The sequence below is a fragment of the Microcebus murinus genome, chromosome 2 (genome assembly GCF_040939455.1).
Source record: "Microcebus murinus isolate Inina chromosome 2, M.murinus_Inina_mat1.0, whole genome shotgun sequence".
Classification (NCBI taxonomy): Eukaryota; Metazoa; Chordata; class Mammalia; order Primates; family Cheirogaleidae; genus Microcebus; species Microcebus murinus.
The window spans coordinates 100,712,675-100,840,081 of NC_134105.1; the positions used below are offsets into that span (position 1 = coordinate 100,712,675).

A 127,407-nucleotide genomic window follows, 5' to 3' on the forward strand; every position below is an offset into this window, starting at 1 on the left:
ACATGTCAGCTCCATTCTTCTGCCTCAAGAAGTTATTTTCCTTCTCTTCTCTTTATGCTGCCATTAACATCTGAACATAACTTGATTATTTTAGAAGAAGAAACAGACAATAAAAGTAGTCACTGATGATACAGGAGGGGCTGCCACACTGAGGTTCTGCCTGAGATCTGGGAAGATGCCGGGAAGGAGATGGCTTCGCCAGAGAGAACTCACAAGTCAGTGAATCACTCTGAGAGATGCCCTTTGGTCTAAAACCCACCTTCCATCTTTCTGTCCTGACTCAGAAACTGTTCTGAAGTTGAGACAGCTCAAGGGAAATTTCATAAATATTAAACACCGGCTCCTGTTGTTCCCCTTCTTACACACTCTTCTTCCCATCTCTGAGCACACCCACGCACACCTACAGCTCCACTCTATTGAGATTGCAGATGCTGTCTACTTGGCTAAGAATACTGACTGGATTCTCCTTCTGGGTAAGGTCCCATTCCTGATTTCTACGAATCCAAGAGACACTTTTCCCCTGAAATGATGTCTACAGTTATGTCTCCAAAGCACTTCACATTTTGCTTCTCTTTTTAACTATTCTTAGCTCGAGACCGTTTAAGTCTCGAGGAGTATGGGGTGGAGGTGGAGGATGAGTTGTGGGTATTTACACAGAACTCTCTCCTGAAGCCAGATCAGAGCCAGAAGGGGAGCTAGTTTATAAGAAGGAACTTAGTGAGGGAGGGGCAGCAGCCTAGAAGCAAATGGCCAGTGTGCCACGAAGTCCAACACTGCATCCGTGTGACCCTTCTGAGCCTGCCCGATGCTGTTCACAGAGAAGAACCTAGGAGCTGGAGGGGTCTTAGGGCTCATGGAGTCCACCTTCTACCTGACGGGGTCACCGCCACACTTCTTAGGATCTTTGTCTCAAGTCAGAGAACAGGTGAGAAGACAGCCAATGGACTTTGGCGTCTGACAAACTGGGTTCAGCTCCTACAGCTGTCCCTTCCTGGCTTTGTGACTCTGGGTAAGTTAATTAACCTTTAAACCTCCTTTCCGTCTGCAAAATTATATCCTGCCTCACAGGGTTGTTGGGAGGTTAAGTGAGGAGATGCACAATCAGGGCCTAGAACCCAGTCACACAGAGCAGTGGTTAATAAATGGTGGTGTTACAAACAGCTTCCAGTATCCCCACTGGCCTCGGTGGGGAAACAGAGGTCTGGAAGGTGAGACTGCAAGTCCTCAGCCTTCAGAGGGACAGGGCTGGATACAGGGAGGGGCCTGCTTACCTCCTCTCTTCTCCATATGCTCAGCTCTGCAGAACATTCCAGAATTAAGCCCCAAAGATGGGCTGAAGAATAGGATCATGAAGCAAGGCCTGGACTCTGCTCAAAAGCAAGGGCCAGGCCTTCCCTGATACCGTTTTCGTTCCCAAATCTCATTCTTTTTACCTCCCTCCCTCTCCGCAACGTGGGTAGGGAACAATCCCCTACCCTCAACCTTTCAAGACTCTTATGTAATGCTTTTAAACTTTTTTCTTTATTTAGACAGAAAAGACCAACTCTTTAAAAGTAAAATGCAATAAATAAATAAGTTAAGCATAGAGAACTGTCTGAAACTGACTCCCCAGTCTCCCCTTACCATGCCCACCCCCACCCCATTTTCTTTTCCCTAAAACCTCTTCCTAAAGAAAATGATCAGGTAATAAACCCCTTTAGCCCTCCCCGCACCCCTCCTCCCAAATACCCAATTACCCCCCAAAGCAAAGGGAGAACTCAAGAGAGAGAGAAAAAATCCAAGGGCAACATTGTCTAAACTCCCAGAAAGAGAGATGGCAGCGTCCGGGCCGGGCCGGGCGGGCTGGATAACGCACGGGTGGTAGTGGTATTTACACGGAGGGGACCAGCAGAGACTGTAAACATTTTTAGGGGTTCAGGGGGAGGTCTTTTCCTCATGAAAGGAGGAGGGTCTCTGTGGCTGACTGGCGGAGAGGCAGCCCTCAGGGCTCCCCCACACCCTCCTTAGAGGGGGCCCTTGGAGGAGGCAGTGAATTTTAGGGCTGGGAGCCCGGGATTCAGGGATGTCCTACCTCTAGCTGAGGGTGGAAGGGAATGTGAGAGCCAGCTTCCGGTAACCCCTGCTGCGGGGAAGAGGCTGGGGCGGAGGTGGGCTGGGAGCGTGTGGCGGGCTCCCGCTGCCCTCCCTGGGCCTGCGCAGCTAGAACAGGCCGCCGCTGGTGGGGAGGCGAGTACGAACACTGGGCACAGAAGGCCCATCACAGGAGCCCTGGCAGAAGGCAGATACCCCGGAACCTTCAAGCCTGTTCCTTGCTCCCTCACAAAGGCCAAAAGGGCACCTGGGAGGAAACAGGCCCTCGGAGCCAGGGAAGCATAGCCACGGCCTTTCAGAGAGGCAGGGTGGTAGGAGTGGGCCGGTGTCTTGTGCCCCCAGGGCCACGAAGCAGCTTTTGCCCCAGAGCCCAATCAAGGCCAGGGCAGATGTGCAGAGAGGGCTGGGGCCAGTCGTGGGAAGAGGGTGCGAGGTGCCCCTTCCTCTAGGATCTCCAGACCTGCGGAGGAAGGAAACATGAGTGAAGCATGGGGAAGAGGACAGCGATGCAGGTCACAGGCTCTGGAGGAGGGGAGGTAGCTGGGGTGGGTGGCAGTGTCTAGGATGGGAAGGCAGGTCACCGGGAAGGCCTGAGTCCCAACGGACCCGTCAGCACCCCGCACCCGCCCACCATGAGAGTAAGGGGCAGGGGTAGAGGACACAAGAGGGAGGAGGCAGAGGATACAAGAAACCAAAGGATATTAGGAAGGAAATAGTTAAACAGCCGTGAGAAAAATAAAGACTGGAAGAGACAGAGACAGAGACCTAGATGCAGAGAGGCAAAGAACTGAGACAACAAACAGCAGGCAGAGATAACTAAGAGAAAGGAGAAGGGGTGCATGTAGGAGACAGACACCTGGAGAAAGAGAAAGGGAGCATCCGCAGAGAAGGCTGGGTGGAACCCAGGACTGGGCTTGGGGGTGGAGTCTCCTGGGGTGAGACCACCCTCAGCCCCTAGGTCGTGCCCTTATTCCTTTTTGGAAGGGAACAAAGAAAGCAAAAGAGAAATGCACAGAACACAGACCACAGTCACCAACCACTGTTGACCAAGCACATCCCGCGAGCTGCCCCCGGCCCTGACCTTGGGCTGGGGGGGCGCTTCCCTCCGCGGCCCCCTCCCCAAATAACAAACAATCGGCTCCAAAGACAACACGCTCGTTCCATGCAACTTACAGGGGCCCGGAGCAGGGGTCCGGGGATGGGGGCTTCAGCCGACAATGGACACGGGCCCTGGGCTGGGGGGGCCCCCAGGGTGGGGGGAGTTAAGCAGCCAGGATTGGGGGGAAAGGGGAGAAACAGAAAATGTGGGTATTTTTCTTGGGTTGTGTTTTTTCAAGGGTTTGGTCCAAAGGAGATTAATGCAAAAGTAACCAAGGCTCACAGTTCTATGGCTATGAGGTTGGGGTGGTGGCAGGCAATAGGGTGGGGGGACCTGATGAGTAGATTCACAGGCAGTGCAACCTCTCAACCTCTTCCACCTAAACCAAAGCGGCTCCCAAGAGGCCTGGAGATTGGGCTCCCCCCAGTCTGTCCTGTGCACTCTACTGCCCCGTGGGTCTACTGCCACATAAGAAAGGTCACCTGAAGTCCAGGGCAGCAAGGACCTGATTTCCCCGCTTCTCAGAACAGGGATTCCAGGAGCCAGCAATTCTACATACCCTCCAATACCCTCAACCAGTACCCTTAGTCCTAAAATTCTACTCCCCTAATTCCACTCCAACCCAAAGGAAAACCAGAAAGAGAGAGACACACAGACATATGGACGCTGACCAGACAAACAGATCAGATGTTGTGGAAGATCTGGGGACTGGACAGAGATGTACACAGACTTGGCTCTTTCTGGGGTCACTGTGTGTGTGTGTGTGTGTGTGTGTGTGTGTGTGTGTGTGTGTGTGTACGGAAGAGAGAGAGGGCGACTCAGATGATTGAAAATCTGCCCCAGATTCCTGCTCCAAGTGCCCAGAGTTGGGGGGGGCAGCCCTGATGGGGGGTGGAAGACGAGGGGGCAGACCAATCAAGGGCCCTGGCTGCTGTGTTCAGGGACTGGAGAGAGAGGACACGAGACAGGAGCAAGACCCACCTGGGGGCCCTCAGTAGGGCCGGTTGGCATCCTTAGGCCGCTTTAGCTGGACTTTGAGGCGCTTCATGCCGATCTGGAAACCATTCATGGCCTGGATGGCAGCTTGGGCACTGGCCGGATTGTCGAAACTCACAAACCCTGAGGTGAGAGGGGCATAAGGCCTGGCCCGGCCCCGCCTCGCCCTCCCATGCTGAGGGCCAGGCCCTGTCCTTTGGTTTCCCAGCACCACCCTGCTTCCTGCAGGTGGCCCAAATGCCCAGATTGCTGCCTTGCACAGAGTAGCCAGCCAGGAAGGATTTGTTGATGGGCAGAGTGAATGAATGAATCCAGTCCAGCCACTCACACAAACTAGGACATTCTTTCCAGCGTTTTCTGCAGGGTGGCCACTGACTCGTTAGCTCTGAACCTGCCTTTTGAAAACTGCCACTTCCAGACCCTCTAGTGGCTTCCGACGCAGGGCAGGTAGGAAAGTTTCCTTTCTCCCTGAAGTAGCCTATTAAAGCTGTGAAAGCAGCAAAAACCTTCTCCCTAAGCTGCCTTCCATTTGAAAACCATGCATCCCCAGAGGGTGAGACTTTTTCAGACCTCATGGAGCATGAATGTGGCCAGTTCTTACAGAGGGAAGATGCAGCTATGGTTTTCTGGAGGAAGAGAAGGCCTGGGCAGGACTGGTATGGGATGTTGGGTGTGTCCGAAATGGTTCTTTCATACTCTTGGACCATCAGGATTTCAAATATTGCATCTATTGTGACCATAAATGCCTTCAAATGTATTAGATCTTTTCCTAATTTGGAGTTTGGCAAAAAAATGTACCATAGTTTGTCTTTGGGTTCATCATTCTCTTACCAAAACATTTGCTCTGATTGGTGGCCCGGTCAACAAAGACTTTGGCTGAGATGACGTGGCCAAAGGGGACAAACATCTGAAGGATCTCTGAGTCAGTGAACTCCTGGGGTAGGTGGTAGATGAAGATGTTGCAGCCGTCAGGGCCTGGGTGGCAGCAGAGACAGAAGGAAGAGCTCAGTGATTGGAAGACACAAACTCCGCCCCAGGGAAAGGAGATGCTGGGGGCCTCTCCAATGCCTGTCCCCAACAATGTGGGCTCCGGCCACCTCCACCCCACTTGCTTTCAGCCCCCCACACAGGCAAGAGCTGGGCTTTGTGCAGGGCAGTAAAGAGTCCCTGATCCCACACGAAGGGCATTCCTATCCCTGAAGGCTCTTAGCTGTGAGGACCTGCCCCAGACCAGCACCTTCTCTTTGCTGCTGCTGCTGCTGCTGTTGCTGCTGCTGCTGCTGCTGAGGGGGCGGCGGAGGCTGCTGGGCAACCAGGGCTGGAGGCTGCGGGAACGCAGGCGCAACCAGGCTGTAGGCTGCGGGGTAGGCTGCTGGGGCGGGGAGAACAGAGGGAGCCAATGGGGCTTCCCTCACTCCTGGGCCCTCCCAGCAACCCTGTGTCCCTTCCCCTAGCCCATGCCAGGAAAGATGTGCTGCCCCTAAAGGTCCATCCTCACAGGTGCAGCTTCTCAGGAAAGTCTGGAGGGGGGTGGTTGGCAGGGAGCCAAGAAGTCCAGATCCAGTTTCTGGGCCTCTTTCCCTCTTGCCATCCCTCCCACCTGAGCAGGGGCCCTGGCCAGGGTGCCTCACCTGTATAGTGCTGCATCCCCGCGTAGGCCTGCTGCAGGGGGTCCACAGGGGCTGCGGGGCTCTGGGCTGGGGAGAGCAGCGGACCGTGAGAGTGGGCCAGGACTCAGCGGGAGCCCCATGGGCCCCTCTCCGAGCAGAGGCTGGGCAGGGGGGAAGGACAGCCTCTCTGGGCACAGGGGTGAAGTGAGAAGGTGGAAATGCACAAAGCAGTGGGAAGAGGGAGGGCAAGGGGGTCAGCGTTGGGAAGACTGGAGTCTGTGGCTGGCTGGCAACCCTGGGCAAGTTGCCTCGCCCCTCTAAGCTTCAGCCTCCCTGGCCAGGAGAATGGGAAGGAGCATCCCTGCTGGAGTGACAGGGCAGGAGAAAGCGCCTGAAGGCTGGGGAGGGAAGGTGTGTCCTGGCTGCCCCAGTGGGCTGGTGGCTTGGATGGTTGCTGGGGCAGGGCTGGGCAGGCAGAGAGCCCCACCTGGGTAGGGATGCACCCCGTTGGGATACAGAGCATCAGGGGCAGGCTGCCCAGTGGGCTGGGTGGGCACCGGGCTGTAGCCGTTGACGCCCAGGGCAGCAGGGATGGCAGAGACAGGCGTGGCAGCGATGGCAGGAGGGGTGCTGGTTCCTGGGGAGGAGAAAGCGACAGAGACAGACAGAGCAGAGAAGCAGACACACACAGACGCAGAGAACCAGTCAGCAAGTCTGACGGCAGAGGGGAGGAAGCAGGCCACTCTCTGACCCCTGAACTCCTCCCAGACCCCATGGCTTCCCTGAGCAATGTGCTGTGCCCCCTCCCCACCCCCCATAGTGCCCTTGCCCTGTCTCCCAGGCCTTACCTGAGGATGGGGTGATGGGGGTGGCGATGAGGCCATTGGCATTGATGGCGGCCATGTGCTGCATCTGCACGGCAGCCATGGTGGCCATGGGGCTGAGGTAGGCACTGTGAGCCGCTACCAGGGCTGCCTGCTGCTGCATCAGCTGGGGCAGGGGGAGAGAGGAGCATGGGACCCCCTGCAGCCTGGCCTGGCTCCCTCCCAACCCTGGGCTTGGCATTGGGAGGGTGGGGGCAGGACACAGAAGGCCAGGAGGGACATGGGGAGGGGCCGGGCCCGGTGCTGGGGACAGTGCTCACGGCCTGGGTGTAGGCGCTGTAGGCTCCGAACTGGAGGGCGATGGGGCTGAACATGCCCAGCTGGGTGGCCACTTGCTGCATCCGGCGGAGACCTCGCTCCTTCTCCGTGTCAGCAAACTTCACCACCAGGCTGGACGAGGCACCCTGGGCACAGGCCCACATGCAGGTCAGAGGGAGAGTTGGGGTCCCTGCTCCCCAGAGCTCTCAGGACCTGGCCTCAGTGACACCCTGTCATACGGCTCCAACTCTTTGGGAGGCCGGCCATCAGTTTGCCTATGTCAAATGCGGACACTTTAATCCCGCCCTCTCCTTGTGCGAGAATGTACAAGAGGCCAGAGAAAAGCGAGGAGTAGGAAGGCATGTGTTGGAAAGTGAGAGGCCTGCCGGAATGGGAAGGACACCGCTGTTCACTGAGGATTCTGGGGTGGAAATGGTCCCCACGGTGGATCGGCCACAGCAAATGCTTTATCTCAGGCTGGTTTGCCTTGCAGTTGCCCCACCTCCCTTATCCTGCTCCCACCCTCACCCCAGGCCTCATGATGTGCTCAGGGGACACAGCCTCAGATTTTAATACCAGCCTGAGCTGAATGAAGACCAAATTGGAACATTTGCGAGGATTATCGTAGAATCCTGGAATCGCAAAGCTGGAAGGGGCCTAGGCCCACCTAGCACGGTCCTCTATCCAGTGGCGTTTGCTGGAGAACGAGGAGTTATGGGACGTGCACATCCTTCTGAGCCCGCTACTTCCAACTGAGAGGCTCGCTGTGCTGGGGAACCCCCAGGTGCAGTCACTGACCCTGTGCTAATGTGCAGGGGCAGCAGAATAAGCCTGGGGGGCCTGATGGCCCAGCAAATGAGGGGGTGTAGGAAGGCAGGGAAGGAGATGGGGTGAAGGGAGGGCTGAGGAGTGGAGGAGGCAGGAGTGGAGGGTCAGAAAATTCATCCTGAAGATGAGGGACAGGGATGGGGCGAGGGGTGGGGAATGTGATTTGAGAAGTGAGGATGTCTCTAGGCAGGTTAGTTCTACCAGAACATTCCTTTCCAGTAAATTCCAAGTCCTATTCTGAGCGGACTGCCCCCTGTGCCAGGGCCAGGCAGTGGGCTGGGCGGTGGGCCGGGGCGGAGGAGAGGCCTGGGGCTGGGGGCAGGGCTCACCGGCAGGGTCCTGCTGCTGTGAAGGGTGTTGATGGCTGCCTGGGCCTCCGCGTGTGTCTGGAACTTCACGAAGGCACAGCCTGGAGCAGTGGAGATGGAGGAGGAAAGGGGTGGGCGCCCACCCCTGAGGGCCTCACAGTGGAACCCATGGCTTAGGGAGCCAGTGGGGGCGTCCCGTGGGGAGAGGGCCTGCGGGTGGCTACCTTTGCTGGTGCCGTCTGGTCCCCGGAGCACAGTGCACTCATCTATGGTCCCGAAAGGCTCGAACATCTTCCGGACGTCCTCATCTGTCTGCTGCTTCCCTAGCATCCCCACAAAGAGCTTCCGGTCTTCTGGCAGTAGGCACAGGAGGAGGGCATGTTCAGGGCCTCCCGGCTGCTCTCCCAGCCCTCAGCTTCTGCTCCTCCCAGGAGTTCCTGACACTACTTCCCCCACCCTGGGGACCTGTGTCTCCGGGTGTGAAAGGGGCAATGGTTGGAGAACGGGGTGCAGTTACAGAGAGCGCTCATCCTAGCTCTGAAGGACTTGCACTCCACTCTGGGCCTTAGTTTTGCCATCTCTACAGTGGTCCAGATCTCACTGTCTCTGGCCACACTGACTCCTGCCCCCACCTTGCCTGGGAACTCTTCAGAATTGTGAGACTTTCCTCTGTAAGAAAGGCTGCCCCTCAGCTACTCCAAGCCCTGGGCCTGAGGGTGGGAGGACAGGGACTAAGTCTAGAGGTACAGAACCTACCTCCTCGGCTCTCGCTGTCGGCTGGCTTGACCTGGATCGGCCTGTTCATCTAAAGCAGAGAAGAGAAGGCAGCTGCTGGGGCCTCCTCTGAACACCCCCGAGTTCCCCAGGCCAGGGCCCCGCAGAGAGGCCCGGGGAGCCAGCCCAGGCACAGGCCTCGATGTTCCTGTTGGGAAGGCAGGGATGGGCCCACTGTGCTTTAGGATTAGGGCCTGAGGGGGCCAGTGGCAGCGGGGAGAGAGGACATAGAGGAAGATCCTCACGAGGCTAAACTCCAGGCTCCCGTCGGGCCCCAGAACACTTGGCCAGGGGTAGGTGTTGCTCTCTTAGGGGAGCAGGGGCCTGCCCACAGGACCCAGGGCCAGAAAGAGTCCAACCAAGGGGCTGTTTAACAAGAGCTGCCTCAATTCTACAAAGTAGGAGCCACAGAGGCCACCCCATGAAGAAGCCCCAAGGAGGACTCTAGATTAAGGGAGACCCCACAGATGCCCAGTCTTCCTTCTGACCCCTAGAGGTGTATTTGCCTCTCTTTCTGCCCCCCTACACCCCTTGACCTCAGGGGGAAGGCACTCGGGCAGCACAAAGGGAGCAGATGCCCAGTCTCCGTGGCAACGGGAGAATGCGCACCATGGCAACCGCCCACTCAGCCTGATTTATCCGTCCCCGTCGCCCTGGCGACCATGGTGACGTCATCACTTCTGCTGCTCCACACACCCGGAGAAGAAGTGTGGGGGGGTGTGGGAACAGGGTATGCTGGGGGTGGAGGATTTGGTGGGGGCTGGGCAGTGGGGGAGGGGCCCAAGAAAGCTTCCTGATTCTGGAGGGAAGCTTGCAGAGGAGGCCCTGCAGGGGCCATACTGGCCCTTCTGCCTCCCTCCTCCAGAGCAAATCCTTGGTGTCTGGAGGGATCTAAGGGAGGAGATGCTGTCCCATGCTCCTTCTAAATTTGCCCTGTGCACGGAAGTCCTCCAGAGCTCTAACCTCTCCCTGACCCCTGCAATATTGCTCTTTGTTCAGTCTTTAGTGAGAATGGAGAAGTTCCTAGTTTTACTCTCCGTGTTCTTGTCTGGTGAGAGGACTTGGAAATTACTCCTGCAGGTTGATTTCCTTAACCAGGGTGGGGAGCATTATAGGAACTGGGAAAGGAGGAGAACTTAGTCTTTAGTGTCTGAAAATATTAGACCATTGAGGACTTTGACCTCTAAGACCACACCTGGTTGCCCCACTCATCTGGTGGAGAGGTAGTCCTGCTACCAAAAATGTTAAAACAAACCATTTACATTCTGAGGCACCCTCAGGAAAGGCACTGCTCTGGGAGTCAGGAGACCTGGGTTCAAGGATGGGCCCTGCGCTGCCACTCACTAGCTGGGTGACCTTGGACAAGTCACTTGTCTCCTCTGAGAGACAACTTCCTCATCTATAAGACAAAGGGGTGGTCCAGGCCATCTCTAATCAGGTTCCCTTCAGCTCCAGCACGCTAGCACTTGGAGATCTTGTGTGGCATCACTCAACACGGAGGAGTGTGCAAGTAACAGCTGTCCCCTGCCCCTTCTCACACTGGACGCCTCCCACGTTTCAGATCATGCCTGGACCAGCTCTGCCAGTCCCAGCGTAGATCAAATCTAAACCCCACCTCAACTGATACTCCTTTCCCAGGGCCCCATCCCCCAGGTCTCTGGATCTGAGAGCAGCTGGTGGGGAGGGAGGGTAACAGTCACACAAATCCTCCAGCCAATCTGCCCCCAGCTTTATCGCCCACCAATCTGGGATTATCCCATCCGAGGCTCAATCTCCTTAGGAGTGCATGTGCGTGTGTGTGCGAGGCAGAGAGTGGGGGTCAGAGGCTCCAGGCTGTTCCAGGGCTCATGGCCTTCCCGCTCCTTCTCTCCTGTATTCTACCCAGAGCAGTCAGGAAATTCCCTCGCAGGTACCCATCCCCACCCCACGAGAGGTAGAATTGCAACCAGGGTCACAGCGTCATGGGGATTCTTATGCTTGGTGCTAACCCCTTCCCAACAGGCCCCTGGGGATTTGCTGCTCCAGTTGGAGATGGGAGACCCAGAGAGAGAGAGAGGACGCAGTCCCCTCCCTGCACAGGCTCCCAGGCACAAAAATAGCATATCAATAAATACCCACAGCTGATGTGGATTTGTGCAAAGACACACACACGTGTGCAGACCACAAGGACCACGTTGACAGGATGCTCCCCCTACCCTCACAGACAGGCTCCTTCAGAGTCCCAGGGTCTGTTCCCGGCCTCCTCCTTGGCCTGGCACTTCCTGTGGGAAGCTCAGGCTTTGTTAGCTCCGCTGGGCACACCTGCCCACCTCCCCTGAGTCCAGCTGTGCCCTGTTTACCTGGCAACCGGGTGCCGGCGCCTCTCTTCCCTAGCTACCACCCAGCAGGTGATAAGCCCTCCCTAGGGCCTCCCAAAGAAGAAGGGGCTATTTATACCCCAACCCAGTGTGGCTGAGCAACCTCCACCAGCCTGATCGCTTGCAAGGCCCTCATCCTTCTCGCCAATAGCAAAGACCCCACTTCCAAGAAGAGCTCATGGTTCATACAAAATCTAATTCTCTTTAGGGCACAGGCTATGGGCCCTGCCACTCCTGGCTCCACACTTGTTCCCGATGCCCCAGACCATACACAGGTCTCCTCCACGGGGCCAGAATCCACATTCCTAGCTGCAAGCTGACAGGGAAGGCCCATGTCTCAGAGGGGTTTTGGTCCAGAGTGAAGGGGGAGGGTAGGCCAGACAGAGGGCGGCCCTCACACCACTGCCTCCAGGAGGTCACACTCTGTTCACAGGACAAATCCAGAGACCATGGCAGAGCCACTCCTGGGAGCTATAAAGGGGGAAAAAGAGGAAATGCGCCTCAACAGCCGCAGGCCCAGCCCCATTCTTTCCCTCTGCAGCCCAAACATCACCCTAATATGGTGATACCTTCCAGATTCTGGGGTGATAAAGACGGGCAGCAAGGTGAGAAGGCTGAATGCCCCCACTAAAAACACCTGCAGGAGGATGACACAGAGATTAGATGGCAGGAAGAACTTCCCAGCGCAATTGTGCAGGAACTGACACACGGTACACACGCTATGCACACACTGTACACGCACTATACGCACACGGTACACACCTGTACACACACTGTACACACACACATACCCAGACTGAAGGGAGAAGGCAGGTGGCAGAAGAAGACCTGGGAGATACAAAGGATCAGGCGGGGCTTAGTCTCAGACATCTGCTCCCCTCAACTACCCAGGGTCTGCTCCCTCAAATCCCTAGTATGGGGGTGCCCTTGGAGGATGGAACCCTTCATTTCCTCCTGGAAGTGCTGTCAGTTCTCTAGATTCTATTCCCTGGGGCAAGGGCCAAAGTGGAGAACTCAGCATCACCTGGGAGCTGTAGAGGAGGCTAGACAATCATTAACCCGGCGCCCTTCCTCAGCCCCATCCCAGCCTGATTCCTCAGGAAAGGCAGGCGGCGCCTCCCACCCCCAGGACCAGCTCTGTGGAGCTGCCGGGCAGCTGGAGGGCGCAGACCCAGAGGAGACACCTCGCCTGGCTCCCCCAGGCCGCCTCTCACATCCAAGTCTCTACTCCAGTCCCCTTTTCTATCTTTTCCCCTGACCCTTCTGCTTTCTGCAGGGGCTCTGGGCCAGGACGACAACAGAAAACGATCAACAGCAATAGAGATGAAAACTTGATTTGTGAGTCGCCTCCATAGAGAAAAGGAGGGAAAAGAAAGTTGGGACTCGATGGGGACCAGGCTTCCCGGCATGCCTGTGCCCACACCCCTACACATCTGGCCGGTTGGGAGCTCACATGTGTGTGTGCAAGAACACACGCTCGCCTTGGATCCCCAAGCCACTCACATACATGTGAACGGGCCCTTAACTCAGGCCGAAGGAAACCCAGGAGCAAGAAAGATGGGTGGGCAATGGCTATTCTTGCCACCCACTGGGATAAGATAGTTGGGGGAGGGTGTCAGTGGATTTGTTAGAGGTAGATTTGCTTTCCTAGTGGACTCAAAGGTTGAGGCCAAAGAGGGCTGGGCCATACATCTATGAAGGGTTTGAGTTGGGGGTGGTTGAAGTAGTAATTTTCCTAGATTCTCCCTCTCCCCATCTGTTTTGTCTATTTCCCTCCCAGGAAGAGGAGATGGGTAATCAGCATCATTCCCCGCTTCCTGCAGGGGAGAAGGAGCAGAGGCCAGGACAGATGTGTCTTGAGCACCCAGACCCTGCTGAGCAAATGTTTGCTGAAGGTGGGGATGGAGTTAGATCTCAGGAAGTACTTCCTGGGATTCACAGTCTGGGTGAAAACAGAAGCAGATGCTAATAAAGGCGAGTGGGGGTCCTCCCCTCAGCTTCCTGCCCTCAGTTGCCAGCCCAGGCTTGGGACAGTCCACAAGAGAAGAAGAAACAAAGAGAGAAGAGATATGACCTTGCAGGAGGGAGGCCACATCAGAGGCCACCCTCATGCCCTGAGCACACGTGCAGGTCAAGCCAGGTCCCTTGTAATACCTGTCCCTGCGCTTGCTTGCTGCCCTCGGGCTTACGTCCAGCCCAGCCCTGCTCTTCCCTGGTGTCCCTGTGGCTCTGCTTCCAGGGCTCTTCTGGGAGACATGGGGAGCCTGTCTGAGCTCAGAACCAGCACCAAGATGCCAGTCCAGCTGGCTAGGCTGCCTGTTCTCAGGCCAGCAGTGCTCCTCCCCCACCCTGCAGCCACCCAGCCTGCATTTCCAGACTTCCTCTCCAGAGCCATGGGAGTGCCTGGGTGCCTCCTGCTCACCCTGACCCATGCTTGGTGTCCACAGTCTTTCCCCCACACCTCCCAAGCAGCTCAGTCCTCCCTCAGTATTGCCTATGGGCAGGCTAGGAAGTGGGGAAGGGTTCCTTGCAAACACCATGTTTACTCTGCTAATCTCTGTCTCCCTTCTGTCCAGGTAAGGGGAAGTGCATGCATCTCCAGCAAGAAAGACAGATGCTAGAAAGAGAGAAGGATGTGCTGGTGCTGAGAGGAGGTAGAAAATATCCTCAGAGTCTCGGGAGAGTGGTGAGCCTCCTGCCACTTCCATGGCCCTTCTCAGCCCCCAGAAAGGCTCCTTCTCAGCAAAGGACAGGACTCACCCCTGGAAGCGTCTTCTGTTCGTGCAGGGCACTCTGGGCCTTCAGGGCTGAATCGCGGGCACAGTATGTCAGGAAGGCACATCCTGAGGAGGGGCAGGGGCAGAGAGACAGGGCAGGGGTGAGTCCCCTTCTCCCCTCCCTAAAGGGCTCCCACAAGACAGAGGACTGGGAAGCAGTTCCCTTCTTGCCATCCTCTGCCTGCTGGGGTAGGGAGGTGTCTGACAGCGGGTAGACACCCTGCCCCAGAAGTGGAGCACAGACCCGGAGGCCTAATGCTGGTTGGTGGTGGCAGAGGGAGCTGGGGCTTTGTGTGGGGAGAGGAGAAGGGGCATGTGATCTCCAGACAAGCAAGGCAGCGGCTCCCTCGCTTCCCTGGCTGCTCTCCTTTCCCCTTTCTCCTCGCCTCCACCTCCCTCCATCTTGGTCACCACCACCTCTTTTCTCTCCCATTTTCCCTGTTTCCTCATCTCTCCCCAACTCCACGGGAGGTGGAGGGTGGAGAGTGGAACAGATAAGGAAAGGGAAGAGCAGGTAGCAGGAAAAGCCTTTTCCCTGGGCCAGGTGGAGGGGGCGGCACTGTGGCCCCTCAGGCCCCTGCGCAGGGAGCTGTCCAAGTCCTGAGCCCTGGTCCCCAGCTTGGCCCCGCTGCCTTGGGATAGGCCTGAGGAGAATCCTCCCTTCTCCCCCAGCTCTCTGAACTTTCTAAGTCCCCCACACTTCCCAGATCTGCACCAATCTCTATCCCTCACGCCTGCTTCTGAGGTCCCTCTCTTCAGTCCTGGAGCTGCCCTGCCCAGTCTATCTCCACTCTTTCAGGCTTGAGCACCTGCTTCCGTGTCCCGACCCCCACCCCAATATTATCTGAGGCTGCTCAGACTCTCAGTCTTGCTCAACACACACACACACACACACACACACACACACACACACACACACACACGCATACGCGCGCACACACACACACACACACCTGCCCAGCTCCTTATCTCCCAAACCAGCTGTCTTGTTCCTCTGTTTTTTCTTGAGTTCATCCCATTACATCAACATCCCCCCATGTCTGGGATCCACATCTTTGCAGCCGTATTGACAACTCTTCACCCAAAAGAGGCCCTCCTCAGTCCTTTCCCCTGGAGTTCCCTGGTCACTCTACCTGAGTTCCCTCCCAGCTCCTCCATCCACACTCCCTAGCCCTGAACTCTTCTCCATCCATAGCAGCCCTTCCCAGTGCCCCCATCCCTCCAGTCTGGCTCCCCCTCCTCCCAGCCGACCCCCTGAAGCCTCTCCAGCCTGCCTGCCCCCTCACCCTTGTGCAGCCCGGTGTACTTGTCCTTGATGACAGTCAGCTCAAAGATCCGACCAAACTGTTCGAAGATGGGCTTCAGGTCCTTTTCCTCCAGATGCCTCGGGATCTGCCCCACAAACAGCTTGATGGCATCCGGCTCCTTCATTGGGGCGGCCCAGGAGGAGGGGCCGAGGGGAGCAGGGAGAGGCCCAAAGGCTAGGGGGAGCTGCCCAACAAGGAGGCAAGTGGTGGGGGCCGGGGGCCCAGCCGGGGCTGGCTTTCCCTTTGGCCCCCAACCACACTGCTGAGCAAAGGGGTGGCTGTTCACACAAAGGAGGCCCAGGAAGTTGAGGGCTAGGGGTCAGGGGTCTAGGCAGACACTGTCATGCCACCAGGGGGCATAGCAAAAACAAATGATCTCCCTCCCCGAGATTTGGCAAATATCCCAGGATGGGGTCAGTGTGGCCAAGACCTGGAGGATTAGGTGGTAGCAGGGCACAGAGGCTCAGAGGGCTGGGCACTGGGTGCTGAGATGAGAGCTGGAGGCAGGGAAAGGGTCCGTGGAGAGTGATGGGGAGGAGACTGAGGGGTTAAGGGGCCTGATATGGTTGCCAGCAGCGTCAGTGAGGGGCCCACTCCTGATGCGGGGGCAGGTGGCTCTCTTGTTGGCTTCCCTGGGGAGGACACCTTCCCTGTGGCTGATCCTTCTCCTGGGTCCGAAGATCCCTGATGCCAGATGCTTGATCTCTGATGGCGGCAGGGCTCCGGGGGTCCCTTTTGCCCTGCCGCCCCCCTTCAGGTCCTCCCCTCAGCCCCCCTCCCACCCCACCCCGGTCCCCGGGCCTGGGCTGCTGCCGGCTGCTCCCGCCGAGGGGCTGCCTGCTTTCCCGGTCACCTGGGTCCCGGAGCTCTGCTCTCCGGCCGCGCTCTCCTCAACAAAAACCTCCCCCCTCCACACCCCCCTCCCCACTCCCACCTCCTTTCCCCTGACATCAGTGATGTCAGTCTCAGGGGTGGAATACAAATTCTCTACCCTGGAGAGGGACGCATGATCCGGGCAAGAGCCACGCCCTCTTTCTATCTTCATCTTCCCTAACTCCCTTTCCGCCCCCAGAAGAGCAGCTCGTCCTGTTGCTAACAACCCTTCCCCCATCTTACTCCCCAATCAGGAGTTGGGCAAGGCACTAAAATGGAGAATTTATAGAGGAGCCCTAAGGTGGGGTCCATTGTTCCGGGGGCTGGAGCTGTCCCCGGTGCTGGAAGAGAAGACTCAGGAGATGGGGGTGGGGGGAAGAGGGGAACCCGACATCTGGGGAGCCCGAAAGTGGGGAGTCAAGGAAAGAAATCTGGGGAAAGAAAATGGGATAGCACAGTTGGACAGGTTGAAGGGGGAGGAGGGAAGTGAAGATGGGGAGTGAAGCAGATCGCAGAGTCTGGGGTTGTGGGGGGGGGCGGGGGAGGGGGGGGCAGAACAAACCCCGGAGGAAAATGGAAAAGGAGGTGGGGAAAGGGAAGGCAGAGTGAGATGAGTGCAAAAAGAGAACTGTATATTTTCCAGAAAAGGAACCAAGAAAAACTACAGCTTTCTGGCATTTGCAGACGCGCCCTTCTGTCCCTCTGGGGGGTCTGTGTGTATAAGAGCGTGGGCAGGGAGGTGGCAGAGGCGGCAGCAGCGGGAGCTCTCACTCACAAGCTCCTTGAAGACCAGGACACCGTTTAATTCAGTTTTTTACAGTTCACAGTGTCTAGCACTGTGTTTTGCTCACGAGTGGCAGGTGCTTAGGACACTTCATGCACAGAATCTCTGACAAGAGTAGATTACTGATTCCTTCAGTAAGAAGAGCCACAGCTGTCATGCTGTGATGGGGACCTAGAAACCCAATCACTCCTTCCTTGGCTTTCCCCTTCATTCGGGTTCCTTGAATGGGACTCTCTAATTGAGTCCGGTAGCAAAGAGGAGTGCGGAAAGCACATCTGGGGCCATTACTCCCCTAAACAACTACACTTCTCTGGACCCCTCCACGCACTGGGCCCACTCAGAGCACCCCTCAAGGCAGGCAGTGTCTGCAGACATCGCACCTCCTCGGAGGTGGCAGCCCTTGCTTTCCACAGGGGCTCATGTCCTCCCTGCCATTCCCTTCTTCAACCCAGGGTGGGGCTGCCGTCTTCACAGTGGCACTGGGGTCTCTGAAACATGTCCCAACAGAAACCCGGAGGTCTCAATTCCTAAACTATCACAGCAGGCAGGCTCCTTTTCTGGAAGCGAAATAATAGTAACAGTCAATGCTCTCCTCGAGTGGCTCTTAAAGTGTCCTAGGCATTGTTCCAATTGCCTTATATTTACTAACTCCATAAACCCTCACCATCCCCCTACAATGTAGATTCTATCATTATCTCCAAATAGAGATGAGAAAACCAAGAAAAGGAACCTCTTCTGTCTTCACTTAAGCCCTGGGAAAGAGTCCTTTTTTCTACTGCTTGATTCTCTGTTGATCACCTTCCTTCCTTAGTCTGGGTTTCTGTGGCCTGGAGCCACACCATGGCAGGCACATGAGTTTGAATGAAGTGTGTGTGTGTAGACTTGATTATACTTCATCAGGTGGATGCCCAGGTCCTCCCAGTAGGGCACCCCTCTCAGTAGGGGGTGGCGGTAGGGGGAGGTACTCAGTGGGTGCTTAGAAGATATGATGACAGTGCCAGAGAATTAAGAAGGGCAAATACACTCTGAAAGTAACTTTCCACTCACAAACCCCACCCCCACTGCTCCTTTTCTTGGCTTCTAATCTGATCTTGGTATTTGTGGAGATGCTAAACAGATCACGCCCTCTGAGGATGGAGAAGGGGAAGACCCCACGGCCTGGTTGATCTCATTACTCTGTGTCTTCTCAGCAGATCTGCCGCCCTGCTGCTCATTCCAGCTTGGGGCTAATCATATTAATTGAAATATTAAACATTCACAAAAATGAATTACAATGAACTCCCCTCACTCCTCCTCCCATCAGTAACTGGGGAGACAGCTGCAGGCAGCAAAATGCCTCCAATCTGTTGCTTAGTTTGTAGTCCCCAGATTGAAGGTGTCAGTCTGAGAGAGAGGCAGGGTCTAGGGGAGAAGAGGTGGGACCTCTCATTAGACCCTCCATGCTGAGTGACTGTAGGCACAGCTCAGATATTCTTTCAGGCCATGGGGGATGGGAGCCCTGTGAGGTAAGGACTAGGGGAAAAAAACCCTATGACTCAGATGTCCATTCTGGGGAGTTTCTCTCAAGGAGGGAATGACGCTTCTAAGCCCTAATTCCTCCAAGATATTTTCTCTGCCCACCATCCTCAAACTCACCCTCTTTCTCATTCCTCTGCAGTCAAAGCTACATTGCCCTACATAAAAAGATTATTTAATTTATAAATGGAGAGCTCTGATCCTGGTTTTAGATTCTTAGGAAATGAGAAATGCTGGATAATTGAGATACTTTTCAGAAAGGGCACAATGTGGTGGCTTGTGTGAGCAGAGTGGTTGGACATCAAATTCCTACTGCCTTGCTGATTGAATACAGAGTAAAGACATCTGCAGCAGAATTTATGAGAATTGATTATATAACCTTCCTGCCCTTAGGTGGCTTCCACCTCAAGTGGGGAGGTAAGACAGGCCAACACAATATGCAATAGTGAGTACTGAGATGCTGTTAAGAACATCGAAACAGCCTCTCTCATGCATGGGTATGTGGGCCATAGGATGTGATCAGTCAAGAAGGGCTTGATTATTTCCAAAGCATAAGATCATAGACTAGCACGAGAAGGACATCAATTATTTTATGCCGGGAGGTGGGGGGATGAAGAGCATTATACATGCATGCGTGTGTGTGTGTGTGTGTGTGTATGTGTGTGTGTGTGTGTGTGGGTTTGCTGGTCCAGACTCCAGCACTATCTTATAGAACAAAAGCCACATATATAAATTTAAAATTTCTAGTAGACATAATAAAAAAATAAAAAGAAACAAGTGAAATTACTTTTTTTTTTTTTGAGACGGAGTCTCACTTTTGTTGCCCAGGCTAGAGTGCTGTGGTGTCAGCTTAGCTCACAGCAACCTCAAACTCCTAGGCTCAAGCGATCCTCCTGCCTCAGCCTCCCAAGTAGCTGGAACTACAGGCATGCACCACCATGCCGGGCTAAACAGATCACGCCCTCTGAGGATGGAGAAGGGGAAGACCCCACGGCCTGGTTGATGTCATTACTCTGTGTCTTCTCAGCAGATCTGCTGCCCTGCTGCTCATTAATTGGCCAACTAAACAGATATATATATCTGTTTAGTTGGCCAATTAATTTGTTTCTATTTATAGTAGAGACCGGGTCTCGCTCTTGCTCAGGCTGGTTTTGAACTCCTGACCTTGAGCAATCACCCACCTCGGCCTCCCAGAGTGCTAGGATTACAGGCGTGAACCACCGCGCCCGGCTGAAATTACTTTTAATAATACATTTTATTTAGCCTGATATATCCACGATATTATTTGAACATGTAATCCATATAAAGATTTTTCTTTTTTTGAGACAGAGTCTTACTCTGTTGCCCAGGCAAGTGCTGTGGCATCAGCCTAGCTCACAGCAACCTCAAATTCCCAGGCTCAAGCGATCCTTCTGCCTCAGCCTCCTGAGTAGCTGGGACTATAGATGTGCACCACCATGCCCAGCTAATTTTTTTGTATTTTTAGTAGAGACGGGGTCTTGCTCTTGCTCAGGCTGGTCTCGAACTCCTGAGCTCAAACAATCCACCCACTTCGGCCTCCCAGAGTGCTAGGATTACAGGTATCAGCCACCATGCCTAGCCTCATATAAAGATTATTAATGAAATATTTTATGCTACTTTTTTCATATGAAGTCTTCAAAATCCAGTGTATATTTCCCATTTCCAGCACATAAACACTTAAAGCCACATTTCAAGTGTTCAAGAGTCACAGGTGGCTCATGGTGACCATATCTGCTGGTGCAGCTATAGAGGTTCCACTACTAGCTTCTCTGGGGGCTGTGGGGGTGGGAAGAAACAGGTCTTGGCCAACAGGAAATATCACCTCTGGTTAACCTCTGCTCCTGCCAGAAAAAAACCACTTCTGACAGATGGCAGCTTATCTCCCTCTTACTCTATTAACTCTGTCCTAAAAACCAAACAACCCAGATGATCACTAAGTGGGATGGGAAGAGGCTTTCAGCCCACTACCTAATTAACCACTTGTGGTTTTCCCTGGCTTGGGAACTGCCAACATTTTCACTTCTTTTCCTCAGTCTTTGTTGGGAAGGATAGAGGCAGTCCACTGAGAGACCTCTCCAAGGCCATAGCCTAATGCTGAGCTTGTTTCTCCTGCTATTTCCTTGCTCCTTGGGGCAGTTGTTCACAAACCTGAAAAGACAGGCTCTGTTTTGGGTTCTCCTCTTCTGCTTCTCAGAAGGCCTCTGCTGGGCACGGTCCCTATAGGGGTAGAATCTTGACATCTGTGTATGGACAGACAGGCTTCTGCCCTTACCCAGCAGCTATTTTCAGCTCTCTGGCTTTATGTTTAATTTTCCCTTCTTAATTAAATACCAGAAGAACAAATCTTGAAGACCAATTCCCTTTCTCCTTTCCTATTTAATTGAGAGTGGGAGAAAATAATTTAGAATTTATAAGGAGCCCAGGGTGAAGACAAAATTAATCTACACAAGAAAGTCAGTCCAAGAGGGGAAATTCTGGCAGGATGTCCCCTAGGTCCTTTCCAGCATCTTTAGTCTGAGATGGTTCCTTCCTTTGCAAAACTCAGTTTACTCTGAGTGTTCTGGGGTGCTTTCAGTTTTTTTTTAAGAATCCAAGACTTCAGTGTCAAGTGTCTACAGGACAAGTGGAAAGATTGGCTTCTGGGCCAGTAGAAAGGGAGGAAGCCTGGATTCTCCTTCCCCAGCACTAGGCTTCCTCTAACTTTGCCCAAGTGAGAGAGTCAGGAACTAGACTCTGGGAGACCCTGCCTTAGGAACCTCTTTTCCTGTTTTGTTCTAGACCTAAGAAAAAAACTATTTGGGGTTGAGTGGAGTGAAGAGCTAAGACTCATTCCATATACAATTACGCCCAGAAATTAGTCCCCAAATTCGGAAAACGAGATCCTTATTCAGAGATCCTCCGGAGTCCACCCCTTGCTGAAGAGGGCCGGACTTGGGGCGGGGCGGAGCGGGACCCCGGACTTGGGGCGGGGCGGAGCCGGGGGCGGGGCCTCCCTAGCCCGTGGACCGTCGCCTTGACGACCTCAGCAAGATGGCGACGTGGAAGGGCAGGCTGCAGCCAAACCCCGGGGCGCTGAATCCCGAGCAACGGGAGCAGCTTCGAAACTTCAAGGTGGGTGCGCCCGCCTCTATCAAAGTGCAGCCCACTCTCTCGGGACAGGGGCCCCAGACAGGAAGGAGGTACGCAGAGAGATGGGGAGCGGAAGCCTGTTCCTAGTTAAAGGGGAGACCCCCAGTGAACCTCCGGGCTTCTGGGCCTAAACAGGGCCCGACGGGCATTAGAAAGTGCAGGCAGGACTGAAGCCAGGATCCGGCCAGAGAAATGGGCCGAAATTTCTGCCAGAGACATCAAGATACAGACGCGAATTTACCGACGGTCGGAATCCGACTTCAGTTAAGACCCCTAGGCCTGAGCAGGAGAAGGCGAAGAGATGTTGAATCTATAAGAAGATAGAGGGCTTAAATTTTCAAGCATTCTGGGAAAAGACCTTGGTTAAATGCTCACGTTGTCCCCCCCAGCCCTTCACACCTCCACAGTTGAAGCCTGAATCGATCTCCTCATGGAACGTGACCCTTTGCTTTCGTTCCCCAGGTTCAGACTCGGATTGCTAACGAAAAGTATCTAAGGACCCACAAAGAAGTAGAGTTGCTCATAGGTGGTTTTTTCAGGTAGGTGGTTTAACAGACTTGCCTTGGGCAACTAGTGGAAAATTTTGCCAAACCTTGTTGGGGAATACAAGTATCTCCTTTTTTATTTAAACACCCCCTATTGCTTTTCACTTACTGAAAGTTAGAAAACATCCTGAGATTGATTTTTTCCTAACTCTGGGATTTGCGGCCAAGGTTTTCTTCAGTTATCTCTAAATTCTTAAAAATATTAATATTCATTCACTTTAACTCTGGGGATAAATAAAAACCATACAACACTTAGAAGAAGGAGTTTGGCATTGAGAAACCCAACAGGCAGGCTTTGGGTGTAGAACACTATTCGTAGTCAGAGGAGCTTAACAATATCACAAGTAGAACTTAAAAAAAAAAAATTCAGATGTCTGGCCCTTCCCTACAGGAGAACAGTGTGTAGAAAAACCCAATGGTGGGAAGCCACTCTTTTCTTTGGGGAAAAAACATTTTCCAGGAACATGTTATTTCCTTCTCCCATACCACTACCTTTCAGCCTTGCATTTGCATGAATGGAAAAATCTAATGGGATGAAAGGCAAAGAACTGAGGCAAAAATAAAAAAAAAAAATACATCACGGAGCAGCAATGGATGAAAACAAAAGAGCTATCCTAAATACTGTTTGGTTATAGACAAGTAGGCAAGGTTTAAATAACACTAATGGCTTCCATTTCTAGGCATTCTGTCATTTCCCTACATTGTTGGTTATCACTCAGTATTGTCATTGCATTGTCAATCTATTTCTGTTACTGGCCCAAAGCTCCAAGCTGGTGGAGCCATTTTTGTGTCCCCAGTGTGTCTGTGTAGTGTGTGCCATCTTAGCACACTTTTGCTGATCCTCCCGGCAACTTTAAAAAAGATAGCTTGTTGGCCGGGCGCAGTGGTTCACGCCTGTAATCCTGGCACTCTGGGAGGCTGAGGTGGACGGATTGCTCAAGGTCAGGAGTTCAAAACCAGCCTGAGCAAGAGCGAGACCCCGTCTCTACTATAAATAGAAAGAAATTAATTGGCCAACTAATACTTATAGAAAACAATTAGCCGGGCATGGTGGCACATGCCTGTAGTCCCAGCTACTTGGGAGGGAGGCTGAGGCAGTAGGATTTCTTGAGCCCAGGAGATTGAGGTTGCTGTGAGCTAGGCTGATGCCATGGCACTCACGCTAGCCTGGGCAACAAAGCAAGACTCTGTCTCAATTAAAAAAAAAAAAAAAGCGTGTTATTTTAATTTTACTGATGAGACAAGCTCAGAGTGGTGAAGTACCTTCCTCAAGTTGCTGATCCAGGGTTCAAACACCTGATTTTTCTACTGTATCATGCTGTAAACGCACAATCCCTAGCCCCCCAGTCTGTGGACTGTGCTTACAGCGAAAAGTGGGGCTCTCCTTTATCTTCTCAAAAGTAGACCTCTGGGGCCGGGCGCAGTGGTTCACGCCTGTAATCCTGGCACTCTGGGAGGCTGAGGTGGACGGATTGCTCAAGGTCAGGAGTTTGAAACCAGCCTGAGCAAGAGCGAGAGCCTGTCTCTACTATAAATAGAAAGAAATTAATTGGACAACTAATACATATAGAAAAAATTAGCCGGGCACAGTGGCACATGCCTGTAGTCCCAGCTACTCTGGAGGCTGAGGCAGTAGGATTGTTTGAGCTTAGGAGTTTGAGGTTGCTATGAGCTAGCTGACACCATGTCACTCACTCTAGCCTGGGCAACAAAGTGAGACTGTGTCTCAAAAAAAAAAAAAAAAAAAGCAGACCTGTGGGGGTTTCTTTTTTCAAGACTCCTTTTTTCTTGGATCTCACTATTTGTATTTTAGCCATTTCTCCTAGTGGCAGCAGACTCTCACAGGGGCAGACAGGGGAAAGAGACAAGAAAAACAGAAACTTATCCAGTTACTCTGCGAAGGCTGGGTTTATTTGGGCCACTGGTAAGGCTTGGGCAAAAGATAGTTTAGGGGTCCTCTATCAATACCAAACCTAAGGATCAAGCTATCACTTTCTGCACCTTTTTTTCTAAAGGGAAATAAAGATGACATTGTTCCTATCCTGGGGAGCTTGCAATCCAAGTTAGGAATAGTTCCTGCAAAGAGATTTCCAAGATAGATGTTAAATGCCTGAATTAAATTAACATTTGCATTGTTCACAAACAACAGGATTAGAACATTTGAGAGTGGCGAATGAAGAAGGTATTGTTTTAGTCGGTTACAGGCTGGGTGTCTAGGTCTGGCTGCCATGGGGACAGTCTCAGACACTTTCTCTTCCATTTCTTACCACGCACCTGCCAAGACTAGGTAGGCTACCAGGCTTTTCCTTTTGCTGTGCCTCAAGCTACTTGAAGTCCTCCTGGCTCCTGCTAGGCCTTTCCCTTTCCTGGGTGGAGGATGCAAGGGACTTAGTGTTTGAAGTTTGAGGGTTCACTTTTGTTTGGTGTTATTGTTATTTCCTTTGAGTGATACCAGAATGAACCAGAATCAGCTCTTCATCCATGCTGGATACTTCACACAGTCCTTCCTGCAAGAGAAGAGGAAGGGAGAAGAGATGACAAAGTCCTAAGCAGCATGCCTGTCTTTGTCTGTTCTGCAGTGCTCTGCTCTTGACTCACTTCAATCCATGAGCAGCTCTGAAGCATTCTTGTTGGGAAGTGAACGTCTCACTAGAGTTTTTTTGATCCTAATGATTTATGGCCATTTAGTTCCAGCTTTCCAGTCTATACTCAGACATACCATGTACAGAACTCTAATGTCTTGAATTTTGGACCTGAAAAATGGAAAAAGAAGGGATCTAACTTATTTTCGGTACCTGGAAACCTCAGGTTTAGGGCTGAAGATATGATAGCCATGGTGAAATTGTAGAAAGCTGTTATTAGATGTTTTTTATAGACACTCAGGCAGATGAATATTCCCAAAATACAGCACCAATCATATTATTCCTTGGCTGGAAGAACCTTCAGTGGCACCGCAACATTGCCCTTTTTTATGTTTAAACATTTTATTAAGATATATCATGCCAAACAGTGACATATTGTAAGTAAGAGGAACTTTTACAAACTGAAGCACATGTGGTGCTAGTGTCCAGATGAGGACACAGACCTCTGTCCACACCTCACGTGCCTTGTGGCTCCTTCTAGTTACTCCCCCAACAGTAGCCAGTATCCTGACTTCTACAGCACAAATTTGTTTTGCCTTTTTGTATTTTGTATGAATGGAATTCTACAAATATGTGCTTTTTTGCACCTGGCTTCTTTTGCTCTATAGCATCTTGTAGATATCCTCCATTCTCACTACTATGTAGTATTCCATTGTGTGAGTACACCATGTTTATTTATCCATTTCCATTGTCTTCAGTTGAGTGTAAATGTCTCTCCTGGCAGTTGAGGCCCTCTGTAACAGAACCTTCTATGTCTCCCACTACTCCCTGCAAGAACCCCTTACTCAGCCGGACTGAACTTCTCTGATCATTCCACCAACCCCAGAGAACCCAGGCACAGACACCTTCGAGTGATTTTTGGACTCTAGGGATACCAAGGTGTATACGACCCAGTTTCTATACTCAAGGAAGTCTCAGTCTATAGAACATGAACTGTTTCCTTTCTATTTCTGGGCCTTTGTTCTTGCTATTTCCCTGGATCTGGAATGTTCTTAGCCCTTAACCCTTGTCCTGCCTACCAAATCCCATGTACACTTCAAGGGTTCTCTCCAATGCCAAATGCTCTGTGAAGATGTTGGGGATCCCCCTCAGTAACTTCTCTCTCCCCTCTGATTTCCCGGAGCACTATTTAATCCCCCTCTTTTAGCACTTAACCAGAAGTTACTTGGCCTTCTGGACATTTGGAAACTCTGTTTCTTAACTATAAGTTCTTTGAGGTAGATCTATATTTTATCATTTTAAAAATCAATCCCTTATATGTAGTGCAATTACTTACACATAATTTACACTCAATAATTATCAAAGTGAAGGAGAAGGGGGGCAACATTCTTGATGCTTGGGAGGGAGAGGCTTCCTGGGCAGGGGAGGATGGGCTGGTAAGGCAGGCCTGGCGGGGCAGGGCAGCCCACGGCCAAGAGAACACACTGTAGAGTACTGACTTCGGAGTCACAAGACCTGGGCCCTCTTTCCTTTATTACTAGCTTTATGAACTTGGGCAAATGATTAACCTTCTGAAGGCTTTGTTTCTTTATATGTAGAATGTGGACATAATAATTGCTGTTTCACAGGGTTGTTGTAAAGTGAGATAATATTTGTGAATATACTTTATGAACCATAAAGCTATATGTGATGTAAGACATTTTCAACTCTCCAGTGGCATTGGCATTGCAGGTGTTATGGTGTCTGTGCGCTGTACTGCAGAGCCAACAACCATTGAAGTTTCAGCTTTGGTGGTTGCATTCCCCCACTTCTGGGGATCTAAACTTGCTAGAACATCGTGGGGTTGCATATCTGTCCCACCACATGTGAGCCCCTGAGGACAGGCAGCATGCTCTTCATCTTTGCCTCCCGCCCCTGGCTGGTGTCTGCTTCTGTGGAAATGGCTGTTGAATGAATGACAAGTCCCACCTGGCTGCAGCACAAATCTTTTGTGAAATGAGCAACATCTTAGGTTTGCTGCCATTTAGGATGCTTTGCTCCTTGCCTTCTGAGTGGAAGGAAAATCATGAATGAAAGGGTCTTTATCAGGAATCCTTTGGTTTATTGACTCCCAAGATGGGTGTCTCTCAGGTTAATCTGCTACATGAAAGCACAGGACCTGAGGCAGTAGCCACAGCCAGCCTTAAAGCCTGCTTCACCTCCTACCTGTCCCTTAATGTTTTCCAGAGAAATGTTATTGAAAAGACCAGACAACATCCCAGAATTTGCTGCAGGTGAGTAAGGGAGGATAGGTTTGGGGTATCTGATAAAGCCAATGGAAGGAGTGATATTGTGAATTTAGACAAGCACAGGATTCTCCCTGCAGAGTCTGGGTTACTTCTTCACCTGATGTCCCCCAGGGGAGCTTTTTTCAGGAGACTTCTTTCCTTCATTGTCATTTCCTCAAAATGAGGACAGATAAGAAATGAGGCAGAACTTCCTCATGGTGAGGATTGTTAAGAATTTTGAGATTCCCAAAGGGTCATAATGGCTTCCTTTTCCCTGGGAGTCCTGAAGCAGGGCTCACAACCCTGGCTATGCATTAGAATCACCTGGGGAGCTTTTAAAAAATACTGATGTTCAGGCCCCACCTCCAGAGATTTTTATTTAATTAGCCTGGTGTGGGGCCTAGCATCCATAGTTTTAAAGGCTCCCCAGGTGATTCTAATGGACCAGCTGCCCAAGATGGCCTAAGGTCAATGGTATTTAGAGGGAAGAGGCTGGGTTGGGTGATTTCTTGGGTCCTGTTAGCCCTGGAAGTTGGTGGCTGGTTACGTCCTCAAGCAGTTTCTAACTGAATGTAAGTATGCCTTTGCTGCCACAGCAGATGCTGCCTCTGATTCACATTATGCCTGGTGTATAAAAACCCTCATCTGTCGTCATCTTGCGAGAGCCTGGCGCTCCTCTGAGAGGGTATTCTCAGAGAAGGCGTGATATCTCGGAGACAGGAGCTGGCAAGCAGAGTTGAGACAAGAATAATACTTGGCATTTATTTGGGCCCCAGGATGGGCCGGGAGCAGAAAACCCAGAGAGTGCCTGAGCCCTCTGATGGCTCCTGTGCGTCAGCAAAGCAGAGGAACAGACCACACAGTGTGGAGGAAGAGGGAGCATCCTGGGTGAGCCCTTCCTGGGGGTGTTTGAGCTGGCAGACACAGCACTGCCCCGTGGGGGCAGTGACCTCTGGGATTTGCTGTGACATCTCATATTACTGTATTACATAGTAAAGCGGGGCCATCAGTAACAGTCCTGCTAGGCCCAAGCCATCCTAACTTTTTAGCCAGAGTAAACTGTATCCCTCCCAGAGTAAGTCTTTTCACCACTGTTGTAGATGATTTCTTCTTTTTGATTTTTATCCCAGACTACTTCACGGATCCAAGACTTCTCAACAAGATTCACATGCAGCTAATTAAAGACAAGCACATGGCTTAATTAGCAAAATCATGATGCTCAGCTGTTGGGAGAGACCAGACAGAATCCAGCCTCAGGGTGGGTGTTAACCTCACTTACAGACAGAGGCTTCTTTACTCCTGTGAAAATAAGCACTGGTTTATTGGTCCAGGGTGTGAAAGAAGTCAGGTGGAGAAACTAAGAGAAGTTTAATGCAAATGTTTAGTTTTCTTGACAGCGTTTTGACTGTGAAGAGAGGCCCAGGGTTGGTCCAGCCTGTCAGTAGCAGGAATTAAGATTAGTGAAATGGATTAAGAGAATGGAAATGGGAGTACAGTAGTTAAGGGATGAAGAACAACAGGGAAATGGGGAAGGGCCATTAGTGTCAAGAGATGCTTATGCAGGTGGTGAAAGGGAGGGGGTTCCCATTGCTTCTGGAAGGCTTAGGGAAGGCAGTTTCCGTTCTTGAATCTTGGATTGGATGCTTTCCTACTCACCTTTAAACCAGGCTGTGATATTAAGGCCATCACGTGTTTTTTAGGCAGAATGATTCCTGAAATTATTTTGAAAGCAGAGATTTTTTTTTTATGTGAGGTGGGAGAAGGCCAGAGTGCTAATTTAGTGGAACCATTTCTGTTTTGCAGGGTCATCTGGAAGCATGAGAGCCTTGTTGCCATCAATGTGGGTTTGCAAGCTGCCTTGGGCTCTGTCTGCTGTCGCAAAGGCTTTTAAAGATACTTGTTAAAAACAGACCTTCCTGCTCTCTCTGCTTTATTTCACTCAGAAGGAAGAAGACATCCTTCATGGGAAGGCTGCTCTGCCCCACTTTGACATATTATGCAGCAGGCCTATTTCTCTTTCAGTGGCAGCCGGGGTCCTCTGGCTGGGTCAGTGGGCTGCTCCCCTTCTAGCCACTCACTCCCAGAGCCAAGACTGGTGGAAAAAATGGGTGGTGACCCTGAGAGGACCATAGCTGATCGTGGTGGCACAGAAACAAGTGAGTCCACGCTTCAGCTGTGGTTTGCTTTTCTTTCTTCCCTCCTGGGTTACTGTACAGAGTATAAGGTGATGATTAACTTTTATTTCCATAGAAGCAATAGTAAGAGGAATTGGGATGGAAGGACATCAAGAGAATATGAGATTAGGCATAGAAAACCCATTCAAGGTCATGAATATTGTGAAATATGAACCTAACAGGTGACTGGAGAGGTTGTGAGCCTTATTCTTGAGGAGTTTTAGAAACAGGCTGCCCATCTATTTGATTTTCAGGTAAGAGGCAGGGGAGTGGACCAGCTAGCTTCTTGAAGCCCTTTCCAGGCCTGGGAGGCTTAGGGGTCTCTTGTGTTTATGTCCTACCTCTCTGGTCACCACAATCCATGGCTCCACTGTAGAAAGAACCTCTCACCTGCGTGTCACTTGTCAATATCACCATGGCAACATAAGCCCAGACCAAAGCAGGGGTTGTATTATTTTTATTTCGCTTGCCTCTGCCTGCCTTGTTCCCAGCTGGCATCACCTGTAGTAGTAGAAAGGGCAGCAAAACAGGGCATTTAAAGAACTATTAAAACTACACATAATAAGCTATGGAATAGGAACCTGAGGAGTTATTTTGGGTGCTTTCAGAATCACACTTCAGCAGCTATGGCACTGACAATGAGATATCCTTCTTTAGAAAATCCAAATGAAGCCTTCAGCAAAAAACGCATGTTTCCTAAGGACCTCTGATGTGAATTGTTGTACCAGACGCTGTTAGAATCTTCCCTGGGAGAAGAGACTGCAACAATGTGTGTGGGTGGGTGGGTGGGTAGCAAAGTGTTTTTCAAGATGCTTGAGTGAATGATTTAATACTGGGAGAATACAATGGCTCAGTCTTGGGCAAGGGGGAGGCATTCCTAATAGAAATAAGAAATGCATTTCTTTTAAAATACATAATATATACATTTAAAATACACTTCAAAGCCTTCCTGAGTAAAGAATGAATTTAACACATATTCACGATACATCTCCTTTCTGTGAGATGCTGTGCCAGGTCTTGGGGGTGAAGACAGGCCTGTCATACAGTTGTTTATGGTCTGAAGAGATGTGCTTATCCCTTCACCTGACCTCCCAAATATCTCACTTATCAGACTGAAAGCTCCATGAGGGCAGGGAGTTCTAGGAAAACCTTTGCTTTCTTAACAACAACAAAAGTTGGGAGATGGGTAGAGTGAGCTGGTGTAGCCCTCTCCTTTCTGATTTAGACCTGAATGCAGTGTCTAGAGATGAGCAGCCATGAAGTAACCAGTGTGGGCGTGAAAGCCAGTCCTCTAAAGCAGCAGAGAAGGAAGACTGGAAGGCCCTGGGACCCTGCTGACATCTTTGAGCACTTTAACAGCATAGCAGTCACTTACCTTCCAACTTTTTGGCACATGAGAATGTCGCATCTCTCGTTTTGAAATCGGTTTAAATCCTGATCTACTACTTACTAGATGTATTCCTTGAGCATTAGGTTTCTCACCTATGAAATAGACTTGCAATACACACTTCTCAGGGGTTGGATTAGTGATAAAGAATGGACGGTGTCTGGCATGTGGGAGGTGTTCGCTAGGGGCTGTGGCTCCAAGGAGGTGTGTGGAGTGCAAAGGTGGGAGTGGTGAGAAGATGCCAGATAAGGTAGAATCTATGTGCTCCACAAGGATGCAGTGTATTAGACAATGAGTGTTAGATTTTTATCATGTAGGCAATGGAGAGCCAGCGAAGAATTTCAAGCTAAGAGGACTTCATAGAGAGATCTGCACTGAGAAAGTATGACAGTGTGGAAGACAAATTAGGGGAAACTAAGACTAGAAATGGAAAGACCTGTAGGGAGATAATCATCATCGTTCCAGACACCATCGTCGCTCACCTGCACCACTTCAGTCACTTCTTACCCAGTCTCTTTGCTGACTGTCCTGTCCACTGTATCAGTCGCAAGTAACAGAAAGCTCTATAGTGGCTTAAATAGGGATTTATTTTTATTACCTAATAAGTCTGGCCATAGGCAAGATTCAGAAGTTCAATAATATCAGCAAGTTCCCAGACCAGGCCTTTCTGTTTTTACTTTGCCAGCCTTAGCCTGTCCCCTCAGTTGCAAGAGGGCTTCTGTGCTTTTGGGTGTCATTTCATTTCAGGCAAGGAGGGCCACACCAGTTGACTCGTTCCTTTTTACCAGGAAAGACACTTTCTTACAAGTCCTCCCCACCTGTGTGTCTCACAGGCCAGACCAGGGGTCATGTGGCCTATCCAAGCTCAGTGGAGACCAGGAAAGAGCAAAAGGGGATTGGGAATAGCTATGGGGTCAGCCCCAAAGCAGTGTCTGCACTACTTTCACTCACCGATTCATTGTCCCTGTAATAGCTAGAATGATGAATTTTTTTTTTTTTTGAGACAGAGTCTTGCTTTGTTGCTCAGGCTAGAGTGAGTGCCGTGGCGTCAGCCTAGTTCACAAAAACCTCAAACTCCTGGGCTCAAGCGATCCTGCTGCCTCAGCCTCCTGAGTAGCTGGGACTACAGGCATGTACCACCATGCCCGGCTTTTTCTATATATATTAGTTATCCAATTAATTTCTTTGTATTTATAGTAGAGACGGGGTCTTGCTCTTGCTCAGGCTGGTTTCGAACTCCTGACCTCAAGCAATCCGCCCGCCTCAGCCTCCCAGAGTGCTAGGATTACAGGCGTGAGCCACAGCACCCGGCCATGATGATCTTTTAAGAAACAAATCAGAGTATGTCACTCTCCTGCCTAAAGTCCTTCAGTGGTCTCCCATGAACTTAAAATCCAAATGACTCTCCTGGGGCTACAAAGCTTTGCAAGACTCCACCTCTCAGACTATCTTTTCTTTCCCCTCACTATAAACCACGCTCATCTGTTCCTCGAACATGCCAAGGTAGTCCCCACTGTAGAGCCTTTGAATTCTGCCTAATTTCTCTCCCCAGATCTTTGCATGGCTAGTGGGCCAAGCTGGGATGCTCTGCTGAAAGAAAGGGAAAACCCCACCACGAGTGGCTTAAACAAATAGGGCTTGCTTTTTTCCCATAGCAAGTCTGGAGGTGGCGGTTATTGGCGTTGGTTGTTGGCCTGCATCTCGGTTGTTTCCTTCCTTTCCCTCGTGGTCAGAGGAGGAGCTGGAGGACCAGGAAGGGACTGTGGCAGTGATACTTGTCTTTATTTTCAGAAAAGGGAAAGTTTCCCCAAAATACCCCCATCCCCCTACCAGCTGACTTCAGCATCTCAGTGCCTAGAACTATGTACATGTCCCTTCTTTAAAGAAGGCTGGGAAATGGAGTATTTAGGCAGCCAACAGTGCCCTAGATAGCTTCTTGTCACAGTTTCAGAGGACTTTGCTAGCGATCCAACTAAAGTAGCCTCCCCAAAACATATTTCAGTATTTAATTTAAAAATCCTCCCCAGTCATTTTCTTCACATCATCCTGTTTTGTTTTCTTCACAGCACCTATCACTGTCTGAAATCTTGCTGATTTTGTTGTTGCTGTCTGTGGCCCCAAGAATATGAGCTCAAGTGAGAACAAACTTGTTCATTCCTCCCATGGCACATGTAGCTGTACAATATGCATTTGCTGAATGATTGCATTGATGGATGGATTGGCAGTTGGAAGACTGAATTGCAGGATGATGCTTTGATCTATGCAGTGGCATGAAAACAGGAGAGCAATTGGCAGGACTTGTGATTTGAATGGGCTGTAATTATAAGAGAAGGTGTAGATTCTAGAATGACTTCTAGAATCTTGCAAGTTTCTTGCATGGGCAAGGAGTGGGATGATGGAATCATTTACTAATATGGAAGAGAAGTGGGTAGGGACAGGGGAATCGGGATGAATTTAGACCAAAAGATTTCCAATGAATTTAGGTCATGGGTAATATTAATATGCCCAGCTTCAGTAGGGTAGGCAGAAGTCCAATTTCAATGAGCCTGGTAGGACTTGTGAGATGAGGAAATGAAAATGGATGCATAATGCCATGGAGACAGCTTTCTAAGAGCATGGTTATGAGAGAAAGACTGAGGAAGGGCAGTTGTTGGAAGGGGAAGCAGGGTCAAAGGTGGTCTCTTGTAATGGGAGATGCTTGAGTATTCAGTGATCTGACATTTTCATCTCTTCTGATCTGTTTTGCTTTGAGGCTAAAAAGTTAGGAGCTTCTTGGAATTGCTGCTCAGATTGGATTTGATATCCAGAGAGTAAGACATGAGGTAATAAAGGGGCTACAGGAAGGCCTAGCTTTGCTACCTAGTGACCTTGATCATCCTGATCCTCAAAATTGGAGCAGTAGCTCTCACATAGATAGGCTTGCAGTAAGGATGTCCTCAGTCTTGCTGTGTCCACAGGGTGGGAAGGAAAGGCAGTGTCTAGAAAGCAGGCCATTCTCAGCCTAGCTGGCCCGGCCTCTGCTGCCCTCTCCTGGGCATGGCTGCAGAGTTGACACACCACTTAGAGAATGCTTAAGTGGAGTCAGCAGGAGGAATAGACGAGGAAATAGGTCTAGGAATGGGCAAATAGTCACAAATTTACAGATTCCTGTAATAGAAAGTTTCTTCAGAAGTTACAAAGTCCAGGGCCCTAGCTCTGGGCAGTTCTGCTTCAACGAGCACCTTAGATGTCTCTTTCTTACAAGTATGTGAAGAAAGAAACCTTGCAAGTTTGGTTATTCATTCATTCATTCATTCACTTATTCACTCATCTACTCAACAAATATTAGAGTATATTATGTACTTAAGATGCAAAGTTTTGAGAATAAAACACTCTTTCCTTAAAGAACTTATGGTCTGGTGAGTGAAGACAAGTAATGTAGATAATTACAATATAGTTTCAAAAGTAAAATGAAACATGCACAGTGTATTTTTTTTTTTTTTTTTTTTGGAGACAGAGTCTCACTCTGTTGCCCAGGCTAGAGTGCCGTGGCGTCAGCATAGCTCACAGCAACCTTAAACTCCTGGGCTCAAGCAGTCCTTCTGCCTCAGTCTCTCGAGTAGCTGAGAATACAGTCATGCGCCACCATGCCTGGCTAAATTTTTCTATATATTTTTAGTTGGTCAATTAATTTCTTTCTATTTTTAGTGAAGATGGGGTCTCGCCTTTGCTCAGGCTGGTCTCAAACTCCTGAGCTCAAACGATCTGTCCGTCTTGGCCTCCCAAAGTGCTAGGATTACAGGCATGAGCCACCACGCCCAGCATACACAGTGTTTTCTTGATCACATGTATTCAAGAGATCATAGTTGTGTTAGGACTAACCTATAATAAAATTGGAGCACAATGTCTATGTAGCTTTGGAATATACCACTGTATGATTTTTCCCCCTCAGCTGATGACCCTTCAGCAGTAAACTAACACTGTGAAACGCCACACAACAAACCAACCAGGAAGGAATAGAAGCTATCTAGAGCTGTGAGAAGTCTCAAAAAATATATCTAATTTCTCGTATTTAAAGGTACTGTAGTGGATACTATGGTGTGCCACCCAGGTATCTACCCCTCTTCAGGACTGAAGCACTCATCTTTTGTGTCCCCCACGACACTGCTGGGAATTTGGGTGGCTGACAGTTCCCAGCTGAGCCCCTCCAAGAATTGCCCTTGACTGAACATTTTATTTTTTTAAAGACAGAATCTTACTCTGTTGCCCAGCCAGAAGTGCAGTGGCATCATCACAGCTCTCTGTAACATCGAACTCTTGGACTCAGGTGATCCTCCTGCCTCAGCCTCCAAAGTAGCTGGGACTACAGGTGTGTGCCACCATGCCCGGCTAATTTTTTATTCTTGTAAAGACAGGGTCTCACTATGTTTCTCAGGCTGGTCTCGAACACCTGGGCTCAAGTGATCCTCCTGCCTCAGCCTCCCAAAGTGCTGGGATTATAGGTGTGAGCCTATACACTCAGCCTCGACTAAAAATTCATGCAAGATCATGCCTCCCGTCCTGGGACAGCCTGCCTCCACTGGTCAGTGTGGGAGTATAAAGGTCTGATTTTCTTATCTCAATATGGGACAACTCTACAGGGCCACAGCAGTTCCAGCACTCCCTCTGTCCAGTCCTGTGGTCTGTCTGCCTTTCTCACAGTGTTGCTGATCCAGAGAGCACAATCTAATCGACGGATTTTACTCAAATCTCCATCTCAGAGTATGTTTTCCAAGGAATCCAACCTGGCAATTGGTGCCAAGAGTGCTGAGGAAGGAGATTCTAAAATGAGATTTTAAGTGGAATTACCTGCTGGCCAGCAGGCAATGAGGACCCCGTCACTGGCAGCAGGCAGAGCCTGGCTAGCCCCTGGCATGCTGGAGCAGGACAAATGTTTCACTAGTGCTCAACTGGTATGGGATCATGGTGGAAGGGAATGCCTTAGTGTGGGAAATATATCAGGTTTTATAAGGACAATGGAACTAGATGGCCCTTCCTAAAGGCAATCACAGTGCATTGGAGACAATGAAAAGCTGAGGGTGACTGATCACCAAATAGAGGCTAAGTGTGAAAGCCCAAGGCCCTCCTAGCAATTTTATAGACATTTTTAGCTCCTACATCTAGAGGTCTCAAAAAGCTGAGAATAAGGTCCAGGATGTAATTATAAGAGTAGCAGGGTTCCAGAAAAATTTGAATTCTTAACTCTGGCAGGTCTATTGGGAAGGATTGAGACCCTGGGACATAGGATGGGGGCATCTGAGTTGATGCTTGAAAAAGTCATTAATCCCCAAATTCTCTTGCATCTTTTGAGACTGCAAAGGTATCTACTATCTGTTAAAGGCTATCACTACTGCCTTGCTTACAGATGATGCAGAAGCCTCTGTCTTGCAAGACAACACATGCTCCTTTCAAGACCTACCCCACTTCCACTCCTAATCTCCAGACCAATGACTAGGATGAAGTCCCATCAGAACCCAGCTAAAAGCCCCCTAAGAGAAGAAAAGGGCTATGCCCTGGAGGTACTAGAGGACCTAGCCAGCATGTACAGGACTTGGGAGAGGATGTATGGCACTGGATACTGAGGGCATTGGGTCAAGGAGGGTGGGACATAAAGTTGGATAAGGGAGAGTATACGGATATGGGAGTACTTTCCCATGACATAGGATTTAATATACTGACAAGGACCCCAAAGATATTGCTAATGTTCTGATAGAATGGCTCTGGGAAAGTTGGAGAAAGCCATGTCCCACATTCAGTGAAGTGTTGTGGCATACAGTGGAAGAAGGCATCAAAAGTCTCAAAAAGTGAGCATGCTAGAGTTAATATGTAAAGTCAGAAAACTCACCAAATGCTTGTTTCATCAGACAATCCAAAGGATACTCCATTTACTTAAGTCATAAAGAATATGCTGGTAAGATGGGCTCCTGCTCATTAAGCAGCTCAGGGATGGCCATCCTCTGTAGGCGAGAGCTGACATAGGGTGCACTGTCACAGAGCTGCTATCACTGATAGCAGTGGGGATGATAGGGTGCTGGAATCAAAGTGGCAGAATTACTGTACTGAGCAGAAAGGTTGGAGAGGTAGCCAGAGTCTGGCCAGCAGAGAACTCTGGGGATCATTGATAGAACATGGCTTCCTGGGGACAAGGTAGATGGTACTCAACAAGGATATTATTCAATGTGTACAATAAAAAGAAATTAAGGATGGATTATTAGGAGGCTGAGGGAAGCCACCCTGATAAAAAGTCACAATTCCCTGCTGTTTCTGCACCCAAGCCAGCTTTTAAAAAATTTACCTTTGGACTGGGAGTGGTGGCTCACGCCTGTAATCGTAGCACTCTGGGAGGCCGAGGTGGGAGGATCACTTGAACTCAGGAGTTTGAGACCAGCCTGAGCAAGAGTGAGACCCTGCCTGTACAAGAAATACAAAAATTAGCCAGGCATAGTGGCGCGACTCTGTAGTCCCAGCTACTAGGGAGGCTGAGGCAGGAGGATCGCTTGAGCCCAGGAGTTTGAGGTTTCGATGAGCTATGATGCTGCCACTGTACTATAGCTGGGGCAAGAGAGTGAGACTGTCTCAAAAAAAAAAAAATCATCTTTATTGAAGTATAATTTACCTGCATTAAAATTCACCAATTTTAAATATACACGTTGATGAGTTTTGCAGATATGGACAATTGTTTAACCATCACCACAAGATATGTAATGCTTCCATCATACCCCCAAATTCCCTTGTGCCCAAGTGGTGTGCCGGAGCCCATTTATACCACCTAGTGCCATCCAGTTAACCAGTCTCTCTTCTCTACTAATGTTCAGTGATGTCACGCTGGTAACTTGAAGTCAGCAATTATTTACAGCATGGAAACTGGCAAGTGCTACAAATCAGGGCTCCCTCTCCACAAAGAGCCTGTTACTAAACATTTCCCAATTGCACCACTGCTCATGCCCCTTTGCAGTCAATCCCTGTCCACAGTTCCGGTCCCTAGCCACCACTGATAATGTTGTTTTTTTAAGAATTTCATGTAAATGGAATCATATAGCATGTAGTTCTTTTGTGTCCAACTTCTTTCATATATCATATTTTCAGGTTTGTCAGTATTGTATTGTTAGTTCCTTTCTCTTGCTGTGTAGTATTCCATTGTTTATGATACAGTTAGTAAACATTTGCATTGTTTCCATTTGGGGACTATTATGAAAAAACTCCTATGAACATTAATATGTTATTAGTAATTTTTCATTTCTCTTTTGGTAAATATCTGGGAATGGGATTGCTAAAGTAAATGGTAAGTGTATGTTTAACATTGTAAGGAACTGCCAATCTCTTTTCCAAAGTGGCCACCCCATTCTTTGTTCCTACCAGTGATGTATATGACCAGTTTCTCTGCATCCTTACCAGCATTTGGTGTTGTCACTATTTTTTTATTTTAGCCATTCTGATAGGTGTGTAGTAGTACTTCATTGTGGTTTTAATTTGTGTTTTCTGATGGCTAATTATGTTGAACATCTTTCCATGTGTTTGTTCACCTTGTATATATCCGTTTTGATGAAAGACTTTTGTCCATTTTCTAATTGGATTGTTTGTAGGTTTTTTACTATTGACTTTGAAGGTTCTTTATACACTCAAGGTACTGGTCCTTTGTTAGATATGTGATTTGCAAATATTTCCTCTCAGGACCTTGTCTTTTCACCCTCTTCACCTGGGATTTCTAAGAATAAAAGTTTTTAATTTTAATGAGGTCCAAATTCTCAATTTTTCTTTGTATGGATTGTGCTTTTAGTGTCAAATCTAAGATTGCATTGTCTAATCCTAGAATTTGAAGATTTTCTTCTATTTTTAAAATAACTTTTATACTTTTACATTTTACATTTAAGTGTTTAGCCATTTTGAATTACTTTTTGTATAAGGTATTAGACTTGAGTTTCATTTTTTTGCCTATGGCTGTCCAGTTGTTCCGGCATCATTTGTTGAAAAGGCTATCTTTCCTCCATTGAATTGCTTTTGTACCTTTGTCAAAAAAAAGTTGGGCATATTAGTTTGGGTCTTTTTCTGGGATCTTTATTCTGCTCCATTGGTCTATGTGGCTATCCCTCCACCTATACTATAATACAAAACATTGATTATTGTAGCTAGATCAGTTTTGAAATTGGGTAAACTGATTCCTCACACTTTATTCTTCTTTTTGAAAATTGTTTTAGCTATTTTAGTTCCTTTGCCTTTTCATATGAATTTTATAACAATCTTGTATATATCTACAAAAAATCTTGCTGGAATCTTAATAGTAATTACATTAAACCTGAATATCAATTTGGGGGAGAACTGACATCTTTACTGTGTTGAGTCTTTTGATACATGAACACAGTATGTCTCTCCACCACTTTAGATCTTTGATTTCTTTCATCATTTCTTTCATTGTGTAGTTTTCATCATATAAATACTGTATTTGTTTTACACCTAAGCATTTTTCTTTTTTTTTTATACAGAGTCTCGCTTTGTTGCCCAGGCTAGATTGAGTGCTGTGGCATCAGTGTAGGTCACAGCAACTTCAGTCTCCTGGGCTCAAGCAATCCTCCGGTCTCAGCCTCCTGTGTAGCTGGGACTACAGGCATGTGCACCATGCCTGGCTAATTTTTTGTATATATATATTTTAGTTGGCCAATTAATTTCTTTCTATTTTTAGTAGAGATGGGTCTCGCTCTTGCTCAGACTGGTTTTGAACTCCTGACCTCAAGTGATCCGCCCACCTCAGCCTCCCAGAGTGCTAGGATTACAGGTGTGAGCCACCGCCGCCCGGCCAATACCTAAGCGTTTTTTGAGCAATTGTAAACAGTATTATATTTTTAATTTTGATGTCCACATTATATGTGTATGTATTTTATATTTTTAGGGGTTCTTTTTTGTAGATTCTTTGAGATTTTCTGCAAAGATAATCATGTTATTTGCAAATAGGAACTATAAATATTTCTTATTTTTTGATTTGTATGTCTTTTACTTCCCTTTCTTATTGTATTGGCTAGAACTGCCAGCACCATATTGAGTATGAGAAAGGTGAGAGCAGAAATACTTGCCTTGTTGCTGATCTTAGAGGAAAAGCATTCAGACTTTCACCATTAAGTATAATGTTTAACTGTAGGCTTTTTGTAGGTGTTCTTTGTCAAGTTTCCTCATATTCTTATTTTCCTTGAGAGCTTTTTTTAAAAAAACATGAATGGGTATTGAAGTTTATCAAATAGTTCTACATTAATTGATATGTTCTTGTGATTCCTCTTCTTTAAGAGTATTAATGTGATAGATTACATTGATTTTTGAATATTGAACCAGCCTTGTATCCTTGGAATAAACCCCACCTGGGCATGGTGTGTAATGCTTTTTTACATTGCTGAAATCTGTTTGCTGATACGTGCTAAGGATTTTTGCATCTATATTGGTGGGAGATGTTGGTCTGTTACTTATCCTTTTTGTACTGTTTTGTCTGTTCTTTCCTCCCAGGGTAGTATTATACTAGTTTCATAAAATGAATGTAGAAATATTCCTTCCTGGGCGACTTCCGGGCCCCCCGCTCTTGGGGCCCCAGAACCTCATCCACGAGTGTATAATAAAGCCACGTGGTTTGGCCCCCCCCCCCAAAAAAAAAAGAAATATTCCTTCCTCTTTTATTTATTTATTTTTATTTTTTTTTATTTTTGTGAGACAGTGTCTTGCTTTGTTGCCCAGGCTAGAGTGCCGTGGCATCAGCCTTGCTCACAGCAACCTCAAACTCCTGGGCTCAAGCAATCCTGCTGCCTCAGCTCCTGAGTAGCTGGGACTGCAGGCATGCGCCACCATGCCTGGCTAATTTTATATATATATATATATATATATATATATATATATATATATATATATATATATATATATATATATATATATATATATATATATATTAGTTGGCCAATTAATTTCTTTCTATTTATAGTAGAGATGGGGTCTCACTCTTGCTCAGGCTGGTTTCCAACTTCTGACCTTGAGGAATCCGCTCGCCTTGGCCTCCCAGAGAGCTAGGATTACAGGTGTGAGCCACCGCACCTGGCCCTCTTTCCTCTTTTATTTTGTGGAAGAGATTGTATAGAATTGGTGTTAATTTTTCTTTAACCATGTTGTAGAATTCTCCAGCAAAACTATCTGGGCCTGGAGATTTCGTTTTTTGGGAGATGGGGGAGTTCTAAATTATGAATTCAATATCCTTAGTAGTTCTAGAGCTGTTCAAGTGATCTATTTTATATTGGGTTAGTTGTGGTGTTTATGTTTTTCAAGGATTTGTTCCATTTTGTCTAACTTGTTGATTTATGTGTATAGAGTCATGATATTCCTCTTTTGATGTTTGCAAGGTGTCTAGTGATATGCCATGTTTCATTCCTGATTATTGGTAATTTGTGTCTTTTTTTTCCATTAGTTTTCCTAATGGCTTGTCAATTGTACTGATTTTTTTTCAAAGAAACAGTTCTTTGTTTCATTGACTTTATCGTTTTTCTTTTGTAAATTTCACTGATTTCTGTATCTTTATTATTTCCTTGCTCATGCTTGCTTTGGGTTTAGTTTGCTCATTTTTTAAAATTTATTTAAACAATTTTTTAGAGATGAAGTCTCACTATGTTGCCCAGGCTGATCTTAAAAAGGGATTACTCCCTTCCCAGGCTGGCTCACAAGTAGCTGGGATTATGAGGCACAAGCCACCATGCCCAGCTAGTCTGCTCTTCTTTTTCTTGGTTCTCTAGGTAGGAATTTAAATGACTGATTTTAGACTTTTCCTTTTTCCTATTGTATATATTTAATGCTATAATTTTCCCTCAGCACTGCTTTAGCTGTGTGACAGAAATGTTGATATATTGTGTTTTAATTTTTATTCAGTTCAATGTAGTTTTAAACTTTTTTAGAGATAGGATCTTGCTGTGTTGCTCTGGCTGGCCTCAAACTCCTGAGCCCATGTAATCCTCCTGCTTCAGCCTTCTGAGTACCTGGGACTCCATGTGTGAGGTGTGCACCACTGTGCCTGAAGTGTTCAGTGTATTTTTTAAATTTTTCCTTGAAACTTCCTCTTTCACCCATGGATAATTTACAAGTAAGTTTGTTGTCTAGTTTCTAAGTATTTAGAAATTTTCCTCCTATTTTTTTATTATTGATTTCTAGTTTGATTCCCTGGTGGTCAGAGAACATACTCTGTATAATTCAACACTGTTTCATTTGAGATTTGTTTTATGGTCTAGGTCTACCTTGGTGTATATTCTGTGGGAACATAAAAACAAAACAAAACAAAAAAACGTATATTCTGTTGTTGTTGGGTAAACAATGACTAGGGTGACCTAGTGTCAACTAGGTCCTGTTGGTTGATGGTGTTGTTGAGTTCTTCTGTATACTTGTAGATTTTCTGTATAGTTGTTCTATCAGTTTTTGAGGGGGAGGTGTTGATGCCTCCTCATGTAACAATGGACTAGAGTGACCTAACAATGACTAGGGTGACCTAGTCAGGTTGGTTGATGGTGTTGTTTAGTTCTTCTGTATACTTGATTTTCTGCCTAGTTGTTCTATCAGTTTTGGGGGGGGGGTTGTTGATGCCTCCTAATGTAATTGTTGATTGCCTATTTCTATTTTTAAATGAGTTTTGCTTCACGTAATTTCCAGCTCTTTTGTTTGGTGTATATCCATTTAGGATGGCTATGTCTTCTTGATGGATTGATCCTCTTTCATTATATAATGACCCTCTCTGTCTCTGGGTAATTTTCTTTGCTCTGAAACCTACTTTATCTGATATTAATATAACCACTTCTGCTTTCCTTTGATTAATGCTTACATGATATAACTTTTCCAATCCCATTATATATATTGCCTATGTAATTATATTTAAAGTGAGTTGCCTATAGAAAGCACATAGTTAGGTCACATTTTTTAGTCCACTCTGCTAAATCTTAATGTATTTATTGGTATGTTAGGACTTAAGTCTGCCATTTTAATTTTTGTTCTGTTTTTGTTTTTGTTTCTGTTTTTTTTTTTTTTTTTTTTTTTTTGAGACAGAGTCTCGCTTTGTTGCCCAGGCTAGAGTGAGTGCCGTGGCGTCAGCCTAGCTCACAGCAACCTCAAACTCCTGGCTCAAGCAATCCTGCTGCCTCAGCCTCCCAAGTAGCTGGGACTACAGGCATTCGCCACCATGCCCGGCTAATTTTTTGTATATATATTAGTTGGCCAATTAATTTCTTTCTATTTATAGTAGAGACGGGGTCTCACTCTTGCTCAGGCTGGTTTCGAACTCCTGACCTCGAGCAATCCGCCCGCCTCAGCCTCCCAGAGAGCTAGGATTACAGGCGTGAGCCACCGCGCCCTGTTTCTGTTTTTGATATAGGGCCTTGCTCTGTTGCCCGGGATAGAGTTCAGTGGCTAATGAGTATTGGGCTTGGTTCTGGCATGGTTGGTATCAGTTTGATCCTTTCAAGTGTTGCTTTCAAGCTCTGTGTGGTGGGTCCAGAGTAGCCTTTATTCTAGTGTTCACTGTTGAATCCTTTTGAAGTTTCTGGTCTGATGCCCCAAGTATTATGAGATGTACTTATACAGGCTGTCAGGAACACAAATGAAATATTCCCAATGTGAGTTGTTAGGCCTACCACTTTGTGGTGGTATTCTTTTTTTGTTTTTTTACTTCCAGCCTTGTGGAATTTCACTCCATGCACATACATACTAGTATTCAGCCAAAGATTTGAAGGGGCCTCTGCAAATCTCCAAAGTTCTCTCCGTGTTATTCCCTTATCTCTAGTGTTCTGCTTCTCAATTATCAACTCTAATCTCTAATTTCTCCACTTAGTGAGATTGCTGGCACTATTTGGCTTCCCTCTCTTCACTGCTCCTTACTCTGTAGTGCAGGAAGCTGTCTCTAAGCAGTAAGCTGAGCAATCACAGGGCTCACCTCATTTGTCTCCCTTTTCTCAGTTAAAGTTCCACACTACATGCTTTCCAATGTCTGTGAACATTTCTTTTAAAATTTTGTCTGGTTTTGTAGCTGTTTATTGTGGGAGGGCAATTTCTATAGCTAGATTCCTTCATGGGCAGAAGTGAAAGTCTTCTTGAGCCAGTTTTTTCAGCTACAAACAACTGATTAAAGAGGCTATGTCCCTAGGAGAAAGGGGATAGTGAAACATTATGAAAAATGTACAAGGTAATAATGCCCTTGGTTCTAACCCATAGGGACTTGTGACCTTTATTTTCATAACAGATGTTAGAGAAGGGGGAGTATCCAAACATTTCAGCACTGTGGTGTAGAGTGCTTTTTGACATTGCTAGCCCAGGATCTGAAGCTCCATCATGGGCCGCTCTGTGGGACTGGCAGTGTGTGTGGAGCTAGGTGAGGAAGGTGTACTGGGCCCAGATCTGGCTCACAGTGCATCTGCCGGGTTTATAGGCTCACCTAGTAGTTATTTCACCAGTTCTTAATGTTTAATTGGAATGAATATATTTCATAGTTGGCATTGGGTATTTGGTCTGTAAGGTTGGAGATATCATAGTGAGGAAAGCCACCATGAAGCCCCTGAAACTGCTTCCACCATTCCAGCCTAATATAATAAATAAAAAATGTCACATCAGTGCCCTTCTTGAAGACCTGAAGAATGCATGGATGGTGGTCCCCATTATATTGCCATTTAATTCACCAGTATGGCCCTTTTTGAAACCAGACAGATCCTAGAGAATGACAGTGGATTACTGCAATCTCAGTCAACAAGTAATATTAATTCAACAAGTAATATTAAATCTGTCCCAAATGTGGTATCTTTGCTGGAAATTAACACAGCCTCAATTACATTGTATGTATTGATCTGGGCAATGCATTTTCCCCCCTATCGCTCTATAAAAAAGGAAGATAATAAAAGTTTGGTTTCACTGTTGAGATGAGCAATAATAAATATTTACAGTCTTGCTCCTGGACCATGTAAACTCTCCTGCCCTCTGCCATAATAGAGTCTGAAGGGAGCTGGACCATCTGGACATTCCATAGGACATCACATTATTATATTGATGAGATCATGGTAATTGCATAGGGTAAGCAAATAATGGCAAGTACACTGGAGACCTTGGCAGGATAAATGTTCTTCAGACCCTATAAATATTCAAGATCTTGCCAGATCAGTGATGTTTTTAGAAGCCCAGTGGTCCAGAGCACACTAGAACAACCTCTAATGGAGAAATTTTGCATCTCACATCTCTCATAACTAAGAATGGAGCAATATGCCTGGTAAACCTCTTTGGGGTCTACAGATGGCATATTCCACACTTGGGAATATTGCTCTGATCCAAATATCAGGTGACACAAAAGGCTGCCAACTTTGAGTGGGGCCCAGAGGAGGAAAAGGCTCTGTAGCTCTGTGGTATGGTGAACCTGCTGCTTAGTCCACAGACACTGCATATGTATATATAATGTATAATATTATACATTAGAGGTGTCCAGTGAGAAAAGAGCACATACTCTTACTGGCATAAGCCCCAATAGACATCACACATAGACCCCCTACAGTTCTGGAGCAAGGCCATGCCCATCTGAAACAAGAGTATTATACATCTTTCAAAAGATAGCTCCTGGCATGCTAATGAGTCCTAGTTGAAACAACATGCTTGACCTGAGACATTATGTGACAAGGTATTATAACATGGGTTCTCTCAGACCCGTATGTCATAGGCTGGGTGCTTCCACCAGCAATCCTTCATATGATAAAAGTGGGATGTATAGAATTGGGCACAAGCAAGGCTGGAAGGCAAAAGTGAGCTGCATAGGTAGGTGGCCGGACCTCTTGTCACCTACCACTGTTGCACTGGTTCTTCTTCAGTTTACATCTACAGCCACATGGATCGGAGGATCCCTCATGACCAGATGACAGAAGAGGGCAAAGGCTGAGCTTGGTTAATGTTTGGGTTGCTTCAGTAGGTGGAAGTAAGCTGAAAATAGACTGTGGCTGCACTACAGTGCAGCCCCACTGTGCAGACTGTGGCTGCACTACAGTGGCTGCCCCACTTAGAGATGGCCTGTGCACATGTCCAAAGTAAGAAAATATACAGACTCATGGGCAATCGTGAATGACTTGGCTGGTTGACCAGGAGCCTGGAAAAAGACAAACTGGAAGATTAAAAACAAGGGAATCTGAGGAAAAGGTACGTAGTGTACCTGAGAATGGGTATAAAGTGTGATGATCTTTGTATTGCATGCTAATGCCCACCAGAGAACATTTACCACAAAAACGGTTCAACCAACCAATGACTTAGATTGAATGACTTAGTCAAATAATGTTAGCCAGCCTTTGTTGCTGGCTCCCCAATGCTGGCATAGTGAACATATGAATGGAGGAGCCATGGTGGAGGCAATACCTAGGCCCAACGTCATTGACTTGCCAAGGCTGATCTAACTACTGCTGCTGTGAATGTCTAACTTGCCAACAACAGAAACCAGCAGTTAGCCTGATGTCACCATTCCTCAAGGAAACTATCCAGCCACTTGGTAAATTGATTACATTGTATCCTTGCTACCTTGGAAAAGCAGCAGTGTTCCATCTTGACTGAGAATTGATGTATATTATGGGTATGGGTTTGCCTTTCCTGTCTGCAGAGCCCTAGTCAGTATCACCATCCAGGGGCTTACAGAATTTTGATACATTGGCATGAGAACTCATATAACATTGCAACATGTGACAAGAAAGAACATATTTGGCAGCCAGGTCATCCACTTGAGTATCTTGTTTTTCCCATGCTCAATTTCAAAGACAAATGAACAAGGGGAGTCATGGCCTGAGAAGGGCATTCTGGCATGGTACCTCATCAGGTAACCTACATGGGCCAGCAGAAGTGCAAGTCTGAGGGGGTCAGGGAAGGAATCTAGAATGGGTAGTAGAAGAGGAAGATGAATACCAGTTATGGACCCAAGATAAGCTCCAGCAGCAGGGGCTGTGGTCTGTCCCAGACCTCTTTTCAGTGTTTTTAGGAAGAGACACATTAGAATCCTGAAAGAACCATTCTAGAACTTATGAAGCAAATGGATCTTACTGAGCAGTGGAAGGGTGGACCGCAGTGGGGATTGTGGTGTGAGGCCCAGATTTCCCCCTTCAGGACTGAAGCATTCATTCCCCAAGCTGCTGAGATTGCTGATAAGTTGATGTTTCACCTGAGCCCCTTCCAGGGCTTGCCTTTGGCTAAAGTCAGCTACCTCCCCAAGATCACACCCCTTTCCTAGTTAAGGCAGGGTATGTAAATCCAGCCCACTTACCCTAGCAGAGCCATTCTAGTTTGAGCTTCCTGTGGGATTGGCTGAATCCTTTGTTGAAACTGCATCAGCTCAACTTCTCCCTGTACCCAATCCTGCTTCCTTCAGATCCCCACAGGTGTTGAGAACTTCCCTCAGGCAAATTTCTAACTCAGAGTGTTTTTGCCAAAAACTCAACATCAAGTATTTAAACACTTTTTGAGATTCGTTGTGTGAAACATGGTGCTTCTTGCTCCATTTCAGAGAAGTTCATGATGGTGATGGTAATATTGAAAGATGCTGTGTTAAATCAGCCTTCCATTTCAAAGACAGTGGGGATGGGGATCACTGACATGGTAAATTTCAGATTCAAGCATAGGCTTGAGGCTGGTGCTTAGGTGGCAGGTTCAACCCAGGCCTCAAAGGTGCATCCAGAAGGGTAAAACCCTATGCCCCAGTTTGGGGATTAATTCTAGGCATCCCCAGTTTCCTAGGGATTAACCAGGGCAGAGGGTGTATGCATTTGCATCAGTCTAGATTAGAGCTTCCTAAATCTGCAAGTTAATGGAGGCTCAAGCATTTCAGGAGTTAACCTCTTAAATCCAAGACTGAGTACGCCTATCAAAAGCAGCCAACCATCTTTCAAAACAAGAGGGTTCTGATGGGAGAAACTGGAAAGGAGAAGCTCCCATGGTACTATAAACAGCATCAGTCTGGCTTCAAGATACCCCAAGGGGCCACTGAGGGCACCTACACTGACAATAAATGCCTGTTCACTGGTAACATCAGATTACTTCATAAGTGAAGCGAAGCAGGAATGGGTTGAGGGAGAAGTTGAGCTGACACAACCATCTCCACTGGAGGGCAGATCTTATCTGGTGTAGCAACCAAGATGAAGATGCAGAGACCACTGTCATCTACTAGGACTATACTACATCTGCAAGTACAATTACTTTGAGAAGAGTCACAAGAACACATCTGTGCACCTGTCCTGCTTCAGGGACGTCTAGATCAGTGATGACATCATGGTGGATGGATGTCAGCCTGAGAAAGGCAGTGCACTTCAAAGTGCTCAAGGTCACCAAGGCTGCCAGGACCAAGAAGCATTTCCAGAAGTTCTGAGACTGGATGCCTGCTCACTCTCCCAAATTAAATAACATTATTTTCCCATTTATAAAAAAAAAAGGAAGAAAGAAATGGTAAATTTCAAATAGTACCAGTGCTGGACCTGAGTTATGGAGTTTTGGCAAGTGTGGGGTTGACTATAGTTCAGTACAACTACTGACAATGACCAATTTCTCATTAGCTGGGATGAGCTGAAAGTGAATGAAAGTGCTCAGAATGGCAGGATGACAGAAACCAATCTATGAGCTTCTGGTAAGGACAGCAAAGGAGTCAACTGTCCCATCTTCTTTCTCTACCTAAATTGCATGACCTCACGTATTTGAGTGACCCTGGCACAATCTACCTGTAAATGGATGTTCTTTTTTCTACTAATGAAATTCTGAACTTTTATACAGAACTATCTACTTACCTTATCTCCCATCAAAGCATATCCCAAGATTACCTAATGACTAGCTCTGTATCTTAACTTTGGTCTGGAAATTGGGGTGTCGTCTTTCTCAGAATTTCAGGAGCTGTTTCAGGAAACAATACAGAAATTCCCTTTCACTTAAGCTTCTTTCATCCCAGCTTCATTTTCTCTAACAAATTACCCTTAGGCCTTATTCAGTTTTCCCTTAGAGAAGTAGAATCCATTGTGCTTACTCACATTGATGACTTTATCAATGTATCTAATGAGAGTTAAGTTTTAAAACCAAAGACATACTCAGCTTGCTCAGAGCACTCTCACAGAAACGAGGGGGGGGGTAGCCTGCTTCTCTTCTCCCCTCCTTTTAAGCAGCAAACTTCAGTTGCTTGAGAGGACATACCACTTGGATGTCTTGTCCCCAGTCTACTTAAACCCAGTAAACATCACCTAAAAAGAACGCAACCTTTTTAATTCTGCTTGAGATACAAGTGTTCAGTTAGGATGATGAGAATAAGCCGAGCACTAAAGGCAATGGGTATCTCTTCTGTTTCTATGAACTCCAGTGGAGGAAGAGGCTAAACAGGATCTGGACTGTTTCAGTCCACTGATGTCCAGCTTATCAAATCTACAGCCTGGTACTTCTTGAGCAGGACTGCCCCAGTAAGGCTGGATGTGGTGAAAATTAAAGACGAAGATGGCAAAAATGGAGAATTCAACGTGTATATGCAGTTCAGTCTGATGTCCCACATGTTCTCTCATATTCCATATTTGGTGAGAGCTGGGAGTGAGATCAGGGTACTGGCCCGTTTTTGTTCCACTGCTCCTCTGATTCTGATTTGTTGCCTTGGAGGGAGAATAGGCTTAGCTCGTCTGGGAGCTGGTGGGGGCCATGCCCGTGGCAGCTTGCTTGGCTAACCACTTCTTATATCTTTTGGTCTTGGGCTTCTCAAAGTTCACCACAGACATAGGTACTCTCACAGTGTCAAGCCCATTTACCTGCACACAAAACAACAGGCATCCTCAGATCAGGCAGAATAAAACTAACACTACCCAATGCCAGCTTTTTGCCCAGTCAAGAAAAGGAGAAAGTATGTGAAATACTCACAGTCACCTCACACCAGTATTCACCCCACCGTGTGATAGGCCCTTCTGGTAACTTTAATGTATGGGGGGCGACCACAACACCAAGCTGTAAAAAAAATCATAGCCAAAATGAGCTCTGTTTTCATGACTACCACTAAGTAACCTCATAAAGAGGGTTCTAGAATTTCCTGTATAGGGATGAATAAAATTGGAGAGTCTACTCTGGCTGATCCCATGGGAGGACACAGACCTTCACAGATGATAGTAGAGAAACTCAGTTCTAATTTCACAGAAAGGGAGGTAGATTCACAAAGAAAAACAGGGCTTGAGTCCAAAATCACCTCAGCTACAAAAGTAACAATTCTCCAGCAATTTTCTCCACAAATCCCCACGTTTTCCCTAGCTAGACAGGAAATAAACAGAAACCATCATGTTTTCCTATCAGTCTTTAAGTTCTATGTGACCATCACTAGTCCTTAGTCATGTCCCTCCCATACCCATGAAAACCAACCAAAAACACTTTCCTTAACTCCCAGATTAATGATCACATCCTTTCCTAAGAAAGGGATCACCTTGGGTCTACTTCCCAGAGAGAGGCTCCAATCCCAGGGACATGGTGGCATTTGGGAACACTCACATTCTTGAAGAAGTGGCGGGCAACTATTTCAGGGTTCAGCTCCCATTTGACATTGTTCTTCATTCCTACCTCGAGGTGACAGCTTCTTAGAAATTTCACTGTCTGAAAGGAATTTTAAGTAGGGACTGGGTTAGAGTTGGAATCAAAGGAGAGGAAACATGTTAGCGAGTCACAAGGTCTGAGAGTTCAGGAAAAGGGCATAATTTCTGCCTCACAGCCAAGACAGGTGAGAAGATCAATGGGAAAAATAGAATATTTTTATTGTCTCAAGGCTAATGTTGTCAAAAGATATTTCAGCAATATGTTGTAGGGAGATGTCACTCATACCTTGCTGTTTCCTAAGCAAGGAGAAACAAGGTATGTCAAAGTTAGGGTCATCAATGGGGGTCACTAGTATATCTCAGAATGGAATGACTTTTAACAGACTGTTTTAGTGCAATACTTCTGGCCCTTCAATCTCACCATAACCCACTAACAGTTCCTCCCTGTGTACAGAATGAAGTATAAATTCATTAGCTGAGAATTGAAGATGTGTTGCAAATCTTGCCCCAATCCCCTTTCCACCTGTGTTTCCTAATATTATATTAATACTATATAATCCTCTGCTTTAGCTAGACTGGTGCACTTTCTATGTTAAAACATGCTTTAAATTCCTACTTTTATATCTTTTCTCCCTTAAGAACACTTTTCCCATCCCCTGGCCTAACCAAAACCTATTTCCATAAGGCCTGATTAAATTCCGTGCGAAAAAAAGCCCTTTCCAACCACCCCAAAACCCATTATGCCATGGCACTCTTATAATTTACTTCCTGGAGCTTATTGATCACTTTCTTATGTATATATGTTCTCTCCGACTTGCCTGTAAACACTCTTGAAGGCACAGCCCTCATCTCAAACTTTTCTGTGAGTCCCCTGATGCACAAATTGGGGCCTCCCTCAATATACTAGGGTACTTCATGCAACACATCAGGATCTACCAAGAAGTCTCCATACCAGTTATGTAGGGCAGCCACAACATTTGCCCAACACTTGCCCTTTCTCCCATCCTTGTCTTTGCAATAAGAAAACTTCAAGGAAATCAGGGAGACACTCAGGTAGAGGTCAGTAACTCCCATAAATAACTGAAAATTAAAGAATTTCCATGTTTCTACTCACCGCCTCACCTGCCTTGGTCTGGATCCTCTCTAATTTTCCTTCTTGTCTCAGCTAGAATAGAAAGTTAAAGATGAAAGTAAGTATAGGAAAAATGGGCTCATATTAAGTAGCATCAAACTCTTACTAGGCTGGGCATAGACTGGACTTCTGGATTCCTATTCTGCTAGTTCCTACTTTATTTTCAAATTAAATATCAAAGGGAAGAAAGTTGCTAAAGAAAATTTTAAAGTTTTATTCCTCCAAGTCTCTCTGTCCTCCCTTTAAGCTCACCAATTTCTCCTCTTCATACAGCTTCTTGTTTTCAGGGGATGCATATACAGCCAGTCCCTGAGGAAGGAGCCAATTTCGACCCACAGATTTCTTCACTGAGATCAGGTCACCCCGGACTCCAAGTTCTACCAAGGAGAACAACAGAGACACTGTATTAGAACACTTCTATGAGTCACTAAAGAAAAGATAATCAAAGGGAGAAGCACCTCTCATTTTCTCACAGTACTTGTTCTTCCTAAAATAAATGTTAATTCATATTCTCCAGAAACAACACTTAAGAGGCTTTTAATTAGTCTCTTTAAGACTTGATGTAGAAATTTAGTTTCCCTATATAGAACGAGGAGTTGTCCTGTCAGATTTCAGTATCTGTGGCACAAACTGTCAGGCCCTTCTTCCCACACACTGTTAATGTTGCTGCCTTCATGTTTTAATCTTTCATGCCAGAAGCCAACATCACAATCACAGTACTTTTCAAGGCTTCCTCTTTTTACATATTGAGCTGTTTATTTCCACAAAGTTGAAAAAGTAAGGCTGAGGAAGAAGGGCAGCAAAAAAGTTGATGCCGAACACGACCAGCCTGAGAGGAAGTAGCTGAGCTGGGGCCTTACCCTCCACAGACTGCGTGAGGATGAGCTCCAGCTTTTCTTTGGGCCGATGTTTCGTGTCTTCCACCAGCTTATAGACACGGTGTCGCCGGTGCAAACGGGGCTTGCGGCCCTCCCCAGCCAGCGGCACCTTCCACCAGCGCTCCACGATGACCGTACCCTGGAAGCCAGAAAAAGCAAGGGTGAGCAAGACTCCGCAGAGAACACCCTCTCCTACCGTCTGCATCTCAAGGAAACCCTGTCACACCCCAGACCGGGCCACTCCAGTCTGGATTCAGCACGCCCCCAGAAATGACACCCGGGCGTAATAGCCCCATGAGCCAGACCCAACTCTCACCCGGTTTTGAGAGAGGCTGAAGTCGCGATCCGGGTGGTGGATGCCCATTTCAAGTCGCGGACGGAGCAGCTCCCGGACTTTCCCTCGCAGCAGCAGCTCAGCGCCTGCCCGCAGGAGAGCTCTGCCTGGGGCAGTGACCGTGGGCGCCGCCATGTTCCCGAGCACAAAGGGAGATCTGAGGAAGGACCCCGGCGTTCGGCGGCAGGAAAGGCCCCAACGGGGGCTGTCCGCGGCGTGCCTGAGCCGGCGCGGCTTTGGTTTGGGCTGAACTGGGGGACGGGTGGGACTGCGGCTTCACTGAATCACCAACGTCGCCGTGAGACTAGAAAGTTGAGATAAATGCTCTATGCTCCATGATTCCGCGTTTTCCTCACTCCTCTCTCGCTATGTTTTTTTTTTTTTTTTTTTGGCAGAGTGAGGGACGCCCATAATTATTGTCTGATAATAGAATGAGTGTTAGGTGGACTGACACCGCAAAGGCAATATCTTTCTCTTGATTTTATCTATAAAGTGGGGGCTTCGGTTTAGCGCTAGTTGCTGTCTGAGGCACTCTTTAATTCTGACATTCTATGATAACTGGATACTGAAGGAAGCACGTTGCTCTAATTTTTCCTTATTTCAAATCTACCTAAAAGTAGTAAAAGGATGGGATCCTTTGGCAAAAACGGACAACTCCGGGAGGCGTCTAACCCGTAATCATTACACTGCAGTGTTTAAACTAATATTTAAGGAATTTTAAATCACAAGGGATATAGCCACAGAAAAAAGAAATGATGGTAGGGCCCAGACAGTTCCCCCTTTGGAGGGTCTCAGTACTGAAGACCATAAAAACGGAAGGAAAGAGGGTCTGTTTGGCAGAGGAGATTATGGGAAGAGGCTCTATGCATCATCATATTTGGCCCTTAAACAGACTGATCAGTCGTCCCTCCTCCAAAGTACACTTATAGTACTTGGCTTCCAGGACACCAGTTTTGTTTTCTTCCTACTTGACCCGTCTTCACAGTCTCTTTTGCTTATTTCTTGTTTCTCTCCACTTCTTAGGGTGCTCCCATGAACTCAGTCTTTGGACCTTTACTCTTCTCAGTGTACACTTACTCTCATGGCTTATACTACTACTTATTTATATGCCAATACCTTCCAAATTTCTATCTCCATAACAGACTTCTCCCAAACCCCAGACTCAAGTATTCAACTGCTTATGTATATCATCTTCCCCTTATAACGTAAGGGACATCTCAAAGTTAACATGTCCCAAACTAAACTGATCTATACCCCCTGCCCGCCAACTGCCTCACCTGCATCCTTTCCCACCCCAGTTGGTGGGAATTCCATTCTCTTAGTTCCTGGACTCACCTTAACTCCTTTCATACTCCATCAGAAAATCCTGTGGGTTCTACCTTTTAACTACAGATTTGCCCCAACTTGTAATGGTTTGACTTACAATTTTTTTACTTTACAATGGTGTGAAAGCAATACACATTGAGTAGAACATCAAGTTACATGAAATATTCAACACTTTATTATAAAATAAACTTTGTATTAGATGATGTTGCTCAAATGTAGGCTAACTTAAGTTTTCTGAGCACATTTAAGGTAGGCTATGCTAAGCTATGATGCTCAGTAGGTTAGATGTATTAAATACATTTTTGACTTAGGATACTTTCAGCTTACAATGGATTTATCAAAATGTAACTCCAGTGTAAGTCAAGGAGCATCTGTATTTCCAGAATCCAACCACTTGCCACCACCTCCAAGGGCTCTATGCTGGAATAAGTTACTATCTTTCTCCTGTATTACTGCAATAGTCTCCTAACAAATCTCACTTAATTCTCTATAATAAATTCTCTCAGCTTACTTATAACATAGCAGCCAGAATAATCTTTTTATTTATTTATTTATTTTTATTTTTTTTAGACAGAGTCTCACTCTGTTGCTTGGGCTAGAGTGCCATGGAGTCAGCCTAGCTCACAGCAACCTGAAACACCTGGGCTCAAGCAATCCTCCTGCCTCAGCCTCCTGAGTAGCTGGGACTACAGGCATGCACCACCATGCCTGGCTAATTTTTTCTATATATTTTTAGTTGGCCAATTAATTTCTTTCTATTTTTAGTAGAGACAGAGTCTCGCTCTTGCTGGTTTCCAACTCCTGACCTTGAGCGATCCACCTGCTTCGGCCTCCCAGAGTGCTAGGATTACAGGCATGAGCCACCGCGCCTGGCCAGAATGATCTTTTTAAAAGCATAACTCAGTCTTTGCAATGAATCTCTCAAAAAACAAAAACAATAAAAAAAAAAGAGAAAAGCGTAAGTCAGATTGTGTCATTCTTCCACTCAAAGCTTTGCAGTGACATCACCTTTTACTCAGAGAAAAAGAAAAATGCCATACAGAGGTCTACAAGGCACTATATAATCTGCCCAGGTTAGTTTCACCCTATAGTTTACACTGCTTCACCCCCAGTGGCTGCCTTGCTGTTTCATGAAAACACCAGGCACATTTCCTCCTTGGGGCTTTTGTGCTGGCAGTTGCTTTTGCATGGAATGCCATTATCCCTAGATGCTGATTGGTTAACAACCTCATCTCCTCTAGTCTTTGATTAAACGTCACTTTTTCAGTTAGGCCCACTGGATCATGCTATTTATTACTGCAACCCTGCCCCATCCCCTTCACACTCCTGATTCTCCTTTATTTTTGCTCCATAGCAGTTATCTTCTAACATACTAACTAATTTTTGTTCATCGATGTATCCCAAACATCTAGATTAGTGCCTGGCTCATCACAGTAGGCCCTCAATGAATGTTTGTTGAAAGAATGAATAAACAAATATGCGGACATATCAAACTGGTGGCCCCAGAACCAAATTTTGCTCATAGCGTTGATTTTTTTATCATCAGTTTTTATTTTTTGAGTTAGTAGCCAATATTTTTTAAAAATTGGAGAAATTTACCACAAAACTCTCTTTCCAGTTTCTGTTGAAAAATCATACAATCTGGCACCACCAAGTCTGCATTCCCACATGCCAACTGGATGGAGCTGAGTTGTGCCGGCTTTAGACAGGGTGTAAACTTTCCATTTTGCTACTGCCCCCTCCCCCCAGCTAAAAACCCTGAAGGCATTTAGTTTGCAACTACTACCCTACAAGGCAATAGAGAAAGGTCAACAATCTGTAACACCCCTGGGTTATTAAGGGTAGGGATGATAATAAAAATATTGAACTGGTAGGAACAGGGAACCAACTGAAGCTCAACACTGGATCAGGGTCTTGGAAGCCTCCTGCAGTGTCAAACACCAACTCTTTAGTTGCTAGATTTTGGAGGAAGGGGTGTGTCCCCAGAGCCAGAGCAGGTAGGCACAAGTGCTTAAGGCAAGGCTGTTAGCCAACCAGCACAGAAGTTTAAAAGTACTGTATTTTAACCACTCATACAGCTATGAAGTGCATACTAGTTTATTTATTTTATTTTATTTATTTATTTATTATTATTTTTTAAATAATAAACTACAAATTTTTTACATTTATTTTTTTGGTCCTATGGATTGGTTCAGGTCTGAAGTGCATACTAGCTGAATATGAGCCTGGGTTAAGGGGGTAGGGGAGCAACAGAGTGGAGTCCTGAAGTGACATAAGGGCTGACACCTTGTCCATGTCATAGTGCCCCATGAGTCACAATGACACCAGTTGGCCTAAAGCTCTGCTGCTCGTCTCTGAACCTCACTTTGCCGCAGGGAGGCACTGAACTGAAAAACTGCCTTGTAACAGGTGGCGCCCCTCTGTCTACTCCCTCTCTTATATCAAGAGGGGAAAAACACGGAACTACTGCTACCCGTTCTGGTCACCATACGCCTACTATCTTTACTGTTACAAATACCGGATCACCCTCCGGGAAAGGATGCTGCCTTGTTGTTACAAAAGGTACTTGTTTTCATTTCTATTTGTAGTTGTTTGGATAAACTGTAAGAAAAAAGAAAAGATTATAAGCTTTGGTTATGGGTTAATAAAAAATGAAAAAAAGAAAAAGAAAAGAATTTGAAAGGAATTCCCAAGTGGCAAGAATAGGGTGGATGGCTGGCATGGGACTTTAGAAAAATTTTTTCTTCTGCCTGGCCTGGGAACATGGAAATAGGCTGGTCCACAGAAAATACAGATAGTGCCAGAGCCTGGTCCTGTATACCTGGAAGTTATGAATCTCTCCCCACCACAGATTCTGAGATAAACTAATTTGGGTCTCTTTCCCAACCAGCATCACCTATAAGGAAGAGGAGGACTTGACCCTCCGGCCCCGTTACTGCCTCCAGTGCTCCTGAGTCGCCAGCCGGCCTCCAGGTGGGCAGAAGCACCGATCAGGGTAACAACCACCAGCTTAAACAACTGTATTCGGTAAGTGGGCTGTGATAGGGCAGCCCTTTCTTGCTGTAGTGATACCTTGTAGAGAGGGACATTAGCTAGTTGGAAAATGAATCACAGAAAGCTAGAGGTAGATGGGAACTTGGAGCTCATGTGTAAAAGCTACTTTTTTATACACAAGGATTCTGGCCAGAGATGGTAAATTCAGGTCATACATCTGATAGTGAAAAGCAGGATGGGAAAAGAAGTGAGGACAAAAGTTGAGCAGTGTTAGGACCTTTGGGACATAAAGTTTTGATGCTAGGCTGGGTCTAAAATCCAGAACTCTTGCACATGCCCTTGTATTATACTGCAATAACATGCTTGGTTTGACTTTTGCATTTTAAGTGAGAAATGGAAGAATTAAGAGAAAACCATTATGATGAAGAAAGTGGAAGAGTATTATTAGCGAGACAATAGAGCTTTGTTTAAACAACAAGCTCTCTAAACATCTTAAGTTTCTAAATGGTTATTGTACTCCTGTGGCGAGGTCAGCAGGCAGTAATACTACCTCAACTCCAGAGTCCAGATTGTTTGAATCAAGGAGAACTCCATAATAGGGATAGGCTATTAGTTCCTAGGACAAAGGGATATTGTTGCATCTCTAAGACCTTGGCTCCGATTCTCCCCAGGGCCCGCCCCCCATCAATCCCTGCTTGCTTCCAGACACAAATCTGCCTGAAATCTGATTTGAGAACTAGATGAGCACATAGGAGACTATTGCTCTCATTTTTACTCCTTTTCCAGGCTGGAAACCTGACGGTGCTGGCTACTGACCCCCTGCTCCACCAGAACCCAATACAGTTAGACTTCCACTTCCGCCTCACCCCCCAGACCTCTGCCCATTGGCACGGCCTTCTCTGTGACCACCGACTCTTCCTGGATATTCCATATCGGGCCTTGGATCAAGGCAACCGGGAAAGGTGACTGAACCTGGATGGGAGTGTGGGGAGGGAAGAGGTAGGACATTTCACCCTTTTATTGTGTCATAATCAGTAACTAGGGCTGATTCAGGTACTGGATACATGCAACCATTCAACTGGCATACAGACAAGCCTATGAACTGAGCCAGGATCTGGGGCTCAAGGAACAATTCTATGGGAAGTTGCTGGACTCAAACACAGAAGTGGGGATCCAGAAATAGTTGAATGATAGGAAGTACTTTCTAGTTGTTCATCTAAATAGAGCAGTTCCTTCTCCCTAGACCCATTCTGTGGTTTATTTCTTAGTCCAATAGTGTGCAATCTCTTGGCTTCAGAGAAAAATCTACCAAACTATTTTAGCAACTTTCATTTCCTGGCTTAAGTGCATCCAGGAGGGCAAAAAAGATTTCTTCTGTTCCAAATGGGTGTCTTTCTGGATTGAGTTGGCTGAACATTTCATTAACTGTTTTTCTCTCTGGCCCCTAGTTTGACTGCAACACTGGAGTACGTGGAGGAGAAGACCAATGTGGACTCCGTGTTTGTGAACTTCCAAAATGATCGGAATGACAGAGGTGGGGACTGGCTATCCTCCCTTGTCCTTCATGCTGAGGCAGCTGGACAGTTCCTTTTCCTTTGTAGGAGAGCCTCTTCCCCCCCTCTTCTTGCCTCCCATCACAAAGGAAATTAAGTTACTATACTATCAGGAAGCCCCTTGCATGAGGTGTTAGAGGCCAGACTGAAGGAGCAGTGGTGAAATTACACAGAATCCATTCAAGGGATGTGGTCAGCAGGACAAAAGGGAGCTCAAATGTACTGAGCACCTACAGTGTGAAATGGTTGGGCAAAGCCAAAGCAAGAATATATTTAACCAGATGCCTGGAGCATATGTTATAGAAACTATAACCTCTTCCCTTAAGGAGTTTATACTCTGTTGGATATAAAACAAAGGATAGTCAATAACCATTCATAGATACCATTTAAGAGTTTACTATGCTATTGTTGTGTTAAGCACTTCATAAACATCCCATTTAATCTTAAATTCTGTGAGGAAGGGTCTATGGATTTTCATTTTACAAAGGAGAAAACTGAAGGGTTAACTCATAGAACATCATAAGTTAAAAGCCAGGGTGAAAGTCTAGGGCTGTTTGACTCTAAAGCACATCTTTATGCCTGTACTTTACTGCTTCCCAGGGCCACTCTCTAGGAGGAGAAATCAAATCTCTGGGGTAATACATGTAGTGTTTCAAGAGAATTCTAATCATTTGTTCTATCCTTTTACAGGTGCCCTGCTGAGGGCCTTCAGCTACATGGGCTTTGAGGTGGTCAGACCAGATCACCCTGCCCTCCCTCCCTGGAACAATGCCATCTTTATGATGTACCCCCTTGAAAGGGACCCTGGCCATCTGCCCAGCGAACCTCCCTAAAACATGCTTATTCCAACTCTGAGGGGCTGGAAGCCTTGACACACGGGAACCAGGGGCCCAGGATGTGATTCAGGACACCTCTGTCCATCCTAGGAATAAAGGGAAGTGCAATCATCAAGTGTTCACTCTTTCTTGGGGGGATAGTATGGTTGGCTGGAGTGGAACATGAAACTTACAGAGGGACTTGAACCAGAGACAAAAGGGACCCAAGGATTTGCCTTCCTCTCCGCCCTCAAATCATTTCCCCAACTTACTCTAACCACCTGGTCAAGGGAAAGAGAATTCAGAAAGACTAGGCCTTGTTAGATGTTTTCATCCATATATTTCAGTTGAAACTGGAGACATTTAGTCTGGACAAAACCAGAGAAGGTACATGGATTCCTTGGCTTTGGCTCAAGGGGAAGATCAACAGATGGAAGAGGTAGCATAGAAGATGGCATTCCAGACAGCACGAAAAGTATTGGGTGGCATTAGAATGAGAAAGAACCCATCAGAATGAGATGCAAACTGACAAGACTTACGTAGGGCACACTAAAGTAGATGTTTATATGCAGTAACAAGTTATGGAGAGAAGTGAGACACTACTTAGTTTTCAGAGTAGGAAGTCCTGTGAGTGGTATCAAGTGACCTCTATCCTCAAGAATAAAGATCCCCTGAGGAACTAAGGAAATGAGGATTAAATGGCCTCACCACCCTGTTGTACAATGACCCCAATCAGGGCTGAGCATGCCTCAGTGAGACTGCAGCCAGTGTGTGAAATGTCAAAAAAAAAAAAAAAAAAAAAAAAGCCCCTCAAGGATTCCTCCAAGACTACACGAACTGCTCACTGGAGCTGCTCCTTCATTAAAGTTTTCTACTAATTAGTACTGAGATTTTTCTGAGAAAATTTCGAAAATTGTGGTTGTGGGAACATATAGTTGCCATGTAATATATAGACCTCACTAATCCCTAGACTTTAAAAAACTGTCACATAACGCTGCCTTCTACAGGTTTAAGATATTTGATTCATCTTACCTGGTTCATTTCATTTGCCATTTTTCTACCACCCACATTAATGTTTACACATTTACTTTCAAGTACCTTCAAAGTTCTCACCTAGCCTCCCAATACTGTCAAAAATGGAAAGATGCTATAAAGAAACAGGCTACCTAAAGTCTTAAAATAAGTTGGCAGTAGGGATCTATACCTGGATTTCAGGTTTCTAGAATTCTAATACCAGGCCTTTTCTTCCAAATAGTTTAGGTGGGGTCTTATTCACACAGCAATGGGTGCTGGTTCTTAGTGAATGGTTATATCTGAAGTAACTTTAGGGAAAGGATATGAATGTGTACGTGAGTGAACACTTGTTTCACTGATAGGCTACTTTACCTGAGGAGGTTGGCAGGTTGGAGGTTACTAGATTTATGCTCAGAAAATACTTTCCCATAGCCTGTTTACACCTTGTGATTCAATAAGCATTTGGTTTTAGATTTTCTTGAGAACTTTATTCAGCAAAGAATCCCCCCAAAATGATTTAAACAGAACTATATATGTTCTCTTTGGGTACATGTGTATCTATACATATGAATATTATGTTAAGCAATTTAGAATATTTCCTGAGCTTCCTCTCCCCTTTTAAACTAAAGTTTACAGAGAAATAGCTGGAGCAGTTTCAAAAACCTGTCTCCAATAACACCAACAATTGAGGGTAGGAGGTAGTATTCTCTTCTTACTTCAAGGCTTTTTAATATAATTATGCTGATTTTTGCCTTTGCCTCCTGACTCAACTGTAGTCTGAGCCCCCAGGCTTTGAGCTTACCACTCAAAAACTTCCTCTAACCATAGTCACCTGAGAAGGGGAGTCAGAAGTTTACAGAATCATCACTTCCAATGACTAAACTCTGGCTGTTTCCCAGCCTCAAAAAACACAGCCTAGCAGCACTGTGCATTCTGATTGGCAGAGGCGACCAAGCCCGGAGCTGAACAGTCTGGAACAGCAGTACTCAAATGCTGGAGGCAGGGGGGAGAAATTGGAGTTGGAGTAGGGGGAATGTGTCCGTTTTCCTCTGCCCCACACTTTTTGGTAGTCCAATGGAAGGAGAAAACGAATTTGGTCCACAGTAAGCCAGACTGTGTAACGTAATAAAGGACTTCATGGATGTCTCTTTATCACAGACTTCTCTCTCCAGCCACCAAATCCTGCCAAAGACACAAACACACAAAAAGCTTGAAAGGGCTCAATCTGACAGCAAGTTAAGCTATAGGAAAGCAGCTACAGAGAAGTATATTAAGACAGGGCACAGGGAAGAAGGAATCAAGCAAGGCCCTGTTGTCATCCTCATTACTTTCCTGTTGCTATAGATAGATGATGGCTCCACTCACACAGCAAAGCAGATGGCTGAGCCAGCTGAAGTCCCAACTTCAGAGCAAGTAGTCGTCTTCAAGGTTATCATCACCAGACATAGAGGCAGCTTCTATAGAGTAGTGAGGAGAAAGTTAGACACCACCCTGTTCTAGCAAGGCACTGCTAGTGAGGCTCAGGAGAAAAATGGGCCTCTTGGTGCTCAATGATGTGACTGAGAACCAAGCCTTAATTTCCCTGGTTTAGAAAAATGAATTGAGAGGCCAGGCGTGGTGGCTCATGCCTGTAATCCTAGCACTCTGGGAGGCCGAAGTGGGTGGATCATTAGAGTTCAGGAGTTCAAGACCAGCCTGAGCAAGAACGAGAGCCCATCTCTACTAAAAAAATAGAAATTAGCTGGACAACTAGAAATATATAGAAAAAATTAGCTGGGTGCATAGTCCCAGCTACTTGGGAGGCTGAGGGAGGAGGATCCCTTGAGCCCAGGAGTTTGAGGTTGCTGTGAGCTAGGCTGACGCCAGGGCACTCTAGCCCGGGCAACAGAGTGAGACTCTATTTCAAAAAAAAAGAAAAACATTTCTGGGAGGCCGAGGCAGGCGGATCGTTTGAGTTCAGGAGTTTGAAACCAGCCTGAGCAAGAGTGAGACCCTGTCTCTACTATAAATAGAAAGAAATTGGCCAACTAATATATACAGAAAAATTTAGCCAGGCATGGTGGCGCATGCCTGTAGTCCCAGCTACTCGGAAGGTTGAGGCAGCAGGATCACTTGAGCCCAGGAGTTTCAGGTTGCTGTGAGCTAGGCTGATGCCACGGCACTCACTCTAGCCTGGGCAACAAAGTGAGACTCTGACTCAAAAAAAAAAAAAAAAAAAGAAAAACAAATTGAGAAAAGGTAAAGATAACCTCCAAAGATGCTCTAGGTAGGAAATTCTGTTTGTACCTGATAAGCTGAGGCAGGACAGGGTATGTGGTATCTCTCCAGGGCTCTTTTTGGTCTCAGTGAGCATGGTGCTGAGAGAAGCATCTGTTTCTGTGGCCTAAGGGGAAGAAAACAGGAGATAGAGAAAGAACATGCTGGCTGATGGGAAAGGAGACGCCATCCTGTCATTTTGCTCAGGGCATGTGGTTAAGGTAGTTGAGTTTGGCTGCTAAGGGGGATACAATGCCTCCTTAGATCAACTGGAGCAGTTCACAGTCCTTAGGAAAGCTAACAAGATATCATGACTAGAAGCCCTCATGGTCTCTCCAGGCACTATATTTACTACATTTTGCCTGGAAAAAGCACCCTAAATGACAGTGATGGCTCACTCACCACATCCTTCAACATGTCTGGGACAGCTCCGTTTTCTTCCACGTCTTCAGGAAGCTCAATTGCGTATCCTTTACGAACTAATTCTAGCCCAATATCAAGTTTCTGAAAAGAAAAATGAAGAGGGAATGATGTTCTCTCTGTAAGGGTTGGCAAATCTGAGGAAACAAGGCAGAAGAGCTAGGATTGACACTTCAAAAATATTCCTTCAGTGGGATGGTGAGCAGGATCTTATAAAGTTGGAGTAGTTTCAGATAAGGGTTTCTGGGAAATAACAGCGGCTATAAATATACTGAAGATATAGTGAGCAAGGAGTCACTCCAATCTTACCTTCCCATTGCTAGTATCATATAAGTAGATCTTTGGCCAAGTTGAGATCCCAGTCTGGACATAGCTAGAGATCTTGGCCACAAGGGGCTTCCAGTCAGCACAGTGAGTGAGTCTTTCAAATTCATCCAAAGCTTCCTCTTCCCACTGTTCACCTGGCAAAGATTGTGTAAGGGTAACTCAAAAGGGGTCAGTGCTGACAGGGGTAGGGATTATACCCTGAGGGAAGTGGGAACTACCCCTTCTCTATTCAGGAAAGCACCTATGTGTTCTCTGGTGGGGCTGGGTCCAATGGTGGTGCAAGTTTCTGGCTGCTGCTCTCTAGCGATAGTGAGGAAAAGTCCCCAGAATTCAAAAAGTCTGGGAATGTGAGAATTCCTCCCATGTGTGGTATGAAAGTTATTCTATTCAGAGGCAAAGTCAATAGGTGGTGTGGCCAACTTACCTGAGGGGGCGATCCGGGCCAGACTACACTCTATTGCTTGAAATGGAAGGCTTAGGAAGTCACTCCTAAAATGAAAGAAACTGAAATTAGAACCCTAGGGCCAGAGGTACCTTCTTATACTGCTTACTTTTAGGCAGAACCAACTAACCCAGCTCTCTGTAAACAGGTTCTCTTCCAAATCCCCTGGTGAGGAATGCCAACAGCTCACCACTCTACGGCCAGGACTGAGTCAATAGTTGGGATTCCAGCTGACTCCACCCTGGCCTCTGCACTCACCTGAGAGCCCTAAGGTCCTTCAGTGGGCAATCTCCATTATCTCCAAAGTCAACAAAATAGAGGTCAAAGTTCCCATTTTCCAAGGTGCCCAGGACCTGGGCTCGATACCAGGAACCATTTGTAAGTAAAGGTGCTGCTACGATATCTCCTATATGCACAGTCAAGTCTTCAGGCTATAGGTGAGGGATGTCAGGAGAGGACAGAGTTACAAAGTGGTAGGCTGGTAAACAGTGAATAGCAGGAGGAAGAAAGAATAGTTGCATCAAGGAAAAGACGATATTACAATGAAAAAGATATGTCCCTTTTTCATCAAACCCCAGCCCTATCCTTATGGCAACTCACCAGACTATTTTCATAGTGTTGGGTCATTTCATTGACAAGCTTATCCAATTGCAGGCTGCGGGAACCAATGATCTGGATCCAGAAGTGGTTAGGGTGTTCAGAAGCAGAGACATAGACTTCTAGGTACTCATCAGCATGGAAACTAAAGTCAGGACTAGGAACTGAACACAGGGATAAGGATGGTGGCTATATCAGAACAATTTCTGGTTGGACTGAGGACACTGCATCAGAAGAGTGAGGGGTACAAATACCAAATAGATGTTACCATTTTAAAAATGGCTGAAGGGACAACCGGATGAATCATACCAGAACATCCTAAAGAAAAATACTAAGCTATCTTCTGTACCTTTCCATGTAACTCAGTACTAACAGTTTACATTCTTAGTCATGTGTCATGTATTACAATCAGTCACCAATTATAATGAAGGTAAACCCTCCATATACTAGCTGCAGCATGGATTAGTAAAAAGCAACCTAGCTGTCACATGGACAGCAGCAGATATGGGGCTATTCCAGATCTCATTCTACCATTGACTCATCATGTGACCCTGGACAAGCCTGTGAGCCTCTTGGGGCCCTGGTCCTCTCTGCCCATGCTAGTACCTATGTATAGGAGAGAAGGCTTGAATAGTGATGATTTTCAAAAACAGTAATTAGAAGCAAAAAATAAAAATAAAAAATTTGAGAATTTTACTTGTTTATAAAGTAGGTCTGGAGAAAGAATATCATGTAAATTCCATTATTTGATGGAATTTACTTTTTACAGACTAGTTCCTGTGTCAGTGTATTTCTTTGATTTTCCTTTATCAGCTGGTTTATATTCAGGAAAATATTATTTTAGCATTAATCCAAGTAACATATTACCAGATAGACTTATAGATGTAGTTATGAAAACAGAAATTATTTTTTTATTGCTTATTTTGGGTTATCTAAACCAGTATTTCTATATGCCATATTGTTAACAGCTTTGTTACATACTTTCAAACATAGACATCTCTGGAATGGCCTGGGCTCCAGACTTTTGAATGCTGTCATCATTAGGTTTCTCCCAGGAACCTTCTTTTGGCTCTACAACAGCCATGTCACCACCTCCTTTGTGGGGAGTAACTGCCTGGGGTGTGGCCTGCTCTGCACTAGAACTGGTGTTTTTCCATAAAGCTGGGTCTCCAGCTCCATCTGGCTCTGTCACTTCCTCTCTTCTCACACTGATTGGCTGCTTGCGTGGGACTCTGGTTTCTGCAGAATGTGCAATTCTCTTCCGAAGTTCTTCATCTTCTGAAACTTTTTCCAGTATCAAATGCTGTGGAAAATAAGAGAAAGGATGATATTCTGACCCTGGATGGAATAAAGGGCTCTTCTCATTCCTAGGTATGATTCAAGTCTATCAGCTACTTGCCTTGGCTGCTGCCACTTCCTTCTGTGTTCCTGAGATTTTTATAAGTCTTGATAGTAGTAACGTCCCCTCTGATTCCTTGTCACAGGTAATTTTGGCTCCAGAGGCCTTACAGATAGAACGAATTGTCTCACCGCCTCTCCCTACATTGAACAATACATAAAAACCCGTCCTTTCTTCCTGGTCAACCTTAACTATGAAAAAAATCACTATTTTGTGTATATTGGGAGAAGGGAGTCCAGTTCTTATTTCCAAACTGAACAAAACGTAAAATGCTGAACAGAAAGCAGGAAGCTACTGAAATCATCACTGTAGGAAGAATATTGGATTCTTTATGTTATCCATTTTAAACTCTACACTTAGGCTAGCTTAACTTCATGTCATTTTCATATTTTTGATCACTCAGCAAGGCCACACTTTACATTCCCAGCTTATAAAAAGGTATGCTACAGGGTGTGTCAGAACACTGGACCAGGCTGGGCATGGTGCTTTATGCCTGTAATCCTAGCACTATGGGAGGCCAAGGCGGGCGGATTGTTTGAGCTCAGAAGTTCGAGACCAGCCTGAGAAAGAGTAAGACCCCATCTCTACCAAAAATAAAAAAAAAAATAGCCAGGCATGGTGGTGCATGCCTGTAGTCCCAGCTACTTGGGAGGCTAAGGCAGAAGGATCGCTTGAGCTCAGGAGTTTGAGGTTGCTGTGAGCTAGGCTGATGCCATGGCATTCTAGCTGGGGCAACAGAGTGAGACTCTGTCTCAAAAAGAACACTGGACCAAGGACAGGACATTTCTCTGCCTCTAACAGCAGCACTAAGGAATGACCTAGGGGAAAGTATAATAGGTACTCTCTAGAGCACTATGTTGAAAGATTTTGGATAACATGAGCATCCCTAGCTTCCCTTTAAAAATTATAAGATAAATACATAAAACAGAGAATCCAGAACCCTTCTGGAACCTATTTGTTAAGTTCAGATCATATGACTTCTTAAGGTAATGGATTTTGTTTTACCACCAATTCTGTAAAAATAAGTAAGTAAGTAAGTAAAGCTCTTGTCTCAATGTCCCTGTCTATTTTTTTCCTCAGTAAGGTAAAAGGGGAATAGGCCAGGAAAAAAACCCTTGGGAAGTTATGAAAGAAAGGCAAAGGTAAAGAATACAGTAAACAGCAGAGGAAGCCATCCAGTGGTACCTATGATTCTGCCCACAGATCTCTGGGGAACTGAGAGTTGCTCAGACACTGGGGTGTTCTCTGTCAGGATCTGATGAATTGCTGCTTTGGCCTTGCACACCTGAACAGGAAAACCACTGATAAGCAGTACTCGCTCATCGCCTACATCCTCTGTGTCCACATCAATCCGAGCACCTGTCTGTTTCCGCAGCTGCAGAGAAAAGGACATGTAGCAGTACGTTCTGGAAGACCTCCTATTTGGGCCCAGCTAAGGACACTCTGAAGCAAACTGTGGAGGTACAAAGAGTTGGCCGAAGACATTAGCTAAATCAGGTTGCTATAATCAGTCCTCAATTACTTGTACTTAGGGAAGGAGATTAATAACAAAGGTAACCCCAAATAGCAGCTAATTCAAAACCGTTTGTGTTTAGAATGCTTTTCTCTCCTAATTTTATTTAGACTGAAGAACAAAATATTTTGTTTTCGTGACATTTCAACCATGGAAGATATAGAAAAAAATTAAAAAATAAAAAATAAAAAAAACCAATGCTTTCATGATTTACACAAGAAATAAAATAGAAAAAAAAATTTAAAAAAAGGAAGATGGGGCCGGGCGCTGTGGCTCACGCCTGTAATCCTAGCTCTTGGGAGGCCGAGGCGGGTGGATTGCTCAAGGTCAGGAGTTCAAAACCAGCCTGAGCAAGAGCGAGACCCCGTCTCTACTATAAATAGAAAGAAATTAATTGGCCAACTGATATATATATATAAAATTAGCCGGGCATAGTGACGCATGCCTGTAGTCCCAGCTACTCGGGAGGCTGAGGCAGAAGGATCACTCTAGCCCAGGAGTTTGAGGTTGCTGTGAGCTAGGCTGACGCCACGGCACTCACTCTAGCCTGGACAACAAAGCGAGACTCTGTCTCAAAAAAAAAAAAAAAAAAAAAGGAAGATGGTAAGAACAGGCAGCAATATTTACTGTCAGTTAGTGAATTCATTAATTCCATAGTAGAAAAGAATAGTTCAAGCAATTCTATACTGAATCATCCAATCAAAAACACCTATTTCAGGCTAAGTCATCTATTCTGTAGGGGGTACTCCTCTGTATAAAGAAAATAGCATAGTTACCTCAAAAAGTTCCTGTACTTGTTCTTTTTAAAATATACATAGCATGGCTGTGTTTTGTGATATGGGGTCAGATTAAGAGGAAGGAAACAAAAGATCAATAAATAGACTCAATCCCTGGGAAAGCCGATTGCCTGCTCACACACTCACCTGTTTAATATTGGCTCCTTGCCGGCCAATGATGAGCTTCACAGCCTCCTGGGGAACTCGCATCTCTATCTCGATGTCATCCTCCCCAACAAACGTCAGCCGCTCTTCTGCACAGATCATGGCTCATCAGATCAGACTCAGATAACACCAAATAACCTACTACCAGCCTTCCCCTAGATCTGGCTGTCAAAGAGACACTGATCCGAAATATAAACTGAGGATCTCAACCAGGATAACAGGGAGAAACAGCATGTGGGTGGGAATTAGAAGGTTCCTAAAACACTAAAGATAGGAATTTTCTCTGGGACACTGTTTCAGATGCTAAAGCGGGAAAAGCAGACTCTGCAAAGAGGAGGTGCTGGAAAAGAATGAAAGCCAAAAGTTGCCCAGGGCATTCACTGGGCTCAGAACCTCTCCTGACTGATGTGTACATAAGTCATCTTTCTAGGTCCTATACTGTAAGTCCAGCCTTTGAGGAAACTGACTTCTCCTAACAATTAGAAGGAATATATATATATAAAAATAAGAGTATAGAAATAAAAAAAAAACACCCATTGCTGCATTAATGTTGCTGAAGGAGCAGATGAATAGAATTATAAAATGAGTTCATTTCATAGACTAGCTTCGTAGTAAGAAGATAGGAAAGAAGAAACCAATAGTTTCGGTTAAAGATTCCTCACAGAAAGCCAGCTGCACCCCAACAATACCTGGTCTGGTAAGGAAAGAGTTTTCATCTCAATTTAACCAGGCAGGAACATAGTTTGAACATTTTCACACCCACAGCCATACCTCTGCTTTCCCTATACCTTCGGTATAGGATATAGGCAACTGTTGCACTGGCTGGGATCCCGAGGCCCAGGGCTATTTTCTGAATAGTGGACAGGCTTGTCCAAGAAGTCCGTTCAGTGGACATTTTCTGCTGTATTTCGACTTACATTCTGAAACAAGCAATCAGGGAAAAGAAAGCTTTCATCCAACACTTGTATGACTTGCAGAGAAGCATGGGAACACGTTAATATATTATTGAAAAGAATACTACCTACCCCACCCCCCCATTTCAAGAGCTCCAGTAATTCCAAAATCTATTTCATGTAAAAGGCCTCAGGGTATTTTTTTAAAGTTAGCAGCTAAGGTACACATATATATATATGACTAAATAAAAGCATACTTCATTTTTCCCCAAGGAGAACTATACAGTTATCAGTTTTACATGACAAAAGAATAAAAATATTAAACAAGTCAAATACTAAGAATATATATACTTAGGCTGGGCAAGGTGGCTCACGCCTGTAATCCTAGCACTCTGGGAGGCTGAGGCGGGCGGATTGCTCGAGGTCAGGAGTTCAAAACTAGCCTGAGCTAAGAGCGTGACCCTGTCTCTACTATAAATAGAAAGAAATTAATTGGCCAACTAATATATATAGAAAAAACATTAGCCGGGCATGGTGGTGCATGCCTGTAGTCCCAGCTACTCAGGAGGCTGAGGCAGTAGGATCGCTTGAGCCCAGGAGTTTGAGGTTGCTGTGAGCTAGGCTGATGCCACGGCACTCACTCTAGCCTGGCAACAAAGTGAGACTCTGTCTCCAAAAAAAAATAAATAAATAAATAAAAAGAATATATATACTTAGATTTAATATCAAATGATTTACAATTCCTTATCTAGGGTGGGTTCAGTGGCTCATGCCTGTAATCCTAGCACTCTGGGAGACCGAGATGTGAGGATTGCTTGAGCTCAGGAGTTCAAAACCAGCCTGAGCAAGAGTGAGACCCCATTTCTACTATAAATAAAGAAATTAGCCAAACAACTAAAAATAGAAAAAATTAGCCGGGCATGGTGGCACATGCCTGTAGTCCCAGTTACTCGGGAGGTTGAAGCAGGAGGATCGCTTGAGCCCAGGAGTTTGAGGTTGCTGTGAGCTAGGCTAATGCCATGGCACTCTAGCCCGGGCCACCATGCCTGGCTAATTTTTTCTATATATATTAGTTGGCCAATTAATTTCTTTCTATTTATAGTAGAGATGGGGTCTCGCTCTTGCTCAGGCTGGTTTCGAACTCCTGACCTCGAGCAATCAGCCTGCCTCAGCCTCCCAGAGTGCTAGGATTACAGGCGTGAACCACCGTGCCGGGCTCTATGCCCTCTTTCTCTTGGTTCTTCCTATTTCCCTGGAGGGTGCTTTTGAATTTTGGGCTTGTGTTCCTGTGCCCTCTAATCCATTATTGCCACTCTGCTCTCTTTGGGCAATTTCATCCACACCTGCAGCTTCAATTACTACCTATGTCAATGACTCCAACACCATAGCACCCAGCCTGATTCAAAAGCTCATCAAGTCTCATTTAGTCCACTGCAATGGCCTTACCAACTTTCTTGCTATTAGTCTCTTTAGCGCTGTATCTTCATTTCGCCGCCCAGCAAATCTTAACATGTTCCTCACTATATTTCCTTATTCCACATAGTTTCTCATCCTCCCAATTATTTCTGACCTTCTCTTCTCACACCTCTAGTGCTTTCTCCAACCTCTCTCAACTGATGTCCTTGCATCCTATTTCACTAAGAAAGTAGAGCATTAGCAGAAAATTTCCATTAGCTTCCATACATTGACCCACCTACCTTCATGTGTGCCTAAATACTTGCTTCTCTCTTCTGTGACCATGGATGAACTGTCTCTGCTCCTAGCACTGAAAGTGTTGTTCCACCAGTTCTCTTTCCTTTCCATGTGTTAATGTTTTCCTCTCTACTGGATTTTTCCTTAAGCAAAGACCCTGCCTTCTTAAAGAAAAACCTTTCTCTATTCCACTTACTCCTTTGGCTATTTCCCATTTCTTTCTTTCCTTTTACAGGAAAACTCAAGGGAGTCTCAATATTTCTGTCCTGAATTTTTTTTTCTTGAATTCACTCTGTCTGCTTTCCTCAGGGTCACCAATGACTTTGCATTGCAAACCTGAAGAGCAATTCTCAGTTCTCATCTTACCAGACCTCACCACAGTATCTGGCACAGCTGGTGGTTCCATTTTCTCTGAAACACTTTCTTCCCTTGGCTTCCCCTACAGCACACCCTCCTTGTTTTCCTCCTCCCTCTCTGGCTGTGCCATACGTCTTAGTTACAGGTTCTTTTCACTTTTCTAACCTCTTAAACACTGTAGCACCCCAGGGATCTGTCCTTTGCCTTCTTTTCTGTTCCACTTTACTTCCCTGGTGATTTCAGCAAGTCTCATTCACAGCCTGGCTTACTATTTTTTTTTAGACAGAGTCTTGCTCTGTTGCCCAGGCTATAGTGCCATGGTGTCAGCCTAGCTCACAGCAACCTCAAACTCCTGGGCTGAAGCAATCCTACTGCCTCAGCCTCCCAAGTAGCTGGGACTACAGGCATGTGCCATCATGCCCAGCTAATTTTTCTATTTTCAGTAGAGATTGCGGGGGGGGGGGGTCTTACTCTTGCTCAGTCTGGTCTTGAACTCCTGACCTCAAGTGACCCTCCCACCTCAGCCTCCCAGAGTGCTAGGATTACGGACATGAGCACCACCTTGCCGGGCTCCACAGCCTAGCTTTAAATCTCACCTATACGCTGATAACTTCCAAATTAATAGATCCACTTAGGACCTTTTTCCTCAATTCCAGGTTTGTATATCCAACTGCTTACATGGCGTCTCCATGTCTAATAGACATCTCAAACAGGTACAACACTGAGCTCCCGGATCCACCCACTTCCCATCATCTTTGCCATCTCAGTAAATGGCAACTTCATTCTTCTATATAATTCCTTAGTCATCCTCTCTTTCAAACTGTACATCCAGCCTGTCAGCTAATCTTATTCACTCTACTTTCAAATTATCCAGAATCTGACTACTTTTTACCTCTGCATTGCTATAAGCCTGCTCTAAAATACCATTTTCTTTTGCCTAGATTGTTGCAATTGCTTAATTATGTCTCTGCATTTACCATTGTCCAGTTTATTCTCAACACAATAGCTGAAGTCAAATGACATTACTTACCTGCTCAAAACCTTGCAGTAGCTTTCCATATCACTATGATTAAAAGTCAAACTTATAATACTCTACGAGGTCTTCATCTTGATTGTCTCCCCATTAGAATATAAACTCCACAAGGGCAGAAATTTAGTTTCCTTCCCCAGTGCCTAGCATACAGTAGCCACTTGTGACTACTAGTAAAAGGGTATCTGATATTCTTCTGAGTCTGCCAGCAAGAAAAAATAGATACTTTTTCAATAATAATTTGTTGAATGAATGCCTTACTTCTTCAGTGGCTCTCTGTTGCCTCAATGAGAACTCTTTAATGGCTTGAAAGGTTCTTTATAATCTGACTTCTATCATCTTCATAGCCTCATGTTCTTAGCCCACCTCTACCTGGGGAATAGGGTATGTGCTTTCTTATGTATCCTTGCTCTGACACATTTCACTTCTGTCTTCCTACTTAGTCCATCTCATATACCTGGCAAAATTCTGTTTCTTCAAGTCTCATCTTTAATACCACCTCCTTTTCTGAGGCCTCCGAGATTTCCCCTAGCTCATTTATTTATTTATTTTTTTTTTTGAGACAGAGTCTCACTTTGTTGTCCAGGCTAGAGTGAGTGCCGTGGCGTCAGCCTAGCTCACAGCAACCTCAAACTCCTGGGCTCAAGCGATCCTCCTGCCTCAGCCTCCCGAGTAGCTGGGACTACAGGCATGCGCCACCATGCCCGGCTAATTTTTTTTTTATATATATATATATCAGTTGGCCAATTAATTTCTTTCTATTTATAGTAGAGACGGGGTCTCGCTCTTGCTCAGGCTGGTTTTGAACTCCTGACCTTGAGCAATCCGCCCGCCTCGGCCTCCCAAGAGCTAGGATTACAGGCGTGAGCCACAGCGCCCGGCTGCCTAGCTCATTTAGAGTGAGCTTCTCCTTAGATCACATTGCTCTGTGAATGATACCTCCATGATCACACTTGTTCACAATGTATGTAATTGTTGAGCCTGTTAATTGTTATGCCTGTGTCCTTTAGACTGCTGGGATTGGGTTTAATTATAGACTGTTTTCATTTATGAGGTTTATTCCTCCAAGTCACTAGATAAAAATCTGTTTTTTTCAGACAGGGTCTTGCTCTCTTGCCCAGCCTGGAGTTCAGTGGCCTCATCACAACTCACTGCAACCTCAAACTCCTGGGCTCAAGTGATCCTCTCACCTCAGCCTCCTGGGTAGCTGGGACTACAGGCACAAACCACCACGCCTGGCTAATTTTTCTTTTTTGTAGAGACTGGGTCTCACTATTGCTCAGGCTGGTCTCGAATTCTTGGCCTCAAGCAATCCTCTCACCCTGGCTTCCCAAAGCTCTAGGATTATAAGCGTGAGCCACTCCTCCAGGCCAGCTTCCCTTTTTAGACAGGCTGCAAATAAAACCTTTCACCACTCCGAATGTTTGCGTGGTATCATGTAAACACCTTTGTATATACCAAAGAAAAGGAAACAAGTTTGGTTTCATAAAGATTTTTTGCTTAAATAATTATTGAATACATAACCCCAAACTGCTACTTTCCTACATTAATAGATTATTTATTTTGGGTGTCTAGATTCTTTTATCTTTTGGTTACTTCATATATTTTCTCATATGGTCTCTAAAGCACAAAGCTTGTCTTATTAATGTCCCTCAGTTAAACACTGCTAGCTGTTATGTGCTGAGCACGCTGGGGATGGAAGGAGAAACAAGAATTCCTGCTCTGAGACACAGTCTTTTAGGAGAGATAAATATCAAAACTAATTAGATGGCAATGCAAAGAGAATGCGGTTGGCCCTCCTTATTTGCAGATTAAGGAGAAAAAACTCAACAATAAAAAGTAACAATATAATACAAATTTTAAAATGCAGCTATTTACATAGCATTGACATTGTATTATAACTAAACTAGAGATGATTTACAATATATGTGCGTAGGTTATATGCAAATACTATGCCATTTTATACAAGGGACTTAAGCACCCTTGGATTTTGGTATCTGCAGGGGTCCTAGAACCAATCCCCTGGAGATACCAAGAGGAGGGACAACTGTATAAATTCTTGGTCAGTGCAACAGTTGAGTGGAGCCAAAACTTAAAAGGTTTATTTCTTAGATGGTTCATAGTTGAAAACAATCTCATTAAAGTACAACTAACTTTTCTTCTACATTCAAACCAATAAATATTGAGTATCCAATATGCTTGTCCCTGGGAACACAATACTCAGGATAGACTTGGCTACCTTCATGGAGCTTCCTGTCTGGCATGGAAGGTCTTGAAAGACAGGAGTCTTTAGGTATTAAAGCCTTTGGGAAACTGAAAGAAATCTAGCCCTGTGAACAAGAACAACAAACAATCTGCACTTTCATGCTGTCTGCTTTTAACACCACCTTTCTTGCTATAATTCATGTTTCTAGGGCACAGATAGAATTTTAGAACTAGAAGGAACCACAGAACTTATTTGATTCTATTAATAATGTTGCAACTTGGGAAACTGAGGCTCAGGGATAGGCTTAGGATTTCCCCAAGGTTGCACAGCTAATTAGTCATTTCTATACAATACAGTGTGCAAAGGAAATAAGTCTGTTCTGAAGGCCAGTCATGATCACAACTTTTTACAGAGGCCCAAAGGACTAACAGCATTTTTTCTTCCCGTTCTGAAATAATTAAGTTCAAAGTAAAAGGATATCTGATATTCTTCTGGCTCTGCCAGCAAACCTTCTCAATCCTGACCCCCTACGCTAGGTTGGGTTTCATTGCTATGGGCTTCTGTAGTATCCCAAACATCCCTTTATAACACATGCCATGCTTCTAATTCTTGATTAACAGCTGTGTCTGTAGCAAGATGAATTGAAGGCAGCACAGTGGGTGCAGGGAGAACAGATTAGTCCAGGTGTCAATGATGGTGATGGAGAGAAGTAGATGAATTATAGAGTTTTTCTAAGTAGAATACATAAGACCTAGCAATTGATTTATGAAATGGTAGAGGGTAGAACCAGGTTTCTGGTTTGAGTACCTGGTAGACGGTGGTGTTTGAGATAGACTGTTGATTTGGTGGGTTGAGGGAGTGTATCATAAGATGAAGGTACATAAATTTGTTGGGCAACTGCTATTTGAACCAAAAGCTAAATTTCACTAGCACCTATTCAGATATTACAAATAAGTTTGTGCTGAGTTATCAGCTGATGTCTCAAAGAATATCTACTTGATTAAGTATAGTTTTGTTTATAGTTTGCATATCTTTTCAGTTATAAGTTTCTCTTAACGAATGAAATAAAAGTGGGAAATATGATGGAAATGGGGATAACTGTATAGTACTGAATGCTAGCTGTTTGATTTTATTACTTAAAATTGAAAGAGAAGGAAGAAAACACTAACTTAAGACCACAGTTTCTAAGGGGAAGCTAAGAAGAGGAGACATCTGCGGGTCATCTGAATGAGAAATGTGTCTAGGTAATGGTTTTCAGTAAAAGTAAACTTTGAAGTTTCCTGACATTTGTATTAAACAGTTGTCAACAGCTTTCTAATAGGAATAACCAAGGCATACATTTATATTATCATTTCAAAAAACATTCAGGAGACAAATCACATTCTGAGCTCCACGCGGGCAAGGGTATCTCCTTCCATTATCTCCTAATAACCAGAATCTACAAAGTACCTAAAACATGGTAACATGCTTGTTAAGTTGAAGCTGCTCATGCAGTTTTCTCATCCTTAGTAGCTTTATTTTAAAATCATGAGTAAAAAAGAGCCTCAACCCATTTCTCTCAAGCTAAGGATCTAAAATAAGGCTTTGAAATGAGGATCTCCAGCTGATCCTCACGATGATACCTGCATTAAGGAATAAAAAACCCCAATGTATTATTCTGAATTCTCTAAATAGCCATCTCTAATAGGAAAAAGCTGGAGAAAATTAAAAACAAAGTGATAAACTGATGGCGGTTCCCAGTCTCAAGAAGACCGGGTCAAAGAGTTCAAATTGACTCGAAGGAAACGTAAACCCTCTGGCACCCAGACCACTGCGTCCTAACCCTAGGACCGGAGCATTCCCTTCGGATAGAGTTACTAGCTCTGGGGAGGGTAAAACTACCCCCAAGTAGCGCCTCACAGCCCGGGGCTCTGACACCCGCCCTGGGCCCCACACCCTCATCTCCACCCCGGGCGCGTCCGACGCCTCCCCTTGCCCTCAACCCCGCATTTCCCATTCCCAGTTGCCACGGCTGCCCACAGCCCAGCCACCCCCAACCTCGAGCTCGATTACCGCTCCTCCAGAGTCAGTCGTCGCGCGCTCCGCCTCGCACCTCACCCCAGCGGCCGCCACCTCTCACCACGCACACCACGACTCTCAGCCCAGCTGGCGGCGCTTCAGCCTCCACCTCCCCGCCCCAGCAGCCCGCCCTCACCAATCAACACCCCGCTTGCAGTCCGACCAATCGCCTTCCCCTGCCACAACCAATCCTTCTGCGAGCTGCTCCTGAGCGACGTAGCTGCTGCTAGCTAATGCCCAATTACCCGGATGGAATCGTAGGCCGGCCCACCCTGGCGGCCAATGAGGGCCAGAAAAGCAGATGTTGCTAATTGAGATTGCACCTGCTGAGAATTAAACAGCCAATTAGAAGCTTCACGGAGTCCTCAGCCCACCTCTAGGCCAATTACCGAGAAGGCTTCCGTCCCCTAAGCCTTGGGGGGAAATCAGCGCGCCGGAGGCTGGGACCAAGGAGTGAGGGGGTTCAATCACGCATGGGTGTCATTGTCGCATATTGGTGTCTTTGTACAAAGCCAGTGCCACTCCACAACCCAGTGACCATTGGCAAAGCGGCCTCATAATGGGCAACTTGCGCTCCATCATTGTTTCTCTTGCGATCTTTTGCATCCGTCGGTTCCCCATATAGCGACAGGCTCAAGAGGCATGGAAAACTTTTTTTTTTTTTTTTTTTTTTTTAACATGAAATAGACTTCGTAGATGGAGAGGTCAAGGGGAAGGCATTGCGCCGCAGAGAGCGAGGACCCACTCTTCTGTTCCTCTGCCGCGGCGTGAAAACATGGTGCGGACCGAAACGGCAGCGGGAGAGCAGGAGACGAGACCGAGTTCCGACCGCAGGGGTAAGGGAGCTGCGGGCAGCGGAGGCGCCAGGGGCCCGCCCCTCCCTGGGGATCGAGGGCCACAGGTCGCGGCCGCAGGCCCGAAGACTCCAGCCCAGGGGCCGTTTCTGTGCGGACTAGCGGTTTGCATTGGAAAATTGGATTCCAGCCGCGGTCCGGGTCCCTGGACCGTTAAGAACGGTTGGGTCCTGCCGCCGCCTCTGCGCCGCGGGGCCTCACGAGCCCAGCTCGGCGCCCTACCTGGTCCACGCTGTTCCCCGCCCCGCACTCGCCCTCGGGGCAAGGGGCCGGCACTCCTAGTCGTTGGGAGATCTGCCGCTAATAGCACTGTAGCTAATAGCACAATGCCTGGCACGTGATGAGCACGCAAACGTTTGTTGAATGAACGCAAGATTGCATCTTTGGTCAATTAGGGACACGTCTTTGGGCCTCGGTTTTTTGTTTTATATTAATTTAAAAATGTGTTTTGAATAAGTGATACATGCACGTTCTGCAAAATTCAAAAGAAACAAAGTGATGACACTGAATAATATTCAGTGCAGCGAGTGTTATAAGTTTCTTGTGAATTTTTTGTCAAGTTAACGTATATGCGTAAATAATGACCCAGTTGTTAGCATACATACTATTTTGCAACTGACTTTTATATAGTCTAGGAATCTTTCCATAGCTGCACCTATCTCCCTCATACTAACAGTTTCATAGGATGCCTGAGGGATATATTAACATATATTGGCCGGGCGTGGTGGCTCACGCCTATAATCCTAGCACTCTGGGAGGCCGAGGCGGATCGTTTCAGCTCAGGAGTTCAGACCAGCCTGAGCAACAGCGAGACCCCGTCTCTATTAAAAAAAATAGAAATTAGCTGGACAACTAAAAAATATATATATATATATATATTAACCTATATTAACCGGGCATGGTGGCACATGCCTGTAGTCCCAGCTACACGGGAGGCTGAGACAGAAGGATTGCTTGAGCCCAGGAGTTTGACGTTGCTGTGAGCTAGGCTGACGCCGTGGCACTCTAGCCCAGGGCAACAGAGTGAGACTGTCTCAAAAAATAAAAATAGGCCGGGCGCTGTGGCTCACGCCTGTAATCCTAGCACTCTGGGAGGCCGAGGCGGGCGGACTGCTCAAGGTCAGGAGTTCGAAACCAGCCTGAGCAAGAGCGAGACCCCGTCTCTACTATAAATAGAAAGAAATTAATTGGCCAACTAATATATATAGAAAAAATTAGCCGGGCATGGTGGTGCATGCCTGTAGTCCCAGCTACTTGGGAGGCTGAGGCAGGAGGATTGCTTGAGCCCAGGAGTTTGAGGTTGCTATGAGCTAGGCTGACGCCATGGCACTCACTCTAGCCTGGGCAACAAAACGAGACTCTGTCTCAAAAAAAAAAATAAATAAAAAAAATAAAAAAATAAAATAAAATAAATATATATATTGAATTAGTTCTTTAACATATCGATATGCAGGCATACTTCATTTCACTCTTGTATATCTGTATAATAAATATTTAGGAATACAAATATGAGGTCAAAGAAGTGTGTGCACTGTATTTTTCATTTGTATATATAAAATTTTTCAAATTCCCTTCCTTTCACAAAGATTGTTCTAATTTTCATTCCACCAGCAATCTTTGAAAAGGGTTTTGGTAATTGCCTCCCACAGAAGTTGTAAACAATTTTCTCTCCCATCAGCAATGTGGGACTAGGACCTGTTTATGCCTGGGCGAGGTGGCTCACGCCTGTAATCCTAGTACTCTGGGAGGCTGAGGCAGGAGGATTGCTTGAGTTCTCTGGAGTTGGAGACCAGCCTGTGCAAGAGCAAGAACCTATCTCTACTAAAAATAGAAAAAATTAGCCGGGCACCCGTAGTGTGGGCCTGTAGTCCCAGCTACTGGGGAGGCTGAGGCAGGATTGCTTGAGCCCAGGAGTTGGAGGTTACTGTGAACTAGGTTGACACCACGGCACTCTACTCAGGGCAATAGAATGAGACATTTGATAGCACAATGTGTTATCAAACTTCTCAATTTTTGACAATCTCATAGTGCAAATGATATCTCACTGCAATTTAGATTTTTCACTTTTCTTATAAGTTGAGCATCTTTTAATATGTTTAAGTGGCAAATTTTTTGTACATCATCTGCTTATATACTTTGTTCATATTTTTGTTGCTTATTTTTTCTTAACATTTGCTCTTTGTATATAAGTTAAAAATGTTTTCTCTTTTCCCAGTTTGCTCTATGTCTTTTTACTTTATGGTGATTCTTTGCAAATTTCAATTTTTATGTAGTTGAAGTTATGAACATTTCCTTTGATAACTTTTGGGTTTCATATCATATTAGAAAAGTCTCTCAGTACTTAAAATTGGTTTTAAAACTACTATGTTTTCTTCAAATACTTTTGTAGTGTCTTTTTGTACATGTTTGATCCATCTGGAATTTTAGAGTATCAGGTAGAGATCCACCTTGTTTGTGTGTTTGAGACAGGGTCCTACTCTGTAATCTGAACTATAGTTCAGTGGTGTCATCGTAACTCACTGCAAACTCAAGCTACTGGGCTCAAATGATTCTCCTGCCTCAGCCTCCCAAGTAGCTGAGATTACAGGTGTCTCCACCACGCCTGGCTAATTTCTCTGTTTTTTGTAGAGTCTCACTCTTACTCAGGCTGGTATCAAAGTCCTGGTCTCAAGCGATCCTCTCTAAGTGCTAGGATTATAGACGTGAGCCACCGCACCCAGTCTTTGTTTTGTTTTATCCAACCCTTCTTATTGAATAACCTGTATTTTCTCCTTTGTTTTTATTTATTATATCCACATTGTTTTGTTTTCTTTATAATGCCCAAATTGCCACATGTATTTGAGTCTATTTCTAGATTTTTTTCATTTTGTTCCATTGCTCTACTTATGTTCTAGCACCATATTGTTTTTTAAATTACTGTGCATAATGTGTTTTTACCACAATTTAAAAAATGAATGTACCATATACATGCAGAAAATTCACAAATAAGTGTATCTCTTTGAGTTTTCAAAAATGGAATACATGAGTGTGACCAGCAGCAGATCAAGAAACAACATTACCAGTGCCCCAGAAGCCACCCTGTGTCCCCTCAGTCACTACTCTCCTCAAGGATAACCACTCTTTTGACTCCTAATGCCATAAACTAGTTTTGCCTATGTTTGTTTTTTTATATAAAGAGAATCACAGAGTGTGTACTGTTTTGTGTCTGGTTTCTTTCGAATTATTTCTGTGAGATTCACCCATGTTGCAGTATATGTATAGTTTTAGTCCATTCCTTCTTGTTACTGTGTAGTATTATATTGTGAGACTATACCATAATTTACTTTTCTATTCTATTGTTAATGTTATTTTGATTGGAATCATATATTTTTAGATTATGTAAAGAATTGGGCTGGGTGTGGTGGCTCATGCCTGTAATCCTAGCTCTCTGGGAGGCCAAGACAGGAGAATCGCTCAAGGTTAGGAGTTCGACACCAGCCTGAGCAAGAGTGAGACCCCCGTCTCTACTAAAAATAGAAAGAAATTAATTGGCCAACTAAAAATATATAGAAAAAATTAGCTGGGCATGGTGGCGCATGCCTGTAGTCCCAGCTACTCAGGAGACTGAGGCAGAAGGATCACTTGAGCCCAGGATGTGAGGTTGCTGTGAGCTAGGCTGATGCCACGGCAATCACTCTAGCCTGGGCAACAGAGTGAGACTCTGTCTCAAAAAAAAAATAAATAAAAAGAATCTTCAATTGATGTCCCACCAGTAGCATTTTTTAAGTTTTCATCATATAGAATTTACACATTTCTTGTTAAGAGTATTCGTAGGTATTTGAGCGCCTTCATTGCTATAGTTATTTTTACTTTTAAAAAAGTAAAAGAAAAACTGAATAAAATACAAAATAAATAAATAAAAATAAAAAGGTAAAAGATGGCCAGGTGCTGTGGCTCACACCTGTAATCTAGCGCTTTGGGGTGTTGAAGCAGTAGGACCACTTGAGGCCAGCCTGGGCGATATCGAGACCTTGTTGCTATGAAAAATAAAAAATATTAGCTTGGCTACTTAGGCGGCTGGGCTGGGAAGATCACTTGAGCCCATGAGTTGAAGGCTGCAGTGAGCTATGATGACACAACTGCACTCTAGCCCCAGCATCAGAGCAAGACCCTGTCTCAAAAAAAAAAAAGAGAGTAGTCAAATCCAAGGAAGAAGGTCCAATGTTGCTATAAAAAGCATAGACCTACTTCTTCATAGGCCTGTCATCTTCCCACTGGGGTTCAGCATGGGCAAAAAAAAAAAAAAAAAGGGCATATAAGTCCAAAAAGAAGAGTTAAAAATTAAGTAACAGGAGGAATTTCTTAATCAGAGTAGTGAAAAATGCAGGTGGAATCACTTTTCCTGGAAATTTTTAAAAAGGTTGACTTCTAACTGGCTGGGTATGGAAGTTGGGGAATAGAAGGAATAACTTTACGTGAGCTGATTCCAAATTCACTCCAAAGTCACCGTGCATTTGGTATTTGTCATCTCATTTCCCCTCTCAGAGCTCAAATCAGGATTGAAAGGTTGAGTTGTGGGATGCTGGGATTGACACAAATGTAATTTCTTTATTCTCATCTTCAGTTTCTAAGAGTGTATTTTCTTTTGTTGGAGGGTGTTCTGAACAGGCTGTAGGAGGTAGTAGATGAAATGAGTTAACATAAGGTCTGGGTTGCCAGAGTTCAGAGTTCGGTGGGCAGGTGTTTCCATTCAATAAGCTGAAGCAGGAAAGTAGAGTTTGGCTAGAGGTCTGGGCGGTGAGGGGTTCTCAAACACAGGTAGCCTGGCTCCAGAGTCTTGACTGCTCACAGAGTTCCCTTCCTGCACAACATGAGGATGATCCATTCAAACAATATTCAGCAGTCTGAGTCCCTGAAAAACAGCACTCCTCTCTCCTTTTTCCCATTGTAATATTCACTGCTTCCTCCCCCATTAATCAAGCCTTCTTCACCAGAAACGAAGACCGAGAGCCTGAGCCTTAGTATAATTTATGCTGGTGTTACTCATTCAGTCTTTAGGTCAAGATCGATGAATTGTGGCAGGTGTCTTAGGAGAGAGATTCTCCTAAACCTCCCCTGGCACTACCACCCAGTTCTGTTTTCCTACTTAATTCCCCTTACAAAGCAGTTGGGAGGAACAGGACTCAGAAGTCCCTGGTCTCAGATACTCTCCAGACTGAGTCACCACCATACTTACTTCTTAGAGAGACCCACCCAAAGTCTCCTGCTTCTCCCTGAGAGATGGGTGCTGTTGGGAGTAAGGGGCTGAGGAGGAGGGAATGCTAGAGGCAAGAGCATGTTTTCCTGCAGGACCCATCATGCCACCTGCTCTTACTTGTGCTGATGTCTGCTTCACACTGTAGACTTTCTAGCCTTTTCTCCTTACCTCTAATGCCGCCCCACCCCAACCTGGGGCTTCTCACAGCAGAGGTTTTTAACCTGCATTCCATGGAGTCTGTCATGGCTTGAGAATGACTGGATAATGTGTAAAGACTTGGCTGGGCGCGGTGCCTCACGCCTGTAATCCTAGCACTCTGGGAGGCCGAGGCGGGCGGATTGCTTGAGGTCAGGAGTTCGAAACCAGCCTGAGCAAGAGCAAGACCCCCGTCTGTACTATAAATAGAAAGAAATTAGTTGGTCAATTAACATATATAGAAAAAATTAGCCGGGCATGGTGGCGCATGCCTATAGTCCCAGCTACTCTGGAGGCTGAGACAGAAGGATTACTTGAGCCCAGGAGATTGAGGTTGCTGTGAGCTAGGCTGACGCCATGACACTCACTCTAGCCTGGGCAACAAAGCGAGACTCTGTCTCAAAAAAAAAAAAAAAAAAAAAGACTTGTTGATAGCTTTCACCAGGTATGCTCAGAGGGTTGTGACTCCAACAAAGCTAAGGATCATAGCCTTGCAAGACTCTCAAGAAATCAGGGATCCAGGACAGCCAAGAAGAAAGAATGTAACGGGAACCAAAATTCAGAGTGTTAAAACAGCACCATAGTATCTTTGGGTCCATATTCCCTCAGGTTAGGTGAGACCATGTCTGAAATGGAAGAGAGGAGCAGTGGGAGGAGGGCAGGATGGGATGACCCTCAGCAAGGTTCTATCAGGCAGGGGCAGGCAGGAGGTGGGCAGAGTCAAACTCCCCTCAAATCTGAAACAGCTCACAGGTTGTTGTGCCTGAGCAGCCTCTCTCTATAACCTAAGAGCTTGCTAAAGTTAGCACCCAGAAAGGAACCAGGAAGTCTGAAGCCTCCATTTTGTTTTTATTTATTTATTTTTACCTTAATATCAAGAATCAGTCCACTGAAGCCTCCATTTTTATTTAATTTTGAGAGGCTCCTTTTGCTGGAAGCCAGGTATTTTACTTCAGTCTATCTGATTCCTGGAATTTCTATTCTTTTCTACTGGTTCTGAGGCAGATGCAGTAAAAACACTGGGGGAGGAGACTGAGAAGAAAGAGTAAAAACAAACAAAAAAATTCCCACTTCCTGAATCAAGTACATTAGAGGTGTGGCAGAAAGGTGAGGATCAGCAACTGACCTCAGTGCCCCCTGAAAGTTCAGAGTGGGTGGGTGGAAGATCTCACCTTTTCTACAGGTCATGTCCAGCAACTGAAAGGCCCTGGGAGATGGGGTTATAAGAGTGTGACAGTGAGTGTGACAGTGTGTGGTGTAAAATGTATGAGTTCTGAGTCAGACAGCTCTGAGTTCAAATGCAGTTCCCTTGCTCACCTCGCTGTGTTCTCAAGCAACTTAATCTGTCTGACCTTTAGTTCCATCAGCTAAAATGCCTGCCTGCCGTATAGGGTTGGTGTGAGGATTAAATAAGAAAACATGTATAAAGCCACCGACATAAATGTTGTTTTCTTCTTTTCATATTACTGTCTCATAATATCCCCGCACATGCACGTGGCCACAAAACTCAGGCACACTCACTGCCTGCTCACGCCCCAGTTACATTTGCACACGCTTGGGTACACACACACTCCAGCCGGTACAGTCACAACTGAGCTGAGGGCAGCCTCCTCGGACAAGCTATGGAAGTGCCCAACACAGTCGCCTTCTTACAGTAACTGGCTCACCTCTCAAAGGTGTGAACTAAAATAAAATTTTAAGGCTCACGCCCTACCAGCTGACTGAATGGACTCCCTCACGGCCAAAGGATTATCCTAAAACTAAATTCTCTACCAGGAGGATGGAGGTCAGACATGCCTCATCATGCCCCCTCCCTTCTTGGGGACATCCTTTGTAACTTATCTCTGATATTATCTCTGATAATAGCTCCTTATGTTGAAACATTTTTTTACTTCAAAATAAGATATGTGTGCAGTGTGCATAGGAATTTGTTCACAGTTTTTTTAAAACTATAGTCCGGCCCTCCAACAGTCTGAGGGACAGTGAACTGGCCCCCTGTTTAAAAAGTTTGAGGACCCCTGCTTTAGACAAAGCTTCATGTCCTTAACAAATTACAAGCCAAAGAATCTTTAAACCCACCTATAACCTGTAAGCCCCCCCACTTCGAGATGTCCCACCTTTTTGGGCCAAGCCAATGTATGCCTCCCACGTATTGATTTATGACTTTACCTATAACCCCTGTCTCCCTGAAATGTATAAAAACAAACTGTAACCCAGCCACAGCGAGTCCATTTGCTCAAGGCTTCTTGGGCTTGGCTCAGGGTCACGGTCCTCAAATTTGGCTCAGAATAAACTTCTTTCAAATATTTCAGAGTTTGGATTTTTCCATCTACAAAGGTATTCTGGAAAAGCTGTGAAAGGAGTGTAGGGGTGGTAGTGGGGGGAGTAACTCCACAGGCATTTAGCTGAGATTAAGTGTATTTTGGGGGGATACTTTGTCCACTGCTGCTAGGGAGACCCTAGTCTATGCCACAGGTCATCGTATGATAGAGCTTTGCTTTTCAGTGTGGTAGTCATTGGCTACGTGGGCTATTGGACACTTGTAAAGGTAGATAGTGAACTGAGGAATGGAATTTTAAATTTATTTAATTTTAATTCATTGAAAATTTAAAATCTTGGCTGCGCGTGGTGGCTCACGCCTGTAATCCTAGCACTCTGGGAGGCTGAGACGGGAGGATCGCTAACGGTCAGGAGTTCAAGACCAGCCTGAGCAAGAGTGAGACCCCCATCCCTACTAAAAATAGAAAGAAATTAGCTGGACAACTAAAAATATATAGAAAAAATTAGCCAGGCATGGTGGCGCATGCCTGTAGTCCCAGCTACTCCGGAGGCTGAGGCAGAAGGATTGCTTAAGCCAAGAATTAAAGGTTGCTGTGAGCTAAGCTGATGCCACGGCACTCTAGCCTGGATGACAGAGAGAGACTCTGTCTCAAAAGAAAAAAAAAAAAGAAAGAAAATTTAAAATATAGACTTGATTTAGTTATTGGACACATTTTATATTTGCGATAACTTGGACGTGTGAATCTTTTTCAACAGTGAATTTTGTGATATCTAAATACACATAAGATATTTCTGGTGAAAACTTAGTGACTGAATTGAGATGTGCTCTAAAAGTAAAATATATACTGGATTTTAAAGACCTACTATGAAAATACAGTGTTAATATCTCACTACCAATTTTTACATTAACATATTGAAATGATAATAACTTGGGTATATTGAATTAAATAAAATATAGTATTAAAATTAATTGTATCTATTTCATTTTGATTTTTAATGTGGCTGCTGGAAAGTTTGAAATTACATATATGACTTGAATTCTATTTTTACTGGGCAGGGCCGCTTCAGATTACTCTGGGCGGCAGCGTCTCCCAGCGCCAGACAGTCATCGGCTCCTAACTGTGTCAGGGGCTCCCCAGAGAAGATTTCTCTGAACAGCACTGCTACTTCTGCCCGTATCTGCATTGCAGAGAGGGCAACTAGAGTGAGAAGCTCCAGCACCCAACTCCCGATTCCCAACCCAATAAGCTGCTGGTGGAAGATGACAGAGAGGAGAGGGAGGGCTGTGCCCCAGGAACCCTTCTGGAACATTATAAACTGGAGTGGGGAAGTTGCCGGGATGCTAATTAAGTTGTGTGTGCATGGGAGGTGGGGAGGTTGGAGGCTCAGGGATACCCATTTCTCAAGAATGTCGGTTTCTCCAGCCTCACTGCTGGGTTCTCACGTTCACCTCCGGCCCCACCCCCACATTCCCGTCTCTGCCCCACTGAAGAGCTTGCCTGACTGTGATCCAGCTTTGCCTCCTCCATGGTGCTGGCTCCTTTCGCCTACCGGGGACAGTTTGAGCTGGGAATCTTCTAAAGAGTGTCTCCTCACAAGGGCAACGGCAGCAGCAGGAATCAGCTGGAGAGCTCATGATGCTTGCGTATGCTTTGGTGTAGGGGTGGGTGGGAGTCCAGAGATTGGAGGGAAACTAAGGACACTGGGCAGACGCTGTTGCAGAGAGAGGCTCCCCAGGGCCACATGATCCCCACTTCTCATGTCTCCTCCCACTACCCTCCTTCCCCATCATTCATCCCCTCCAAGATGCCGGGGCTGTCGCCCTGTCCCTCGAGCTCCTGGCATCCGCATCCCTTTGCGCTCTGTTTCGCCCTCTTTTTGAAGCACACTTGGTGGTAGTCAGCAGTTCCGCCTCCCACTGCACCTCCCCATCTGGGGTCTCGGTAAGTATAAGTCAGTGACCTCTCTCCAGGGACAGCTTCCCACTGGGGCTGCACTAAGCACAGAGCAAGGGGAAGCCGCAGAGGGGTGGTGGACACGAACCAGGCAGACAGTTACGCCCCCTGCCCTCGGGTTCTCACTGCAGCTTGCAGCGCCCTCCTCCCTGCTTCCTCCAAGCCTAGTCCCTACTGTGTCTTGGGCCTTTCTCCCTCGACAACTGCAGATTCTTGCTTTTGTTCCACATTCTCTGGGAGTTCCTTTCTGGTTTACCCCCAAGGGCACTAGGGGTCTGTGACACTGGAATGGTAGGGAGAGCCTGTTGCAGAAATGGGAGAGAGGGCAGAAGCTGGGTGTCCTAGTTTGGAATCCCCGCATAGGGATCCCCTGGAATGTGGAGGGTCTCTCCTGCTCCAGAGATGGACATTGAAACTGGGGCTGGGAGTGCTGTTCTCTGCAGGCACGGTGGGCCTCCTTACCCTGTTGGCCAGGCCAGGTTAGATGGGGGCAAGGCCTCTGGGATACATGGTCAATGGGCAGCAGAAAGGGTAGGAAAGCAGAAATAAGGGGAGGACATAGACTGCAGTAAAGAAAACTCCAGAGACCATGTTTAGGTTTGGCTGCTGCTGTTGTGGCCTTCTGGCAGCAGGTTTAATGGTCTGACGGACAGAGGAAGGTGGTGGAGGCTCATGCAGACACAGGACCAGTGTGTGGTCTGTCCCCATCCTCTTCTCCATAGCCTCAGAACCCTGGGCTCTAGTTCCTGGAGCCTAGGGGCAAGGGTGGGGGTGGGGGTGGGAAACAAAAAAGAAAGGGAGACTGCCTGGTTGAGGAATAGAGACTCCAGGAAGCAAATGGCACTTCCCAGCCCCACGTCTGAAATGATCTTGTAGCTGTGGTTGGCAAGTGATATTGGTTATTAAAAGATGTAAGTGTGTGTGAAGAAAGCCCAGTGGTTACACTAGCAGACTGGAGCCTTGGTTATGTTTCTTGCTTTGTGTGTGTGGAAGGGGTAGGGGACCAAGGAGGGCTGCACTGACCATATGGTCTGTACCTGCAGCTCCCTGGGACCTTGGGAGAAGAGAGGATGGATGGGAAAAGCTCAGGGAGGCAGACTCTAGCAGAGGCATCGCTAGTTTCTGGCGCAGTGCAGGCAGGGGATGTGGAGACGTTTGCTGCTTGGGACTAGGTTCTGGTCCAAGTAGCCTTGGTTCTGTTTCTGCCTCTGGAGCTGACTTGGGTGGGTCACCAGCGTGGAAGGAAAGGTCAGAAGAGCTTGGCAGTGACCCGGTTACCCCCAGAGTTTTTATCCCCAGAGGGCCGAGGTGCCACAAAGTCGAAGGTCATGTGATGTTTGACCCGGCCCTTGCCCTTGCTCCAGAGGGCAATCAGGCCAAAGCAGAGGGTCACTGAGGTGAGGAAGGGGAGGAAGCCGACAGCCAGCACCATAGCCAGGCCTCTGCTATCCAGAAAGAAGGGCCCAGGGATCCCTGGCATGGTGATGTTGAGGTCGGAGAGGGTGCCATTTCGTGGTTCAACTTGGATTACTTCCAGCCAGGTCCTCAGGGAGTCATTTCCAGCCACGTTGCTGACCACACAGACATAGGCCCCTCTGTCCCGCAGCTGCACGGAGCGAATCTCCAGTGTCCCATCCTCTAGGACCCTTACTCTCCCAGCCCTTCCCAGCCAAGCCCCCTGAGGTCTCATCCAGGAGACAGTGGGGGCTGGGTCTCCATCTCCAGAGCAGGAGAAAACAGCACGCCCCCCCTCCTCTGCAATGACCCATCGAGGCCCCGACTTTCGGATCAGGGCTGGTTTGCAAGTGAAGTGCCCTGGAGGTAGGATGTCTGAAAACTCCCTCAGGCTCTTCCCCTGGACATGCTGGGGGCCAGCACAGGCAGGGGGGGATGTGCCAAAGTCCAGGTGGTGGCGGAGCCGGAGCAGCCAGAGGAGGCGGCAGTCACAGGTTAGGGGGTTGCCGGACAGCCTCAGGGTGGCCAGTTTGTTTGGAGAAGGGAAGGCTGTTTCCTCTAGTGTCTGAAGGGCATTGTCTGCCACATCCAGGAGGTGGAAGGCAGTCAAGCCGTGGAAGGCCTGGGCAGCGATGGAGGTGAGGCACGCCCCTGACAGTCGTAGCTCCTGGAGTCGCACCAGGGGGCTGAGTCTTCGGGCTGGAATGGCTGAGATGGGGTTCTGAGAGAGATCCAGGACTCTGAGGAAGCTCAGGTGGTGCAGTGCTTGGAAGGGCACTGAGCTCAGGTTGCATCGGGTGATGGCCAGGCTGCTGAGATTGAGCCCAAGCAGGCTCCCGGGGTCCAGAGCCTCCAGAGATGGCCAGTGGTGGATCTCCAGCTCCTTCAGCTGCCCCAGCCCCCGCAGCGCCCCAGCTGGCAGCCTCCCGATATCCAGCTCTCGAAGCCTAAGGGCCACTAGTGCCGGGAGTCGGGCGAGGGCCAGGCCAGGCACTGTGCTGAGGTTGCAGCGCTCCAGGGTGAGGGTGCTCAGCTTGGCCAGCCCTGCAAAGGCTCCTGGAGCCACAAACACCAGGTGGTTGTCCCCAACTTCCAGCTGCTGGAGGCTGCCTAGCTCCCCAAAAGCTCCATCTAGGAAGAGGACAATCTGGTTGAGGCGGAGGTCCAGCAGCTTGAGGGAAGACAGGCCTGAGAAGACCCCGGGCCCCATGATTCTGAGCCGATTGCCCTGCAGCCTCAGGGTGAGTAGGCTTTGCAGGCCATGGAAGGCCCCGGGCTCCAGAGTGGAGAGCTGGTTGTAGCTGAGGTCCAGTTCCTGGAGCAGGCCCAGGCGGGAGAGCATTCCCCGCTGAAGCCCCCACAGGTGGTTCCCACTCAGGTCCAGGAGCTCAGTGTCCAGCGGGAGCCCCCCAGGTACAGCCTCCAGTCGCCTGTGAGCACAGAGCACTGCCCGGGGCTGGGAGGTACAGTCACACACAGCAGGGCAGCTGCCACTGCCCCCTCCAGGCAGGAGGAGCAGGAAAAGGAGGGGACACCACGGGGTCCAGGCCTGCTTTGGAGCTGTGGCCACATCCATTCCCTCTTTAATCCTGGAATAGATGATGACATGGCCCTTTTTGGAAAGTGCTTCAGATGATGATGACCCTGAGCTTCCCTGGCCTTCCTTACGGGGGAGAGAAATTGGTCTGTCTCAGCATTTCCAGCAAGTAGGGCAGGAAGAATTCTGATGCACCACCTTCCTGCGGCTTCCTGGGACTCCTCTTTGGGGAATCTCTACTTTCTTCCTCCTCCCAGCCCTGCCTAACTGGCTAAGTGCCTACTAGCTCATGGAACCCTAGTTGAGCCTGATTTCTGCAGGGAAAGTTTTAAGGGAATGGGACAGGGAACAGGAAGGAAGTAACTTTGAGTCTCCTTGTAATGGTTTTTTCCCTGCCTGTGAGATCCAGGAATATCCCAGGTCCCCTCTCCCTGACATCTTCTCACCCCAAGCTCTGCTCTCTTCCTCTCTGCCCACCCTTGTTCTCCCATTTTATGTACCCATAGCTTTGCCTAAGGCTCAGGGAGATCACATCCTTGGCCCAGAGATCCCTGTCCTGATTGGAGAGAGGTCTTCACCTGGACTAAGTCACCAAGGCTGGGAAGCATACAGGGCTCAGCTCTGCCCCCACTCTCTGCCCTCCTTTAGCCTGGCCCAGGGCCGGAGCCCTGGACTAGCAAGTTCCAATCTCCCCGGAATGCTTGTGTGGACGACAGCCAGGCTGCACATTAGCCGTGGCCGGCATGCAGGGGGCACTCAGCTGGGAAGCCAAGAATGCCCCATACGAGCCAAAGGGCCACTGCTGCTCACCTACAGATGAAGTTGGGGTGTATGCGGTACCCAGACAATGCCCAAGTTCTGAGTTCTGTTGCTTGGTGCTCAGTCTTAGGCTTCTCTTATATCCCTCCGTATGTTTTTTGTTTCTAGTCCAGTGTGTGACTCCGAGGGAGAGTTCCTGTCCCCTTTGGCCTGAGCTGCCTGAGTAATGCTCAAGGGACAGATTGTGAACCAGGGAGGTGTAGGTAAGTGAGGAGAGAGCGTGTCTGAGTAGACACTGTGGGGTGGGGAGGAAGGGAGCCCTTGGCTGGCACAGCAGGTGTCTGGGCACAGGCAGTGTACAGAGCCTGTCGACTTAAAGTAGGTTTCTGGGTGCCAGGTCTGGGCAGTGTCAGGAAGAAGGTGACTACAGTGACCATGGGAGGCTGGCTGAGCTGATAGAAAAGAAGGGGTCCTCTAGGTGGTGACAGCCCATTGACTCACCCTGCTCAATGCCAATAGGGACCCCAAGGGAGAGGAAGTATTGGAATTGGCAAAGAATGGCCAAAGAGACAGGAGCAAGGGTCCACAGATGCTCCCCGGAAGGCAGCATGCCTGGTTTCCTCTGAGCTGCAGTGGTCACCTTTGGCTTTCGGGCTTCAGCCTCTCTGAGCCCTACAGGGGCAGCTTTCTCCTACTTGCCCTATTTTTTTCCATGTGGAACTTAGGAGAGGCAGTTTAAGAGATGGTGATTTCTCCCCTCTTTCTTCCCACTCTACATACACCCTTCTCTAGAAGGAGCATGCTAATGGCAGTCTTATAGACACTTCAGAGGATTGTAGTAGTTGGGAAAGTAAAGAAAGAGGCCACGAGAGCAGACGGATGCAGGAAACTGGTCTGAGGCTCGGGGATGAGGAAGAATAACATGGGGCAAAGCCTGCTGGCCAGACTCTTGCCCTTTCCCTGACCTAACAGGTATCCGTGGCTCTTCCATGTTCTTCAGGAAGAGACATGTCCCAGCCCCCCTCATTCTCCCTGTGCCTGTTCTGGGAAGTCCACCTGACAGCTAGCTCTCCATCACTGCTGCTGCAGTTCCTGCTCATCCTTTTGCTCTGCATTCGGCACAAGTGCAATGAAGCGTGTAAGCCAGCTTTCTTCCCTCCCGCTCCTGTGAGTTTCCTCTTAGTCCCCAAAGCCTGCTGGGTCGGGGGCTCTGGGGCTAACCCCTTTTATTTATGCGGTGCCTAACAGTCACAAACTTCCCTTGCCAACCCTCACACCTATAGGACTGGCCTCTGGCCACTTTGCAGGAAGAGACAGGTGTGAGAACCACTTCTTTCTCTCCTTGGGGGGGGGTGGGATCTGGGACACCATTCCCTCAAGGATGAGGAGCTCTCTTTTTGTCTCTATGTGGCAGTCCAGGGACACATTTGAACACGGATATTCTCTTTAAAGCACATCTGATTGAGGGATGGGACCTGCGTGCAGAGGGCACTCCCGCAGGAGAGATTTCTTGAATATCCACACTGATTGTGGGGAAAAACCCTTCCCAGAGGTAGAGGGGAGACTGGGCAGATGGAGGAAGGTCTCCTTAGAGTCCTTCCTCTCAGGGGCACCTGGACATTTTAGTTTCCCCATCAAAGTCCTGTGGGGTGAAGATTAATAGTTGGCCAGGGTGGGGATAAGGGCACAAACCCTCTTGCCTGGATAGGTGCACTGGACTGGCCTTGTCGCTGAGAATATTATGGGAAAGGCAGCTGCAGTTTGGGGACAGAAGGTAGGGGCACTTACCGGAGAAGCTGGCGGGTGACATCAAGTTTGGCACTGCATCTGTCCAGGGCTGGGGGCCCTGTCCCATTCGAGCTGCCCCTCGGGCCCCTGCACCTCCCCCGTGTGCCTCACTCCCCACTCCTGCCGCCTGCCCAGCTGCTGCCGCCACCGCTGCTGCTGCTGCTGCTGGTGCTGCTGCGGCCGCTGCTGCCAAGACTGAGGTAGAGAAAAGAGCCAGAAAGCATTTCTCCTTTTTCCTCTCTCTCTCTCTCTCTCTCTCTCTCTCTCTCTTTTTAAACCAGGCGAGAATGAGTCTGCCGCAACCCTGTTGGTGCAAAATAAATAAATAAAGCAACCTGGGAGGGCTGCAGCAGGCACCACTACAGGCTGGCGAGTGAGGGGGAGGGGACCAGAGGGGACTCTGGTGCCAAGGAGGGGTCTAACGGATCTGACATCCTACCCACCCCCCCATTCCCCCCCACCCCCTAGGAGCTCCGGTCAACCGCCTTCCAGAAGATTGTCTTTTGGGCTCCCAGATGCAGGGCAATTCTGTGCAACCTCTAAATCTAAACGTCCCCTGTGGGAATCATTCATGGGACGGTTCTTGGTGCAGAACACAACACCCCCTGTGGAGCTTAGTTTGAGGCTCCTTGGGTGAGGGTTCCTGAGGATCCATTCACAAGCCTCACTGGGGAGTGCTTGGCCTGCAAAGAACTAGTGGCAGCTGGAATCTGTGTAACACTGAGCTGAAACCTGGTCTCCACCCAGGCGCAAGACTAGAGATCTTATTTAAGGCTCCCTCACCCCCCAACACACACACACACACACACACACACACACACACACACCTCTTGCCTTTAAAATCATTTTATAAAGAATGGCACAACTTGGGGTTTATGTTTACTCAGCTAAACCCCTGCCCTGAGAGGAAAAAATACCGTCCTTCCCTCCCTCTCATCATCGTTTATCCCTCAGAGGAGGGTTCACAGCTGCTGATAAAGCCAAGAAGTTCTGGGTGAGATCACAGCTGCCCGCTCCCTGGCCGCCTCTTCCCCACCGGAGCCCATGTGCCCAGTCGCTGGGTGTGCGCGTGCACCTGCCTCCCTTCTCTCCAACAAGGCCAGGGCTGGAAGGCAAGCCAGGAAATCCTCTCAGGATCTGTCCTTGGCTTTCTGACTGACCAGTGTCCAGCCATCCCTGCTTCTCTTGGGGCTTCTTGTGGTCAAAGACAGCTGCAGCTGGGATGGAGTTGGGACCACCACGAGTCTCAGACTGGTGGACTGAAGCACCATGGAAATGTTCTGGGGTCCCTCAGGATTGGGACTCTTCCCTGAGGCCACTAGGCTCCTCTGAGCTGTGACCCCCAAGGATGAGAGAGATTGTGTCAGATTAAACGTGTCCATAGAACTGCGTAATTGCAGGTTGAGTCTATATGTGTTTCACCTGTATGTGGATGTGTGTCTCTCATCAGATTTTACTAGCTCCTAAAGTCTATTTTTAAAGTGCACATAAGAGGTTTGAGTTCTAACTCTGTATCTGTCTGGGATGCTCTTGGCCTTCATTGTACCCTATTCCCACACCCAAATTCCATAAAACAATTATCTCTGGCCCCTCACCCCCATCCTGTCCAGTTTGTTTTAGAACCCAGGAAAAGGGCAGCGTGCCCAGCTGCTTCCTTGCTGAGCTGGGAGAAAGGGGGAACGCAGAAAGTCTGAGGATCTGGATTCATGTTATGTACAGGTCATCTGGGCTCTAGCCGCCAGTCTCTGAGCTTGAGCCATCTTCCCCACCGAAGCCCGGGGGGAATGCAATGAGGTATTTCAAAGGCCTATTCTTAGCTTCTGAGCCCAGAGTTGAGTTTTGTTCATCCAGGGTGGCCTGGGTTCCCCTGTTTTCTTGATGACAACTTGGTCCCCCTGGAGGTCCTTATATCCTACCCCCTACCCCATGCCTTCAAGAAGGTGAGGGTGAAGGAGGAAATGAGGCAGAACAAAGCTGAGGCTGGAGATGGTGTCATCACCACCCTCTGGCTATTGTCCCACTGTCAGGCAAGCCTGTGGGCAGAAAACCAGGATTTGAGGATTTGCTGTCTCCCAAAGAACTGGCGGGGATCACCCTCCTGGGTTCACGGGAAAGGTAGAGGCAGAGGGTAGGACACAGTCCAGGGAGGTGGGCCAGCAGGCTGTAGGGAGAGGAGTCCCTCCTCCACGTCACTTGGATAGCCCCTCAGGTGACTCGATGTCAGTGCTGAAGAGTTCCCGGTAGAGTGGGGGGAAAGCGGCTTGGACCACGATGGGGTGGAGGTGCTGGAACATCTGCAGCTTTTCCACGTGCTGGCTGCACAGGCTCCGAAGCTTCCCCTTGGGTGGCAGCTGGAGGTGGGATAATGGGGAAGGAAGGGTCAGCACTTCCCCTCTCTCCCCAGAGCAAAGCAGTCCTCTCATTCTTCCTGGGCTGGGATTAACCCTCCTTCCTCCCCTCCCCATACACTTGCACTTTTGGATCCGCCAAATCCAAAAGCGATGGTAGAAATATGTATGTTTCAGGACACTGGAGGTGACAGGAGCTGGGGTGGCACAGGTTGACTGTTTTCTGGGTGAAGCCCCCAAATCATGTTCCTGCTGCTGCTAAAAGGAACCTTGTTAAAGACTCACACACCTTATGCTTTTAGTATAGTGCACTTCCGTGACCCTCTCTGTTGTATGCTGTTGCATGCCTCTGTCTTTCCCTCATCTGGACTGCCTTTCCAGCTTTTCCTTGCTTAGCTAATTCTCACTCGCCTGCCAGTGTCACCTCTTCCAGGAATATTACCCTAACTCCCCCTGTCTGGACTAAGGGCCCTTCCTTTGGGCTTGCAGCACTTCCCATGCTGTGGGAAAACCATCCAATGTGTCTGCCTCCCCATCCAGACATAAGCTCCTTAAGTAGGGTTTCTCTCCCTGTTTGTACCTTCCGAACCCATCACAATGCTTGGCACATGGCAAACAGACTTTCTAAGCAGGTACCCGGTACTGCAAGTAGGAGCCAACACTGCTGGCACTCCGCCAAAGGAGGAATGAAAAAGGCACGGAAACCCACGAGGAGACAGAGGCAGGGAGACCTCACCGTAGAAAAGCTGAAAGGACCATTTATCTTCTGCAGTTTCCTACATAACCAAGTGAGGCTCACAAATGCCTCTCCCCAGCCCTCCCCTCCCGCACCCTGGCTTAGTCCCTCAGAAGTCAGGGAAGGGCAGGCAGTGGGACAAGCCCTCCTTATCTCCCGGATCCATTCTCTTCATCGCCATTGCTCTACTCTGCGGTTGTCTGGGCCACTGCAATGGCTTCATTCATTCATTCAGCAAATATTTGTTGAGAACCTCTCTGAATCTGGGCTAGGCACAGTGATGGGCTCTGGTGATATGTATCAGTGAATAAAATATAATTTCTACCTTTATTAAATTTACATTCCAGTGAGGGAGCCAGAAAATAAATATATAATATATCGTATAGTAAGTTCTTTAAAGAAAACTAAAGCAAGGGCAGGGGAGAGGGCTTTTTGTGTGGGGTAACTGGTTAGGGAGAACCTCTCCTGAACGAACGGATGGAGCAAACCATTTGGAAAAGCGGGAAAGAGCCTTCAGGTGACTGTACCAGCAGGCACAAAACCCTGAGATGCAACTGGGCTTGATGTGTCCAAGGAACAGCAAGGAAGCCAGTGTGGTTGGAATGGGTGGTTGAGGGGCCAGGGGATCATAGGTGAGGAAGAAGGCAGGTGTTGGCCATGACACAGACTCTAGATTTGATTCCCAGCAGGATAGGCAGCTATAGGAGGGTTGGGAACAGGAGTGGGACATGATGTGATTGCTTTTAAAAAGGGCCATTGTGGGTGCTGAGTAGGTGCTGTGTGACTGCCACGGGGCAGACAAGGATAGACCAGGGGTCCCTAGGAGGCCTCTTTCATAGTCCAAGTGTGAGCTGAGGGCTGGCGGGTAGCAGTGGGGGAGGGGATGTATTTTGAAAGTAGATCCAACCAGATTCACTTTCCAATTGCTCTCCCAAGTTCCAGTCTCTCCTCCTTCAAATCTACCCTGTAGTAGATTAAAGTTCAAGCTCTTTAGAGTTGAGACTGTTTAAGACAAGTCATTTGTGTACCCTTAACACTCAGCCCTGTGCCCAGCACATAGCAAAGGCCTGCTTGAATGATTACACACATGCTTCCTTTACACTGGCTCTGAAGCAAATTGCCTAAATAACAGGTCTGATTATATCATTTTTCTAGCCTTTGGGGCTCTCCATTATCTGCAAATAAAGCCTTAATTCTTATATGGCACTGAAAGTCCTCTCTGATCTGCCCCTGACCTAATTTTCAGGTTTATCTTCTGCTACTCGTCTGCCCCTTCAATCTATCCCAGCTCCTGATCTTACTCTTTAGCCAGAATGTATCATGAGCTGTTGTCCACATATGCACCATTTGCCTCCTTATTTTTTTGCTTGCATTGTATCCTAAGCCTGGAATGCCTGGCCCACCCCCATGAATGCCTATTAAAATCTTACATCTTTCATAGCCTAGTTTAAATGCCATCTTCTCTAAGAAGCATTCATGATCCATTCCTTTTACCTCCAAATTATTTTTAATCTCTGTTCAACACACAACATAACATTTCCGCAATATCTCTTATTAATATATTGGTGGGGTGGACAGTGATGTGGTAGAAAGAGCACTGCCATTAAATCTTGCATTTGTCACATAGAGAATCATACAAACAAGTCGCTGAAGTCTCCTTATTGTTTCAGGGAGATTTTAACACCTGTCCTATTGACTGGGCTGCCATGAGGCTGAGAGCATGTCAGTGAAGGCACTTTGTCAATCGCATTATTTTTATTATATCACATGCCACATCCTATTCTACATTAGAGTTATTGGTACACACAGCTCTCCTTCATGCCAAGTTAAGATCTCTTGGCGGGGCAACACCCGAGTCTCTGTATCTTTCCATAGTGCCTTGTATAAGCAGGTGCTGGGTAAGCGCTGGCTATATTAAACTGAATTGCTCCCTGGAGGGACCTCCCAATTGCAGGCTAACTTTCCAGTCTTTACGCTGCTCATTCCCTCAGTTCCCACCGCCGTTGCCAGCTCTCTTACATGACGTGGCCCTGTACCTGCAGACCCTGGCCCTCAGGAGCCCTGCTGTCCCAGATCTGGCACTGGGCCTGGCCTCCTCTACCCCAGGGACTGTTCCTACCTTTGCCAGGATGCCTTGGCGATGAGTCTTGCAGAGATGATGATGAAAGGCCAGCTCCAGATTGTACTGCAGCTGTTCTACTTTCCTTTTCTCTTGGAGCCCTGGCCGGTCTGAAGGAGGGGGTGGGACCATAGCGAGAAGAAAGAACATGGACGTTAACTCCCCACAGAACGGTGTCTTTTTGGACATATGTGCTGACTAGAGGCCTTCTCAGCTGAGTGAGTGAGAGAGTGTGTGTGTGTGTGCCTTGTTTTGATAATGGTTAACTCTGGGACCTGGGGGTTGGCTAGGAAAACTAGGGAGAAATGACAGGGATGAGAATGGCTAATCTCCTAACTCCAAACTATTCTCCCCAGGGTGACCTGATATTTCACATAGCTCATTCAATGCCAGGAACTAGGATTCTGCCATGGGAAGAAAAAAGAGTTGGAAGAGGGCTCCCCAGGCCCCTATCCAAAGACGGCTCCTGATGGGGGGTGGCCTTCCTGAAGCCACCCAGGCCAGCACCAGGGGCTTTGTAGCTATCTGTGGCTGACTTCAACACAAAAACCACCTTTTGCCCTGGTTCCATAAAATACCCAGAAATCTTCTTTAAAGTTTTTATTTCTACTTCGAGGGGCATGTTTAGGTCTCTACTCACTGGCAGAGCCAGAAGACTGATACTCTTGATCTGCAAACTCAGGTTAGTGGCTTGACCCACTTCCTGGGTTCTCTGACTACTTAGCACTCAGCAGGCTCAGACCAGCCCCCTCCATTCCAGTGGAGTGGAGATGATGGTCCTGCCGTTATGGGCATACAGTCTTAACATGAGTTCACACACAGCAGTGATTCTCAGTCATGGTGGCCTGGGGGAGGCTGTTAAAATTCAGCTGCACCCCTGATCAATTACAGATGGTTCCCAGCTTGCGATGATTTGACTTACAATTTTTGACTTTTCGATGGCGTGAAGGCGATACACATTCAGTAGAAATCATACTTTGAGTACCCACACAACCATTCTGTTTTTTACTTTTAGTAACAGTATTCGATAAATTACATGAGATATCCAGCACTTTATTGCAAAATAGGCTTTGTGTTAGACGATTTTACCCAACCATAGGCTAATGGAAGTGTTCTGAGCATGTTTCAGGTAAGCTAAGCTAAGTTATGACAACTGGTGGATTAGGTATATTAAATGTACTTTCGACTTAGGATATTTTCAGCTTACGATGGGTTTATTGTAAGTTGGGGAGCATCTGTACATCGGAATCTCTGGAAGTGGGACCTAGGCTGAAAAGGTTTTTAAAGCTCTCCAGGTGATTCCAATGGCATCACTGACACAGACTAACAATCAGACACATTTCTATCAGGGAAGTGGCTCGCTTCCTCTCAACTCCATTTCTCTTCACTTCTACAACCCCACCTTGGGCTGCTCTTGTCCCCCTCTGGGGCTCCTCTGAATCTTCGACTCATTTTATTTTATGGCAATGTGGGGTGGGCTCATTCTTCTATTTAAAGCGATTTCCCAGATTTAACCACACCTGCAGACTCTTCAGTATCTGCCATGCCCCTGCTACCTGAATGTCCTTTACCCAAGCCCAGCCCAGCGACACTCACTGGCATTGATGAGAACAAGGGCTGTGTAGAGGGCAATCTCGTCCTCAGAAAAGCGCAAGGCGCTCAGGGAGCGGGAGAAGTCAAAGATGGAGCTGATGAGCTCGCCGCAGCCTGATGGAGTGGAAATGAAAAGAATGAGCGAGTGGTTGAGACCGTGGTGCCCAAGGACACCGCCCCCTGGTGTTTGGAGCAGGTGGGCAACCTGCCCTTAAAAGAGGGTGCCAGGGTCATGAAGCTTTTCATGGGGGTTGGCATCAGAATCCTCTCTCTCATTTCTCCCTGCCCCTCACCCAAGGCTCGGAACAGCTCGGTGCCACCGTATTTGCCTTCAAAAAAGACCGTGTGGTTGTCAGCGTTGTAGGCCCGGCACATCCTGACCAGCACCACTTCCATCGCTCCTGCGGAGTGGGAGAAAAATGCAGGCACAGCGTCCAGCGAAGCCAGGAATCCGTCTCCGTCCCCCCCCAGCATCCTGGTCTCCGTAAGCTCCCCTCCACTTGGCCCTGCTCCATTCCATGCTCTTCCCCCTCCACCGCCCCGGCCTGCCCACCCATCCCTGGGCACCTGCTTTGAGCAGCACGATCTGGTCATTCTGGCAGAGCTCCATAAAGCCCGACAGCCTCTTCGCAAACTCCACCACGTACTGAATGGCCTCGGTGAGGCGGTGGGCACAGCGCTCCCACATCTCCCACATTGACTGCGGGGAGGGAGGAGGATCTCGCTGCAGCCCTTGTACGGTCCTGCCATCCCCCAGCCCCTGGGAGCCCGCCTAATGAGGTGGCAGGGCTAGGTTCTGAGCTCCCACATTCTCAATACTGGCACTTTGAAAAGTCTATTTTTTGCCAAATGCACTCAGGGGCCAATTCCTGTCAGTTGGCCCCACATACTGAACACCCACCAGCCACTGGCACTGAGTTAGCTGTTGTGGGGGAATTAAAAACATATGAGATACAGCTTTGCCCTCAGACAATTTGATCTTGAGGTGAGAATGACATACTGCCTCCCCCCCCCCCCCCCGACAAAGGACATGCCCAAGGTCTTAATAACCTAGAGAAGCAAATGTGAAGTGCCAAATGAGTATTTTTACAGCAGGTGGTATTGTCAGAGTGTGACAGAAGAGCGAGAATAGGCTCTGGGGCCCGATGGATATGAATTTGACTTTGGCTCCACCACATTGGGACCTTGAGGAAGTCTATTAACCCCTCGGAGCTCGGTTTCCCAGTCTGTTAAAAATAGGAATAAAGGCTGGGCATGGTGGCTCACACCTGTAATCCTAGCACTTTGGGAGACTGAGGCAAGAAGATTGAGGCCAGGAGTTCAAGACCAGCTTGAGCAAGAGCGAGACCCCATCTCTACAAAAAATCAGCCAGGTGTGGTGGTGCATGCCTGTAATCCCAGCTACTCAGGAGGCTGAGGCAGGAGGATTACTTGAGCCCAGGAATTTGAGGTTGCTGTGAGCTATGATGATGCCACTGCACTCTAGCCTGGGTGATAGAGTGAGACCCTGACTCAAAAAAAAAAAAAAAAAAAAAAGGAAGAAATGCCACCCTCATAGATTGGTTGTTATAAGGGTTGAAGATAATTACATAAAGCATTTAGTATAATGCCTGGCAGAGAAGGGGTGTTTAACAAATAGGCATCAGGGTTCTGATTATTGTTACATTGATGGAGGAGGAGGAGGAAGAAAAGTACGTAAGTCTGGGTGGTAGAGGAGGTAGGATGAAGGCCAGGTAAAATTTCAATAGGCAAGGGCTAAGGAAAAGCACTCACCTATCCACTAGGGTGTACACACACACACAAATACACACACCCTCACAACCACACTTAACCACTTCGGTACAGCGCTCACTGGCTCACTTGCCTATACCCGAAGCTCATAGTCTGCACAACAGTTTCTGCTGTGCATTGACGACGAATCCCGAATCCGTTTTGCTCTTGCTCTTGACGAGGAAAGCTTTAAAGCACTGAAAGCTTGTTTTACTTTACAGGCAGCTTTACTTGTAATGTAAATCAGAATAGGTAACATATATATATATATATATATATATATATGTTTTTGTTACATTAGTTTTAAATGTTCACAATTTTAATTTGATAAATGAAAAATTAGAAAAGTCAATTCAAAATTATAGACTAAAGTCGAGGCTCGGCTGTGTGCCTTCGTATCACGGCTGTCGGCTAAAGTCGCTGTGCACGTTCATCTGTGGCTAGCGACTGTAGTGGATGCTGGTACCGAAGTGGTTAAAAGTGGTGCACACGCTTGTTGGCCAGCCTGTGTCTGTGATACCCTGCCCGCCCCAGCCCCCATGCGTGTGCAGGCAGCCACCTCTCCCAGTGCTGGTGGGATGTCCTCCCTTCCTGCATGGCCTACTGGTCTCACCTTCCTCTGGTAGCTAGTCACCTCCTCCCGGGAGAAGATGTTGGAGCGCTGCTGTAGCAGGTCCTCCAGCCGCAGCTGACACGTTTCTCGGTAGGACTTGCAGACGTTCTGCACCAGGTGCTCTGGGGCCAGAGAAGGAAGGCACGCTGACCCCAGCCAGCTCCTACTCCCACCATTCAAGGGCATCTCTCTGTGTGGCCTGTCCTACTCCGCCTCCTCCCTCGTCCCCTTGTCCAGGACACCTCAACCCTCCTGGGCTTATGTTTGCTTGACATAGGAGCCTGGCGGAAGCCCCTCCCTCATCTTCACCACCCCGTCCACCTCCCCAGCTGCTCACCTATCTCCGTCAGGGAGGCATAAGGCGCCTCCGGTGTGCTGCAGAAACTGGAGCTGCAGTAGCTGTCTGGGCCCTGTCCTGGCTCCCCAAGCCCGGGGTGCCTGGATTCCTCAAAGTGAAGTCCACATCTGTCAGTGCTCAGCTGGCTGCCTGGGCTATAGAAGCTCTCTCTGCCCTCAGCTTTGCCCCGCTCAGGGCTGTATTCGAGGTGGTACGAGGCCCCATTGAGCCCCGCCTTGGGCAAGTTGTTGGAATATGAGGGCCCAGAGCCCGAGGCCCTGAGGAGGCCAGGCGGACAGGCAGAGGCCTCGGGCAGGTCAGGAGAGGAGCCCAGGGGCAGCTGCCCATCTGGGAGCCCCAAGGTGTAGGTGGGTGTGTCTGCGCCTTGGCCCCCTGCTGGAGGGGTCTTGGCCGCTTGTTCCTGCTGCTGCTGCTGTTGCTGCTGCAGTTGTTTCTGCACTTCTGCATGCAGGCTGTCCCTCTGCTTCTTGGACATGCGGCCAAACTTGACAGCTAAAAGGGGTCCAGGAATCAGGAGTTTATGAGACAGGAGAACGTGGTCCAGGGCAGGGGCAACAGGCATTTTGGTTAGTACAGGACTAACTTGCTTCTCCCTGAATAGCCGGCTCCAAGCACAGCTTCTCCAATATTAGGGAGCTTATGTTCAAGATCCCTTCCACCTCTCACTCTCGTTTGCTTCAGGATCTGTCCAGCCTGCCACTTCCGTCTCCTGAACAAAATCTTCTAAGTTCTAAACCAGCTTCTAACAGTGGCTGGGGACTGTCACTGCTGGGGACTGCCAAGGACTGCCTCTGGGCTGGGGATTCTGGCCTCCTGACGCTGGGGCTGGGGTGGTCGAGCAGAGGGCCTCAAGCTCTATTGGGGTCACCCCGCCTGTCTGGGGGGGCCAGAGGAAGAGGAGGGCTGAGAACACAGGTCTCCCTGTGGTCAGGCCTGCAGGCTCCCTGGTGACCTAGATACTCACCACAGCCCAACCCGGGCTCCGCGGCTTGTTTCTGAACATCCTCTTCTGCTCTCTCTTTCCTGCCTTTTCACTCCCCCCACCACCCCTCCCAGGTGTGGGGGCACAGCCCCTCGCCCCGCCTGCCCCTTTGCACCCCAGCATGCTTCCTTTCGCTTTGTTATTTTGGGCACTGAAAAGTGCTGACAGGCTCCTTCTGGCTCCTCATCACCTCATGCCTCCCCCAGCCCCGCCCTGGCTCTTTCTGTGGTGGGGGGCGCGGGGGGACCGGCGGGGAGGTGGTGGGTGAGGAAGTTGGAGAAGGCCCAGGAACCCTGGCCCGCCCCTGCCCCATGCCTTCTGGGTGGTTCAAAGGCTGACTCTGGCTCCACTGCTAGACACAGCCTGAGTCCCAGGACAGGAATGGGGACCTGGGGAGGGAGATGGAACAAGAACTAGAACCACTGGGTAGGAGGGGAAGATGCGGGAACTGGATGGGAGAAAGGCCAGAGGGGAGCAGAGTGAGGACTCGTCCCCAGGAAGAAGCGCCAAAGAGGTCTGGGACCTTGGAAAAAGGAGGTTTGTTCTAGCAAAGCCTAAAGTTGGGGATTTGGAAGAGCTTTGATGGGAATGGCCACCAAAGGGGTGGAAGAGAGGGCTGTCAGAAGCAGGAATAGAGAGCAGACGTCTGGAAGGGCAGTTTTGCAGGTTAACCCTGTGTAGCACCACAGACCAGGCCGCCCCTCCGGAGATGCCAGGAAAACCCCAGGGAGCTGCCTGCTTGGCCTCACCATCTCGGGACATGCCCAGCGCCAGGCATTTCTGCAGGCGGCAGTGCTGGCACCGGTTTCGGCTAGTGCGGTCGATGGGGCAGTTCTGCTGACGGGTACAGGAGTAGGCCACGTTACAGTGCTGGCTCCGGCGGAAGAAACCCTGGGGAAGGCAGGTGGAGACCAAGGCTGCTTATCCTGGCCAGCTTGCTCCTGAGGGCCTCCGACCCACGAGCTCTTGGCCCAGCCTTTCCACATCCTGCAACCTGTTGGTTTTCTCTTCTCCATTTCTTTGTGGAGTTGCAATGTGTCCTGCAGTCACTTTCCCAGCTTAAGACAAGGCCCTCCCTTTGTTCAGGGCCCTCCAGGGAGGCACCCTTCAGGCAGTTCCCTCCCTGCCTCAGGAGACTATTCCTGGAGTCACAACAAAGGCCATTAAGCCCCTTCTCATCTCTAATGAGACTGTGTGAGTGTGTGTGCATACACATGCCTACAACTCACCTTGCACCCCTCGCAGGTGATAACCCCGTAGTGGATCCCAGATGACTTGTCCCCACAGATTTTGCAAGGGATCACTTCAATTTGTGCTGGAAGAAAGAAAGAGAAGTAGGTCAGCCCAGGAGGCTTTTCTGCATTCCACCACCATGAACCTGAGCTGGGGATACAGGTGCCTGGTGCTTCCCCTTGTCTCCGAGCAGCTCCAGCTTGCTGTTTCCCTCCTGCAAAATGGAAGGGGAAGTGAAGTGCCAAATGCTTCTTAGCAAAGGGTCTGAAGAAGCTGTTTTTTGTTTCCCAGAGGAGGGGAGCATTGAGGGGGCAGCCTGGAGTTGTATCAGCACTATAGAGGCAGAGAGAGCAGCTGCAGAGAGGCCACCTGCTCAGCCCTTCAAGTTGAAAAGCTCCAGTTGCCTCCCTCCTGCCTTGGGACATAGGAGTCCTCACTGCCTCACAACACCTGCTTCCCACCCAAGGGGTTTCCTCTGTGTCCCCTCCCCCACTGGGGCTCAGCTCCCATGGGCAGCGTGTAGGGCATGGCAGGAAGATGTGGTACACCAGGCAGGAGGCATCTGGGGGCTGGGCAGAGATGCCAGGCATTGTCAGCTAAACAGTGAAGGCAGGGGGTGGGGCTGCACAGAGACCAGGAGCCAAGGGGGCAGGGCTCACATGGGGACCCAGAGAAAGATGGCAGCTGGCGATGGAGCCCAGGAGAGTAGGGCTTGACAACCCAGGTCTGCCTGGTGCCTGAGAGCCAGGGGGAGAATCAAACAGGGCTCCTAGGCCCTTAGGCCCAGAGTGGAGGGAAGGCGGCTCTGTCTCTGTCAGTGTGTAAAAGTGGCTATGCCCGTGTGTGTACAATGTCATCTATGTCCAACTGTGTGAGCACAAGTCATGAATGTTAAAACTGGCTAAGCCAGGCGTGGTGGCTCATGCCTGTAACTCCAGCTACTCAGGAGGCCAAGGTGGGAGGATTGCTTGAGCCCAGTTGTGGTTTCTTTGTTTTTTGTTTTCCATAGCAGCTAACACCCATATTATTGAAGTTCAAATGGAAAGCCTCTGTAATGAGGCCATTTATCTACGAGATGTCAAAGAGTATGTCTCTGGCCTATGAGCCTTTCAGGGAACTGGTTATGTTTTTCTGCTTTAAGTTAAACTAATGCTTGCTGAGCACTTACTACGTGCAAGGTACCATGTTTCAATAGATTATCTCATTTATTCTTAGCAACCCTATAAAGCACTGCTATAAGGGAGTACTGTTATCCTCATTGCATTTATATGAGCCAACTGTGGCTTAAAGAATTGGGTAACTTGCCTATGGTGCAAAGCTTGGAAGTGGCTAAATAGGAGTTTTTAAGAAAAAAAACAAACACTGGGCATTGGAGCCCAAGAGTTTGGGTCCAGCCTGGGCAACAAGAACTCCGCATATCTTTAAAAAAAAACCATAACTAGCTGAGACTAGAGATCATCTCATTCAACCTCTTCACTTTATAGGTGAAGGGCTAGGCCAGATTAAGTAAGGCCCTTGGCCCAGGTTTGTACAGCTAGTTTGCCTAGGGCTGGGTCTATATTCTAGTCCCTGAGCTTTCCTATGCTGCTCTGTGTACCTGGCTGTTGGACACACATATCATGTTTGGAGGTGCACTTGCATGTGTGTATGCATGAAATGTGCATGTGATTTGTGACCCAGTGGGCATGTCTGTCAGAGCTGGTGTACACACGTGCATATTAGTACGCTAGCATTTGCTCACGAGGCACTGGGACCCCAGGTTTCTCTCCCACCGAGCTCGTTGTAACCTTAGCCTGCTCCCTCTCTCCAGGGCTTTGCTGCTGGTCCCAGGATCACCTCCTCTGCCCTGTCCCTGTCAATGCCACAGCTCTCTGCGAAGCTGCAAGGGACCAGCAGGAGGCCTTTTCCCAGCCTATGCTTGAAAGGCAGCTGGGCAGAGGCAGGGAGCCCTGGCTGCTTCAGGTGTTCTTAGCACTTCCAAGAGCATCGCTCTCTTTCCCAGGATCCTGACCTGCTGCCTCCCCTCTGAGGGGGAGGCCTGGGGTGGAGCAGGCCAGAAAAGTGATCTAGGGCTAAAGCCCCTTTTCATCTGTGACATGTCTCCATCTAAGGGGCACAGGGAGTGACAGCCTACCTGGAGGGCAAATCCACATTCCTGTGAAGTCTACTTGGACCCCCGGCACACGTGGGGCCTGCTGAGGCGAGGTGGGGAGGAGACCAGGCTTGCTGCCTTTCCCCACAATATGATTTTCATTGCCCTTAAACCATCACCCCCTCAGGCCGGCCTAGAGCTGAGTCAGACTCAGTGAGTAAGTAGCTGCCTCTGCACGGGGACAGGCGGGTGGTGTCTGAAGTCCCTCCATTAGAACTCGACACCCCCACCACCCCCAGCCGCGCTTGTTGCTGACAGCTCACGGTGCCCACACAGCTCGCTAGCTGCCGTCACCCCAGGACCAGACAGTAAGTCAGCTTTTCAGGTTTTTTTCCAGTAAATTAAGAGCAAAGTTTAGCACATGGAGGGGAAGAGAGAATAAGTGGGGATTGAATGCCTGGAAAAGGGGCAGAAAATGTGGGTGTGCTCACACTTCTAGTCACTTAGATTCTCTCTCTGTGTCTCAGTTCCCTTGTTAGTAAGATCAGGATAAAAATCATACTGCCTGTCCATGGGGTGGCTGTAGGTAGCACAGAGGAATCAAATGCTGGCAGCTGAGCAGAACCCTGTGTAAGGGGAGGCACATGTCTGCCTGTCACTGCTGAGTGGCAGTGAAGGCCAAGAAGCCCCCGGTGAGGCTGAGAAGCTCTGAGCCCCCGAGGTTCTGCTCTTGCCAACACCTTCCCCTCCGGCCCTGTGGTATCTCTCTCTTCAGGGGCCCTAAGACCAGAGAGGGGAGAAACCCACGCGGGTCACCCAAAAAAGTAAGTGGGAGGGAGATTAGGCCAAGCCACAGTGGGAACTTGGGCTCCGGCCCAGCAGGCAACCACAGGCCTCCCTGCCTCTTCCCTTCTCCAAGAGCCACATCCGCGTGCGTGTGTGCGCTGACCACACGGGTGACCCCAGACAGCTCTCCCTGCCCCATGCCTGACCCGCGGCTGGTGCTGGCCCTACGGTCCTCACAACAGTGTCGCCAAGACCCTGCTGTTCTCGAAGGGAGATGCAGCCTGCCAAGAACCCCCTTCACAAATACCTGTGCTTGGGGAACACCGCCCGCTGGTGAGCCTTGGACCCCAGCTGCTAAGCCAGCCCCTCCGCCACCCTCCCCCACCGCAGTCCGCAGTCCGAGACAGAGGCACACAGTGAGACAGGCACACGGGGTCACAGAGTCAGACCCTCTGCCTCTCTGAACTGGAGAGATCAAGTGGTTTGGGACCGTGAAAAACAGAGAGATGGAGAGATGCCAGGGATGGAGAGAGCCACAGAAAAACCCACATTCGTGTCCTGGGCCCATGGTCAACCCCAGGCCCCCTCGGCACTATCGGGCCCTCCTGTCCTACTCCTCCCTCCTTCCCCTGCCACCTGTACCCCCTTCAATGTCATCTACCCAAACCTCAAAGAGAAAGTACCGGTGCAGCATGCGTGAGTGTGTGTGGCTTGTGGAGGAGGGGCGGGGGGGGGAGGGGCAAGGGTCTGGGGGGGGCGCAAGAGGAGCTGAAAACATGTCTGATGATAACACACCTTCAAAAGCTACCCCTGGGAGCCACTCCTGCAGCAGCAGGTGGTGGGAACGCAGATTGGGGAGGGGGAGCTGAGTAATCACAGGATTACTCAAACTGTTGCCCGGGAACCTGGCCTGCCAGGAACTTACCATGTAAGGGCCTGCTGGTGCCAGGAACTGGAGCCAAGCAGAGGTCAGGAACCTCTAGCCAGCCCCTGCATCACTGCTCCCGTGGCTGCCCTAACCCTGCCGTGCCCACACCCACTGTCGGGAAGATCTTTGTAACTCACCTGCAACTCCTTCTGAGGCTTACCAAAAGAAAATCCTCTAAAAGGCTTCCAAAAGGCGAGAGAAATGCCCAAATACACATGCTAGCTCCTTAAAGCACCTACTGGCTGAATGACTCTAGCCCTTTGCGTCTCAAACAGGAACACCAGGGGCTGTCAAACGCTGCTCTCGGTTCTGCACTTTAATAAGAATAAGCCCCCAAGTCGGGGCTAAGCTTGTCCGTCTTCAGCCTATACTTTGAGTAGCAAGAATTTAGTCCCTTTTCCTGCTTTTGTGCCAGGCTGCTCCTTCCAGGGGATGGGGATAGGGTTGGCTATGGCTTCCCGAGCTCATTCTTGCATCTTCCCTGCCACCCAGTGGGACCTTTAAAACTTCCTTCTGATATAGCACTAGAAAAAGAAATTGAATCTCCTCTGGATTGCTTCAGAGGTTGAAGTATCCCTAGGAGCATCCTGCCAGAACACCCCTATGAGGAGAAATATGGTAGAAACAAAGTGGTCCATCCTCCTCCACCTCCGACCTCCTCTAATCGCGCCCTTCTCACAGCTGCGAGATTCATTGATAGTGCTCTTTGAATGCATCCAGAGCCTGGCCCTGTGCCACCTTAGGAAGCCAACCCTGGGCCGTGTCCAGGTGCCCTGTACCACAGAGAGGAAGTGGTAGGAGCAAAGGAGGGGCTGCAACCAGGGGATCTCTCCCCTCAAACCCCAGAACCACCCCTAGTCCTAGTGGAGGATGGGTTCAGAGGGTGGAACCCTAGAATCCTCATCTCCCCCTGGTGCCCTGCCAGCCGAGAGCTGGGCCCCTCCCTCTCTTTTCTTTCTCACCCCCTTTTCTCCAGTGGATATTGATTAGGAGGAATAATAATAATAGACATAAGTGACAGCTAAATTCTTACTACGTGCCAGGCTTTATATACATTTTCATTTAATGATCACAACCCTCCGAAGTAGGTGCTACTAGTGTTGTCCCCATTTACGGATGAGAAGACCGAGGCCTAGAGAGAATAAGTGGCTCGACTAAGGTTACACAGCCAGAAGTGGCAGATCAGGCATTTGAACCCAGGTCTCTGTAACTGTGGAGCCAGCGCCCTCAACCCTTAAGCTACATACTCTGTGAGGATGAGATGCCCCAACACGCTAAGGAGAATAGGATAGAGGACAAGGTCATTGGCTGCAGGGGAAAGAGTATGAAGTGAAGGTGGTGGGTTAGGAAATAGAATTCAGGGAGGAAATCCACAGAACTAAACTCAGGGCTCACACCTGTATAAAGATCCCAAGAGATATTATATTATTGTGTCCCAACCGGTCCTCTGTGGTCCCAGCCTCTTCTTGTTCTTCCTCCTCTCCCTAAGGCCAAAGTGGAACAATTTATCCATCCCCACTGAGCTCTGGGCGACTCTAGCAGAAGACCGCAGCTCCTTTAGGGCATAGACTGTATTTCCACACATCTCAGTAGGCCTCTCTTTGCAGAAATGAATGAATGAATGCATGAGACAGAGGAATACATCTCTTTTCTTCCCTTGGGCTCCTTCTCTCCCCTCAGCCAGAATGCTCAATCCCTCCCCCACTGAGACCACAGCTCCTGGCCAGGGGTCCCTTGCACCCCGCCACCTGTCACCAGCCTCACTCCTTTCTCAGCTCTCAGTTCCCTCAGCTTCTGCAAAGCTGGAAACCAAGGTGGTAGGTGCCACCACAGGGGAGCAGAGCTGGGTGGGGGCCGGGGGAGAAGCGGTTGTACCTGGTGAACACTACCCGGGCCCAGGCCAGGGCCCTCCCCACAGCGGCGGGGAGAATTTTCTGCTGATACGTCCCGATCCCAGGGCTGAGAAAATAGTGAAGCTAAAACTCAGGTGGGCGAGGGAGAGTCTGGGGTTTTGAAAAGCCACGAAAGACAGCCAGCCGCCCGAAACCCCCTCCAGGTGCCCCCGCCACCCCCGCAGTCTGGGACAGGAGAAAGGAGGGGAAACAAAAGAATGAGTGAAAACAACCAGTGAATGGGGGGAGGGGATGAATCACCGGAGGAAGCTCTGAGGACTGGAGCCCAGAGGTGGCGGAGCAGCCTTCAGTGCCTCCAGGACCCTAGCGCCTCCTTTCCAGAGCGCCTCTGCCTCCAGGACGGCAGCCCCCCAGAAAGACCGTGCCCCAGGCCCTGCCCTGCCCTCACTCCATCCTTTCTGAGCCTCACAGCCTCAGAGAAGAGGCCGTACTACAGCAGCAGGAGGAGCGAGGTTAGTGCTCAGAAAGGACGAGCCATTTGGGAAGAAGTAAGACCCAAGGAAAGCCCTTGGAGGGCCCTCAGCCCTCAGCAAGCCCTTGTTCCCTGTTGGCTTGTGTTAGCAGCACAGAGGCAGCGGAGGGGCAGAGCGAGCCCCTCGTAGGGACAGCAATACCAACACACATGTTTTCGTTGTGATGGGCTGGGCTGGGACTCTTCAAATTCTAGTGCCTTGGGCGTGAGTGTTTGGCATTTCTAGGAATGGGAAGAAAGGGAAAGAGGCACAGGAGCGATATAAGGAAGGAAGAAGCCCTTTATGAAGTCTTCAGAAGGTTCTGGGCTCTCAGGGTGAGACCTGTGGCACCCTGGGGACTTGGAGTTCTTTCTGGCCCAAGGTGCCTCACCATCATGACCAGACTTAAAAAGAAAGATCAGGGAACAGCAAAGACAAGCATGTGACCTCACAGCCCTGGCCTCCTACCTCCTCATCTAGGCCTAACACCAGGGCCTTCATGCCCGTTGGCTCCACACCGGCCACGTCCCTTAGCAGGAGACAACTGGGCCACCCTCCCTCTGGCTGGCTGGGAGTGTCTTTGGCTAACAGACAATTCCTCCCTACTTGACAGCAGCCAGCGACCATGGCGGGGACCCTGTGCCATCCACCATCCCTGTGTGGAGTGTCACAACCTCTGCACTCCCCAGGTACTGCTCCCTAGACCAGTCCTGGCTCCTCTCCCTGCAGCTGCCCGTCTCTGTGTTCCCCCCCCCCCCCCCCCCCCCGCCTGGGTCTGAGCGCGGGGTCTCCACACTCCCGCAGCTTCTGAACTTCGCGCCTCCATGGCGTTGGCTGTCCTGGGGTTGCTCCAGCCATGCCTCCCGGCGGGCACTACCCTCCCCATGTGCTCCCTAAACCTGCCCTTTGAGTTCCGCCTCTGCGTCTCCCATCCCTCGGCCTGTTGCTCCTCCTGTGCGTCTGGACCTTGGTCTTTGGGTGTGTCACGGTCCCAAGGCCCATGTCCTCTGACTCTCCTCATCAGGGTCAGATGACCTGAGGCTGTGAGATACCCGGAAACGTCCAAGTGAGAAGGACCAGTGGCACTGACCCCCAGATTGAAGTAGATGCCCTTCTCCTTCCTGCCGGCCTGTGTGGAGCGGTGTGTGCGCGTGCATGTGTGTGCGTGTGTGCGCGCGCGTGTGTGTGTGTTTCCGTGCACGTGGGGGTGGACATGAAGGATAGCTGCGCAAGCATCTCCCTCAGACACTGCTGGGGACTCCTCCCCCCACCGGCTTGACGCTCACCCAGTCATTGCTTCCCAGGGTTAATTTGTTGATTTGGGGCCATTTATGGGAAGAGCAGACTATCAGCCTTTGCTAGTGGGGAGCAGCCAGAAAGGAGACTGAGGCTCCAAGGGGCCCTCTTCCTTCGTTCGCAAGCTTTTGGCTCTTCTCCCCACCCCTCCTATGCCCCCAGCTCACTCCCCTGCATGGGAGCCCCCTCCTTTCCCTCTGTCCTCTGGGTGGGCTGTGTCTCCTTCCCTCCCTGGGGGCTGCCAACCTCAGGGACCTGGGCTCTCTCCTTGGTCCTGGGCCCTTAGAACCAGGAGACCAACTCTCATAGTTGGTTTTGTTTTATCTTAAAATTCAGCTCCCTTGGTTTGCAGATGGTAGACCAGGGCCCAGTGACTTGACTTGTCTAAGACTACATGGCTAGTCAGTGACAGAGGTGGCACCAGAACCGGGTCTGCAGACTCTCCATCCACGGGTCTTTCCAGGATGGCCTCCCTTCCGTGGTTTGTGGGAAGACCCCACGTTGAAGCTGGGGCTGCCTCATGCCTCAAGCCACAGGGGCTTGAGCTTCCCTTCCCCCCCTCACCTGTGCTCTGAAAGGGTCTCTGGTTTCCGTTACACAAGGATGGGGGGCTGTCTGATGTGCCCGCCCTTGCTCTGCTGGAAGGCACAGAGACCCCACACATCTGCCCACCAGCTGTTGGCCCATGGCTCCAAGCCAGGAAAAGGGCGAGGCTGAGGTCTCTGTGCTCCATCTCCACTGCCTTGATCCCCCTGTCAAGCTGGCAACTGACCCTAGAGGACACCCCTACACACACACGCACATACACATGCATGGGACACCCTGGCTGGAGTCCATGTAGTCCTCGTGTCCCTGAGGCCTGGACGCTGGGGTCTGAGCCCTACTGACTGCTCACCTCAGTGAAGTCTCACTGTCCTGCGGCTTCAGGGCACAACTCCTCTGGCCTCGCCTTTACTGCACTCACAAGCAGGTGGGAGGCACAGAGGGAAACATGGCAACAGGAGCCGGGAGTAAGTCCAGGGCCCCTGGTCATCACCAACCTCCATCCGCTACTAGCTGTGTGGTCTTGGGTGGAGGACTCAGCCTCCCTGGGTCTCAGTGTCTTTTCGTAAAATGAGTGCGTTGGATACCTCAGCACTCTTGGAGATTCCTTCTAGAACCCAGGACAGAGGAGTTCCTCAACAGTCCTTTCACCGTCACCGCTGTAAAGGAACTGCCTGGGGAGCAGGACTCCCCAGCCACTGCACCCGGCTCCCAACAGCTCGTGACCTTAACCGGACGCACCCTGCCAGGGAGGGGCACTGGGCTTCCCTCACACTGTTCCCAAGACCCCCTCATTTCCAGAGGGCGCAGGGATGATGACAGGATCCCGGCTCCTCCTGCCCAGATGGCCCCATTCACTTACTTCTCATGACTGAGCCTGGGCTTTGCTGCCTTGGCCCCCAGTCCTTCTCAGCAGGGTGGCGCGGGAGTGGGGCGCAGCTGGCGGCGAGGTGGGGCGAGGCCCTCTCAGCGGTGCCTCTGCCTGGAGCTCTGCACCTAGCTCTCCCCCAGCGCTTCTGGGCAGGGGGGTTTAAGCTCCGCACCACACAGGTGGCCGAGTGACACCCCCCACTCTGCCCCCCCAGGGGTGCAGTGGGAAGATGACAAGCACCCCACGTGGCCAATCTGGGCCTGGGGCAGCCAATCGCAGGGGGCGTTGGAAAATTCCAAAACCACATGCGACAGCCACACGTGGTAAAAGCTGTTTCCACCCACCAGGGTGTTCTGGCTGGGGAGCCGAAGGGAGCTCGCACGAGCCTGGGGCCAGGTTTCTACTCCTCCTCCCTCTCAGGACCCTCCGAGCCTGACCCTCTTTGCCAGGTGACTCCAGGGACAGGGATGTTTTCCGAGGTAAGTCCAGGATGTCTGCCCAGGATGGTGGCATGTGCCACCTGAGACCTCGTGGACTGCCAACAGCTGCACCCAGTGTGTTGCAGTGTGGGAGGTTGTGCCACCAACCACCATGCCCACGCTCCTCCCTGCAGACACGGTGTAGACCCTGGGCTGGGGCATACATGAAAATAACGCAGCAGATAATCATCAGGCAAATACCCACGATGTGCTGGGGGGATTGGTCCGTCAGAAATATCCTTAAGGGAAAATTGCTACAATTGGAATGCAGATAATAATAATGAAATCATCAGCATATCACACTCATAATCTACGTGCCATAAATGGTTGTAAATGTTCTATGTGGATTATCTAATGCTCACAGATACCTGATGAGGTACTACCATTATTCCCATTTCAAAGATGAGAAAAGTAAGACACAGGGAGGTTAAGTAACTTGCCTAAGGTCACACAGCTGGTAAGTGGTGGAACCAGGATTCAAACCCAAGCAGATTGGCCCCAGATGCTATCTGAAGGATGGGTGGGTTTCTCTGGTTCAAGCCTGCTTCTGAGGCTGTCTCAGCCTGGGAGATCTCCTGGCATGTGAGTCTCTCTATAGTTTCTTGGCCTATGTGTCCTTCAAAAGGGTCAAACAATTCCAGAGGCTCTTGTAGCCTCATATCTGCTCTATGGGGTAGCTTGACCTTGGGAATCCCTCTTTAGGACCCCTCAGGATTCAGGGCTCCTCTTGGTATGGGGTTCCCCCTGGGTTCCTCATCTTGGAGCCCCTTCTTGGGGTTGTCTCAATTTGGGGGCCGATTTTCAGAGTCTCTCAGCCTCGGTGAGGACTTAATATCTCCCGATTCTCTAGGCCAACAACCTCCTAAGAAGCCTCCAGTCTTGCTAGTATCCCAGCAGCTCCTCAGCCAGGTACAGGCCTTTCCCTGCTGGCCTTCCTGGGGCCCAAGGAGCTGGGCAGTGGATGGGGGAGAGGCTGTGGCCTGGATCCTCATGAGGACACTCATGGGGTGGGGTAGGAATGGCGGCAGAAGGCCAGGGAGGGGATAAGGAGTCAGGGTCTTGGCTGAGGTTTCTGTGGTAAGGGGTTTAAGCACAGGAATGGGGTTTGGCCTCTCCCAGTTCCCGCTGCTCCAAAAGTCCCCCTGCTCCCCCCACCCACAGTCCCTGACCCCCCTCCCCCAGCTCACCTGCGTCACTCCCTGACCCGCTTTCCTCCCAGGGCCCTGCTCAGCATTTCCGTGGGGCCCTGTGGCTAGGGGCAGGCAAGGCACCAATCAGGATTATGCTGAGCAAAGCAACCCCCCACCCCGGAGGATGTAGCATCCTGGATGGTCCCCTGGCCCTGGCTGCCCAGCTCAGGGAGGAGGGTGATGCTTTGCTCTCTGAGATGTCTTTGCTTGGAACAGGGAGGCTCTAGGTGATTTGGGCAGCGGAAGGATGGCAGTGAGCTCTCAGGAGGAACTGGTAGGCAACCAAGGGAGGCCTAGAGAGGTCCCTCTCGATCCAGGGACCCATGCTTACAGAAGTGCTCAGGTGTTGAGGGCATGCATGGCACTGATGGGCATAAGCTTTGGGACCGAGGTGGAGTGAGTGCATTTTCTGGGGGAGTAGCCTCCCCCACAGACTAGGAGAGTCCATCTGATGTGCTGAGAGGTCCCTAGAGAGCATGCTTACTCACTAGTGGCCATAGAAAGTCCTTTCCGAGCTCTAGCACCCTGCTCACATGCTGTAGCCTCGGTGTTTCAGGGCCCCAGGGCACAGGGTTTCCCGTGCACTCTGTCCCGACAGAGGCAAGGCTTTCCTGCTCTCCAGCGCTGCACAGCCTGGCTCCAGGCTGGTTCACACCTCAGGATGTGTTAACCACACCAAACCTGGCTCTGCACCACAAAGCCTGCTGCAGGCTCCCTGGCCTTGAGTTCACACCCCCACCTCCACCCCTTCCTCCCCTGGCCCAGCAGCCGGTCCCACCCCCTCCCACCCACCTGCCTCTGTCCAGCATCTCTTCTCCTCTCCTTACCTCTCCCTTTCCCGTGGTTCTCTCTTTGTTTCCTTCCAGAGCCCTTTTACCCTTCAGGCCTATTCTTCATCTCTCCTTGCCCCAGTCGGTGTCCTCACCCTGCCCCTTCCTTTCTTGCTTTCTCAGGCCACCCTGTCCTCAGCCCCTGCCATCTCCGCCTGGCTGTTCCATCTCCGCCCCACCTCTGGTGCCCCCAGCTCCCTGGCTGAGTTCCTCCCCATCTCGCCACACCCCGGCACCTGCTCCTGCCACCCCCTACTCACAGGTGTGGGTCTTCTTTGTGGCCAGCAGCTCTGTAAAGAGAAGAGAGGAGGTCAGCACCCAAAGTTGAAGCCCCCAAGGGACCGAGACTCCCCCCACTCCCAAGATTCTATCCCACCTCATCCCTTCCCAGGCGGGCTACCCTCTGCTGAGCCCCACTCCCCTTCCTCCTCTGCCCTTCCACCACGCTGGGCCTCCTCCAGGTCCTCAAAAGCGCCAGGCTCCTCACTGCCTCTGGTGCTTCCCCGAGCTGCTCCTGCCTGGAGTGCCCTTCCCTCCCACACCCCTAATCTAGCAACTTCTTTTCAGCCCTTGGTTCTCAGATTATGTGTCTTCCTAGGCAAAGCCATCCACACGCCCCCCCACCCGGCACACACGCAGCACCTTGCTCTGATTTCCTGGCACTGGTGGCATCACCTAACTGCCACAATTGTGGCGTTATCTTTGAGATAGGTCTTTCCTTTCAGACTGTAAACTCCACGAAGGCAGGGACACTTCACCGAGTTATTCCCAGAGCCCTCCATAGTACTTGGCGCATTAGAAATGCACAATAAATATTCTGCAGCCAAAGGCAAATCTCTGCGGGAGCAATTCTCTTGGTTGCTTATCCTTGACTGAAAGCACGGGGGAGTCCCAGAGGTGTGGGGTTGGGAGTAGGAGGGAGAGGACATTTGGAGGAAGAGGAAGGGAGAGCTGCAAACACAGAGGCTTCTCTGGCTTCACGGCCCGTGTGGCTGGCCCCCAGCCCACAGAGGAATGCGTCGCTTCACTGCTGCTGTGTGGCCTGGTCTGCGGGGAGACCAGGCGGTAGGGAGCACAGGTGGGTGGACGGGGTACAAGGACTTGAGGACTCCAGAAGGAGCAGCTCTGAGGGAGACCCTTAGCTAGAGCACGGCTGGAGCTTGCTCATCACACAGTCAGCACCTAGGAAACACCTAGCTGGGGAGCCCGGGCGAGAGACTGCCTCTGCCAGTCCTTGGTCCACTTCCCACATCCACACAGCAGCTCCTCGCAGAGCACAGTGACAGTCTTTTGTCCCAGAAAGCCCTTTGGCCCTGTCTTATGCCCCCTAGAGCTGCTTTAATAATCTGACTCTGTTCTTGTGTTATTTTTTTGCCTTTTGCTGTCCAATCCCGACCCCCCCCCCCATACACAAACACTGCCCTCTGCTCAGGAGATGTGCACCACTGGCTGGCTTTTGACACTGGGCAGCATGGGGCAGAGTGGCCCATGGCCTGGGCTCTGCCGGGGTGGGGGGTGGGGGGGAGGAGAAGACTGCACAGAGAGGGTGTGCCCCCCCACCCTGTGAAATCCTGCCTAGCCCCACCCAGCTTCCTCCCTGACGTGGCACCAGCTCGGCTTGTGTTCCCCTGTCTTGCCCGGCAGCTGGGTTCTTCCTCCGCCAGGTGGCTCTGGAGTTGGCAGCTCTGGCACTCAAACTCTTCCCCTCCGTGCTCAAAGCTGACTGAGCATGTGGCGGTGGGCTCCTGCCCTGAGAGGGTTCCCGCTTAGACCATGCGTGGGGCCGAGGACAGCCTGACTGTCTGTCCTTCCCAGCTGCCGACCCGGTGCCCTACATTCTCTGCAAAATTGAAACCCCACACCCCTGGGCCAGTGGGGACGAAAGTGCCAGGCCAGTGGTCATGGGCAGCTGTCAGGGTGTGGCTGCCCTCCCCCCAGCCAGACCCGTCACTCCTTAAAGGGCAGGTTTCTCCACTGGGGAATGGGACGAAGCTGGAGCTGCCAGCCTCCCAGCCACTGCCGCCCGGCGTCCTGGCCGGCCAAGCTCAGGAAAGCAGTGTCCCCACCTCCTCCCAGGGGCACGCTGGCAGCTGGGAGCACCTGCCCACATGCTGATCCTTCACTGGATCAAGATCTAGCTTCCCTGACTCTGCTCTTCCCTCTTCCTCCCCCTCCTCCACCTGTCTCTTCCTCCTTCACTCCTTCCTTTCTTTCCTCTCCATGCATTTCCTGTTTCTCTCCTTTTCCTATTTCTCCTCCTGTGGCATTTCCCTAGCTGCTCCTTGGGTGTCTCCTCGGGTGTCTCCTCCAGTTTCTATCAACACTTGCTCTGCCTCACCCTCCTGCACCAGCCGGCCAAACCATTGCTCTCTCCTCCACGCCTTTCCCTCCCTTCCCTCCTCCCTTCCAGTCTCTCCCCATCCCTCCCCTCCTCTGGACCTCCTGGCAGTCTCTTCCACCTGCCTGCAGGGCCGTGGGGCGTCTTACCCCGCGCGGCTCGGTGCTGTCTCTGTGGGGCCCTGTCCATGGGGCAGCTCCCTGGGTGCTGTCCTTGCTGCCCTGGCTGCCCAGGAGGGCAGGGAGCAGGGCCCAGGGGAGGGAGGAGGGAGGAGGGAGGAGGGAGGGAGCACCTGGCCCGTCAGCAGGCAGGGGAAAGGAGTGGCTGGCAGAGCGTCCTGGCACCAGGAGGGGACATGAGGAGAGACCAGCCGACCAGAGTATGGAGGCTTGAGGAGAAACAGGATAGGAAAAAAGAAGGAAACTAGCATTTGCATTTATTGATCACCTACTGTATGCTGGGCCTTTTGCCAGGCACTTTATGTAACTCCATGATTTTATTAATACTTTGTATAAATCCTCACAACACCCACCACAGGTAAGTATAATTATTCCAGATTTATCAACGGATCAGGTGGTGCTCAGAAATACTCATGACTTGCCCAAGGTCATACACAGGACAATACACAGTTGAGTTATGATTTGAACCCAGGTCTTTGTGACTTCCGAATCCTGTGGTTTTTGCCTGACGGAGACAGATGAAGTCAGGAATAGGAGAGATGGGGGAGGAGAGGGGAGGAGGGGGCATGTTTGAGGGATTCTGCCTCTTCTCCAGGACAGGGTCAGACTCATCTCATCCGGTCATGCCTCAGCTCCCTGGAACTCCCTGCCGCCCTGATGCTTCCACATGCTCTCGGGCGCTGGGGACGAGGGCCCGGGCTGGAAAAGTGTGCCAAGGCAGAGGAGCAATGGAGGGGAGAGGAGAGGAGAGATGCTGCCCTGACTAGTTGGGAGGAGGAGAGCCCCCCAGACACCGAGGCCTGTACTGAGGGGCTCTGAGGAGGGTTGAGGAACGAGGCTTCCGTGCGTGCTGGAGGCCACTTTTCTCCTGCATGGCCTGGGCCCAGAGTTTGATTAGCTGGGCCTGGCTCTCCTGGTTACCCAACAAGCCTCTGGCTAGGGGCCAGGCTGCAGCGGGAGGCTCCCTGGCGCCACCTCCCGCTCTCCGCTCTCCTTCCCAGCTGGTAAACAGCAGAGCAGGAGCCAGCCACGCCACAGCCTCGTGACTCGCCCACTCCCCCCACCTGGTGCACGTGGCACCTGGCATGGAGAGGGCAGGCAGCTGTCCCTTCCCTCTTCTGCCCGCCCATCCTGCCATCTCCTGCTCCTGCCCCACCCTGGAGTTTCCAGCTCTGCTAACACACTCTGCACCTCTGTTCCTGGGTAGTTCCCAGAACCTCCCAATGTCTGCAGCTTGAGGGACAAAGGTTAGAAGTAGAGAGGGACTTTCTAACTCCTAAGGTGGTTGATAAGGGATGGGAAGTGAGGCAGAGGAAGGGAAGCTTTGGGGTCCTTTTGTACTGAGTCTGAGGGTATGTTTCTGTGCCTCTAGCCTTGGATGTCTCCGTATCCTTTTGGTAAATGCGGGCCCACGCTTCCATCTATGCTTCTCTGCACAGAACAGGATGTTGATCTGTTTTGGGGCTCTGTCCCTTGGGCAGGTTTGGTGTTACAGGCAAAGCTTTCTGTAGCACCCAGCAAGGGGTGAGGACATTGGGAGGGGTGCAGGGCAGTGCCAGGGGTAGTGTGCCTCTGTCCCCCCTTAACCTCCACCATGCTCCTCTCTCTCTGTCTCTACCCTGGTCCCCGCTGGCTGTGGCTCTTCACTTTCTGTGCCTCCCGGCTGTCCCCTCTCTATCTCTTCTCATCTTGAGGCCTCTCTTCCTCTGTGGCTCTGGGTCTCCCAGGGCCCTTCCTGACTAACCACCCCCATCCCTTGTAGGCACAGGGTGGAGGTCTCAAAGAATGCTTGCGGATGGGCACTGGGCATCCCCAGATACCGCAGGTATGGCTGCCTGCCCAGTTGTGTCACTTTGTGCTACTGTGCGGGGTGGGGGAGGAAGTGACCGGAGGTTGAGAAGACAGCATCCTGCCTCTAGGCCTAAGAGAGTCACATGCTTTCTAAGCATCCTCACGTCTCTGCCCCTTCCCTGCCCTAAGCATGGATGGCCTGGGTTCTTTCTCCCCAGAGAAAGAAGTTCCCTTGGTTAACCTTTTGGGAAATCTCCCCCTCTTGTCTAAACTTCCTCCCTCTTGCTGCAATCAGAGCTCCTTTTTTGGAGAAATCAGTCCTTTCAAAGCAGGGCCCGTGGTTATTTCCTCTTCAAACACAGTCTCACATTCATATGCAAGGACAAGGCTGATAGGGATCAGAGAATCATTTCACCCTCCACGTGCCCAGTCCCCTTATCGGGCCTGGCAATCTCAATGCAGGGGGCAAACAGCCTGGAGGGGGTGGAGAGTGGTGGTGGTGGCTTGGAACTGGAGAACAGTCACCAACTTCTCTTTCCCTTCCTCCCCACCCCCAAACCACAGAAACCACTTAAAGCTCAGCACAGCCTGCCCTTCCAGGGAGGGCCAGGGGGCTAAAGGTAGAAATGTGTGTGGCCGGGGGCAGCCTGCAATGCCACACACTGACCCAGCCCCATCCTTGGAGGGTCCTCTCCTGTGGGAAGCCTGATCCAGTGGTTGGGGACCACCTTTCTTTGGGTCCTAGGGGGCACTAAACCTGGGGAGACCTCAATCCAGTGGAGTGATTCAGGGATGGGCTGTGCCCCAACCGTTAAAAAAAAAAAAAAAGGACAACTCAGGCTCTATAAACATCTGTAGCTTCCAGATCTCACAGCCTCCACCCCTCCCCTTCCTGTCACAAAGGCCACTGTGGGTGGAGGGAACAGTGGGAGTTTGACCCTAGCTCCTGGCCTTGAACTTCCCTTGGTGACCCAGCCTGTCCCTCTCGTCTATCAATTACCCTTTACAGTCATGCAGGACTGGAGACAGCAGGGACGGTTGAAAAGAAACAGGAGCTCTGATTTTTGGAATAGAAATACACTGTAAGAATGTGGTCTGCTGTTTATTAGCTGTAGGCCCTGAGGCCAATCCCACCCTCAGCTACCTCATCTGTAAAAAGGGTGCAGGCGTCACTGTTCTGACTACTGTCTGCACACCTGCTCTGGGGCCAGAGCAGTCTGCACACTGGAGGGGTTCTTAGGACCTTATTCGCCCCCCAGGCATGGTCCCCTGTTAGCTACCCAGGATGTCCCCCCAGGGGCTTTGCTAGCTTCCCTGAGCAGCCAGGTCTGGGTGGGTGGGGGTGCCTAGGAGGAGCCACAGTCAGAACCCCTCCCTACAGCCAGGGCTGATGCACAGGCAAATTTACTTAACCTCTCTGATCTATTTTCTTCTTTGTAAGATGGGAATAATAACACCTACCTGACTGAGTGACTGACATAGCGCAGGTGCAGTACAGGGCCTGGTCCAAAGTACTGAGGCTTAAAAAAAGTTTTGTTTTCTCCCTCCCTCTTCCCATTCTTATAGTCTTCTCTCCTCTTTATCTGAACCCCCTTTTCTAGCCCCTTTCCTGCTTTCTTTTTCTCTATAACATCACCAAGTAAAATTCTTTACATTTTACTTGTCCATTTTGTAACTTGTCTGATCCTCATGTCTGTTTTGGCCACTGCTATATCCAATGCATGGCACCTCCTAGATCCTAAGGATTAGCTGAAGGAATGCATGAATGAAGGTTATACGACCTGTAAGTTTCTTTCCAGATATTTTTGAAAGTGCATCAAATTCAGTTGCTCACCAAAGGTTGTCGTGGGAGGATTTGGGGGCTGAAATAGGAGCACAGTTCAAGGGATAGGACTAAACCTATAGGTGAATTCAGACTGGCAGGATGTGAAATGATTGGAGAACTATCATCTTAGGGAAGGAGGTCCCTTTCAGAGTGACTGGGAGGCAGTAGCTGGCAGCTGGGGATATTATAACAAGGTGATTAGGAGCCCAGACTCTGGGGCCAGACTCTGTGAATTTTAGTTCTACCCCTTACTAGCTACAGAAGGCCTAAGGTCACATTGGATAACAATAGTACTTACACCCTGTGTGAGTTGCCGGGAGGAATAAATGGCTTGACAAATTGTTGGAACAGTTCCTTGTGTGGGGATAATCTATGTGTAGCTGTGAGCACTTCTGATTGTTTGGTCAATGCTACCACCTGGTGGACACCTGGAGCACGCTTTCCCTGGCCTAGGGCTAGGTGGTGGGGACCTAATCAGGGGAGGGGGAAGGAACTAGGGAGCTATTTCAATGGAGAGGCGTGTGTGTGTGTCTGTGTGTGTGTGTTGTGTTTCCTTGGGATCCAACAGGCTCAGTCCTGCTGTGGGCCACAGCTGGCACCATGGGAAATAAGAAAGGGCCCAAGGGGAAGGGAGAACAAAGCCGTATTGGCCCTGCCTACCCACTTCCTCCCTCCCTCCTTTCTCCAATCCTGGCCTGAGCCAAGAGGAACCAGCTCCTAAGAAGGTGCAGGCAGAGAGAAGAAGGTCACCGCTGACGTCAGGGACATTCGGGTAGAGGTAAACACAATCTGACCTACATTTATCCATCTTCCACCCCCTCCTGCTCCTGGCTGTGGTAGCCCCCCTTAAGTGGGGAGCAGCAGCGCAGTAAGGGGCATCTCACACTGTCCCAGCAGCATGTCCTGCAGACTCCTGCACCGCTGCCCAGCTTTCCTGAGAACAGTTCTCACACTGAGGCAGAACCCCTCCTTCCCCAGATCCACAGGTGTGGAAAAGGCAAGAGGGAGGCAGGAAGATTAAAGGGCACTGTGTATTAGTCCGAAATCCCTGTCTCACTCCTAAGACCCAGATATTTCATCTCTTTTTGGGACAGATGTAAGTGTTGGGGGGCATGGGAGAGGAGTGCTAATTTCCCCTGTGCAGCCACCATGAAGGTGGCTTGTGTTGGTTTCTGTCAGAGTGACTCAGTGATTGAAGGGCTCCCTGAAGGTTTGAGGCCTGGTTGCACAGGGACCCTAGGACCTATCAGCCCATATCTACTGAAGTAGCATTTTTTGGGGATGGAGCCCAGGATTCTGCATGTTTAACAAGCTCTTGCAAGATTTCTGATGTCTGGTTATTCTGATTCTCCTTCGAGTTTGAGGACCACTGCTTGAGGTCTGCTCTAACTCAACCTGAACAAACGTCTTCCAGCCCACGTATGCCCTGGACAGAGGGAAGAGGGTGGGCTGCACACCTGAAGAGTGTAGGGTGCCAACAAGGGGAGAGAGCCAGCTAGGAACAAATGGACATTTTATTAGCAAAAATAAATACACGCCGAGCAGATGGAAAGTATGAGGTCTGCAGACCCAGTGGAGACCTCCTGAGGAAGCCACAGTCTCAGTCTACAGGCTGAGATGGGTGGGCGCCAGGGAGGACCCTGGGCCTAGCGGCCCGCCCAACGGGGGCAGCAGCGCAATAAGGGGCGTCTCGCACTCGCCCAGCAGCGCGTCCCTGCGGAGTCCCGCGCCCCTGTCCAGCACCTTGGCCCTCAGACTGCGGACGGCCAGGTCTGGCAGGCCGAGCCCCTCGAAGAAGAAGTCCTCGTTGAAGATGGGGTTGGCGCTGCACTTGACCACGCGGCTCCGCTGGGCCCGCGGCCGCACGCGGGGCCGCAGCCTGAGCACCACGCAGCAGCCGCCGCCGCCGCTCCCGGGGCAGGCCCGCGGCCGGGGCAGGCCCTCGGCGCTCACCAGGCGCAGCCGCAGCCGCCCGGGCCCGGCCAGGTACTCGGTGGAGAGCCGCAGCTGCCCGCCGCGGGGCCCGAGGCGCAGCACGCTGTCCTTGGTCGGCCGCAGCTGGCAGCACAGGAAGTCGAGGTGGAAGAGCGGCGGCGTGGGCGGCCCCGCGCTGCGCCGCGCGGCCGGGCTGGTGTCCGCGGAGCTCGCCTCCTTCGGGGACAGCGAGTGCGGCGTGGGCAGCCGGCGCCGGCCCAGGCCGGGCCGCGGGGAGCCGAAGGGCGACGAGTCCGGCGACGAGGCAGTGTCGCTGTCGGGGGCCCGGCAGAGGCGCAGGTCCGGGGCGGACACGTGCAGCCAGGACTGCGCCGGGGACAGCCCCTCAGCCGGGGCGGGCGGCGGCGAGTGGAACAGGGACTCGCGCCGGCGCGTGTGCGGGCTCTCGGGCAGGAAGGCCCAGCCTTCGCGGCCTGCCAGGTGCGGCAGCGAGCAGGCCGAGTGGAGGCCGCGCCCGGCCGCGTCACGCCGGGCTGCGGGCTCGGCGCCGCCCGGGTCCCGGAGCCGAGGCGGGATGAAGAACTGCGGGATGCGATCCGGGGTGAGGACGTTGGGGCAGACGCGCCTGGCTGGGCCCGGGGCGCTGCGCTTAGAGAACAGGCTGGAGGGCGCCCACCGGGCCCTGGACTCCGCAGTCCCCACCCTGTAGCCAACTTTCTCCAAGAGCCACATGCGGTGGGTGAGAGAAATTAAACTCCGAATTCCGCAGGGCCGAGAGGGTCCAAATCCCACGTCTCAGGTGGGAGTGCTGGGCGGAGCTGGGCTGGGGGAGGAGAGAAGAGGAGCCAGAGGTAGGTGATGCTGGCGTATACACTGGGCAATCTGCCCCTGCGCCCTTGTCCCGGGCGCCTGTTTGAGCAGAAAAAGGTCTGCGAAGTCGAGGGGGGAGGGGCGGCAGGGGAGGAATGGAGGGAGCCCAGGGCCGTACAGTCACATTTTCACATGCAGGCCTCGGACACCAAGTACACAGACTCTCCCACTCTTACTGAAGATGACCGACCCACCCACCCAAGAGTTAGAGGGCTCAACATACCCACTAGAACCCTAGGGTACCATTAGGACAAACAGTATAATATCTGATTACCAGAAGGTCTGTAGTCACAAAAACGGACCCAGATTCCGAACTGCCCTGAAGGGACACCAAGGCCGAAGCTGGTTCACCTCCTTCTCGCCCCCCCTCCATCCCCGCCCCGGCCATTCCGAAGATTTGTGCTCTCCTCCAGGATGTGGTCTGTCGCCCCTCGGGCCTCCCTCCCCTGCCCCGCCGCCTGGGCGCAAGCTTTTCTGGACTGAGCCATCCTTGGCCAAAGCCCCACCTGCCTCCTCTGGCTCCTCCTTCGCATTCTCAAGTCGCTCCTGGACAGAAGGGGACTCACTTCTGTTCCTGGCAGCCAGAGGACACACCTGGCTGCTGACCTGAGGACACTCAGGGCCGGTCCAAGGAGACGCGCCTCTCGGTGTGTGTGGGGGGCACAGAATCCCACCCCTCCTTTAGTCCTGACCGTCCCGCCCGCTCCTCGCAGCCCTACTGCACCCGGTGTCTGCGGGGCCGGGCCGGGCCAGGCCGCTATTGGGTCGCCCCTCCCACTCTCTGCTCCTTTTCTGCCTAGGAAACCACCGAGCACAAAGGCAGCATTGATTCTCCGCTAGCCCCAGAGCGGCCTCCGGAAGGCTCCGCCGCCACGCGCTCACCGCGCGCCAGCACTGAGCTACCCCGAGCGCGAAGTTCCCACAGTCTGCCGGGGAATCTAAGCCCGCGCCCGGCTCTGTCCTGCGCCCCGAGTGCAGGGCTCACCTGTGGGCTGCCTCTGGGGTTCTGGCCTCTGGCCCGGACGCGTTCAGAGCCCTAGGGGAGCAGCTTCCTCTCCAGCTTGCTCCCCAAGCCCAGTCTTTCTGGGAGGAGCTGGCAAGGGCCTTAGCTGCCTACGTCCTACCTCTTTTCCTGGATAAACACAGCTCTGTCTCCGCGGCCATCAGCCCGGCCTTCTTAACTTCTTCCTTCAGCTGGAGCCAGATTTCTAGCAGCAAGCAGCTTTTTGGCCAGGCCTCCTTTGCTGGGCCTGGGCTGCTTAAGGGTTGGGGAGGGTTACAGAGAAGGGGGAGACTGCCACCAGTGGGTAGTGGCCCTACTCCAGCCCTCCCAGGTGAAGCCCATAGCTATGGCTACACAAATCCCATCTTCTGCAAAGCTCTTCTTGCTGGAATCCTGCCTTGACCCCCATTACCTCATTCTGGAGCCATCCCAATAGCTCCCAGGCAGAGTGACTTGCATTGACCAGTTCTCTGAATTATACTGGCTCAAGGAACCGTGGCTAGGCTTAGATTTCTGGGAGACAGAGGACAGAGCTGGTTCCAACAGTGAGTCCACATGAGGCTCACCTATGCCCTCTATCCTTGGCAGATCCTAGGACATGCAGGCCACCACTGAGAAGATGAGTTGCGTTCCAGGCATACCCATCATCCTTCAGTCCCTGAAAGGCAGAAAGCTCAGTAGGACCTATGCATAGACTATTTCCTTTTCGTGGTCCACTCTTCCCTTTCATTCTTCAGCTCTGGAGGCCTTAATTGACACCCTCCCATCTAAACTAGGGGCACCTGCTGTGTACTTTCACATACTTTTCCTTTATGGCATTGATTACAGTTTTTTCTGTTTATGTGATTATTTAATGTCTGCCTTTCTTACTAGACTGTAAGCATCATAAGGACAAGGCTTAGCACAAAGCAGGTGTTCAGTCAGGATTTGATGACTGAATTAGTGATATTAAGAAGAATTATACTTGAAACAATTTGTTCATTTATTTATTGAGTACCTAAAATGTACCAGGCACTATGCTAGGTGCTGAGGATACATAGAATGGGAAGCTAAGGGGAGAGACAGACAATTAACGTGCAAACAACAACAAAAAGACAAATTGTGACATGCAGGAAACAAACAAGATGAAAGGAACCAGTTTATGCAAGATTAGTCATCTGATACTTGGAGACTTCAACAAAGCAAGCGTTTCTTTTGTGGTGATCCCTGCAGACCCCTAGACCCTCCGTTCCTGTGGCTTCTGACTCAGCGCAGCCTTGGTGTTATTTCTGGGGAGGGTCAGTCTGCATGGAGTGCTGCAGCCAAGAGCTCATGGTTTTGGCATCAGTCAGATGGGCTGGGGATCTGGACTCTGCAGCTTACTAGTGCCTGAGATGATGGGGGCATGGATCAGAGTTGAGTAGTCAGCTTCTGGATATGTTCTGAAGGTAGAGTAAATAGGAGTTCCTAATGGATCCATCCCCATCCAATGAGAAAGGAGGATCCAGGGTTTTTGACCTGAGCAATTGGAAGAATGAAGTTACTATTTAAGAGGGGGAAGTATCAGTTTGGGATCTCTTCAATTTGAGGTGCCTGTTAGGCATCCAAGTGCAGAATAGGTGGTTGGATATATGAATCTGTCCCAGACTGAAGGTACATATGTGGACACCAAGAGAAATGCAGGTGGAATTTAAAGTCATGAGACTTGATGAAGTGTGTGTAGAAAAGAGAAAGGATACAAAGACTTAGTCCTGGGTGTTCATTTAGGGATCTGGGAGAGGAAGAAGAACCAGTTGTGTCAAATGCTAAGGCAAAATGAAGTAAGGTGTGGACTGGGAATTGACCACTAGATTTAGCAATGAGAAGTTACTACTGGTGACCTTGACAAAAGCAGTTTTGGTGGAGTGGTGGGGGCAAAAGCCTGATTGGAGTGGGCTCAAGAGAGAATGGGAGGAGAAAGAGAGAGCAAAGACATCTCCCTTGAAGAGTTTGCTGAAAGAGCA

At 49.0% G+C, this 127,407-nt stretch overlaps 8 protein-coding genes across 14 annotated transcripts; 2 read left to right on the forward strand and 6 right to left on the reverse strand.

The window, feature by feature from the left end:
• Positions 1 to 2,373: 2,373 nt before the first annotated feature.
• On the reverse strand, positions 2,374 to 16,185 carry CELF3 (CUGBP Elav-like family member 3). Of its 5 annotated transcripts, none has more exons than XM_020283903.2 (14): positions 16,143 to 16,185; positions 15,269 to 15,374; positions 13,966 to 14,048; positions 8,831 to 8,879; positions 8,299 to 8,424; positions 8,096 to 8,175; positions 6,941 to 7,084; positions 6,645 to 6,786; positions 6,284 to 6,433; positions 5,818 to 5,883; positions 5,424 to 5,558; positions 5,018 to 5,161; positions 4,172 to 4,309; positions 2,374 to 2,551 (listed from the first exon to the last, which is right to left on the reverse strand). In XM_020283903.2, the coding sequence occupies exons 4-13, from the start codon at positions 8,877 to 8,879 to the stop codon at positions 4,182 to 4,184; spliced, it is 1,164 nt and encodes a 387-aa protein (XP_020139492.2). In that variant the 5' UTR covers positions 13,966 to 14,048; positions 15,269 to 15,374; positions 16,143 to 16,185; the 3' UTR covers positions 2,374 to 2,551; positions 4,172 to 4,181. The 5 variants fall into 5 exon arrangements, with proteins under 5 accessions (XP_020139492.2, XP_020139488.2, XP_012623063.1 ...); XM_020283899.2 differs by having other exon boundaries at positions 8,299 to 8,427; XM_012767609.3 differs by lacking the exon at positions 16,143 to 16,185 and having other exon boundaries at positions 15,269 to 16,052.
• A 5,300-nt stretch (positions 16,186 to 21,485) lies between these two features.
• RIIAD1 (regulatory subunit of type II PKA R-subunit domain containing 1) lies at positions 21,486 to 28,916 on the forward strand. 2 transcript variants are annotated; one of them, XM_012767612.2, is made up of 5 exons: positions 21,486 to 21,593; positions 22,074 to 22,150; positions 26,965 to 27,011; positions 28,136 to 28,263; positions 28,809 to 28,916. In XM_012767612.2, exons 1-4 carry the CDS (start codon positions 21,513 to 21,515, stop codon positions 28,204 to 28,206), a joined length of 276 nt encoding a protein of 91 aa, XP_012623066.1. In that variant the 5' UTR covers positions 21,486 to 21,512; the 3' UTR covers positions 28,207 to 28,263; positions 28,809 to 28,916. The 2 variants fall into 2 exon arrangements, with proteins under 2 accessions (XP_012623066.1, XP_075856245.1); XM_076000130.1 differs by lacking the exons at positions 26,965 to 27,011; positions 28,136 to 28,263; positions 28,809 to 28,916 and adding an exon at positions 24,603 to 26,958.
• A 19,887-nt stretch (positions 28,917 to 48,803) lies between these two features.
• On the reverse strand, positions 48,804 to 52,653 carry MRPL9 (mitochondrial ribosomal protein L9). The gene is made up of 7 exons (XM_012767613.3): positions 52,443 to 52,653; positions 52,109 to 52,265; positions 51,501 to 51,625; positions 51,231 to 51,281; positions 50,076 to 50,177; positions 49,461 to 49,544; positions 48,804 to 49,351 (listed from the first exon to the last, which is right to left on the reverse strand). Exons 1-7 carry the CDS (start codon positions 52,593 to 52,595, stop codon positions 49,217 to 49,219), a joined length of 807 nt encoding a protein of 268 aa, XP_012623067.1. The 5' UTR covers positions 52,596 to 52,653; the 3' UTR covers positions 48,804 to 49,216.
• Positions 52,654 to 56,113: 3,460 nt separating this feature from the next.
• On the forward strand, positions 56,114 to 59,280 carry OAZ3 (ornithine decarboxylase antizyme 3). Its single transcript, XM_012767620.3, is given in 6 exon segments — positions 56,114 to 56,348; positions 56,677 to 56,737; positions 56,739 to 56,813; positions 57,567 to 57,742; positions 58,229 to 58,314; positions 59,024 to 59,280. Coding segments are annotated over 6 exon segments (564 nt in total). The 5' UTR covers positions 56,114 to 56,325; the 3' UTR covers positions 59,167 to 59,280.
• A 1,343-nt stretch (positions 59,281 to 60,623) lies between these two features.
• TDRKH (tudor and KH domain containing) lies at positions 60,624 to 76,410 on the reverse strand. The gene is made up of 14 exons (XM_012767616.3): positions 76,288 to 76,410; positions 68,829 to 68,977; positions 68,040 to 68,146; positions 66,789 to 66,978; positions 65,604 to 65,743; positions 65,186 to 65,507; positions 64,208 to 64,368; positions 63,866 to 64,038; positions 63,590 to 63,654; positions 63,148 to 63,299; positions 62,821 to 62,922; positions 62,449 to 62,545; positions 61,528 to 61,619; positions 60,624 to 61,344 (listed from the first exon to the last, which is right to left on the reverse strand). Exons 2-13 carry the CDS (start codon positions 68,950 to 68,952, stop codon positions 61,567 to 61,569), a joined length of 1,686 nt encoding a protein of 561 aa, XP_012623070.1. The 5' UTR covers positions 68,953 to 68,977; positions 76,288 to 76,410; the 3' UTR covers positions 60,624 to 61,344; positions 61,528 to 61,566.
• An 11,076-nt stretch (positions 76,411 to 87,486) lies between these two features.
• On the reverse strand, positions 87,487 to 89,886 carry LINGO4 (leucine rich repeat and Ig domain containing 4). Its single transcript, XM_012767614.2, has one exon. The coding sequence runs from the start codon at positions 89,842 to 89,844 to the stop codon at positions 88,063 to 88,065; it is 1,782 nt and encodes a 593-aa protein (XP_012623068.1). The 5' UTR covers positions 89,845 to 89,886; the 3' UTR covers positions 87,487 to 88,062.
• A 3,296-nt stretch (positions 89,887 to 93,182) lies between these two features.
• RORC (RAR related orphan receptor C) lies at positions 93,183 to 118,057 on the reverse strand. 2 transcript variants are annotated; one of them, XM_012767619.2, is made up of 11 exons: positions 117,972 to 118,057; positions 115,745 to 115,774; positions 104,101 to 104,186; positions 103,621 to 103,762; positions 101,869 to 102,381; positions 101,532 to 101,653; positions 99,716 to 99,848; positions 99,442 to 99,549; positions 99,152 to 99,262; positions 97,556 to 97,665; positions 93,183 to 94,703 (listed from the first exon to the last, which is right to left on the reverse strand). In XM_012767619.2, exons 1-11 carry the CDS (start codon positions 118,009 to 118,011, stop codon positions 94,542 to 94,544), a joined length of 1,557 nt encoding a protein of 518 aa, XP_012623073.2. In that variant the 5' UTR covers positions 118,012 to 118,057; the 3' UTR covers positions 93,183 to 94,541. The 2 variants fall into 2 exon arrangements, with proteins under 2 accessions (XP_012623073.2, XP_075856246.1); XM_076000131.1 differs by lacking the exons at positions 115,745 to 115,774; positions 117,972 to 118,057 and adding an exon at positions 112,977 to 113,148.
• A 5,056-nt stretch (positions 118,058 to 123,113) lies between these two features.
• On the reverse strand, positions 123,114 to 124,498 carry C2CD4D (C2 calcium dependent domain containing 4D). Its single transcript, XM_012767622.3, has one exon. It carries the CDS (start codon positions 124,282 to 124,284, stop codon positions 123,223 to 123,225), a length of 1,062 nt encoding a protein of 353 aa, XP_012623076.1. The 5' UTR covers positions 124,285 to 124,498; the 3' UTR covers positions 123,114 to 123,222.
• Between the last annotated feature and the right edge of the window lie 2,909 nt (positions 124,499 to 127,407).

Bases quoted from the DNA above. Each gene is read 5' to 3' on its own strand.
- CELF3 (XM_012767607.3), bottom strand. From the start codon at position 15,413: ATGAAGGAGCCGGATGCCATCAAGCTGTTTGTGGGGCAGATCCCGAGG. The intron at 14,049-15,268 runs GTGAGGGGGCAG...GCCCCTCCTCAG, and splicing joins GTACACCGGGCTGCACAAGG to GATGTGCCTTCCTGACATAC. The intron at 7,085-8,095 runs GTGAGCCCTGCC...GCCTGTGCCCAG, and splicing joins ACAGCAGCAGGACCCTGCCG to GGTGCCTCGTCCAGCCTGGT.
- RIIAD1 (XM_012767612.2), top strand. From the start codon at position 21,513: ATGGCGACGTGGAAGGGCAGGCTGCAGCCAAACCCCGGGGCGCTGAAT. The intron at 22,151-26,964 runs GTAGGTGGTTTA...AATGTTTTCCAG, and splicing joins CTCATAGGTGGTTTTTTCAG to AGAAATGTTATTGAAAAGAC. The intron at 27,012-28,135 runs GTGAGTAAGGGA...TTTTTATCCCAG, and splicing joins CATCCCAGAATTTGCTGCAG to ACTACTTCACGGATCCAAGA.
- MRPL9 (XM_012767613.3), bottom strand. From the start codon at position 52,595: ATGGCGGCGCCCACGGTCACTGCCCCAGGCAGAGCTCTCCTGCGGGCA. The intron at 52,266-52,442 runs GTGAGAGTTGGG...TCTGGCTTCCAG, and splicing joins TCAGCCTCTCTCAAAACCGG to GGTACGGTCATCGTGGAGCG. The intron at 49,352-49,460 runs GTGAGTATTTCA...TTTTGTGTGCAG, and splicing joins AATACTGGTGTGAGGTGACT to GTAAATGGGCTTGACACTGT.
- TDRKH (XM_012767616.3), bottom strand. From the start codon at position 68,952: ATGTCCACTGAACGGACTTCTTGGACAAGCCTGTCCACTATTCAGAAA. The intron at 63,655-63,865 runs GTGAGTGCAGAG...CTTTCATTTTAG, and splicing joins AAGGACCTTAGGGCTCTCAG to GAGTGACTTCCTAAGCCTTC. The intron at 63,300-63,589 runs GTAAGTTGGCCA...AATCTTTGCCAG, and splicing joins GGCCCGGATCGCCCCCTCAG to GTGAACAGTGGGAAGAGGAA.
- LINGO4 (XM_012767614.2), bottom strand. From the start codon at position 89,844: ATGGATGTGGCCACAGCTCCAAAGCAGGCCTGGACCCCGTGGTGTCCC.
- RORC (XM_012767619.2), bottom strand. From the start codon at position 118,011: ATGGACAGGGCCCCACAGAGACAGCACCGAGCCGCGCGGG. The intron at 99,849-101,531 runs GTGAGACCAGTA...CCCTCCCCGCAG, and splicing joins TGACTAGCTACCAGAGGAAG to TCAATGTGGGAGATGTGGGA. The intron at 94,704-97,555 runs GTAGGAACAGTC...TCCCACCTCCAG, and splicing joins GCCAAGGCATCCTGGCAAAG to CTGCCACCCAAGGGGAAGCT.
- C2CD4D (XM_012767622.3), bottom strand. From the start codon at position 124,284: ATGTGGCTCTTGGAGAAAGTTGGCTACAGGGTGGGGACTGCGGAGTCC.